At 42.1% G+C, this 144,179-nt stretch overlaps 4 protein-coding genes and 1 non-coding gene across 8 annotated transcripts in view; 2 read left to right on the top strand and 3 right to left on the bottom strand.

Moving 5' to 3' along the window:
• The window catches only part of C1d (C1D nuclear receptor corepressor), a 16,172-nt gene extending 1,206 nt beyond the window's left edge, over positions 1–14,966 (bottom strand). The window contains exons 1-5 of one of the 2 annotated variants that reach the window (XM_005070401.4): positions 14,886–14,966; positions 7,761–7,907; positions 6,674–6,740; positions 6,209–6,264; positions 1–3,920 (exon numbers count right to left, since the gene is read on the bottom strand). The exon at positions 1–3,920 is cut by the window's left edge and continues 1,206 nt beyond it. In XM_005070401.4, coding sequence (XP_005070458.1) covers positions 3,756–3,920; positions 6,209–6,264; positions 6,674–6,740; positions 7,761–7,898 — 426 coding nt within the window. In that variant the 5' untranslated portion in view covers positions 7,899–7,907; positions 14,886–14,966 and the 3' untranslated portion in view covers positions 1–3,755. Of the gene's footprint in view, positions 3,921–6,208; positions 6,265–6,673; positions 6,741–7,760; positions 7,908–14,200; positions 14,809–14,885 lie in introns of those variants that run through there. The other variant, XM_040733208.1, reaches the window with a different exon arrangement.
• Positions 14,967–32,395: 17,429 nt separating this feature from the next.
• Positions 32,396–57,066, bottom strand: Dnaaf10 (dynein axonemal assembly factor 10). 2 transcript variants are annotated; one of them, XM_021227315.2, is made up of 9 exons: positions 56,617–56,730; positions 55,668–55,743; positions 50,257–50,357; positions 47,544–47,674; positions 45,916–46,017; positions 42,389–42,504; positions 41,229–41,363; positions 35,514–35,611; positions 32,396–33,555 (listed from the first exon to the last, which is right to left on the bottom strand). In XM_021227315.2, the coding sequence occupies exons 2-9, from the start codon at positions 55,707–55,709 to the stop codon at positions 33,348–33,350; spliced, it is 933 nt and encodes a 310-aa protein (XP_021082974.1). In that variant the 5' UTR covers positions 55,710–55,743; positions 56,617–56,730; the 3' UTR covers positions 32,396–33,347. The 2 variants fall into 2 exon arrangements, with proteins under 2 accessions (XP_021082974.1, XP_005070459.1); XM_005070402.4 differs by lacking the exon at positions 55,668–55,743 and having other exon boundaries at positions 56,617–57,066.
• Positions 57,067–57,204: 138 nt separating this feature from the next.
• Pno1 (partner of NOB1 homolog) lies at positions 57,205–66,486 on the top strand. The gene is made up of 7 exons (XM_005070403.4): positions 57,205–57,463; positions 57,567–57,716; positions 59,823–59,906; positions 60,076–60,136; positions 60,318–60,435; positions 65,107–65,177; positions 65,798–66,486. Exons 1-7 carry the CDS (start codon positions 57,260–57,262, stop codon positions 65,863–65,865), a joined length of 756 nt encoding a protein of 251 aa, XP_005070460.1. The 5' UTR covers positions 57,205–57,259; the 3' UTR covers positions 65,866–66,486.
• A 3,517-nt stretch (positions 66,487–70,003) lies between these two features.
• Positions 70,004–119,266, bottom strand: Ppp3r1 (protein phosphatase 3 regulatory subunit B, alpha). Of its 2 annotated transcripts, none has more exons than XM_040733242.1 (6): positions 119,112–119,266; positions 90,832–90,871; positions 78,871–79,047; positions 77,941–78,000; positions 77,362–77,546; positions 70,004–72,103 (listed from the first exon to the last, which is right to left on the bottom strand). In XM_040733242.1, the coding sequence occupies exons 1-6, from the start codon at positions 119,238–119,240 to the stop codon at positions 72,056–72,058; spliced, it is 639 nt and encodes a 212-aa protein (XP_040589176.1). In that variant the 5' UTR covers positions 119,241–119,266; the 3' UTR covers positions 70,004–72,055. The 2 variants fall into 2 exon arrangements, with proteins under 2 accessions (XP_040589176.1, XP_040589177.1); XM_040733243.1 differs by lacking the exon at positions 119,112–119,266 and adding an exon at positions 110,470–110,746.
• Positions 96,424–96,494, top strand: LOC121134721. The gene has a single exon (XR_005871840.1). It is a non-coding gene; the product is annotated as a small nucleolar RNA SNORD113/SNORD114 family (small nucleolar RNA).
• Positions 119,267–144,179: the final 24,913 nt, after the last annotated feature.

Here is a 144,179-nt window from a genome sequence, read left to right as displayed (position 1 = left end):
GTTCTCTTTCCCCTAATCTCCTCATTCAAATCCTATCACCATGAATTTCCTGGATACTTGGCTTTGAAATACCGTACACTATAAACTTTAAATCCAAGCCCCGGATAGGTCTACATTCATTATGACAGCAGCATCTTGAAATGGTGAGTTATTATCTTCCATTTCCCTGCCATTTATTGTAGCTGCCAGAATGAAACGGTGTACCTTAAAGGCACCTAAACTGAAGAGCGAATGAGAAAGTCTCTTAGATGTTTCATTTATAAAAGCTTATTTTTCAACCATCACATTCTGTACACTATCTGAAATACATATCACTTTGTGAAAATGACATTTCGCATGCAGTGGCCCTGCTGAGCCCATGTGCTGACGTTAAGGCTTACTGGGAAGGGGTAAAAGCAGCAGCATCGTTCCACCTTCTAAGAACCAGATCCAGGATCTGGAGAGCAGGCTCAGGGGCCAAGATCATGGCCTGGTCTTAGAGAGTTCGGTCGCCAGCACTAGGTGGCAGCTCACTACTATGACTCCAGTTCCAAGGGCTCTAACACCCTCTACTGCCCTATGCGGGCACTGCACACTTGTGATGTATACGCAGGCACTCACACATTTAATAAAATCTTAAAGAACCAGAACTGAGCTGGGTATGGTGGCATCAACCTGCCCTCAGCAGTTGGGAGGCAGAGGCAGGAAGAGTTTTCTAAGTCTGGTCTTCATAGCAAGTTACAGGAAAGCCAGAGTTAACATAATGAGATCCTGTCTCAAAAAGGGGGCAGGGGAGAACTAGAATTGGGTGGGGTTTGGCCTTGGTAGGGAGGTAGGGAGGTTAAAAAGTCAGGCCATTCATCGTAGCTGCCCCTTTTGTGGATACTTCACTCACTAATTTTGGCTGTATTTTAAATTGTGCTATAATTGGGGATGGGGTCCTTGCCTAGCATGCTTGAGGGCCTGGTTCAATCTCCAACACCAAAAATAATGAAATAAAAAATTACACCATAGTGTAAGCAAATCAAGTCAAAGGACAGAGGCTCCAATGAGCAGTCTGAGACAATTAGCTCACTTTGAAAGCAAGACAAATCTCCAAACCAAAAAAAAAATACAATTTCCAAATGAAGTTTTTTAAAACTCCTGTATCAAGTTCTATTTTAACTCTGTGCAAAGACATAACTGCCAGTGACAACTGTAATGTATCCATTAACTAAACAACACACGGCTTGTAGTTCCAAGACTGATCTGAGACTAGAATGTAAGGTAAGAAAGAGGAATGCTCACATCAGTGAAGCGCGTTCCCTGCACATTCACACAAGCCAGGACGCTGTGAGGTCATAGGAGGCGCCACTGACACATCTGAGTTTATTCACTATGCTGTGAGGGACAGGGGCAGTACTTATATTTCTCCCTGTTGAATATAAAGCTGAGTTTTTAAAATATTCAGAATAACTACCCAAATCTTTCTCAGCAATGCTTTGAAAAGTCACAGGTTCTGGGAATTTATTGTATGAAACTGTAATTTAATAGAATCATAAACTGATTAATTCCCCAAGTTTCTTTAACTTCAGTAACCCACTTCAGAGAAAAAAGTATGTGTATCTTCAGTACACTATCTATTTCTGAAGTATTCATGTTTCTAAACAATTTTGAAAGCTGAAGTTAGAAATAATACCAGTTCATTTTAGTAACTGAGTAGATTTTAATAGTTCAGTTTCTTAAAAACCCACGTATTTGATATGACCTAATTCCAGAAATGTAAACCATGATGTAATCTTCAAATTTTAATTTAACATATTCTACTACCCACTCTTTAACTATGAACAAGAAGAAAAATTTATTTAAAATATTTAAAAGATGAGATTTCATTTGGATTAGTATCTACAAATCTAACCTTAAGACTAACCACAGCTGCAACCTCTCTGATGTGTGGATTCCCAAGATCATAAAGCACAATTAACACCTACCCTCAGAGCAAAGCAGTGCTTGAAAGAAACTGCTACCAACACCTATTTTATACTTTCAATGAGCCCACCTCTGGATCAGGCTAGTGAGCATCATTTCCCAGAATGCCCAGGACTCTGAAATAAGACTACTGTTCCAAGACTTCTTAAAAACAGCATGAGGGCTGCAGACATCATCTCTAGGACTGAGCACGGTACTCGGCAGTGTGGACACCAGTGTATTAATTTATCCAACAAATAATCCAACAAATAACTGCTATCATTTAGCTCCTTGGTATGTTATAATAATCACTTCACATTCTATGTAATAAAACAGAATAGATTTGAATTCTTATTTCTACAAATAAATACTGAAAGAAATATTTAAAGATCTCCAATTTAATGGGATGTAGAGCTGGACTTTCAGAAACAAATACACTGGCTAATAATTATCTGCAATCATGTGACAATTTTCATTAAAATTTTTTATGAAATTTAAAAAAAGAAATACAAGATACAAGTTTCTTTGCAATGAACAGCATTAAGAATCCAGTCTATAATTATCTTAATAAAGCACTTATTTCTCTAATGAAGTTACTTTAAAACTAGCTAGAAATTCCAGAGAATTAAAATGGCAAAGAGTGAAATAACTACAAATGTTCATTAATGTTTTTGTACTTCAAAAAGTATCTGGTACCAGAGCTAAGACTTTGTGCATCTATAATTTTAACACGCGTTACAAAGCCCATTATAATTTAAGATCATTTTCAAAATGTGCTACCATGAATCAAGAAATTCATATATTCAAAGTTAGTTGTGAAAAATTAATCACTGACAATTTCAACAACACTTACTCTCAAAAATTAAAGAACTTAGCTATACTTGGCATTCCTACACATGATGACGGGGCTGAGAGCAGCAAGGCTATATGGGCTCAGTCACCAAAAGTGTTTAGTAATTCTCTGTGACAAATAATATTCTGGAAAGATAAATCAGAATGTAAATATAATGTGATTCCTTCTGTGGCTAAGGGGCAGTATTTAATAAAGAAAGTTGGTTCAAAATATTCATAAGTACGCATGGCCTAGGAAATATACAGTTAAAAACATCTATAAGAGCGAGACCAGAAAACTGGGGGATGTGACTCATGAATGAGGAGCTTCTTTCTCACACCTGCCTTCCTCGTCTAAAGAGCCCATTTACCTTCTCTGTGGATAGCAAGAAGCGAGTGAGTTACACAGCTACAACCTGGAGGAGGAGGGAATCAAGCCAAAGCCGGCCAGGTCAGACAACCCTATTTCCCATCAGTGATAATAAGGATATTTTATTTTAAATGGAAATGAACAATTAAAGTGCAGCCTTAAGGTTTCAATTCTGTACTTTGAATACCAAGAAAGCAATTACTCCAAAAATCACAGAAACATGTTGAACTAACAAAACAGAAAAACAAAGTGGGTATTTAATTCATCACATTTATCGGCATTAGTAAAAACAGATGTCCTTATAACTCCAGTCTACAGACAGCACACTTCATAATATCATTATTCACTTAGAGCACTACAAATGTTTACAAAGAACATTTGGATTTCACAATTGCTTATAGAATACCTTACAATATTAAAAACATCATGATGCTTTATATGAAAAATCAATAAAGACAACTTAATCTTTCTCAGCAAAAAAAAAAGATTATCACAAATTTAATGTGTAAATTTATACATGAATTCAAAAAGGAATCCATTTAAACCTTGCATTGCCACATAACTACCTATTCTGTAAACTGATAAAAACGATGTACTTTTTGAAAACATGTACATCAGAACCAGAAGATTAATGTTTACTTTTTCCTTTATTAGCAGCGTTTGGTGTGTTTTTCTGTTTGGGTTCCCAGAGCGCATTTTTGACAAATCTCGAGGCAGCGCCTCTATCCAGCTTGGCAGCCTTTTTCTTGTCTGTTATTTCTTTGACTCTGTTCATGTAGACTCTGATTCTTTCCTTAGAGACAAAAAGAAAGAAAAATAAAAGGCAATCATTTCCTGAGCTGTTTGCTATTGCTAACTTTTATCAGGCTCTTTCTCAGTGAAAATCAACAGTGAGGATTCATTGTCCATTAAGTCCATAGCACTACTGAGTGCAAATGAACAGGACGAGCCCCATGCATTCTTGGAATGGACAATGTAGGAGAAAGACATACTTTAAACTCCCTTCAGTGGACACAGGGATGCACCCAACACTTGGAGGGCAGAGATAGGAGGGTTAAAACATCAAGATCAGCCAATTCGAGGCCAACAACAAACAACCAAACATTTTAGAAGTGTTCTGAACTCTTCCAGAGAAAGGCTCACGCAAGGGTATCACTATAGCAATAAGCAATAAATTAAATTCTCCCATCATTTTTCTAAACAGAAAACAGGTAAGGCAGTATTTATATCTATTTTACGTTACTGTCTAATGTCACAATTGAAATAGGCAGAATGAAATAGGAGATCTTTTATTCAATTTCATAATTTTGACTGGTAAGTATGTAAAGTTTTCTAATAAACTATACGGACTTTAAAGGTAAGAAACAGTAGGTTTTTGAGTCACTTTAAATCTCTTGAAAATATTACTTAGAATAAATAAATCTTATACTTCAAATGGTGAAATAACACAGTAAATGGCTGATCACTGTTCAAAAACAGGTTTCAATGAAATAAAATAGGTATATGAGCATATGCAGTAAAATACAGAACCTTACAAGTGTTTCACTATCAAAACTGAGTAACTGCTCAAAGTCCTCTACTGGTTCCTTACTCTCTCGTGTAAAAGCTGCAACCCTTACAAAACAGCACATCCACCCTAGGTCTGCCCTGGGACCGTCCCCCTGCTTATTGTTCTGCCTACAAGCATCCATCCACTTACTTCCTCCCTTCTAGTCTGCTCAACCATGGGCACTGTTTATTTTACCATGGTTACTGTGTGTTTCCCTTCATTGTGGGGGTGGCATCTGCCACATTCCTCTGGGGCATCATCTCACTTGAAAATGATGCCTAGCTCTTAGTAGGCACTCAAATATCGCTGGATGAATAAGGTGACTGTTTTCCCACTTGTGATGTGTATGATGAATAGCAAACAGATTTCCTCTAATTCTGTGATCAATTATAATGTCTATTGCCAAGGTCAGAAAAGGGTAATAGACTTAAGAATGTTTTTTATTTGCCAATCCTTATCCAGAAATTAATGTGCTCTCCATAAAATAGATTCTGAAGGGGAATGAAGACAAATGGTCTATCCTTTTACAAACTCAGTATTGAGTACTGTAAATAACTGTGTTGAAAAATAATTTCATAAAAGGACGCTATTAGGAAGCTATAAAGATAACCTGTATTTCTTAAAGTCAGTATCATAGGGCAAATAAAATCTATAGATATTACTTTATGCCTTTTTTCTTAGAATTGTTTCACAACTGCTACATTTAAGTATAAATTTATCTTTTCCTCAGGAACCATAAAAGAAGAAAATATCCTGGTCTATACATTTTTTAATGAAGATAAGAGGCCTGAATTACTCATTTCTTTTTAAGTAAACTACCTATGTGCTTTACCAAGATATAAATAACACACTTCACTAGCTGCTATAAGACTCGAAAACAAGGATACAATGTCAAGTGTGTTTTGCATATATATGCACATTATATTTTATGTGCATAAAGAATAAATTCATTAAAATTCTTATTCATAAAGTCAAGTCAGTAAGGTAACTATAAGTTTGATTTCTATTTTTCCCCTTCAAATTGGATGATTTAATATCTGAAGTCAGCAAAAACTCCAAGATATTAGATCTTATTTAGTATACTTATACATCTAAATGGAATACAGAGACAAGCCCAGAAGATTTATTACAGGCTGTAAATGTGTCACTGATGCAGAATTACTGGACAGTACACATATAGCTGGTGCCAAAAAAGCTTTTAGCTTTGTTGCTGAACTGAATCCTTTACTGCTGAGAAAATGAGTTAATGGAGGGATTGAAAAGGTAGGAGAGGATTTCCCCATCTTTGCTAGTAAATCAACTGAAATACACTTTTAAGAATTGTCTAAAAGTTTTTTTTTCTTAAGTAGCCCTGGAGATGAATAAAATTTTAAGAATTTATAGGAAAAATAATATGAAAGTTATAAATAATGACCAGAATTATGCCATTCTGCTCTAATTCTAATCTCCCTAACCAGTGTGACAATGGCCATACGACTAACCTACAGAGTTACAGCAGACCTATAAATAGGCATAAATCACAGGTGTCTTACCAATTCTTGCTTCACTGGATGCTCCTTAGGATTAACTCCTTGAGTTGCCAAATAAACTGTAAGAGAAAGACCTGCATTAAATAAAGTGGTATATATAATAGTAAGAGTGTTATAATAAAAGAAACCCCAGTTATGTTGTGTAACTAATTCAATTTCAATTTTGTTTTTGTTTTTGTTTTTTTCGAGACAGGGTTCCTCTGTATTGTTTTGGAGGCTGTCCTGGAACTCACTCTGTAGACCAGGCTGGCCTCAAACTCACAGAGATCCGCCTGCCTCTGCCTCCCAAGTGCTGGGATTAAAGGTGAATGATTAAGTTGGTATGTGGCTCACAGGCATCCTGTACTCTCACATAAAAGAAAAAAGCATTAGAATAATAAAATTACTATAAAGGGTAATTTTGTTAGTTGCTAGTCACCTTTGACACAATAACATACTTTCTAATGAACTACAGAGTAACATACTTACCCCAAAACATTGAATTTAATGTGTATGCAGAAACTAAATCCACCTTTGCTTGCTCCAGTGGGTCCAACTAGTAAAAGAGAGAGACAAGAAAATGATAGACACAAACTTTGAACACCAATAGATAACACGTTAAACTTTTCCCAACCACAAAGTATCAAAGGCATGTTTTTCTCACTTCCTATAATCCAATAATAAAAGAATCTAGAAATAATTTATACAAAAATGTTTTCTTAACCAGTGATTGTCTTTGGTTACTTCTGAGACTGTATTTTAATTACAGCCTTCTCCCTTCCCGTTCTGCCCTCAAAGCCTCCTGCATACCCTGCTCTCCCCATATCCAGAGCCGCTTCTTTTCATCAGCTGCTATTATTGCACACTTACATACATTGTATGTACATACAGATAACCCACGTATAACCAGTGCAGTTTTTGGCTTTTTGTTTTTGCTAAAAATTTTCACTTCAAGGTATCTATTTTGGTTAAACAAGGAATTTTTACAGTCCAAGAAAAATTCTTCTAAATAATACCAATTTCAGAGGCATAATTTGGGCTTTTATGTCAAAAGTAATTACTCAACATAAGCATTCAACAATTCACTAAGAAGAGGAACAAAATGCTTAGGCAATACCAAATACAGGAGAAACAATTTAATTACTGTTTCTGCATTGCAGACAACTGATAATCTCATTATAATACTTAAAAGACCAAAGATAGTTTCTGTCTAAAAGAATGCTATGAGTGTCTTTGCTTTTCAAAATCAAGTTCCCAATGCAAAAGCTTTGTAGGATGTTCTGGCTAAATAAACTCCAACACTTCCCCGCCTGAAACTCCAGTAGGAAGACAAAGATAGTGCTAGTTAACTATTTCTTTCACAGGTTTGTCTTTGAAATTCATCTGCAGATAACAGATTTTAAAATATCTTCTGCTGCTAGGCCCGAGTGGCACACACCTTTAATCCCAGCACTTAGGAGGCAAAGGCAGGACAATCTCTGAGCTCAAGGCCAGCCTGGTCTTCAGAGTGAGTTCGAGGATCCAAGCCTATACAGTGCAATCCTGTCTCAAAAAACAACAACAACAACAAAAATACCTTCTGCAACAACTCATTTCTAGAAACAGACATCATGGTCTTCAGCATGTCATCCACAGCACCCAGGGAGCTCTCTAGGGCTGATAACGATTCATGAATCTCTACAGGATAGTCTTCATTCATTTCTTCACCTGCCATTTTGACCAACTGAAAAAAAGGAATTCTCAGAATTCATATTGGAGACAGAGCTTTAAAAAGAAAATGAAAAGTACATTTACTTTTGAGTAAGATTAATTAGTAAGCGCACGCTTTTAATCCCAGCACTCGGGAGACAGAGGCAGGCCTACAACAGAGCCCTTCCAGAATCTCTTCCTAAAATGCACTTCCTTCCTGGGAAGGGGGAAGGAATCTGCCCAAGCCACACATCAAGCCCTTGAGACTTTCAAAGCTCTGAAACATGATCTAACCACACATCAACAAGCAAAACTCATGTTCACCCAGATTCAATGGCGCATGCACTTGGGAACTGGAGGATGGGGGTGAGGGGATCCAGGATGCCCTCGGCTACAGGTAAGTTCTAAGTTCAAGGCCAGCCTCTGCTACAGTAAACACCATCTCACCAAGGAAAATAAAAGGGGAAAACAACCACATTTTTTGTAAAGCATTGTATTGAAGACAATTTTTTTTCATTTTTTAATCAATTTAATTTTCACATTCCAGACAAATTTTTTAAAAAGTCTAATAAACAAATCCTTTAATGTCTACTGAAGAAATCAACAAAGTGAATTTTTCTGAAAGTTTTGTTTTATTAAATTTTTAAAACTTAGGTGTCATTTTGACAGTTCATTGTATTAAACTTAAAAACAAATCCTAGATATGAAAAATCTTTACCAACTATCACTTTCCAAGTTCCAACTTCATGTATGTATTTACAGTCCTTAAGCACCTTAACAATAGCTGAATGACAAGGTGGGTTTTTTAAGGGGGTGGGAGGGTGATAGAGGCAGACACTCGAGCTTTCAGTATTGCCTGCTTGAATACTGACTCTGTTACCCTTGAGGGGGAATCACTAAATCTCTCTGGGCTTCAAATTTTTCACTCACAAAAAAATGTAAGGTTCATTATCCAAATTATGGGTAATTTTGTTGTATATGAAATGGTATTATAGATGTATAAAGTCTGTCATTTAAGGATACATACTGAAGTACAAAGTGATAAAAATCATGAATTTACTTGTTTTAAAAGTAGCCTTCATAAATTAAAAGAAAGAGAAAAGAATAATTACAATGAAGTTAGACAGCAGTTACTGTCACATATTGAGTCTTTGAACAGATTAAGTTCATGCACTGCAGGATGAAGAGAAGGTGTAGCCTAGAACATTTACACAGCTATTACAGGAGAGAAGGAAAGGGTAAGGGATGCTCACCCTACCTGCACAGCTGCTCAACAACATTCATAAATCTAACACTGTCAACAAAGGCTGACATTTCAGATTGCTTGATTATGTTATAGAGTGCCTTTAAGACATTCTAATTTCAGTGGGCAGGGCGGGGAAGCTGCTTGGGAACTGAACCAAGGGCTTTAAGAATGCTAAGTATACACCCCACCTCTAAGCTACACCTCCAACCTCAAAGTATCATTAATTCCTGCTATGTTTATCTGACTCTTCAAAAGTCTCCATGTGAAAACCCATAGATCAGGTCTGAATTCAAATGACATACTAAGGCAATATAACCTGCACAACAGGAAACAAGGCATCTCCAAATCTGTTTAACAAACAAGCAGAAATTACACACAACCCCAAAGAAAGTAGACAAAGAAGCCAGCGGCTCACAAAGGAATCCAGATGACTATTAGACAAAGAAAACTACTCAACTTCACCAAGGAAACAAGAACAAGATGTCATTTTTCATGTGTCAAACTGCTTCTAATGTAAGCAAAGGTGACCACAAACAGGCCCTTTTCACGATTAGCAGTTTGATTTAATTAAGCATCTTTTGGATTTGATACGCCATTTCAAATGATATGTACATGTTCTTTGGCCCAGGAAATTTGCTTCTCTGAAATGTACATTTAATTAAGAAACCCTACTTTTAAGAGATAAGACCTGGTTGGCAGTTTTGTGGTCATACTTGGGGGTGGAGTTCAAGAAGATTGGGGACTTTGGTGGCTTTTTCTCCCTCTCACACACAAGAGCAGCAAGGACAACCAGCCATGGACTGAAACCTCCAAAACTATGAGTCCAATAAGCCTTTCCTCTTTTTAAGTTTATCTCACATTTCTGTGGCAGCAACAGAAAACTAACATACTTACACATACATGTGAGTTTTTCAAGACATACAATAAACTGTTAACTGTAGCTACTTCCAGGAAAGGAAAGAAGGAAAGGAAAGGAAAGGAAAGGGAAGGAAAGGGAAGGGAAGGGAAGGGAAGGGAAGGGAAGGGAAGGGAAGGGAAGGGAAGGGAAGGGAAGGGAAGGGAAGGAAAGGAAAGGAAAGGAAAGGAAAGGAAAGGAAAGGAAAGGAAAGGAAAGGAAAGGAAAGGCAGGGAAGAGAGACAGCATACCTTATTACATTCTCTGAACTATGACTGTCGGAGATTTGTGTAATGTGTTGTAACAATTTTATAAATAAAAGTTTTGCATGTTTGACGTTTTGAAATTTACTGGCGATGACAGACGCTCGTTTCCCCCTACTTAGCAGCCACAGTCAAACCTATTATTCTTTAGCTCTACTACATCCGAAGAACCAAAATGTCTTCTTTGCCCTAGAGTTGAATTTTCTAACCAACATGAAGGTAAATTCTTCCTCAACCTCATTGCCTCTTCCAGCTTGGCTTCCTGAAATGTCACACCTCGTACCAGCTCTCAAAGGTGCCTCCACAAACCTAACTTTTCTTGGCACTCACTAGCCAATTCAGCCATAGGTAACTAATCCAGCTCAAGGTGCGCTAGCCTTCCTGAGGAAATTCCCAAAGGCCACTATCAGTTCCCAGTTCCTAAACTGACTGCTTGCTCCCTCCTGAGCACACAGTGTACACTAGCACATCGATGAAGAGCACTTACAGAGCACTCACTCGTCACCATTCAGGCTTGCTCACTCATCACACAAGCATCAAGCACTGACAGCATTCGCCCTGATGATTGGAATACTCTGATGAGCAGAGACCAGCTACACTGACTTTGTGCTTACTGCAGATGATATGCCTGAATCAAACCATCCCAGACATACAAATCACAACAGCATGGGGACATACAGGGTACCCTGACACTGCAGACACAACAAGACGCAAGGAAATCACTCTTCAGTGGAGTCAGGTGGACAAAAACAGCAGAGGGACATGAGGGAAAGGGGGAAGTCTTCATGGAAATGCCCTAACCAGGTTCTGATATTCAGTTTCACTGAGCCCAGCAACGGCTCCTTATCCTTTCAGGACAAAACCCTCTTTTACACAACATGAAGGCAACTTCAAAGTCTGGCCCCCTCATCCTCCAACTTTCCCTCACACCAACACCGCATTCATCCACTGCTTCGTCCTTAATCTACATGAGTAAATGCCTGCAATTCTACAGCCAGACCAGTCATCCAGAACAGAATCAGCTGTGGGTACCAGAGAAAAAAAAAACACTTGCTAAAGCACCCTTCCAACAACTGACTGGGTCTCAGGGTAGGGGGTCTGAGAGGAGTTAGGACGGGGGCAGGGGGTGACTATTATTAAAATATATTGTATTGCATGTGTGAAATTCTCAAAGAATGAGTATATTAAAAAAAATGCAGCTGACTGGGAGGCGCGCCAGGGTAAGGGAAGACATCAGCAAGAAAAACAAGGGAAGTTCCCTGCAGGGGTGACAGCCTCTGGCTTAGGCTTTAATAGGGCCATTGAGGCTGCTATATAGAGGAAACCTAGGAGACTAATCATGGAGGTGTTGTAGTAGTTCAGATGAAATGACAGCATCAGCTGTCTACTCAACTAGGCAGAAGGGACGGAAGGTGGAGAAGAGCAGTCAGTTTGGAGTGGATTTTGCAGGAAAAGTTGCCAGAACCCACGTGTGGGCTGGTTGTGGGTTGTGAGAAAAAGGTAAAACTGAAGAGTGGAGTGCTTCTAACCAAGACATAAAGTGACATGGCGGTGCACACTACGATTCCAGCACGTGGAAATCTGAGGCAAAAGGACCTATCCTGAGTTCAATGCCAGTTCAAACAAACATGAAATCTCCCCGAAAACAAGATGGGCAGGCTGTGGGAGTAGAAAAGTATTCAGATGTTTGTTGAGTCATCAAATCGAAGTGTAGAGTGCGAAGTTAAGTACAAGGAGTCTAGAGTTGAGAGAAGTAGTCATTGCTTGAACAAAAAATTGAAAATTATCAATGAACAGGTGGTATTTAAAGTCATAAGATGGGAATCAATCATTACAGGAATAAATGAAGACATAAAAAAGAAGTTGGCAGCCAGGTGTTGGTGGCACGCACCTTTAATCCCAGCACTAGGGAGGCAAAAGCAGGCAATCTTTTGTGAGTTCGAAGCCAGCCTGGACTACAGATCAAGTTCCAGGATAGGCTCCAAAGCAATACACAGAAACCCTGCCTCAAAAAAACAAAAAAATAAAAAATAAAAGAACCTGAGACAAGGCCGGAGTCCTGAGGTGTTTGTTGAATATCTCATGTGACTTATCTAATACTGTAGGATACACATTGTGTAATTTACCCCCAAGACCACAAGACTCACTTGAACCTATGCTGGTACTACTCACCATCATGAGCATCATTAACACATCATTAGCCAAGAAAAGAGCACAGCTTCTACAAGCATGCTTACATACACAGACAGACAGGCACACGGGTGGTTAATTGGAACCAAAGTCTGGAGAATCTTAACATCATGTCACATTTTGGACTTACAGATATTAGAAGTTACTATATGGATCCAGTAGAAAAATTCATGGTAATTAATATTTGGAAGTTCTTTCCATCTCAATAGCAATTGAGAGTTCCACACAGTTACCATATTAGTGAGAGAAAGAAAATCCAACATATATTTAATTGATTTTTAAACAAGGAGCAATTTTCGGGCTTGGCATCAATAATTCTATTCCTAAAATTATGTTTTACACAGCATTACCTTAGAAAATAATGGTGAAATGTGTAGGTAAGTTCTCAATAAATACTACTACTGTCTTGGTCAAACAGTGATTCTATTAGTGCTGCCTGCAATTTTCAGTAAAATCTGAGAATATATAAGGCTTCTCTCTCAAAAGTGTACTAACCTCTAAAAACCACATTGTAGCAGTTAAAGAAACGGCTCAGTGGATAAAGCACCTGCGCCCACCCTAGCCGTGAGGACTGGAATTCACACCTCCTGCACCCTCATGAATGCAGGGCAAGTATGGAGGGTAGCCCAAACAGAAGACAGAAACAGGGAATCACCGGGATCCTAGCAGGACTGGCTGAAGTTAGTGAGTCTCTGATTCAGGGGGAAAGACTGTGCAGTGCCCCTCAACAAACAGTGGAGAACGGTAGAGGAAGACATCATCTTTGGACCTCCACAGACACAAATGCACATATACTCAAATATGGGAAAACACACACATAAAATCCAAAAGCCCAGTAATAAAAGCACATAAATGGCAAGACTAGAGAAATGGCTCAGCAGTTGAGAGCACTTTATCTTCCAGAGAACACAAGTCTGGTTTCAAGCAGCCAGATTAGGAAACTCACAACCACCTGTAACTCCAGCTCCATGAGATCTGACTTTTTTTTTACCGGTCTCTGTTGGCACCCACATACATGTGGCATACATACAGAAAGAGGCATAGGCACATACACATAAATAGGAATATTTTAAATACATATAATACAAGGAGATGGGGGTCACATTGGAATCAACTTCTATTCAATGCTTACTTCAATGAGTTTTCAAAATTAAAGTTAGAAAGCAGCAAAAACTAGCTTCTCCAAAGTGTGGAACTTGTTGATTACAATTACCTCTGAAGAAATGATAATAACATGGATGTGATGGAGGTTAAATACATAATGTCAGTAAAACTCTTCAAGCTGTACTCTATTAGTAGAACACTCAAAACATTAGCTAGTAATACTATTGTTTTGTGAACATGAAAATAACCAAAGGTCTAATCCAACGCAGACTACTTAGAACCATATATAAAGGGTTAGATGCTTGAAAACAGTAGTTAGCTTCTGACATAGCAGTTTAAAAAGTTAGAAACAATTAAAAGTAAATTGTGTTCCTGTAGGTATTGGAAAGCATCTACAACATCCCGCCCCCTCCGCACCCCTGAGGGATTTCTATTACTTTTTAAAAAAGAACAGTTCACATTGTCATCGTATCTGGTAACAAAACAATGCTGTCTGTCCCTTCCACCAAACACGAGTAATTTTCTAAAGTTTAACAAGGCTTGGCTATTATTTATAAATAAAAATGATATGGCTGACTTCTATGTACTCTTAGCCTAAACTGTTAATAACTAGACCATAAACATCTCACCAGGGCAAATACACCTTTTCCAAGCCAAAAGTAAAATTGTGGTCAACAAATTTTAGGTCATTAAACCGATCTTCTAACAGGGATTTGAGTCATGCTTAAGTTTCCCCAGCATGATGTCAAATTAATTTCTTGACATCATCAACTGCAGCGGGCCCGGCATGTGGGCGGCAGAGAAAGGCGGGCCTCTGAGTTCGAGGCCAGCCTGGTCGACAGGGAGTTCGAGGACACCCAGAGCTGTGACGCAGAGAAACGCAGTCTTGGAAAAACAAAGTAAAGTAAAATTAAGGGCGCCGTTATCTCCAGAGAGCTAACAACTGCCACCGCGAGCCTTCCGATCGTGGGTAGAATAGTAAGGACTGCACGAAAAGAAAACTACTCTTTGCGCCTTCCACCTTAGTCCGTTTAGGTTTGAAATCAGCTAGAAGCAGGCGGCCCTGGGTTTCCACGCGTCGCTTTTCAACCCTTGGAAGGCAGCGTTAAAAACCATCAAAGCAAAAACGCAAGACTGAGAAGCCCGGGGCCGAAGCCAGGCAGAGCCTGAGAGCCGCCACTGACGGGCTAGGGGGACCGCCGGGACCCCGCTGGCTCCCCGCAGTCGGCCCCAGTGTAGACGCGACCCTGGGGCGCGGGGAAAGCAACCGTGACCGGAGCACGACCATCGCCCGGACCCAGCCTGGCACGATACCTCAGGACCGTGGACGCCGGTCTCCAGGAAGGCGGTCGCACGGTGATGACGCCATGACACGTCTCCCGCTGGCGCGCGTGCGTCGCTCCGGGCCTCGCGCGTGCGTGGTTCAGTCCCGTGGCTCGCCCCGCCCGCCCCCTTCGCACCCCCATCCCCGCCCCTGGCTCGCCCGCCGCTATCCCCTCCGAAGGCCAAGACCGTGGTTCTTAGAGTATCGGCCGGGTGGCCCACCCAGATGCAGCTTGAGTGTCCCCTACGGCTTTGTTCAGGTCTCTGCGTGGACAGACACTGGGTCCAGAGCTCAGGTTCAGCTTTTGAGCGGCTCCCCTAGACAAGGGCCTGCGGCATGTCCGCCAGCTGCCTGGCCAAGGGACACTTATGCAAAGTCTTGGTTTTTTTTGTTTCTGTTTTGAACTGGTCTCGGATAATATGGCTGGCCTGGACTTCACAGTCCTTTTGTTCTTCCCTTGTGCTTGGGGTTACAGGCTGTGCCAGCATGCCCAGCTGTGCTGGGTAGTTTTATGTCAACTTGACACAAGCTAACGAGACCTGAGAGAAAGGAATCTCAATTAAGAAAATGCCTCCAGCCCGGTGTTGGTGGCGCACGCCTTTAATCCCAGCACTCGTGAGGCAGAGGCAGGCGGATCTCTGTGAGTTCGAGACCAGCCTGGACTACCAAGCGAGTTCCAGGACAGCCTCCAAAGCCACAGAGAAACCCTGTCTCGAAAAACCAAAAAAAAAAAAAAAAAAAAAAAAAAAGAAAGAAAGAAAGAAAGAAAGAAAGAAAATGCCTCCATCGGGCGTTGGTGTCACACGCCTTTAATCCCAGCACTCTGAAGGTAGAGGCAGGTGGGCGGATCTTTATGAGTTTGAGGCCAGCCTGGTCTACAGAGTGAGTTCCAGGACAGTAAGGAATACACAGAGAAACCCTGTCTCGAAGAGGAAAAAAAAAAAGTGTCTCCATAGGTAGTCCTGTAAGGCATTTTCTTAATTAGTGATTGATGGGAAAGGCCAGCCCATTGTGAGTTATGCTAACCCTGTGCTGATGGCCCCAGGTTGTATAAGAAAGCTGGCTGAGCCACCACGAAGAGCAAGTCAGTAAGCAAGACCCCTCCACGACCTCTGCATGAGCTCCTGCCTCCAGGTACCTACCCTGACTTCCTTCATAGATGGACTATGATATGGAAGTATAAGCTGAATAAATCCTTTTCTTCCCAACCTTACCCAGCTTGACCCTCTCAGTTTTAAACATTCTCCTAAGATGTGTTTTCAAAATTCATCAATATTTATTCAGTTGTCAGTTCCAACAATTTATCCTTTAAAATTACCTTTTAAAGTTACTGAATTTTATTTAATCACCACTAAATTACTTGGGAGTATTTTTTTTGGATGATAATCAGTTACAGAATTTTCTTTTACTTTGTTTGGTTTTTGTTTTGTTTTGATTTTTCCAGACAGGGTTTCTCTGTGTAGCACTGGCTGTCTTGGAACTCACACTGTAGACCAGGCTGGTCTTGAACTCAGAGATCCACCTGCTTCTGTCTACTAAGTGCTGTGATTGGAGGTATGTGCCAACACCACCTGACTAATTACAGATTTCACATATTGCTGGGGTCACAATTCCCTCACATGAAATTATCTCAAACTGTTATTAGCCAAAGCTATGTCATTTTTGTGAAGCTTTTCTATTTTCATTAAACTGCAGTCTGAATAAGTACAGTAATTTGGCTTTGTGGTGGTTTAAAAAGAATAACCCCCATAGGCGCGTATACCAAGAAGTGGTACCATTTCTTTTTTTTTTTTTTTTTTTTTTTGAAGTGGTACCATTTCAAAGGATTAAAATGAGGAGGCATGGCCTTGTTGGAGGAAGTGTGTCACTGGGGATGGACTCTGAGGTTTCAAAAGCCCATGCCAAGACCAAAGTTACCCTCTCCTCCCCCTTCCTCCCCTCCCCCCCACAGATCAGGATGTAGAACTCTTTCAGCTACTTTTCCAGCACCATGTCTACCTGCTTGCCACCATGTTCCCAGCGTTGCTGCTAATGGATTAACCTGAAACTGTAAGCAAGCCCCGAGTTAAATGCTTTATAAGAGTTGCTTTGGTTATGTGTCTCTTCACAGCAACAGAACAGTCACTAAGACAGGCTTCCAGAACTAAAGTAACTTGTTTTCTAGATTCTGAGCACGCCCCCACACACATTGCTCCTCAAATCAAGGGCAATAGGACAACCGCAGGGGCTGCTTACCAATCATCTGACATCCCTTTACTCACCACTCCCTCCTTGCCCCTAACAGTGGCCAACTGCATGCCAGAGAGAAGGTTCTTACCCTTCTCCTTTCTGTCCTGGTCTATTCCTATAACTTGTAAGTGGATAGTAAGCTCAGTTACTACCCAAACCTCCTATCAGGTTTTCCTCATGTTTCCTCACTGCTGACATTACAATTATGGACTTGCACTACAAACAACTGATACATAATTCACACAACAGACCGATCACAAGAGTTCAGTGTCCAAACTAATATGTATCCTATTCATGTCATGTCACCAGTGCTGTGGCAAATGGAGTAAAGTTTCTAAATTCATTCCCAGTTTCCAGAACACCATTAATACAGGCAGTAAGAACAATTATAAATGAGACCTCATGAAACTGAGAAGCTTCTGACAAAGCAGCAGCCTACAGAACAGGAAAAGATTTTCACCAACTATACATCTGATAGAGGGCTAGTATTCAAAATATAAAAAGAACTCAAAAGCTAGTAGTCAAAAAAAAAAAAGTAACCCAATTAAAACATTAGGTAAGGTGTAGAGAGAAGCCTTTTCCTTGCCAGCCAATTTGGTTTTTCCCCACCAGTCACCTGGACTCTGCCGTGTTGTAGTCCCCAAATAAACACACAAGACGCTGTATTAATTATGAAGCTGTTGGCCTTGCTTGTTTCTTACTGGCTAACTCTGACTTAAGTATTTAACCCATCTAAGTATTTCTCTTACCGGACGGACATCTTACTTCTCTGGCGGGCTACATGATGACTCCCTGTGTTTCTCCTACCCAGAGTCCTCCTGGACTCCTAGTCCCACCTATCTTGCTTCCCTATTGGCCAACAGTGCTTTATTGACATATACACAGGACTTCCCCATCAGTAAGGTCTAAACAGAATTCCCAAAGGAAGAACCTCAAATGGCTGAGAAACTTAAGTGTTCAACATCCTTAGCCATTAGGATTCAAAACAGAACTACTTTGAGATTTCTTCTTATAGCTGTCAGAATGCCTAAGATCAATAAAACAAGTGACAGTTCATGCTGGCAAGGATATGAAGCAAGGGGGAACACTCATCCATTGCTGGTGGGAGTGCAAACTTGTACAGTCACTATGGAAATCAGTGTGGCAGTTCCTCAGAAAAATGGGAATTGCTCTACCTCAAAGATTCAGCTATGCCATGTGTAGGGTTCTCTAGTAACAACATTTATAGAGTGAATACATTGTTAGAATGACTTACAGGCTGTGGTCCAGCTAATCCAACAATGTTTGCCTATGAATGAAATATACAAGAATCCAGTAGTTGTTCAGTCCAGGAGGCTGGATGTCTTACCTGTTTGTCACTATACACTTCCGATCCCAAAGAAGTGGGCTCTAGTGCCAGTGGACTTGCCATTGAAGGCAAGAACACAGGCAAAGAAAAACTTTCTTCTTCTATATCCTTCTATAGACTCTAGCTTGAATTCTAATTGGTCTTAATAATTAAAAAAACAAAGTCAGGTATAGGGGTTAATGCTGAGAGATCAGAAAAGGAGAGCAGCCAGCCATTAGTTCTTACCTCTAGTGAACCTTCAGACCAGAGGTGTGATCCTGTCCATACAAATCCTCCGACTAAATGCTCTACCCTGTCTCTAGGTATTTTCAGACTGAATGCAATGAGTTCCTGTCTCCTGCCTTATATTCCTCTCTCCACCCAGCCATATCACTCCAATCTCCACTTCCCTAGTGCTGGGATTAAAGGTGTGTGATCCCAGAATACTGGAATTAAAGGTGTGAGCCACCACCTCTGTTTTTCTTTTAGATTGGATTGATCTCGTGTAGCCCAGGGTGGTCTTGAACTCACAGACATCTTCCTGCCTCTGGCTCCCTAGTGCTAGGATTAAAGGTGTGTGCTACCACTGCCTGGCCTCTATGACTAACTAGTGGCTAGCTCCCCACTCTGATCTTCAGGTGAGCTTTATTTGTTAAAAATACAAACAAAGTATCACCACAATAGGCTGCCAGCAGAAGGTGTGGTCCTGACTAAAGGTGTATCTTCCCTCCTCAGGGTTAAAGGTTTACTTCCTAGTCTTAAAAGGTCCCAATTAGAAATGGGCCTTCCCTGCCTGGTGGTGGTGGCACAAGCCTTTAATCCCAGCACTCAGGAGGTAGAGGCAAGCAGCCTATAGAGTGAGTTCCAGGACAGCCAAGCCTATATAGAGAAACCCTGTCTTGAGAAGAAAAAAGAAAAAGAAAAGAAAGTGTGGTAATTTGCACAATGGATTATTACTCAGCAGTTAAAAAATATGAAATCATGAAATTTGCAGGTAAATGGTTCTATGATGGAGGAAGTCCTTCTATGTATATGTAAATAAAGCACTGTTGGCCAATAGGTGGGACTGGGAGTCAAAGAGGATTCTGGGAAATGTAGTCAAGGGTGAGTCGTCACCATGTGATCCCTGGAGGAAAGAATGCAAGTCTGGCACTCTTGGAAAGATAAGTCCTTATAAAAATATATATTAGTAATTATGGGTTAATATTTAAGTCAGAGCTAGTCAATAAAAAAATCAAGCAAATGGCCAACAGCTTCATAATTTATATAGTGTCCTGTGTGTTATTTGGGGGCTAAAGCGCCAGCGGGACCCAGGCAGGAATCCCGCAACAATTTTAGAGAAAAATCATTGTGAGTGAGGTTTCCCAGACCCCAAAACACAAACATGGTATGTATTCCCTTATGTGTGGACACTGGCTGTAAGTCAAGGAAAGCCAAGCTACAATCCATAGAACCATAGAAGGTAGGTAAACAGTAAGGAACTAAGGAGGACAGATAGATCTTGTTAGGAAAAGAAAATAGAACAGATGGATATGGATGGGGGTTGGGGTTGGAATAGGAGCATGAAGTGGAGCGGGAGAGAGAAGATGGGAAGGAATGGGGGAATACAGGGAGAGAGAGCCAACGTTAAGGGCCATTAGAGGGGTATTATGGAAACCGAACACAGTGAAAGCTTCCTAAAACATACATATATAAAGATGATCTAAATGAAATTACCGAATAATAGGGAGACAGAGTCCAAACTGGCCATCTCTTGTCACCAAATGAAACTTCCAGTACCAGGACTGGGTTACATTTAATTGAGTAGATGGCCAAAGGAAGTCCATTGGAATCCCCAAACAACCCAAGCTGTTTTCAAGACAATAACTTGCTCTCCACAGACTGGGGGAAAGGCCTTATTGCTGAAAATGACACCTACATAACTCATTGAACATGAAGAAGTCCAGCTGGTGCCTACGTAGAGCCTCATCCATGTATTCTAGTGTCTTTGGTACAAGGTACCCTTCACACTACCAAAAGAGAAATGAAACACTAGCCCAGCCACAAGCCCTTGGATCGATAATTGTGTCCTGCCTGTAGGACATGTTAATGCAGCGGTGACACAGACTTTGTGCAAGTAACAACCAATGTCTGATTTGACTTCAGGCTCACCCATGAGAAAGAAAGAAAGCGTAGCCAGCACTGCTTGGATGACCAAGAACAGGGGCCAATACAGCCCAGGTACCTGTGAAAAACCAAATACGACTTACTGGTCTTTAAATAATAAAGTAACAGGCCAGGCAGTGGTGACGCACACCTTTAATCCCAGCACACAGGAGGTAGAGGCAGGCGGATCTCTGTGAGTTTGAAGCTAGCTTAGTCTACAATTCGAGTTCCAGGACAACCAATACTGTTACAAAGAGAAACCCTGTCTCAAAACACACACACACACACACACACACACACACACACACACACACACACACAAAGTAGCCTTAAAATGACTCCTAGTGACTTTCTGCTCTACTCATAGATGAGTGCCTTGCGTTGTCATTGTCAAAGAAACATCCACCTGAAGTAGATGGGAACAAACACAGATGTTAGTATTCGGGCATCTGTATTGGCCTGCCTTTGGGGTTCTGACAGGATATGTCGTGAGCTGCAGCTGCTAAGAGCAACACCTGTGCACATTCGCTACATTCCCTTTTAAAAGGGCCCTGTCCACCTTCCATCTTTCTCTCTTTCTCTCTCCTGTCTGTCTGTTCCTTTCTCCTTTTCTCTCTGCTTCTCTGCTTATCTCTGTCTCCCCACCACCACCTCTCTTTTCTCTTCTGCTGCTCCTGTCCCCAGAGGCCAGTCTCCCCCCCCCCTCCCTCCTTTTCCCATTCGCTTTCCCCTAATAAAAACCCCTCCACATGAGTTCTGTTGCATGGAGTCTTTCTCTCGAGTGCTGCTTTTTAAATCACAATGACAGAGACCCAAAGCCAAATATTGTGCAGAGAATGGGAGGCCTTGGAACACTCAACCCTAAACAGGATGTTTTTATCAAGTCCCTCCCCTCATTGTTCAGGGGATCCTAGAGAAGAGAAGGCAGAAAGAGTCCTTAACCTTGGGGCTAAAGACATCCCTCTTCCGAGGGCTCAGGAATCATCATGGAAGAGGGGACAGACACTTTTAAGATCCATAGGCCATGGGTGGTTACAATGGAACAGTGTTGTGTCCATGAGAAAGGCAGTTTCATATGAACTCAAAGTGACTGTGACCAGATGCACAATTCTTTTTCAAGATCAAGCAAGATAAAACCCCGGCGTGGGAGAAAGAAGGGTCATTGAATGTATGGAGGGAGCTATGGGCAACTGATGGCTGTGGGAGAGGAGAGTCTGCTTTCTTCAGGCATATGGTCCCTAAGAAGTTATTCATGCTACAGTAGATAGTCTATACTCAGGCCCATTTGGGCAGCACCAATTAGGCTTAGTGAGTTTAAGAATAAAAGTCCAAGAAATTGGGAGGGAACCAAAGTGAGGGGAGAGGAAAGATACTGGAAGGATGGAAATAGGGAGTGGAATTCATCAAAACATTCTGTGCATGTAAGAAACTCTTATTTATTTTTTAAACTTTTTAAGTGTTCTTTTTATTTTTATTTATGTAAGTGTTTTGCCTGCGTGTTTGTGTACTACATGCATGCCTGGTGCCCGGAAAAGCTGGAAGAGGGCATCGGTTGCCCTGGAACTGGAGTTACAGGTGGTTGTGAGCTGCCATGTGGGTACTGGGAATCAAACCCAGGTACCTTGGAAGAGCAGCAAGTGCTCTTAACCTCTGAGAAATCTCTTTAGAAACTTGTATAAAATTTTAAACAATAAAAAGAAAAATAACCATTAAAAATCAAATATTTTTTATTTTAAAGAAATCGATTTGAGGGCCTGAGAAGATTGTTCAGTTAGTAATGTGCTTGCAGTCAAAATAAGGACCCGAGTTTCGATACCTGGCACCCGCGTGAAGCCCCAAGCATGGGGGCTCATGCCTGTAATCTCAGCACGGAAATGGAGATGGGCTCCTTGGGGTTTAATGGTCAGCCACTCTAGTCAATCAGTGAACTCTGGATTCTCTGAGAGTCCTTACTTCTAAAAATGAGAGGTGGGGGACTGCCATGCTTCTTTTAAAGATCCCGTGGGAAGGTTCCTACCCAATGACACCCAAAAACAAAACAAAAAAACCATTTGTTGACATAATGAAATAAATAAATACATTAGTTGGGATGAACACTTCCATTTTAGGTAGCTGCCGCCTCCACGTCAAGACCCATCTGAATTTACTGAATTGATGCTGAAGAGGGAAAACGGAAACCCCTCATTCCAGAAGCTGAAGCCGGAAAGTCTCCAACAGAGTGAGCAGTGTGTGTGATGCAGCGGCATCCATTGTGCCTGAGCCTGTGAAATCGTGATGTCTCGCCTAACACTACAAGGAAAACCGAGAAACTTTCAGTTCTATTCAAGGGAATTGTTGAGAAGGAAAATGAGAAGAGTGTGGGCGGGCACCAGAGACTGAAAGCACCGTGGGATGGCAGGCTCTGGCGTGGCTCAGTGATCCTTAGCTGCCCTGTGTTGCTTAGGGATGTATGGACCTGTCTTGCCTTGATTCTGTTCAGGTTAGGGATGCTGAGTAAATCCTCAAAATGTGAACATAATTTCAGGTTTTTAAAATTATGGCAAACAATCCCAATGTTCTCTAAACTGCGTCACTGTGTGACATTTCCAAGACATGGGTGGTAGACAGTTTTACAAAACCACTCAGAACATACTGAGCATGCCTAAGGGGATGAGAAGCACCCTTCATCCCAGTTTTTTGTTTTCCTTTAAGCATCCCTTGCTCACGAAAACTCCCCAAAACTATAACCTCTGTGTTTTGTATGTGAACCATGACCCTGAAAGGAATCGAGTGGCCAGAGCTGGTGGTGAAAGGAAAGAGATCACCCCGAAGTGAGGTCACCCCGAAGTGAGGTCACCCAGAAGTTAGTTAAGTGAGTGGTTTTAACGTGAAAGCAACTTGTGGATGAATCTGAAGTATGAGTTAGACTCCCATGTTGAATCAGACCTAAGATTCATAATAAGTGAGTCCATTTATTTAGAAAACTCCTGTAATAATTCTAGCTAGTACAAAATTTTACTAAATGACAGAAAACTATGCAATAAAATTACATATCAATTACTCTTGGATCCTGTTCAGTTTTCCACACCACAAATTAGCTTTTTTCCTAGTCCTCACACAAGTGGCTTTAGTTCTATCTATATTTATCTGCAAGAATAAAAGGCTAATGTTGGATGGAAGGATTACAATTCTCAGTAATATTTTCCTACACTTTATGCAATAAGGTAGATGCTGTATTTTGTAAACTCAAAGATATGAAGACATTTTCACATATATTCTCCTCTCCTCTCTCTCTCTCTATAATATATATGTATATATGTATATATATATATATATATATATCTGTCTCTATCTGAGATGGGGGTATTTCTTCTGAGTAGCCTCGAACTCATAGAGATCCACCTTCCTCTGCCTCTCAACTGCTGTGTTGGGATTTTTCAGCTCTCTGGGTCTTTTTCTATGCATGTCTGCAGCATACACACATTTCCCCACCAGCAACAAACACCTGTCTTCAATTGCTAAATAAATAGATGGCACCTGTATTCTCTAAAAGGCACGATCATAGTGAACTCCCCACATTTTAGGTAGCTGGTCAATACATTTTTAGCTCTTTCTATCTTTCTATGACTATCTTTCACCATGTGGCAGTTCCTCTCACCAAGAGGTAGAGTATGTTTTCCAAACCTTTGACTCAGAGTATGGCTACTTGAATTGTTGTGGCTAGTAAGATAGCAAAGGATAGGATACAGGATTATGAATTAGAGGTTAAAATGTTGAGCTTATATCTTCACCTTAATAGCATAAGTCCCTACTAGTACATTGTGCCAGGGTGAGAGGCATGGAAGACAGCCCAGTTGTCCCCACTTGTATCAGCCCAAACTCGGATGACTTATAGCCCACCCCCAGCTAAATTTGTGAGCCCAGCCACAATAAGAGGTAGTCCAATTTATAGAAACATTCTTCGTGTGAAGCATACAGATGGTCCTGATTTATGAAGGAGTTTTGTCCTGATACAACTAAGCTAATATCCATAATTCAAAAGTTAAATGTCTATAAATAAGAGGACATCTATCTGTGGGATATATTAGCCTGCTCAGAACCAGTAACAGAAGACCACATAGTGGACAGTTTAAACAACAGAGACTTTTTTCACATAATTTTTGAGACTTTCTCCTTTAGAAGTTTAAAGGGGCCACTGGAGGTGCTATTCTCTCCCACTTTGTGGAATCACCATCCTTTCTTTGGGGAGGCCAGGCTGCCTGTGAAGAAAAGCACGGTTCATCTTTGTTTGGCAGAATCATAGTCATATTGTAAAGGTTGCAAGATCTTAATTAAGGACTAAGAAACACGGGGTGTCTATGAGGCTTGTGTGACATGCCTGGTGTGCCCAAGTGAGACCAAGTGCTTGCAGGCTGCTCCTGCCTGTTCATTAATGGCTCAATTAGACAGACCTCCCAGGAGACTTTGCTCTTGTTCCTCTTGTGAGTGTTCAATAATTGTTTTAGGGAATTGTCCCAAGCTGGGTGCTCTGAGGAAGTATTCTGAAATTAAACACAGAAACACCTGGGAAAATTTTGACTGGAGTTTGTGACCTTGATCCCAAGGACTATAAAACAGCAAAGACATGTCTTCAACAGTTGTCCTCAGAAGCTTTGTAGATAAAGAACAGTTTATGACAGAACAGTTATACTTGAAGGAAGGCCAGAGTCTCACATCTGTCTATTCAAGTGACTACTTTTTTTTCTACCTGCCTTTCCTTCTTAAAACAAACTAGCAGAGCGGTGGTGGCACAAGCCTTTAATCCCAGCACTCAGGAGGCAGAGGCAGGTGAATCTCTGTGAGTTCAAGGCCGGCCTGGTCTACAGAGTAAGTAAGACAGCCAGGTTTCACAGAGAAACATTGTCTCAAACACAAAAAACATTGGCTAGAGTTCATACAACTACATGTAGGTGAATGAAGATCAATCACATTATTATTTTTAGTATTACTATTATTAAATAAAGCAGTAGAAAATGTAGTTTCATCATCATATAATTTTTAAATTAATACATTAAGAATTGAAATGTAATTAAAGACAAACCTCCTGAACAAGAAACCACTTCCTTGTCACCCAGTGAAAGAAAACAGTCAAGAGAATACATCATCTCAACAAATCACAGCTCTCTCATCAACGGAGTAAGAAATAGTGTATTCTGGAGCCTAATATGGATGACCAAGACTCTGAAACACAGATAGATAAGGTTTTTAGTTATGTGTATGCATATGCACCTGCATAGGGATGCCTGCATACAAGGGCAGCTGCCTGATGAGATCAGAAAGGGTATCTGAGTCCTGGGAGCAGGAGTTACAGATGGTTGAGAGTAGCCCAACATGGATGCTGAAAACCGAACTCAGGTTCTGCACAACACCAGAGAATGTTCGTAACCACTGAACAATCTCCCCAGCCCTGAACTTTTTTAAAACATTTATGTATTATTATACAGTGTTCTGCCTGCATGTCTGCCTGCACATCAGAAGAGGGCACCAGATCTCATTACAGATGGTTTCCAGCCACCATGTGGTTGCTGAGAATTGAACTCAGGACCTCAACCAGTGCTCTTAACTGCTAAGCCATCTCTCCAGACCCCAGCCCTGAATTTTTTTAACATCCACTTATTAATGTATTTTATGTGTGCTAGTCTAATGTGTATGAAAATGCTTCTGGGTGGATCAGAAGACAACGGATTGAACTCAAGTTATCTGGTTTTTATCCACTGAGCCATCTCCCAGCCCTGAGTTCCAGTTTCTAAAAGGAGAGTTAGGCCAACAAGAAAAAAAATCTTCAACGGCTTCCATGTTACGTTTGATGTAGAAGGTAATTCATAACAAAAGAGGGAGTCTTGGCCTCTTGAGTCAGACTCCCTACATTTCAACCCATTTTCTATTATCAGCTTTTACAGTCTTGATTGAATCTTTTAAACCCTTACTCATTTCTATTCCCTCACTTTTAAGATACTAACAATATCATACCTGCCTCTGAGGCCCTTCCGAGGGTTAGGATAAAGTGCCCATGCAAAACTGCTGCGCACAGTTCTTGGTGTGCAGTATTTCTATATGTCTGTATTTGCTCTGCTCAGTGTGACACAGAGTCCTCCTGTACAGCTCAGACTGGCCTGGAATGTGTGATCTTTTGCTTCAGCCTCCCAAGTTTGAGAGTTAAAGGCATGCATCACCATGCCCAGTTTGTGTGTGTTTTTAAACATGTATAAATATAGAACGATGATCCTACAGAGACAGAGTATTGTGGTTTTGATCTTAAATGTCCCACCCAAGTTTATGAGTGAAAAGGCTGAGTTCCAGCTGCTGGCACCATTAGAAACTTACAGGTTGGGGGGCCTACTTGAAGAAAAGAAGTCAAGCTTGCTGCGATATTTTGCGTTCTGACAAATAAAGCTTGTCTGGACATCAGAGGGCAGAGCTAACCGCTACTTAACCGTAGAGACCAGGCAGTGGTGGCACACACCTTCAATCCCAGCACTTGGGAGGAGGAAGCAGGAATATCAGGAGTTAGAGGCCACCCTGGACTACACGAGATTGAACTATTCTAAAAGAGAAGCAGAAACAGGCAGCGGTGGCTCCATACCTTTGATCCCAGCACATGGAGGTATCATGCCTTTAGTTCCAGAATCAGGAGTGGAGATAGGATCTCTGGCCCATTTGGTCTGAGAATTCATAGAGACAGGGTAGGCCCATTCAGTCGGAGGATTTGGCATACCCTCCCACCCATCGCACTCAGTCTGAGGATTCATAGAGATGGCATCTCCCCCACTCAGTCTCAGATTTTGTAGAGGTAAGAAGTCTCTAGTGGTTGCCTTCTCTGCTTCTCTCATCTTTCAGCTTTTACCACCATCTCTGATTCCTGGTTTTATTTAATAGGACTAATCAGGGTTACACTTCACATGCTGTTGAAGCACATGTTGGAGGAGGCCCTGTGTTAAGGTCCTCCCAAGACGAGGAGGACACAATGTCACCAAACCAGCGTCCTCAGCCTTATTTCATTCCTGTGTCCTCAGTGTCTAGCTTAGCCGGTGTTCTATTGCTGTGAAGAGACACCATAACCACTCAACTCTTACAAAAGAAAGCACTGAATTGGGAATTGGGGTGGCTTACAGTTTCAGAGGTTCTACAACCAGATTTGCAAGCTTGAGGGTTCTACAACCAGGAGACAGAGACAGACAGATAGAGAGAGAGAGAGAGAGAGAGAGAGAGAGAGAGAGAGAGAGAGAGAGAGAGAGAGAGAGAGAGAGAATGAGCTACTGGACCTGGCTTGAGCATTTGAAGAGATACACTTCCTCCGAGACCTGTGGGGGTTTGAATAAGAATGCTCCCCCAAAGCTCATAAATTTGAATGCTTGTCCACCAAGGTGTAGTACTATTAGGAGGTGTGGCCTTGTTGGAATAGGTGTGGCATCTGATGCCATTTTCTGGCTGTACTGGGCAATGGGACTCACAGACACATGCACATACTTAGAATTTTTTTTTTTTTTTGGTTTTTCGAGACAGGGTTTCTCTGTGGCTTTGGAGGCTGTCCTGGAACTCACTTTGTAGACCAGGCTGGCCTCGAACTCACAGAGATCCGCCTGCCTCTGCCTCACGAGTGCTGGGATTAAAGGCGTGCGCCACCAACACCCGGCACATACTTAGAATTTTTTAAAAATTGTATTTAAATTTTTTAAGTTAAAAAAACACCAAAGTCAGCAGTTGTTATTTGACTGTATTTTAAGTTTGTTCTCTATCTCAAAAGTTCCACATTTTCTCTGTGTTTCATTTAGTGTTGCCATATTGTAGGAATCACTTAATGTGATCTGTAAAGTACTGAAAATACTGTTGTTAGGTTGGCTCAGCCTCTCCAGTAGGATCACTATTGCTTATAGGAAAGATGAAAGAAAAGCAGAAACATGAAATGAAAAGCATCTGTGAGCTGTTACCAGAACTGGGAGGATTTTGTCTCCAAGGAGCTGCTTTCCTGATGCCCAGGCTTTCGGCTGCTCTCGGTGAGCACTGTTTCCTGGAGACATCTACACTCTGCACACCCTACTTTTTAGAGGTCCCTGTGAAACTATCTAGCAATGACATAGCACCTCCCCAACATAAGCCTCTGGGGACACTTGTCTGAACCATGAACTATCTTTACGGAAGAGATTCTTATCCGGTCTCTCTAGGGACAAATTAACAGTCGTGCCCCTCCCATCCCTCCACCCTTACCCCCGTGACTTGACTCTTCTGTGGCATCTTCGGCTTCAGTAACCTAAAGAGGAAAAAAAATGGGTGAGAAGCATTGCCGTTTCCTCCTTCCTCACTGAGCAAACCTGAAAGTTTCACTCAGGCTCCAAGTGCTTTAGTAGATTATGACTACCGGGGCTCCTGGATCTGTCTTCGTAGAGTTCTGCACAGTGACAGCTCGGGAGTCCAGAGTCCCAGTGGCTGTGCGGTCAGAGCTCTATGCCAGGGCCGTGTTGCAGAGCCTTGCTTCAGTCAGGGGGCGTGTCAGGGGGCGTGTCTAACAGGATCCAAATCTTCTTACTACAAGCACAGACACTCTCTGAGTGCGGATGCTATCTCCTGCCAGATAAGCGATCAGCACATCAGACACGTCCTTATCTGTGAGTGGGGAGCCAGCGCTCTGCTCCTGTTGCCACCTGGCCTGCTCACTCCCCTGACGGCCAGTGAGCTGGCTCTGCTTGTGCACCTGTCTCAGGTTCTTACCTACCTAAACCAAGAGGTCCCCGGTGTCCCAGAGGGCGGAAGCACACCTCAAAACAACGCAGACTTTCAGGGAGGTCTTGAGATTCAGGTCCGTCTCCAGACAGATGAATTGGAAGCCGTGTCTCTGAGGCGCCTTCTTCCTGAGCTGACATCCAGCTGGCTATGAACAGCTGAGCTGCCATAAAGAAGGGACAGTGCAGAAGACGTGGGACAGGAGTGGGCGTCCCCAGCTTCCTGTGGGACGCACAACTGTGTCTTTTGACTACAAGGTTGTTTTATGGGGTTTGTCTCAGCTGGATGGTCCACAGGCCAAGCTGGGGGCTATATTCAAGCTTGCAAAAGAGTAACGGCTCTCTCCCATGTAAATCCGAAGCAAGCAAGGTGGGGAGAAATCTCGGTGTCCTCCAGAAAGTAACTGATGGCGTGAAGTCCTTAATTGAGGACACCACTAAAATCAGAATTTCCAAGCAAATGAGTGATGGAAGGTGAAGGAATATGACATTTATTTTGTAAAAACAATTAATTGCTTTAAAAGCAAAACCAAGTCCTCCCCCTGGGAAGAAACCATTCCTGGTGGAAGTAATCAGATCAGCTCTCTGTCCACCAGTATCATTGCATCAAAGCAAAAACACAGATGCTATGTGTGCACAGTGGGCTTTTCATGCATTTATATCTTGGAGAGAGATTCTTCTTAAGATATTTCTTGGGTTCAGTTTGACTTGTGTGCTTTCTGAGAATTAAACTGCAGATTTCCCCAGCTAGTTTGAAAAGGCTGAAAATCATTTTTTGTAATCAGAGGTCTGCGATGCAATCATTACCCACAAGGGGGCAGTGCACCCTGGGTATTCAGTTAAACTAAAGTTTGGGATTTGCAAAGCCCATCTCTAGGACAAAAGTAACCAGGACACACATCAACATTACTGAGCTTTCTGTCTCTTGAACACTACGTGCTTGCCAGCCCTGCCTATTACTCTCTCCTGCCTGGCAACTGGCCTTTCAGCTCTTTATTAGACCAAGAAGGTGTTTTAGACAGGCAAAGTAACATAGCTTCACAGAGTTATGCAACATAAAATAACGCAACACGTCTTTGCATCATTAAGCAAATATTCCACAGCATAAATGAATGCAGCACATCTTAAACTAATACTCCACAACACTAGCTGATGGAAGCGGCAGTGAGCCTTTAAATTATTCCTGGCTGGTTGTTCTGGTCCCTCTGTTTCCTGGACTGCTTCCATGTAAGCAGCCTCTCCCACGTTCCTGCTGCCACAGAATTTTGCTGTTTCGTCAGGTCTTCTCCAGCAAGATATTCTAAAACCCTCTGAAGCCATGAGGTAAAAACTATGTCCTTTTCCCGGTTCAGCCAACTTGTCTGGTCTGTGCTTGAGGACTGTGGATTGACGAAAGAAATAGACAAGAAGTCCCTGGGATTAAAGCTGTGCCTGATGCTTGCAAAGCCCAGAGGTGTTGGATTCCCTGGAGCTGGAGTTACAGGAGGTTGTAAACTGCCTGATGTGAGTGGTGGAATCAAACTCAGGTCCTCTGGAGGAGCAACACACTCTCAGCCACAAGCCATCTCTCCAGCCCCATCACCACCATGCTACTCACGGAGGACAATACTATACTACTGAACACTAATGGCTCTGAATTTAAAAGGAATTTAGAAAACACTAAGACAATTTTTACAAAGAATTAAACAAAAATTTTAAAGCGAGTTAAAGGGTCAGACTCTGGATATTAAGAAGTAGGAGACCAGGTATAGTGGCGTACAGCTTTAATCCCAGCAGTTGAGAGATGAGGCAAGCAGATCTCTGTTAAGTAAGGCCAGCCAGGGCTACACAAGTTCCAGAACAGCTAGGGCTACATAAAGAGAAAGAAAAAAAAGAAATCCCAGAGAACTGACCATGGTGGCACACACCTGAGTGAGGTCAGGGGTTCAAGGCCAGTATGGTTCAAAGTGTTTAAACGTGTCTTAAGGTGGTAGTGCACACCTTAAGCTCAGTACTCAGGAGACAGGGGCAGGTGGATCTCTGGCAGATCAGCCTCAGAGGGAGTTCCAGTAATGCCAGGGTTACACAGACAAATTCCTGAAAAATGAAGGAAGGGAGGAGGAAGGCGGGACAGAGGGAGAGAGGGAAGAAATATGAGGGTACTACTAATTATACCAAGTTATTTTTACCCATTTCCTCAAGATTGCATAATAATAAACGTACACAAATCACAGTAAAATTAATATCTGATTTTAGTGCATGCCGAACATGTATGAAACCTTAGGAACAGATTTTCATATACTTTCCTTTTTTTTCTTTGAACATTGGAGAGAAAAAAATCCAAGCAACCTTTTGTTTTGGGGGTTTTATTTTTTTTTCTCTGTAGCTTTGGACCTTGCCCGGAATTCTCTCTGTAGACCACGCTGGTCTCTAACTCACAGAGGTCCACCTGTCTCTGTCTCCCAGTGCTGGGATTAGAGGCTTGTGCCACCACCGCCTTTTCGAAGGTTAATTTTATTTTTACTTTTATATGATACCCACTACCTTGTTCCTTTTAAACTTCCATTTGCATTTGTATGTGTGCACTTGTGTCTGTGCACACGCCAGCAGTCAACGTTGAGTGTCTATCTCTTTTCACCGTATTTCCTGAGACAAGAGTCCTCAGAATTGGTGTGCATCCTTGCACAGCAAGCACTTAGCCCACCGAGCCATCTGCTATTTTGGAAATAAAGAGTTCATGAGTTTGGGGTATAAAGAATGTTGTATTCTATTCTTTTGGATGGAGGCGGGGTGGGGGGTGGGGGGGTGGGGGGTGGCACAGGTTTAATCAAAGTGTGACCAAGCCATTCCTCCTGAGGCTCAGCTTATGATGTGGGCCACGGTCAAGAACAGCGAGCCAAGGGTATGTGAGCTGCCATGTGGGTGCTGGGAGTTGAACCCAGGCCCTCTGGGAGAGCAGTCAGTGCTCTTAATCACTCAGCCATCTCTCCACACGAGCTAAGGATACGTGCTGAGAACTCAGAAAGGGGAAAACAAAGCAAACAGTGTGGCTCTCTTACTATTATTAAAAGATTCAAAGCTTCCACAGACTTAAAAAACTTGTTTATTTAAAAAATATATTTTAACAGTTTAAAAAAAAGCACTCCGATCTTTAATCGCTCATTGTTGCTTACCACAGTCAAAAACAAACCAAATCCCACTAACTCAACAGCTGTAATTGAGTAAGAAAGAGATGGTTGTAAGTCACAGTGTTTTACCAGCTACACTGCTGAAACAGTCTGCAGTCTGTCCAGTCAAAGTGTTTTCAGTACTTTACAGACCAAATTAAGTGACTCCTACAATATGGAAACACTAAAATGAAATGCAAACATACAGAGAAAATATGGAACTTTTGAAATAGAGAACAAACTAAAAATAGTTAAATAACTACTGACTTTGGTTGTTTGTAATATTTTAAAAAATTAAGCACAGGTTTTAAAAAATCTCTGAGTGTGTACATGTGTCTAAGAGTACCACTGCCCGATGCGGCCAGAAACCGGCATGAGGTGCCCCGCAGCTGGAGGCACAGCGGACTGGGAGCCCCTGATATGGATACTGAGACCCAAACCTGGGCTTTCTGTAAGGGTATCAGGCACTCTCATCACCAAGCCATCTCTTCAGTGCTGCCCCCAACTGTATTTACAAGCAGGGTCTGACTAGACTGCCCACGTTAGTCTTGATCTTATGGACTAAACTGATCCTCCTGCCTCAGCCAGTTAAGCAGCTGGGACCAAGAACAAATACCATAGCACCTGGCCAACATTTTTTAGTAGAAACGCAGGGGAAAGGAACAAAGCTGGCCCTGCTGTGCGGCACCTTCACACGCAACAGCACACCAGTCGGGCTACCAAACACCCAGAGAAGCTGGAGGCTGACTGGCTTTATGCCATCGGCTGTCATTCATCAGTCAAATCCAGTCTTCAGTGAGGCCGGAGGATGCAGACCACAGATCCAATTCCGAGTAACCCTCTGGAAAACACCAGGTTCAAAGCACTGGGTCAAATGGTCTGAAGCTTCGTAACAATCAGCACGCGCACTGTCTGGTCAAAGGAGCTACAGATGCAGAGCCCCCTTTTGTCGGGACTCCAGTCCAAACTCGAGACGGGCTGAGTGGACAAGGTCACATTCTGCAGGAGGCTGACGGAACCTGCGACTCCCATTTCTACTCCCTCGGAATCCTTCTTTGACCGATGAGTAGGGTATTCACTAGAAACAAGACCAAAGTGGTAAGAGAGCAATACTGGCATTCACTGTTTTATTTTCATATAGATGCTTCAATATCTTTTTATTTCTCAACTGATTACCGAACCAGCACTTAGACTCAAAAAATTAGTTAAAAGGAACAAAATATTCATACACACACACACCTACCTTAAATAAATATTTTCCCCCACATTTCTTAGCAAAGCTCATAGTTATTTAGTATTAAAACATAAGGGCCATCTGTGATCATGTGCTCCTTTAATCCCAGCACTAAGAGGAAGAGGCAGGTGGATCCCCACAGGCCTGAGGCCGGGTTTGTCTACATAGCAAGTTGCAAGGCAGCCAGGACTACATAATGAGACCCCCATCTTAAAAAAAAACAAGCATCATTATTGGTTATAAAATCTCTACATTATCTATGTTACCTTACAAAGTTTGAAAACTCATCTGCATTCCTCTCTAAGAATGCCTGGTAAGTGTTCGGTGAAGCCTACAGTTTGACTACACTATCAAGTCAGAGTAGTGAGTGGAAATCGAGTTTAAATGTATTTTATGAAGATGGTCACCCTAAGATAAACTCCTGAAGCCGGGAGACCCCTCTGTGGATAAAGCACTTCCTCCAGGAGCATGAAGACTGGAGTTTGGATCTCCAGAACCACGTGAAAGTACAGGCTGCCTGGTGCCACCTGTGACCTCAGCCTTTGGGAAGCAGACAGAGGTAGGGCAGTCATACCCAGGAAAAGTAGGAGCTAGCCTGGCCACAGTCAGGACATCCCAGTTCAGACCTGGTGGTGGCTTTGGGCTTCCACATGGACACACAGTGTTAATTTTAGGGGAAAGAAAACCAAGAAAACAACTTCAAATGTCTAAGTGCATACAGATCAAGCCTTATTAACATACAGTAAAAAAAACATCTAGCTGCCACTGTGCCCAGTATGGAAAACTGGTATGGGGGACTCAAGAAAACAGGCACAGCCTAGTTAATGAGACCTACAAAACCTGACCTGCGGCAAGACTGGGTTACAACCACCAAAGAAAGAAGGGCAAAGCTTCCAGGATCAAACTGTCTATCCATCCAGTATCATCCCAGAACATGCCCACTGCTTTTTACTGACAGAAAGCACAACATTTAATGAAGCAAAGATGGGTGGAGTGCATTAAACTCCATCAAAAGCAATCACAAATTCATCAGTTAATGGCTTCAGTTCTCTAACAAGTACGACCCTAGTGCAGCCCTGCACTTCAGCTTCTAAAAGTAGTTTGAAGAAGGTTTGTAAATGTGGACATCCACGCCACACTGAACACGCTTTTTGGTTTTTTCTATATAGTAGTAATCTAATCAAACTTGAATTCTGAAATATCCTTCAGTTGTGAACTTAACATTTTCTGAGTAATGCTTAGAGGCTTGTGCTGTTGCTAATAAGGTTTCCAAACTTTATTATGGTCTTTGTATGAGACCCACTGAACTAGCACCTAGTGCCCTTGGGAATCTCGGAACACACACAGGGTGATAGCTTCCTCAGTAACTCATCCTGCCTAGGTGTACAGAAAAGAAACTCCGTGCTGAGCGAGTGAGGCTTCAGCTGCAGACAATCAGGAGCCTCAGAAGCCTCAGGCTGCTTTCAGTTCTACCACACTGAAGTGGAGTCCACACTGACTTGAAACCCATGGCAATCCTGGCCCAGTCTTCTGAGAGCTACAATTTCAAATTTATGGGGGAATCCCAATTCTTCTTATGTAGCTCTCATACACAAAGACAAACATATTTACAGTGCCAGATAAGGGAGAAATTTTATTAAATGTAAAATAAATACATTAGTCAAAGAAAATATTTAGAAAGTCAGTTATATAACAACACTGAAAATGAAAATCGTACTAAAATGAATTAAATCAAATATTAAAGGAGAAATAGAAAAGTTCACAGACTCCTACGTCATACGCACAGTAACAAGAGTACTTACTACTTCCAGAGGTGAAGACTACCAGCACCTCCTGCTGTCAGAAAGAGTTCTCTGTTCTGAGGCAGGTGTCGAACTTGCCATATGGTGGATTTATGGGCCTGCACAGACAAGATACGCATGATGGTTAAAGACGAAACGGCAGCCCTGGAGGGAAGCCTTGAAAACAAAGAACTGTAACCACCTTTACTTTGGCTGTTAGAAAAGAACGTTTATGGCTGCTTTAACTGAACAGGTGGTTTTGCTGAGGAGTATAGTCTGGGTTGGTGGTAGGCCCGTGAGGGCTTTTCTGACTAAACATTTCTATTGAATCATCAGGCACTATCCTGATAGGCCTGTCTGGGTGAGTGACCCAAACCTTCTCTTTTATAGCTTCCAACACCCTTTCCTTTGTCTGTTTTCAGTGTTTTAATTATAATATGTGATGGGAGTTTCTCTTCTCATCCTCTGTTTGCTGCTCTCCAGGGTTCTTGGACCTGGAAAAGTCTATGATTTCAGCGAAAATGTGCCTTATGTACAGTATTTTTTTTTCTCCTATTCTCTTAATTCCATGAGCTGGTCTTTTCATGGTGTCCCAGAGCATCTCATGATATGTGTACACACACACATATACATACACACACATACACAGACACACAGACACACACAGAGTTTATTTATCACTGACCTTTACTGAATGAATCAATTCCTCTACCTTATCTCCCAGGCCTGATTCTCTTTCTATTTTTAACCGGATCCATTGTGTTCTGAGACTTTCCGTTGAGTTTTTAATTTGGCTTATTGAGTGTTTTATTTCCAGCATCATTTCAGTTCGGCTTTTCTTAAGCAATTCTCTTTACTGAAATATCCCCATTTGCAAACAATCCTAGACTTAAAAGATTCTAAAGACTCTACCAGAAAACTTTCAGCAAAGTAACAAGATATAACATCAACACACAAACTTCCGCAGCCTTTCAATGTCTAATAATGGTCTTGCAAAAAAGAAATGGGGGCAGGAGGAGAGAATTCTGTTCACAGGAGACATCTTAAAAAACAAAAGCCTAAGAATAAATGTGACCAAGGAGGTGAAGGACTTCTCTGGTGAAAACAAGACTTTGAAGAGGACACTAAGGATGGAAGGATTTTCCACACTCACAGACTGGCAGAACTGTTCCAGTAATGGCTATATTATGGAGGGCTACACACATTGAAAAACCTCTCCCATCAAATTTGTACTGTTCTTCTCAGAACTACAAAAAACAATCCTAAATTCAATGTAAGCACAAAAGACCTTGAGGACTCCAAGCAGAAAGAGTATGGTTGGGCATGGTGGTGCTCCCCTTTAGTCCCAACACCTGAGAGTGACAGTAAGAGGAAGAGGCAGAAGCAGCAGGATCTTTGTGAGTTCAAGGTCTACACAGTAAGCTCTAAGACAGCCAGGACTACATAGAGATACCCTCAAGCAAACAAACAAACAAACAAACAAACAAACAAACCATGAGTGATGCTAGGTATTATAGGTGCAAACTGAGCCATTCTATACCTGAGGTTCCAGGAGCTGCACAATGCTAGAAGACAATCAGACACAGAGATGGATGAAACACAACAGTGCTAACACTGATGTCAAAAGTGTGCACACACACACAGCTTCTTCAGTAAATAGATAGAAAAACATGATATGATTTCTTTAGATTCGTATCTCTCATCCTATCCAAAATCAATTAAAAATGGATCAAAGACCTTAATATAAGAACAGAAACTATGAAACTGACAATATGGGTATAAGCAAGGACTCTCTGAAAAGGACTCTAATAGCATTGACCATTTCCTCAGGAATCGACAACAGGATCACTTGTGGTTAAAAAGCCTCCACACAGCAATGGAGACCATCACAGAGTGAGGGGACAGCTTACAGAACAGGAATTAATATTTGCCAACTATGTATCAGGCAGAGGGTGAGTACTTGGACTCCACAAAGAACTATAAAACATTAATAAAGCAAAAAGTCATCCAATGGACAGAACCAACAGTCAATGTTGATAAAAGGAGAAATGTGAATGGCAACAAATCCTTGAACCGTGTTTAGCAAACTCAGCCATGAAGAAAGGCAAATTATAACTGTTTCCAGATTTCATTTCACCCCAGTCACAGAGACTATCATGAAGAAAACAAGCAATCACTTTCTGACTGGATTGAAGACCTGCTTCACCAGATGGGACTCATGCCTGGCACCATTAAAGGGACCAAAAACCTGTGGCCAGACAGGTCACAGGCCCTAGGGGAGAAGCTACTACTATTACTCTGCTAAGAGGACATAGCATTTAAGCGACTCCTAATGACTCATTGCTATACCCACAGAGCTCAGCTCTCATCAGAGAGGCTTCTTCTTGCAGTAGATGGCAATTAACACAGACTGGAACAGTGGAGTGCTCCATGCTGTCTTCAAAGCTCAGGATCTTACTATAAGGAGGCAGAAAGTCTATAGCAGCCAGGGATGGTGGATGGCTTCAGAGAAACAGTGTTTCCAGGACACAGCATGGCAGATGTACATAAAAAACCACATCAGCTATGAGAGCATGCATACACCTGCACAAAAATCCCAGCATGGGCTTAGGGGCAGGTGGGCAGGAAGTCCCACCCTATGTGAGGAGCTATTGGTATCTGATAGCTTCAAGATGAGGGCATTAGTTTTCTTTAATGATGTGGCCTCTAGTAAGGTGACCACACTCTAGGGTAGATCTCACACTCAAGAGTGGTTAGACAGCTGAGCCGTGGTGGCACACGCCTTTAATCTCAGCACTCAAGAGGCAGAGGCAGGCAGATTTCTATGAGTTTGAGGCCAGCCTGGTCTATAGAGTGAGTTCCAGGGCAGCCAGGGCAACACAGAGAAACCCTGTCTCAAATAAATAAATAAATAAGGAAGGAAGGAAGGAGGGAAGGAAGGAAGGAAGGAAGGAAGAAAGGAAGGAAGCAAAAAGAGTAGTGAGACAACATGAGCTGAGCTCAGCGGATGTTCAGATGGGGTGGGGAAAAGAAAACAGGAACAAGAGGTGGGTGGATAGGGAGATGGAGAACGTAGGAGGAGTGGGGGAGGGAAAGTGAATTATGATCGAAACTATTGTATGGAATTTTCAGTTAATAAAAACATTATTAAAAAAGAAAACAAGCCGGGCGTTGGTGGCGCACGCCTTTAATCTCAGCACTCGGGAGGCAGAGGCAGGCGGATCTCTGTGAGTTCAAGGCCAGGCTGGACCGACAACCTCCAAAACAGAGAAACCCTGTCTCGTAAAACCAAAAAAAAAAAAAAAAAAAAATACAAACAACAATGACGGCAAGGACAGGAAGAAAGAGGAACCCTTACTGCTGGTGGGAGTATAAAAATGTATAGTGGAATAGCCAGCAGAGAAGTGAACCTGGGCTCTAAGTCAACATATTACAGAGATAATTACTTTTATTACTAAACTACTCACCCAGCTGAGGAACAGAACCAGTCTACATCGACCAGTAGATGAATAGGTAAAGAAAATGAAGTACATACACACAATGGAATTTTATTTCATCACTAAAAAGACAAATACAGGATGTCTTCTTGCAAATGCAAAATCTAGGATTAAATTGGTATGTCTGTGTAGACCACGAAAGCTGGAAGTTTAGTGTGAGGGGAAGGAAGGGTTGTTAGTGAATGGTAGGAGGGGAAATGAGAGAGTGATGGAGGGCACAGGACATGAGTACAGAAGAGGGAGAACTGGATAGGAAAAAGGGACCAGACAGAGGTGAGCAAGGGCATGCACAAGCCACTGGGGGAGTGGGGTGAATAACAGCAGTGCGTAAGGATGTATGCTTCAATATGCCAAATCTACTTTGTAACATACTTTTCCCATATGAGTGGCTTTTGATTTACTTCTGTCATCATTTAACTGCGTTAACATATTCCCTATATTAAAAAACATGAAATACATTCCTTAGGAAAATAAAGACAGGCAAACAGAAAAGACTAACAGTTTATCAGGACCTCACTCACACCAGCAAATCCACTCCAGAATGCTGTTCACCTTGAGGGGCGGGGGGGGGGCCGTCATGAGGAGTGAGAGCTGATCCAGGGAGATTCCAGGAGAGGGCAACTGCTTTGTACAAGAAGTAAAGCTGCTGTATAATGAACTGAGCCATTTCACACTTCAGTGACTATTAATCTTGAGATTTAATTGTCAATTATGTGAATGTGGGGGAGGGGTTGGGAAGTCTGTGCGTGACTGCAGTACCTGAGGAGGTCAGAAGAAGACATCAGATCCCCTGGACTTGGAGTTACAAGGGGTTGGACACAGTTTGGCATGGATGCTTTGGAAGAGCAGTGAGTGTTCTTAACTGCTGAGCTATCTCTCCAGTCCTGAATGATACGTCTTGTCACTGATTTGAATATTCATTTGAGAGCATTACCATTAGCATATAAAAACACAAATGAGAAGCCCCAAGTGATTAGGTTCATACTATCCAAATGAACTTGGAGAATACTATTGTATACAGATAAGAAGTGGCTTGCAAACAAAATAATGGAACAATTTAGAAGTAGTAGACTATAAAATATACTAACTATATTCTAAAATGACAATGGCAAAATAATATTACAGTTTGTAGTTACCTTGTTAAGAATTTAGTTCATCTGACACTAGCAATTTATGTTTTATAACTATTATTAAAGATGACACAAGATCACAATCTGTGAAATCCAATAGCATCCATCCACAGTGGGGGAAGGAATCCCACAACATCCACAATGAGGGATAACAGAAAATGAATGAAATCCCAGTGCACCCAGTGTGTGTGTGTGGGGGGGGGGGGGTAGCAGGAAACAAGTGAAGACCCAGGGCATCCATAGAGGGGGAAAGAATAGGAAGCTACTTCTTATTTCCTGAATAAACTGCACATTTGAATCTTACGGAAACAACCAACCTGTAGCTGCTTTCCTTCTTATGTTTACAGGGAGAAGACCACATTCCTCATTTGTCTCTTGCAAGTGTCTGGATGCTAACATGGATTTCATGTAGCTGCTTTATTCTAAACATCGTCTCTTTTATGTGACAGGTATTTTCCCTTTATTTTTCTAATGTTGTACATGAAAAGCCTTTCCCACTAAGCTCTCTCCAGCAGAAGCCAAAGTATAAATAACAGAACATTCTTGAATATTTATTATGTCCTAACCACAGTAACCAGTGTTTTAAAGTAAGTTAACTTAATATAGCAAATCAGAATATAAATTAAAATGGGATGAAATGACATAGTAAAAATGTTATTTCTGGAAAGTACACTATTACTTATTAATTAAGTATACATTTTCTGGGCGGTGGTGGCACATGCCTTTAATCCAAGCACTTGGGAGGCAGAGGCAGGCAAATCTCCATGAGTTCAAGACCAGCCTGGTCTACAAGAGCTAGTTCCAGGACAGTCTCCAAAGCCACAGAGAAACCCTATCTCAAAAAAAACAAAACAAAACAAAAAAAAGTATATATTTTTAAGAAAACATCAGGCTGGGATTCCCTAGCCATCAGCAAGGTTTGTTAAACAACAAAATAAGACTCCTAGCTAACCAAGATAGTTATTATAATCGAGAAGTATAAAGCTGGCAACCTTGGGAAAAGTAACCTGCACAAAAACACCTAGGATCCCACAAGCACATGTCAGAGAACGCCTGGTCCGTACTAGTCTAGAGTGACCATCACCCTCTCCACAGAGTCTTTCATTTACCTTTTCTGTAACAGAAGCAAAGCCCTTGGTGGGATGCTGCGTTCTCATGTCAAAGACGTGGAACTTGCCTTCCAGAGATGTAGCTACTAACTTATTCATACTTATGTCCTTTCTGTCAAACTCCAAGCTACACACCTGAAAGTAGAAAATAAATCTGTAACTGATATGTTCTTACTTTCTTTAATTTTTTTTCCTAAAGATTTATTTATTTATTTGTGCATTGGTATGTTTTGCCTGCATGTATGTCTGTGTGAGGATGTCAGATTCCCTGGAACTGGAGTTGCAGACAGTTGTGAGCTGCCATGTGGGTGCTGGGAATTGAACCTGGGTCCTCTGGAAGAGCAGCTGGTGCTCTTAACACTGAGCCATCTCTCCAGATCCTACTTTTAAAAACTGTGTAAGGGTGTTTTGCCTGCTTTCATATACGCACAACAGGTCTGTGCCTGGTACCCAAGGAGGCGAGAAGAGAGGATCAGAATCCCTGGAAATGGAGATACAGGCAGTTCTGAGCCACCATGTGGTTCTGGGAATCAAACCCCAGTCCTCTGGAAGAGCAGTTAGTGCTCTCCAGATCTTGTTGGCTCCAGATCTTGTTAAATTATCTGAAGGCTCAAAATGACAAGACCATGTGCTTGAATAGCCACTAAACCTTTTGAATCAAAATAGCAAAGTATATTTTCTGTTGATTTGATCAACAAAATCATCTCGGGTTCCTATACTCAGTAGAAGGTCATAATGCAATGTTTTCATTATTTAGCACAGATAGGTAAGTCAAGGCTACCTTCAGAAATCAGAAAGTAACTAAATTCTTTAACAAAGGTGTACAGCTTGAGAACCAAAGCCCAAAGGCACTTGGTGAAACTTTTCCTACTCCATTTATTTGCTCATTTTGATATCCTCTGAGTGGTCCCTAAGGACCTCAGATGGGCTGTAGGCTCCACTGACTCCACAGACACTGTACAAACCCTATCTGACTATGAGATCACTTTCTTAAGACAGGATGCATGGCCGCCATTAGATTCAAGATGGTTTGGCCCCAGAAGTTTAACTTTTGTTAGAAGACTGAGAGACATGGGCTACTGAAGGGATCTGAGAACTCTGTAGTGGCTAGCGGTAGACAGTAGATACAAACAGTAGGACAGCACAGAAATGCACATTACCCCATTTTTAATGTTTGTCTCCCATCGCAGTGACATGTTTCTGAGATCAAACAGCTTGATATCCCCATTGTCATAGCCAGCACAAACAACACGTTCTTCTTGGTTGTACGCATTGCCTGGAAATCAAGGTACATTTCAGGTCTTCACAAATCCAAGAAAAAACATTACACATATAACTTGGGACAGATCTTAATTTTCTCTATATTGTTTTGGAGGCTGTCCTGGAACTTGCTCTGTAGACCAGACTGGCCTCGAACTCACAGAGATCCGCCTGCCTCTGCCTTCTCCTAAGTGCTGGGATTAAAGGTGTGTGCCACCAACACGGGCTAGGACAGATCTAAATTTTAAAAACTATACTGGGGATAATTACATTCATTAATCCTGACAGGTGATGAGGAGTATTAATTTTTAAAAAATGCTTACTTGAAATTCTATGACAAAAGTCTACTTGAAAGTGTTTATAAGATTCTAAATAGAAAGGAAACACGCTCTCTCTCAGGCTGGAGATATGGGTCAGGGCTTGTCTAGCAAAACCCTATGATCCATTACATAACTGCAAAGACAGACCAGCTATAGTTCACAGATGAAGGGCCCAGGAAGATACATGTACTTATTCTTTTTCATTCCTTGGTGGTAATGATATATGAATGCAAATACTATTTTAAAATTATTTTGCAGAATATTTTCTGGTTATTTTATCTTTGGAGGAAACTTTGTAATGAATTGGAGTGCATATTTAGTGGTGCAATGACCATATATAGAGTTTAGAATGAAGTTAATTTCAACATGCTTAGTTCCGAGATGGTTTTCCTGCATAGCTCTTACTGAATAAAAAAATGTGCCGGGCAGTGGTGGCGCACGCCTTTAATCCCAGCACTCCGGAGGCAGAGGCAGGCGGATCTCTGTGAGTTCGAGGCTGGGCTGGACCAACAGCCTCCAAAACAATACAGAGAAACCCTGTCTCGTAAAAACAAAACAAACAAACCAAAAAAAAAAAAAATGTGAGGGGAAAGTCCTTTCAGTTTGGAAGGCTATCTGAATACCTGACCCCAAAGTCTTCGATCTCAACGACCTCCAGCTTCCTACGTATAAACTACAGGCCTGCATTTCCACTGTGAGCTTTTTTTTTGATATCCCTAATTATTGCATTTTAATATTGTTTTATCATAATTAGGAAGGTATTGAACATTTCAAGGAGATAAATTACATGGCAGACATTTATTTGCACAGCCTTGGTACAGCAAATGAACTTATACAAATAAAATGCTTGGAGACAAAGCTACCCACACTTTGTTTTGTTTGAGACTGGCACATGACAGTTCTATGATTGAGAAAGTAGGAACTTAAATATACATTTATGCCATGGGACCGAATAAACACACCAAGTTCCTTGCAAAAAAACCCAAAAATAACAAAAAAAACAAAAACAAACAAACAAAAAAACCCAATCATTTTGTGGGAAAGCCTTTCTTTGACTTTGACTTTGGCAGGAAGCCAAAGAAACTTCCAGAAACATTCTTGCTGATCAATTTTGTATCTGCGATTATTATTTCCTTCACATTCAGTTTGAAACTTTTCCTGACTTGATGTATACAAATCTATTCTTTTCTTTATTAATTTATTTTTTTACATTCTAATCCCAGTTCCCCCTCCCTTCTCTTCTCCTGCTTCCCCGACTCCTCCCCCTACCTCTCCACTGTGAGCTCTCAATGGTACCAGTATCTTGCTCATGCTATGTCCCAAACTGACCTCACGGTCTTCCCTCACCACTCAGAGTGCTTGTGGAACTTTCTTTCCCTCCGTGACCAATCCCTAACATCTTGGGCAGAATCCTTTTCCTTGTTCCTCATTTTGTGGATACAGAAGTGCAAATCCTATTTGCTCAGCACCTATTGCACGAACCATTTTCATTGCTCCAAACCTTCTTGACCCGTGACCCGCCTTCCACCGTGCCTTCACCAGCCCTTACTGTCATCACCAGTGACACCTGAAAGTTCAGACCAGATCTCACTCGGTACACACACCTTTCAAGGCCGGCCACCACCTCCAGTCTACTCAAACGACTGTGGCTATGGTAACTGCAGCCAGAGCTATCGCTGTGGCTATGGTAACTGCGGCCAGAGCTATCGCTGGGGCCACTTTCTCCACCATCTCCTTCGAGGGCACCTTTGCAGTTACTCCCTATGGTGAAATTTCTCTCCCAATTTTAGCATTGGAAATCCCATGAATCCTTGGTCTAAGTTCAAAATGACTCTCCCTCTGCATGGACAGATGCCTCTTGTGATGTTCTATCACTTGTTTAATCTGTAGGAAGAATGAAGGCAGACCTTCATCACTAAGCCATATGCCTGAGGACTCAAATATGACTCAGTTTCATTACTGCAAGTCCACAGCAGTTGTTTAAAAAAATAAAAAAGGCTAAAGCCAGGCATGGAGGAGCTCATCTGTAGTTCCAGCTATTCAAAAGACTGAAGTAGGAGGATTACTGGAGTCCAGAAGTTTAAGGCCAGCCTGAACAACACAGTGAGATCTTGTCTCAAAACAACAAAACAAAATAAAAACAAACAGCACTTGAAAGGCAGGGGCAGAAAGATCTCTGCCACTTTGAGGCCAGCCTGGTCAAAAACAAAACACAAGTTTAAAACTAAATATAGAGCTGCAGTCAGCAATACATGCCTGTAATTACAGCTACCCTGGACTCTGGCCCACATCTTTTACAGTTAAAGGCAAGCACCAAAACTGACAAGATCAATATGCATTATAAGTAATAAAGGGACACAGTTACGAGACTTATAAGAAATAATTATGTAATGGCAAAACTATTTTCTAGAAAATAAATACACCATGTGAAACATAATCAGAGATTTCTTAGGTTATCATTTGCATTTGAGGCTTCGCTTACTAGTAGGTTTATACTAATAGGTTAGTAATATCAATTAAACAAAAACCTATCATAATAGTAGCAAATATTTTCAACACTCAATAATAATCTATGATTATTTTAAAACAGTGGTTCTCAAACTTTCTAATGCTGTGACCCCTTTAATATTATTCTTCATATTGTGGTAAACCTCAGCCACAAAATCATTTTCATTGCTGTTTCATAACTGTAATTTTGATACTGTTATGAATCATAATGTAAATATCTGTTTTCTCATGGTCTTAGGTGACCCCTGTGAAAGGGTCATTAGATGCACCAAAGGGATTGTGACCCCTAAGTTGAGAACTGCTGTTGTAAGAGCTTTAGTAGTATTACCCTAATGGCTCCTCAACACTATTAAGCAAAATCTATTAGCACCACCGTGTAAATACAATAACCAAGAAACATTTAATTTTGGTGACCTTCTCCAAGTCACACAATAAATAGAACAGTAACATGCAAACCCTAGCCTGAGCCTGATGTTATTAGCTGTTATGATACTTGCCAGGATAACCTCTCAGAATAATTTATAGAACAGACTACTGGAGACTACTGGGAATTTCCAAAATCACAAATTTCAAATGCAAGTATCTCTTCAGTAACTTACCAAATGCCACAGTCCAACAATCTCTCTTGTTTTCTCCTTGCGCGGGTTCCATGTTAGCAACAGGATCATCTTTTTGTCGTGGGTCCCACACCTTTACAGTTCCTGCCATGAATAGAAGGGAGTTGGCAAAGTTCAATAGTGACTGATCACATTTTCTGTTTGTATTCTTTGTACCAATGTGACATGTGCCAATATTGTAGCTGTTATAACATTTGAAAACTATTCATGTTTTTCTGACTTCCAATTGGTCAAGCTGTACTTGATACTGGCCATAACCCATATGCTACATGAGAAATGATTCCTAAATTAATAGCTACACAGAGAAAACCCCAAGAAGTGCTCCTAGGCTATCTATAAGTTATGACTGACAAGGCACAGACAAGTGTATAATTCAAACCACACCTTATTTTCTTGGTTAGCACTCAAACTCATGTATGTATTTAGAAGACTGGAAGTGTCATTTTAGTTTTATGTTTTCCTTACTGCACATATAAGCACTGGCACTTTTCTTATACCAAAGAATAAGCACTGTTACTACATTTTCGTATGGGTTTTAGAATGTCATTGCAACTGCAGGGGGAGGCAGTTCGAGGCAGAGTGACCAGCATGCATGAGGCCCGCTTCACTTGTTGGCATCAGAAGAAACACACCACTTAACTTCTATCACAAATAGTGAGGAGGGAACTATTAAATAAAACTGGCCTAAATCATATTTTAACACTCTTATGTCAACTGATATGTTAGGGTTACTGACTAGTGTCACTGACTTGAATTAACACAAATGCACGGTTAAACGCGCATCTGAGCAAGAGCAGGGATGGGCAAAAAGTCCCTGAAAGAGAAGAGAAACTGACTTCTCTCCAGGGATAGAGCTGGCCATTACAAAGGCTCTCGCCTTTGCGGAGAGAACTCCCACAAATCTGATGGAGATTACCACTCAGCTACGGGGTTTACACGAACCATTAAACTCTACAGTAAGTTTTCCACACTTGAACTAGCGAAGAATATAAAGACGATTCAGGATACAAGATTAAGACTTTTGGTTTTTGTTTTTCAAAACAGGGTTTCTCTGAGTAACTTTGGAGGCTGTCCTGGAATTCTCTCTGTAGACCAGGCTGGCCTCAAACTCATAGAGATCCAACTCTGTCTCTTGAGTGCTGGGATTAAAGGCTTTTGTTACCACCACCTATCAAAAAAATAATTTGTAACACGCCATTGCTCTTGAGTAACTATTAGAACCTGGTCTGTTGGTCACCATAGCTGAAGCCACACAGAGCTCAGGGGACAGATCACAGGACATGTCTGCAGGCAGCTAAGCCGTGGCATGGCTGCCTTTTAAAAAGAGAACAGAAAGCTGCCAACCCATAGCACATCGCCGGCTGCTTCAGAAACCTGCAGACATCCTGAGAATCTTTCCATGTCAGTTCATTTTAGGTGTTGAACTAATCCCACACAAAAATACGAAGTGCTGACTCGCCTGAAAACACACAGGCCTGGAACAAACGAAGGATGGACAATACAACTTGTTTATTGAGATGTGGATGCACAGACGGCAGACGCAGAGGAAACTCTACTTCATGGATGTTTCCATTAAACATTTGTTTAATATCTAAAATATACTGACTCACCATCCCGGCTGCCGGTCACAATTTCAGGTGCTCCTTCCCCGATTCCAAGTCCACCTATACCATCTATAGTGTTTATAATTTCCTTGTGGCCCTTTACGGAATACACTGGCATCTCTGGAGCTTCCAAATTCCTAAACAAAAAACATAGCTGCTTATCACATGTGGCCTTAAAATCAGTTCAAAATAAGATAAAACAAAAAACAATTCAAAATGGATCAAGACTTTAACCTAAGACAGAGACTCAGAAAATGCTAGAGGAAAGCATAAGTAAAACACTGGGTGATACAAACATTGGCAAGAATTCTCAGAGAAGGGCGTCCATAGCACAGGAAATAAACCCAGAAAATGGACCGATCAAGACACAAATGGAGAAAGTTATACACAATGAAAGTTTATTCAGCCATGAAGAAAAGTAAAATCATGACATTTGTAAGAAAATGGACAGAAGTTGAAGTCATTGTGTTAAGCAAAATAAGCCAGAATCAGGAAAACAAATACCATGTTCCGTCTAATACATGGAGGATATATTTTAAACTATACACACATACATATGTGTATATGTATACTTTCATATTTATGTATATTTGTATGTAGGTCATAAAACTGGAAAGTTGGTCAGTAAGTTGGCTCGGCAGATAAAGGCACTGGTCACCAAGCCTGACAACCTGCCCCGATTCCCACATCATTCAAGGATCCAGAGAAAACAGGCGCTCAGAAGCTAGCTTCTGTTTTCTCTTATGCGTATAAATGTACACACACAGACACAGACCAGACACTGACATTTAACAAAATGTGAAAAAAATCTAAAAACCAAACTTGAAAGGAGATCAGAAGGGAGGAAGAGGGCAATGGAGTACATATATTAAGAATATGGCTGGGCAGTGGTGGCGCATGCCTTTAATCCCAGCACTCGGGAGGCAGAGGCAGTGGATCTCTGTGAGTTCAAGACCAGCCTGGTCTACAGAGCTAGTTCTAGGACAGGCTCCAAAGCTACACAGAGAAACCCTGTCTCGAAAAACCAAAAAGAATGTATCTAGCCAGGTGTGTTAGGGAACACATTTAATGCCAGCACTCAGGAGGCAGAGGCACACAGATATGTCAGAGGCCAGACTGGTCTATACTGTAAGCTCAGGGCAGCCAGGGCTACACAGAGAAACCTTTTCTCCCGGCCCCCCCCCCAAAAGAAACAAACAAAAAAGCATGGACCTGTATCTGAAAGGGAGAGATCCAGCTATCAGGGAGCAGGGATACAAGGGCAGGCAGCAGGAGAAGAAAACGAGTAAGAACAAAGCATACTGTTACATATACATGAAAATGAAGAAACAAAAATCCACCACTCTACATGCTGAGCCCCCAAACCCCCAAAATAATGAAAAATAAATAAAACACAGAGGACACTGGCCTCTCTTTCCATTACTCTGAAATTCTATGACAAAGTATGTGAAATGATGACTAAATGTAAATTTAACAGCTGAGCAGTTAAGATCGAGGAGAAATTACACCAGCTTCATTTTGATATTACAATTCTAAACTAGGTAAATATGTGAATTTAACTGTAAAAGTAGCACAATCTAAGAGATAATCAAAAAGTCTTATTAGGCTGGGTGTGGTGGCCCACTTCACTAATCCCATCACTAGGAGGCAGAGGCAGGCAGATCCCATGAGTTTGAAGATGGTCTAGTCTACACAGTGAGCTCCAGTTCAGCTAGTGCTATAGGGTGAAGCCCATTACAAAAACAAACCTCGGATTAGAAATGAGATAATAAACTGGTGTAGTGGTGCACACCTTTAATCCCAGCACCTTGGAAGGTTCTGTGAGTTTGAGGCCAGCCTGATCTAGAGTTCCAGGAGATCCAAAGCTACACAAAGAAACCCTGTCTTAAAACCAACCAACCAAGCAACAAGAAGAAGAAACAAAAACACACAAGAAGCCGGGCGTTGGTGGCGCACGCCTTTAATCCCAGCACTAGGGAGGCAGAAGCAGGAGGATTTCTGTGAGTTTGAGGCCAGGCTGGTCTACAGAGCAAGTTCCAGGACAGCCTCCAAACCAATACAGAGAAAGTCTGTCTCGAAAAACCAAAACCAACCAAACACACACACACACACACACACACACACACACACACACACACACACACACACACACACACAAAGAAAAAAGAGCTAATAAAGGAATACTGTTATATGCTTAAATGTTAAAGATGTTTCTAAAAAGCAAATAAAAAAAATTTGACAGCCTCTATAATGTCATGTCTCCAGGGAAAATGGCATTAATTACTAGCCCCAAACAGCCTGTGAGCCAGTAAGAACTGGTAACACTGTTTCAGGTTCTAAAGCAAAGAGCTTTATTTTATTATTTTAAACTTTGTCCTTTAACTTTTGAGGTTACATTTAGCATCCCTCCTCCCCTGTCCTCTCCAAACCCTCCTACAGACTCCTCCTTGCTCCTTCCCAGTCATGGTGAGTTTGTTCATTGCTATCACAAGCATATACATACACACACATTCCTAAATGTAATATGAGTTCAGGATTTTAAGTGGACTTTGAATATGACGTAGAGGTATATTTATTACAACAGTCCTCATGATCTTAGTTACTTCTGTAAGAAATTAAAATATCCGAAAGACGTATTTTAAAATTAAGAGTTCTTTCAGAAGAGTAATAAGTCTATCGAAGAGAAACATCCCACTGGTGTACTGTTTCATAATCTCACCATATATGAAGATTTCCATCAAAATCTCCAGTAGCTAAGTACCTCTGCTGCAAAGACGCGGCACCAAATGTTCCACATTTAATGGGCTTAGCCTTTTCAATCTGGACAGAAAGGAGAGAGGACATTTTACTCGTGTAAGCAGTTATTCATAGCCACAAAGTCCACAGAGTTTTTCTGTTGGGGGGGGTAAATACATTACACTTAGCCAGGAGATGGTGGTGGATGCTTTTACTCCCAGTATTCAGGAGGCAGAGGCAGGCAGGTCTCTGTGAGTTCGAGGCCAGCCTTGTCTACAGAGCAAGTGCCAAGATCGGCTCCAAAGCCACACAGAGAAAAAAGGCACTTAAAACATTTTCTGATGAAAATTATTGTACTCTTTCTTTAGCCAAGTTTGTATAATTTAAAAACCACATCACTATCAAAAAGAAAAGTTTTGTTTTGAGACTGGATCTTACTACGTAACCTTGGTTGGCCTTGATCTCCGAGGTCCTAGGTCCTGGTCTCCTGACTGCCAGGATTAAAGGCATGCACCACCTCATCTAGCTGTTTTTCTTTTAGACTGGGGTGGAGTTTATTTATTTTTATGTGTATAGGTGTTCTGTCTTTATGTATGTCCATGCACATTGTGTATGCAGTGCCCTCGGAAGCTAGAAGAGGGTATTGGATCTTTGGGAACTGGAGTTACAGGTGGTTGTCATGTATGTGCTGGGAATCAAAGCCAGGCTCTCTGAAAGAGTACAGTGACCTTAACCTCTGAGCAATCTTGAGTCTGATAGTCTGGGACGTGGTCTCTCTTTGTTGGTCAAGCCATAACCAATCCAGACTGGTCTAAAATCCATGGGGTTACAGGGAAGTGAGAGGGAAGAAGATGGGCAGAGAGAGAATGATTCTGTATTGTTCTTGTCTCACTGAGACAGCCAAGTGCTGCCAACTTGAGCCCCAGCACTCCAGACATGGAAGCAGAAGGGCTGTTGAGTCTGAGGTCAGACTAGTCTAGACAGTGAACTCCAGGCCAGGTAGGTACAGAGAGACCTTGTCCTCCATAATCCTGACGATCTAACATCTCTGCTGGTGTGCAGGTAAAAAGGTCCAATATGTACTCTCAGGATAAATGTAAACACAACAGAGCCATTATTTCCTGAAGCTACAGGAACCAAAATGCCCTCATTAGTCCTACCTATAGAACCTAGTAGGTGTTCATACTTTCTGGATGAGGGCTTATGGAAGACTTTCTTAGCCCTTCAGCACCAATTCTTGGGGCAGAGAAGTCAGCGCCAGGGCGTTCTCCCCGTCCTCCCTTTCTGTCTTCTGGGGTTTCATGTGCTGTGTGTCTAAGATGGTGTCTGGTGTCATTTGCACACAATCACAAAAATAGTTCCCATATACTGAGCATATAACAACAGACATCATTCTACATGCCTTTTCCAAAAAAGAGTATCTTTTTAAAACATGTACATCATGCAAATCATTAGAGATACCAGTGTGCGTATGTGCCTGCGAGTATGTGTATGTGTGTATGTGTGTGTGTGTGTAGTGTGTGTAGGTGTGCGCATCCATGAAAAAGTCAGAGGAGGACTTCAGGTATCCAGATCTATCACTCTGCTTTATGCCTTTGAGGCAGGGTCTCTCACTGAACCTGGAGCTAAGCTAGCTGACAGCACATCGCTGTCTCTGTCCTCCATAGTACAGGAGTTACATGTGTACAGATGTGCCTGGCTTTTTATATGGCCACTACAGATTAAAACTTAGGTTCTCATGTTTGTACAACAAGCCATACATATAGTCCCAGGGACACCATTTCAAAATGAGAAGTGATGTCCCTTACTCATAATCAAGAGTAAGGCAGACTTCAAGCTCTTTTCCCTAAGGAATGCTGCCTTCAGGCCAGAATGTGATTTCAACAAACATCTCATTACACAACCCCATTCTGCAAGCCTGAGTCAATAGAAGTATCAAAAAAATAAAATAAAAGTTGTAAACCTGGAAACGTGAACAAAATGGTGGAGGAATGAATGAAAGCTAATTGCAGATTTTTCCACTTTTTTTAACCCCTCTTTATAATTTTTGCAAGATAAATACATAGTATTATGCTTCTCTCAGGGTTTCTGTTTTTGTATCAAAGAAATAGAAACTTAGGTATTACTAGTTTTTTGTTCAAGAATTAAAGTCAAAACACTTTGCTCAGAGAGGCTGAGCTCTGTTGTACCTGGACCTCAGAAACCAGTCATGTTCTTTCACGCTCAGACATTCACAGAAATCAGTCAGCAAGGGCACACAGACTCCCTTTGTGTGCTCATATACAGCACACAAAATGACTCCCCTTTCAACACTGTCCTATGCAAAGACGAGTAGAATGCAGTGGTAAATTCAATAGAATACTAATTGGTTAAAAATACAACAATGGCCGATTTGGTTAAACTTCACACAAAAATCAGCATAAGAAATTGATAAACGTATGATATCGAGCATGACCATCAATAATAGTTTACTTGGCCTAGTTTTTTATATTCTTTGCCTGAAGTGTATGTTAGCATGACTAAAGAAGTCCATGATCAATAATTGCCCCAGAGCTATTTTTGCTCTGCTGTGGGTGGGTCTACAGCAGCTTGTCAGTATTTCCTCCTCCACATCCTGGCACTACTTAATTAACATTAAAAGGTTTAGTCAGGCGAATGTTAAGCAGTGAAATCAGTAGCTCAGGCACTAAAACACCAAAACTTTACTAGCTCACTACCAACTTTCAACCAGGGCTTCATTTACAGGGCTGTCTTTGTCTATATGCTACCTGTGTGTACATTAGAAAAGCTCAAATCTCACATAAGAATGATGAAGGGGGCGGGGTGTGTGTGTGTGTGTGTGTGTGTGTGTGTGTGTGTGTGTGTGTGTGTGTGTGTGTGTGTGGCTGGCTGGCTGGCTGGCTGGCTGCGCACGCCTTTAATCCCAGCAGAGGCAGGCAGGTCTCTGTGAGTTCCAGACCAGCCTGGTCTACAAGAGCTAGTTCCAGGACAGCCTCCAAAGCCACAGAGAAACCTTGCCTTGAAAAACCAAAAAGATGAAGGGACACTTGGCTGGACACTGTTATGTGGCTCAACAAAGTGTTCAGCTAGAGAAGGAGGCCCTACCCTCTGTTTCTTTAATTTTCTGTGTATAGATATTTTGCCTGCATTTATGCCTGTGCATTAGAAGCATGACTGGTGCTGAAGGAAATGAGAAGAGACCTCAGTGCCCCTAGAATTGAAGTTACAGACAGTTGTGAGCTACGCTGGGAATCAAACCTGGGTCATCTGGAAGAGAAGCCACAGTGTGTTCAACCCCTAGATCACCTCTCCGGTCCCCTCCTCCCCTTTCTATTTAATTTTTTTTATTTTTGTTGAGACAGGATCTCACTATGCAGCCCTGGTTGTTCTAGAATTCACTATGTAGACCAGCCTGTTCTCAAACTCATAAGAGATTCTCCTACCTCTGCCTCCCAAGTACTGGTATTAATGATGTGTGCCAGACTGCCCAGGTTCCTGCTCTTCATTTGTATCCATTCTTTTAGCAATAAGATGAAGCCCAAGAGAGGAAATAGTCAACTTGTTCCTTTTACATGTATCTTGGGTGAACTGGCTTTGGAGCGAGTCTTGTAGTAATTCATCATAACAAAATGAGTATGTCTCAGGCCGGGCGTTGGTGGCGCACGCCTTTAATCCCAGCACTTGGGAGGCAGAGGCAGGCGGATCTCTGTGAGTTCGAGGCCAGCCTGGTCTACAGAGCGAGTTCCAGGACAGCCTCCAAAGCCACAGAGAAACCCTGTCTCGAAAAACAAAAAAACAAAAAAACAAAAAAACAAAAAAAAAAAAAAGAGTATGTCTCCTCCTATTGAGGTAAGTAATCTACCAGGTCCAATAGTCTCAGTTCTGGTGCTCATTAAACTCAACCAGCAGAAGTTCACATTGCTAGGGGTGGGAACAAGACATGGATATTTTAAAACCTACATAGCTCTCACTAGCAACCAAACACGGATAGAGAACTTGGACACAGGAGAGCCACTGGCCATGCATTTAACCTGCACGCTTTTCTGCTGCACCCAAACAAACACAATATTAAGTCCTGAAAGGAGCCTTGTTTCTAAGGTTTTACTTGCTTTTTAGAAGGAACTGTTCTGTTTGGGCACAGCACCTCTACAGGAGCTTCAGTAACTCATGGAATGAAGAGGATCCAAAAGAGTTGTTACTCTTGGGGTTCAGATCATGTGTGATACTCTCTTTTTTAGTCCTATCTATATTTTCTAAATGTTCTCTTATAAACACTTTTTACTTTCATTTAAAGAAAATACAATACAACTTTGCTAGACTTCTTCAAAAATTAGAAGAGAAGAACACTATTTCACTTGGAATAACTATTACTGAAATATAAATGGATCATAATTCAGGGCTGGAGAGATGGCTCAGTAGTTAAGAGCACAGACTGCTCTTCCAGGCGATCCAGGTTTAATTCACAGCATCCACGTGGTAGCTCACAACTGTCTGTAACTCCAGTTCCAGGGGACCCAACAACCATGGCAAAAGACCAATGGATATAGCAAATAAGTAACCTGTAAAAAATTTAAAAATGTATCATAACTCTCCGGAAAACAAAACACAAGTCTAGCTGAGTACTGACTGGCATTTGCTCCTAATGTTCCATTTCAGAGTTTCTGTTATGCCAATGTTTCCCATGTCCAGAGTCCTTAACCTACACCAGTATTCAAAACTCCCAAGCTCATTCACCCCCCATTCTTTTAATAAATGTGTATTGAGGGGCTGGTCCTTTTCAAACCACTAGGAGACACTGTCCTTGCTGTCCAACTTAACAATCTACAAAAATCAATCTGTTCACTTCTGGCACAGAGGGTCAGTATCATAGTAATGCAGATCCGAGAATCTGAACTGGCCGCTGGAACAGCAACAGGTGTCTGTGAGTTAAGTGGTGAACGCAAGCAAGGGAGAAAAGACCAAGCCATGCTTAGATTCTCCAAGCTGAATGTCTGGCTAAAGCATGAACAAAACTTGAAAACGGGCTCTCAGCAAAGCTCAGTGAAGAGATGGCACTTCACACGCCTCTCATGCAAGCTTATTTATCGGCTACCTGCCCTAAAGTCACCTCCTTCAAACCAACTCCTTGCATACTTACCAACCCTCAACACCTCAATGAGGCTGGTTATTTGTTTTAGTCAACCCAAATCGAAACATTTTTAAAAACTATAACTAACCATAAAACTGTTAGCCACAGCTCAGCACCACAACACATGGCCTGTAATCCCAGGCCACTGTTGGGTGCTGGCATGAGATTTATAAATTTGAGGCCAACTGGATAACACAGAGAATACCCATCTCAAAAAGAAAGAAAATGAAATGTTAATTATTTTCATCATTTTGTAATTGGCTCACCTGCAGCCTTTTATAAAACCTGTAAATCTGGTCTTGTACCATCCTCCTGAAAGTCTTTCAGTCTTGTCCTGTTTTTCTTAGAGGAAAAGGAAGACTAAAGCTGTTAAATGTCTTAAGAGACCTTGCAAAGGTCCCTACTTACCCCTCTTGTATGTGTATGATCTTTCTTAGTGGGTTTTGTGATTGTTGTTCAGGCACGGTCTCAAACAGAAATTCTGCAGTTTCTACCTCCTGGGTTCTGGGATTATAGGTGTGCACCACCACTTCCAATGTGTGTTTTTGTTTTTTTTTAAAAGATAATAAACTACCTCCCACCACTATCAAAGAGCTTTCCCACAACCTATTTCTTCTGGAAATTTCATACTCTACTCCGACTTTCCCTAGTTTCTGCTCATCCTAAATCTGTCGTTTTTACTCTCGTTGAACTGTGTGTATTAGAAAACGCATTTTGATTTACATTTATGCGTTCTTGGTTTGGCTGTTTAACTATCTCCCCAACAGAAAATTCCCTAAGACCCGTGAAATTGCCCTTCACATGCCTGGGATTGCCAGGCATTCAAGTGATATGTTCTAGAAAGAAATGGGGTACTTGGTTGTCTCCACAAACTTCGCTGTAGGTGACCCGGTGGTTCCTTGACTCTGCTGGCATGAAGCGTGCATGCATCGCCTATGTGTCCTAGCAGACCACAACAATTGCAAACAGCCTAAAGGGGCCTCGAACGCAAACGTGAAATCTCAGCTTCGCCTCCCAGAAACCTTGCAAGGGACTGAACCAAGAACGGCGGGAGTAAGCCAAGGCGCTAGTTGTCCAGTGAGACTGGGGGATGCCAACGTTTTCAATCCATAGTGTTTCTCGGTCTGCGATCTCTGGTCCTGTTGGGGCGAGGCTGCGGCGAAGCACACCCCGGGGAACACGCGCACCCTGACAGCGCTCCAGCCCTGCACCCACCTCCCGCAGCAGTTTCAGGTCCCCGCGCTGGATCTCGTACACCTGGATAACGCCGGTGCCCCGGGCGAAGTTGCCCATCGTTACGAACTTGGCACTGCAGGGCACCCACTTGCAGTCGAACACCGTGTAGTTGAGGCCTTTCTGGATGTGGACAATGACCTGAGGCTTCTCAAACGCCGACATGGTGCAGACGCGGGCGAAACGCTAACCTGGAAACCCGGCTGCAAACATCGCAGGGGCAGTTTGCCCCTCCCTGGCCGCGCTCGGCCCGGACGCTCTAGCCAGTCGGGCTTGGGTGCCTCTGACAATGCCGGGTGAGCTGCCGAGGTCGCACCCGATGCTTCTCCACACGCGGCACAAGCCGAGACCTCCTGCCCTGACCACGGCGTTTCCACAGAGACACATCAGAGGCCGAGAACGCCTCAGCTGCGAGCGCGCGGAGGCGATGGCGACCCAGACAAGCAGGCACCTCGTAGGGCAGCCGGGCAGGCACGCGGACCAATCCCGCCTCAGGACCCCCGGCCGGGGCCCCACCTCCGGAAAGGGGCGGCGCCCTCACGTTGATTGGTGGAGGCCTGCGCGTGCGCCGCGCAGCCTGCGCACGTGTGCGGGCGCGGCTGGGCGTTCTCCGCCGGGTTCGAGCATGGCCGAGATGGAGACGCAGAGCGCCGGGGCGGACGACGGCTTCACCCCAGTCACGCACAGAGCGGGCCGACGGGCGAAGAAGCGACAGGCCGAGCAGCCGTCAGCGGCGGGACAGGACGGAGACGCCGGCCGCATGGACACGGAGGAGGCGCGGCCGGCGAAGAGGCCGGTCTTCCCGCCGCTCTCGGGCGAGCAGCTCCTGGTGCGGACCCGGGCGGGCGGGGCGGGGCGCGGCGGGGCCGGGTGGAGGATTCCGGTCTGGTTAAGTCTCCAGTCCCCTCCTGACTGTGTGTGCTCTGTCGCAGACCGGGAAAGAGGAGACGAGGAAGATCCCCGTCCCCGCGAACAGATACACACCGCTGAAAGAAAACTGGATGAAGATATTTACCCCGATAGTGGAGCATTTGGGGCTTCAGATTCGCTTTAACCTCAAGTCCAGGAATGTGGAAATCAGGGTAAGCAGGGTGGGGGGGGGGGGGTGGTTAGCCGCTTCGCCGCCGCCCACCGAGTTTTCTTTCTCCGTCAGAACTGGAAATAGACGAATGCGTTTTCCTTACTGGAGTGTTTGTTGTAGACAGTGCGTTTGAGCTTAACCGAGTACCTGTAGGCAGCACGGGTGTTGACTGCGTTGGCTCTGAGGTGGCGCCGATGTATTGTGTATCCTGTAACTTGTCTTTTGTAACATGTTGAGTTGATGAGAGGTGGAGAATGGTACATGGATGTACCTTCATAGGTGGTAACTGCAGGGACCTACTTACAGTGTAAGTGCTGTCAATTTTAATGGTACTTTTTTTTTTTTAGGAAATATGTGTTATTAATGTATTTTTTCTCATTAAATCACTCCTTTCCTCAATAGATCTTCTGTGCCAAATTAATTTTCCCAGGTCACAGTGCTTCTATTTTGATGCTCTGTCATCCCCAGCATTTCAAAGGGATAAAAGCCAGATGCTTCACTGAGCCTGGCTTTTGAGTAGGAGACCGAGTCGTGATTGTTTCTCCCCATTTTCTCCCTGCTGGTACTTTTGCTGGCTTTGCCCTCTGAATGTCTGAAGAAGATTCTTTTTCTCCATTCTCTTCCCACATCGGCCCCAGACCGCTTTCGGTGTCCCGCTCAAGCATGTTCTCTTTAGAAGTTTATACATTTCTGTTGTGCTTAGCTGTCCTGTTTATTGCAGGATCGGAGAGCTGGCATTCTCAAGCATGTGTTGATGATACCGTATATCAGATGCATAGTGTGTTAGCTTGAGGTAGATGTCATTAGGTCATTAAAGTATAATTTAGATGACAACACCCCCTCCCCCCAACCCCTAGGCGTGCCGAGGAATGAGGCAATGGAAGGGTAAAGAAATTCAGTGCCAACTGGGTGGTGATAGCCCACACCTTTAATCGCAGTACTCGGGAGGCTGAGGCAGGCGGGTCTCTGTCAGTTCGAGACCAGCCTGGTCTACAAGAGCTAGTTCCAGGACAGCCTTCAAAGCAACAGAAACCCTGTCTCAGGAAAAAGAAAAGAAAAGAAATTCAGTGCCTTGACCAGAGTCATTAATCTAATAATTGAATTGTAGTGCTAGAAAGGTCCATATAGGATCTTCTAGACTGACATGTTATTTTATCGATGGAAAACTTAAAATCCTAGAAAATTTATGGGACTTGCCAAAAGTCACATACACAGTGGGACCCTGAGTCTGGAGTTTTGTTTGTTTTTTTTGTTTTTTTGTTTTTTTTTTTTTTTTGAGGCTGTTTCATTGTGTAGCCCTGGCTGGCCCGGAACTCAAAGAAGTCTGAAGGGTGCTGGGCTTAAAGGCGTGTGCAATTCTGCCCTGCTGGATTCTGTTTTTAAGTGTTAAAATCCTAGTAATACAATCCTGTATGCTTTTAAGTTTGTCAAAGGTGTGATCTCTTCAGATGGGTTGCACATTTATGTGGAAGACCAGAATGAATATTTTAGAAATTAGACTGTGTTTGAGTTTAAAGTACCTCAATTTCCTCGAATGTTTATATTATAAAACATTCAGGGTTGTCAATGTGAACCGTAGAGCTCGATGTGTAAAGCATATTGTTTACAGTGGTGGGTGTTCTATGATTAACAGCTGTTTCTGTTGTCCAAGTAATTGCAGACAGGATTCCCATTTAAGCTGTTCCTGACTTCCTCGGCACCAGGCATGCAAGTAGTCAGATCTGGAGTTGTTGATTTGGGAAACAACAGCATATTTAGGACAGACGTTAGGTCAGAGCCCTTTGGAGAAATCTTCCTTGATGACGAAGAAGAGTACAGAATGGGCTTGAGCTCTTGGGCTATGCTAGAGATGCTGCCACTAACCTCGACCAGTCATAGAGTATGTTTTGCCATTTGAGGGGTTTGCCTAGAATTGCCCAGCTTTGGAGCAGAAAGGTTCTCTTGTACAAAACAAAGACAAAGCTTGTCACACATAAAACAGGTCAAGCTACTGGGGGACGGTGGTTGATGATGAAGGAAATTATAATAAAAATATCATTTCTAGTATTTTGGTAGAAAGCTTTCTTTTCCATCCCTTCCATGTCTGTACCTTTTTTTTTTTTTCCAGACTTGCAAAGACACCAAGGATGTCAGTTCCCTGACAAAAGCAGCCGATTTTGTGAAAGCCTTTGTTCTCGGGTTTCAGGTGGAGGTGAGTGGTCTCACTTCAAAATACATACAGTGTGGGCATTTCAGTAGATAGGGTCATTTTCCAAACCTTTGATCTTGTCATTGGAGTGTCTGAACTTTAGTTGCAAAAATGCTGTCACTGCCAGGTGTCTACCGAAAAGGCCTTGATGGAGTGTGCTTTTGTTTTGTAGGATGCGCTTGCCCTTATCAGGCTGGATGACCTCTTCCTCGAGTCTTTTGAAATAACTGACGGTGAGAGGAGCATGTGGTCGTCTTATGTGGCAGTCAGCCTTTGTGTTTCTGGTTGCATTGTGTTGTGACTGGTTTTCTCATAGCTTCAATTGAGTTGTGTTACTAACACTTCAGAAAATGTGTATTTAGTGTTTAGTAGAAAAACTCTAGCTAGCCACCTGATATGGTCTTTCTTTTTTAGTTAAGCCCCTAAAAGGAGATCACCTGTCAAGGGCAATAGGAAGAATTGCTGGCAAAGGAGGGAAAACCAAATTTACCATAGAGAATGTGACTCGGACACGGATTGTTTTGGCGGATGTGTAAGTATCTTGTCTTGAGAAAATTTTCACGATTTATAATTGATCGTACCAGTTTAAAAAAAGTCATAGCTGTTATATTTGTTGTTGTGTGTGTTTTTTTTTTTTTTTTTTTTTGTTTTTTGTTTTTGTATGAGGGATTGAACCTAGGACTTTGTGCATTCTGGTCAAATACCACACCACTGCTTTATAGTACTTGTGTTTAGCCTACATGCTTGCCATTGGGTCTTTGTGGGTGTGTGGTGCTAGATGAACAAGGAAATTCAGTAATTATAGTTTGTTTGCTTGTTTCCCCATTCACAATAACAGAAATGTTAGATTCACTATTAAAATGACTTCTTACAAGGGAAGCTTTAAATTCTGTCTCAGGCAGATCGATTAAATCATTAAGGGAAGTACAAATAGTAGGTGTTTGCTACGTCATTGTGAGGCTTTCCTTTAGAATGTATATCTATATTTCATGTAGGAGTACACACATACCTTTCGTAATAGGAAGGTGAATATTGCATATTGAGTCAGACAGTTCCGGGTGAGTATAAATACGATGATACAGGTTTAGGGCGAGGATGGGGTTCTGGATGCAGAGCTGAGAGCACCCACCTTAAGAAGGGCATTGAAGGATGGAGGGAAGGGGAGTGGGGGGGTGTGGCCCAATAGAAACAGGTTTTAAAGGGGGGCGTTAGAGTGCTGGCTATGAGGACAGAGCTGTTCTGTTCCCCTGTTGGTGTTAAACAGGCAGATGTCTCAGACTTGATAGACTATGAAGTTGGCAAGTAGCAGTTGACAGGGTGAGGATCTCATCTAATACCATTTTGCTCTAAACATCATTATTTAGACAACATTAATGTAGGCATTCTTTGTACTTAAGGGTAACTGTTGTATATTGGTGGCCCTACTTGAAGCCAAATATATTATCATAGTTCTGTTCTTTTATAGATTGAGCCTTAAGAATCTGAAACCTGAGGGTGTTTTTGTTTTTTTGGGGGGTATTCGAAACGGGGTTTCTCTGTGGCTTTGGAGGCTGTCCTGGAACTAGCTCTTGTGTACTAGACTTGTCTGAACTCACAGAGATCCGCCTGCCTCTGCCTCCTGAGTGCTGGGATTAAAGGCGAGCGCCGCCACCACCTGGCTAACCTGAGAGTTTTTTGTGTTGGTTTTTTTTTCTACCGGAAATTCAAAGACACAGAAATAACAGTATTTAAAATGGCTGAACCTAGCCTAAAAGTTTTTGTTTTGAGAAAACCAAAGCTAGAACCTACTCGCTAATGAACTTGTGACTAGTTTTTAATTAACTTTATAAACTACAAATTTAAATGTCGTAAAATTTTCTGTAAATGTTGTTTGAAAAGGGGTATTTTTGGTAGTTTACATTAGTAAATTCACCTGTGAGTGGTGTCGGTCTAATGGGCTACTCAGCATAGCAGGCCTTAGTCCTGCCACACCCACAGTGCTCAGCACAGTTCCCCGCATCGTTTCTTCACATCGTTTCTTCACATCGTTTCTTCACATCGTTTCTTCACATCGTTTCTTCACATCGTTTCTTCACATCGTTTCTTCACATCGTTTCTTCACATCGTTTCTTCACATCGTTTCTTCACATCATTTCTTCACATCATTTCATCACAGTTCCCCGCATCGTTTCTTCACATCATTTCTTTACAGTTCCCGCATCATTTCATCACATCATTTCATCACATCATTTCTTTACATCATTTCTTCACATCATTTCATCACAGTTCCCTGCATCATTTCTTCACATCATTTCATCACAGTTCCCCGAATCATTTCATCAGTCCGTTACTGCGCTGTCCCAGTCAGCCACCGCTCGACTTCCTACCACTGGGTTTGCCATTTTCAGAAACTAAATGGATGCCCAGTGTGTGTCCTTTTTGTTAATTGCTTCGAGTGTCTTCGTTTTGTTGGGTACAACAGTATTTCCACTCCCCTCCCCCTTTTTTCTTTTAAATAGCCAATTAGCATTCTAATTACAGCTGATGGACATTGGGGATATTTCATTTTGGAGCCATTATGACCAATGCTGGTGTAAAGGTACTTTTATATCTTTCGCGATTAGATTTAAGTTGTAACAATAATTGTTTTTTGTTGTTACATTTAGAAATTTTTTGAAATTGTAATAGAATTACACTTTTTCTTTTCTACCAAATCCTGTCATATACCCTTCTTTTTCAAACTTATGGCAATTGTTTTTAATTGTTATTGCCTGCATATATGTGTGTACATATATATATTCCTAAATAAAAACTGCTCAATCTGCTTAATGTTACTTTTATGTTTTCAGAGCTAACCATTTGGTATTGTTATTCAGAGATAACCAATTGGTATGCTTTTCGCTGGGGAAGATATTTTTCCTGCTCCCAGTGTTACTGTTGCTTGTAGTTGAGACCTCATGGGCTTTTCCCCATCTACTTTAGCAGGCCTGTTGGTGTTGTCCTTGTTCCGATCATGGGCAGTCATGTTGGTGAGATTTGAGTGTTGTTTCTGATGTTAGTAGACACAATCTCACAGCAAACCTCTGATCCTCTAGCTCTTGCAGTCTTGCTGCCTTCTTTTCCACAGTTCCTTGAGCCTTAGGGGTGGGAGTTTGTGGATGTATCCTTTGGGATGGGCTCTACAACTCTACACATTGATAGGTTGTAGTTTTCTGTAGTGGTCTCTGTTGCAAAGAGAACTTTCCTTTATGAGGGGTAATGATTACACTTACCAGGCTAGACCCAGAGGAGGACATCTGGTATTTTTATGAAGTTGCTGATAACTTGGCAGTACACAGAATAATGAAAGCAAGATACAAAAAAAATAAAGACAATTTTCTGTCTTGATATACTTAAAACACCAAAGGGGAGAGAATGTTTATGTTTAATGACACTTTCCATGCATCTAAACCTACGCACGGTAGCACTGCCTTCTTCATGCTGGAGTTTTGACTGGCTTGATCATGTGCAGGTTTTATGCAGGCAACCACAGCTGTTGTGAGTTCATGAGTGCAACTGCCCTGCCATACCCAGAAAACCCTGCTTTGCAGGAGGCCTTGCCAAGTTCTAGCTCTTACATCCTTCGATGCTCTGTAAGTCATGTGGGAAGGGCAAGTGATGCCGACACCTCGCTTAGGGCCCAGCGGTCTGCAGTTGCTCACTTTCTACCCTGAACAACTCTGAGTCTCTGCTGTCTACTGCAAAAAAAGAAGCTTCTCTGGTGAGGGTGAGAGCCGCATTGATCTGTGGGTACACAGAGAAGTAGCCAGAAGGTGGTTTGTGCTACTTAGGAAAACTATAGTAGTAGGTTCTTCCTCGGTCCTGCGTGTCCCATCACCCGCCCCAGCAGATTCTTTGCCAAGTTTACAGTACTAGGTTTGAGTTCCATCTGTGGAGTGGACATTAAAACAAGTCAGGAAGCAGTTGCTTACTCCATAAAATTGATGGCACCATTATATTAGTGAGCCCATCTTGCCAGGTTGGTCATTATTGTAAGGGAGTGGGGCTTCATATCTGAGTTAAACCTGTGACTTTCCTCCTTTGGCAGCCCGGGTGTAGAGCATCTTTTATCACTATAAAGGCTAGCAAGTAGAGGGATGCTTCCAGGTAATACCAGCTCGATTTCTCTGTCTTCAGTAGTAGGGTATTAGAATCAAATCTGGTAGGTAACCAGCAGCACTCTTAGTAGCCTGGATACTTTGGGGGAATATAGTACCCAGCCAACAACTCAGTCAGTATCCCACGTCTAGCTTTGGGCTTTTTATGTGATGATTTTTTTGGAGTCAGAAGCATTAAATCCCCCAAATGTAAAACAGTGTCATTTAATATATGTAAATATAAAAGCCTCTATAAAAGTTTTTTCATAGCTTTGTAAGTTGAAATTGAAAGACTGTAATAAGTGAATTAGTGTTACAGTTCTGGCTATGTCATGAGCAGTTAAATGGTCTAAGCTTTCTGGGCTTCTGTGCCTTCTCCGTTGGTGTCCTCTGTCTTTTCCTGTCCTCATTGCTCAGGATGAAATTCAGGGCCTCCACTAGGCAGGGTGTGTGCTTCAGAGCTACATCTCCAGCCCTAAGTCTCCTGATTTCTGGAAAGTTCCTTCCCTCATATACAGTAGGAATAATATCTACCTGGGAATGGTCCTTTGAGGGCTACAAGCGTAAACTTGGAGGACTCCCTGGGTGAGAACAACTATTGGCCATCAGTCTTTGTGTTTGTGTGGGTCATGTGCCTTAGCATCTGAATGTAGGGCAGAGGACAACTTCTGTTGCATGGCTTCAGGGATCAAACTCAGGTTGTCAGGCTGGGCGGCATTACCTTTACACACAGCCAGTGACCAGGAATGTGAAAATGTCGGCGCATGCCTATAATCTCAGCCCTCAGGAGGCAGGTGGGAGGATCACTGCGTGTTTACACCGAGGCTGGTGTAAACATGCAAAAACTGCCAAGTAAAAGGAATTTAAAATCTGTTCTTAATTATTTGTCTTTTTGATAATTTTTTTGTGGGGATATATCACAAGTCACTCATTTTCGAAGTGGTTTTAGAAGATTTAGGAAGTTGTCAGCCATCACCCCATGCCCTTGGTTTAGAGTATAGATCTACTGTCATTTCCAGAGTTGTTAGTTCCCCTGTTGTGGTACGAACATGCTGTTCCTGGCTAACCTGACTCACATATTCTTTCAGGAAAGTTCACATTCTCGGCTCTTTCCAAAACATCAAGATGGCACGGACTGCCATCTGCAACCTCATCCTAGGTAATAGCAGTTTATTTCTTTGGTGTTTTCTCTGATTACAGAATAGAGGAATTCAGGCCATCTTTACAAAGCTGCTTTCATATTGTTAAATACACCCAACAGAAGTCAAAGAGGTAGTGAAGGGAAAAACAGGACTATTTTACTTAGATTCTGTTTGTTAGAGAAGAGAAAGGGTTTATTGATTATATCAAAATCTCTGTTGCCTTTAATCCCAGCACTCGGGAGGCAGAGACAGGCGGATCTCTGAGTTTGAGACCAGCCTGGTCTACAGAGTGAGTGCCAGACAGGCTTCAGAGCTCCACAGAGAAATAAATAAATCTATTACTTTCCCTAAGAAGTACACAGAAAAGCCACTCCAAACATTTTAGTTCAGTTCTATAGAATGGGGGTTGCTCAACACATGTAGTCAACTTGATTTAATTTGATCTAGTTCTAGAGTCATGGCAACTTTCTCAGAGGACTGGGGTTTTCCCTCGTGTTCAGGGCAGGCTGGCAGGCTTCTTTGTGAAATGCTGCTTTCACAACTCTGATTTCTCTTAAGAATGCAAAGTATTTGTCTTCTACGTAGTTCTCTCTGTTTGAAAATGTTTGTATACCTAAGGTGCTTTTTTTCTTTACAGGAAATCCTCCATCGAAGGTTTATGGCAATATCCGAGCTGTGGCCAGCAGATCAGCGGACCGGTTCTGATTCCCCTCAACTCTTGAGATGTTCACATAAATCCATGGGAAGATTTCCCAGCCACCTACAGCTCAGGTTTCTTTCCACATCTCAGCCCAAAGCAGAAGCAGAAAGGGAAGGCTTAACAGGACTTGCACTCTCCTGCTTCTGGAATAATTTAAATATGAAAATTAATGCTGTTAATACTTAACACATTGAATGTAAATGACTGTTTTTCACATGGGGCAGACTTGCAGTTTAAAATCTTGCCATTTAGAAGCAGCTTCTTAAGACAGATTTGTAACTAAACTTACAAGCATTTTTTTCCCTGTAAATTTTAATTAAAAATCTCAAAGACCTGCAAATCAAGTCCTTGGTATAGGGCACTGCGACTGCTTCAGGGTTGGGTCATAACAATAGTCTGCACTGTTGATCCTTGCGATCTTTATACTCAATGCATTTTATGAACTGTAAGCCCTGCACCACAAGGCTAATAAATTACTTTTCAAATAAGTAATGAAAGTGAAACAGTTTTCCCAAGAGGATTATGTTTTCCAAACAGTATATTCTTGTAACTAGTGTCTGTGTATATGAATTTGCTTATTTCTTATATTGTTTAGAACCTATTTCATTAAACATGAGATTTAGGTACTACTGTCTCTTGTTTCTCCGATATTTTGTTTGACCAATGATTGGAATATCAGGAAATTCATGCAATAACTAAACAAAGTAGTATTAAATTTTTAACTTTTTAAAATTTGCTAAATATTTATGAGTATTTTATGCATCTAGGTATATGCATCAAACTGGAGTCATCAGATAAGGTTGTGAGTCACTACATTTTCTGGGACCAAGTATAAAAGGTTAACAAAAGCTTTTCACCTTTGAGCCAGCTCTAGTAAAGATGGTGTGTGTTTGAAAATAGATGTTACTGTGTAGTCCCAGCTAGCTGAACCCCTGCTTCTGCCTCCTGAGTGCTGGAATTCAAGGTGTACACTACCACACCCAGGATAAATTTTATTTACGTGAACTTTGTGTGCATGCGTGTGCTCAAGCGCACATGTGCCTGCCACATGTATTGGCATCCCCCTGTACTTACAGATGGTTGTAAGCCTGATGTGGGTTCTAGGAATGGGAATGAAACTCCAGTCCTCTAGAAGAGCAGCAAGTGCTCTTAACCACTGAGCCATCTCTCCAGCTCCTCTCAATTTTTGAGACAGGATATGTAGCTAGTCCAAGCTGGCCTCCAACATGCCCCGCTAGCCTAAAACTTGCAACAGTCTGCTACCTCAACCTACCATGTGCCAGGGTTACAAATGTGTGCTATCATGACCTGCTTAGTAGTAGTTTTGTTAAGTTTAGGTTCCCTCTTATCAGTGGGAATTTCTAACTATCCTGGCTGCTTTGTACCTTGGGCATGATGTCTAGCAACAGGAAATCGCTGGAGTGTTCCACCAAAGGAGAGAATGCTCAATATTATCAAACCTCATTAAAAGGAAGAATATGTTGGGAATTCTGTATTCTGGAACCTATAGAGCATTTAGGAGGTACAGATCCACTGTCACTCTGCCCAGCGAGGGGATTAAAAATGGGATGGCAGCTACCATATGCCTTTCTGAGAAATCACGTCTATGGTTTTAGTGCTTTTTACAAGTATCTAAAGTGATCCATGACCAGATAACAGTCAGTGTTTGGAGTTTAAGAAATTGAAGCAGAGTTAAGAACATAATTCTTGCCTGAGAAAGTTTGAGATTCTATGTTAAAGTACAATGCTTGCATTTTTTCCTTCCAAGTACTACTCTGCATTCAAAAGGGAAATAATGCTAGAGAGTAAGAGAAAGAATGAGCAAGAAGGAGCTACGGTTCAATTTGGGGATTCTTATGCATTCCACAAGATTTGGGCTTGTGCCTGCCTAGCACTAGTGATAGGGATGAAGGTTAATGATTATTGAGCATGTGGGAACAGACTCAGGTGTACTATTCCAAGAGCCAGGTTATGACTGGAGCAACACACTTGTTACATTATAGCCAATCTGAAATGCAAAGGACCAGTCATGTGCAAAGTACTTGTCTTGGGAAAGCACTGCTTATTTGGCCAAAGAAACCACAATCTCCAGGAGCTTAAAGAACTCAAGCCATTTGGATTGGTTAGCTGACAGGGACCAGGGACGGGAAAGGCGGCAAGAGGTCTCTCTCAGCAGCTCTACAGCAATGTGAATCTGGAATGTGGGGGAGTTTTGAAGACTTAACGATGAATATCTCAAGACATGAGCTTGAACACCATTTTCTTTGTACACCCTGAGAACTATCCAGAAACTACCATCTTGTTTACACCATTCTAAAACATTCTACACATTACAAAAATTCTTTTTGAGAGCTAAAGAGGTGGCTCAGCAGTTACTGCTCTTCCAGAGGGCCCAGGTTCAATTCCCAGTACTCACATAGCAGCTCATGCCTGTCTATAACTCCAGTTTCAGGGACCATAGCAAAACACCAATGCACATAAAAAATATATAAAGCTTTCCATGTTAACCATTGTATTATAAATACAACTTAGTAACTAATGTGAAACCATCACATTGTTCTGTCTTCTTAACCTCTGTACAATTTTTTGACATTAATTCCATTTCCTGTTGTCTTAGGCACAAACCACTTTGCATTTGTCTCTAGGAATTTTATTATCCCATTAATATAAAAGTGGAGCTTTTCACATAACCGGACTTATCCATGTTAAAGAATGTGTTGGGATTTTCTTTCGTGTTAATACCTCCACAATACTTGGACTGCTTTCAGCCTTTAGCTGTTGAATCCCTGTGCCTTCACTAGTAACAAAGGTGGTAGCCAATACTCTGATACCATTTTTCTTTCCTTTGGGGGGCAAGGAAGAACAGTAATAACAGCCTAATGCTTGTGAAGTGGATCTCACTGTGACTTGCATTTCCTTAATGACAGTGATAATGAGCATCTTTTCCTGTGCTTAGTGGCCATCTGTGTATCTCCACTCCTTTATCCATATTTTAATGAGGTATTTCATTGCTGTTGTGTAAACCTTCAGGTTTGATTATTAATCCCTTTTTCCCTACATGGTTACAAGTATTTTCTACTTTTTAAAGAGTTTCCATTTCATTCTGAATAGGCATTTTCTTTTAGGATCCTCTGTAGGAGCCCACAATTCAATGTGCACAATCTTGAAACCTGTGATTACATAGTATGTATGTTCTGGGTATAAATATACCCAACATCTCACAACTCATTTGGGCAAGCAATACCTGCCATGAGTATCTCAACCCTATTACAGTGCTGAACACACAAGAATTCTGCAGTAGTCTCAAAACTATGACAGGCAAGGTGGTGCAGGCTAGTGCAGGCTTTTAATCCATCCGAGCACTGGGGAGGCAGAAGCAAGGGATCTCTTGAGTTCTAGTCCAGTTTGGTATACACAGAGAATTTCCATCTAGAAAAACAAATCTTTAAAACAGTGACATTAATAAATTTGTAACCTGGGTGGTGATACATGTCTGCAATCCCAGTACTCTGAAGCTGAGGCAAGAAGATTACAAAAAGTCAAGACTAGCTTGGTTGAGGGAGAGCTTATGAAGAAAAATGAATGAATTACAATCTGTAATATCCAAGAGTCACATACCAGTTCATTTCCTCAATGATCAAACACTGAAACCCAGGTGATATTGTGCAACTGAAGTGTCTGCTAAACAAGTAAATACGACTGTGTAGAGAATTCCTTTTTATTCTATCGCCAGGGAAGACAAACCATGCTCGGAAGACGCTACTGAATAAAAGGAAAGACTGAGTAAAGGAGACCCGAGAGTATTTCCATTTTCTAACAGGGCAGTCAGAAAAGCCCCTTTTGACCCAGCACACACACAGGTGAACCAAGTATTAAAGGCGTTACTTACTGAGTATGGCGCTGGCATACAGGTGTGAGACAAAAGCAAACCAAATCCCAAAGGCACTGTAGTAGTCCCAGGTCAGGGGAGTGAGTGGCCAAAAAGGGTAAGTGGAGTCACAGGACTCTGTAACATCAGCTTTTTTGTTTGTTCCAAACAACTGTAGCTTATGATTCAAAACAAGTTTATCAAAATTTGTAAACCCTAAAGCATGGACAGGACTATAACTGTGGTAGTACAACAAAAATGACAATGCATCCAAGCAAGTTTCAAATATTTTATTTTCTTACTCATACAGTATGAAGTTCTCTAAAGATTTCACAACATGACATGTATCATGCAGAAGAAAATTTAAACATTCAACATAAACCATGCCCTCCCCGCCTCCCTCACACAAACTAAAAAAGAAAATCCCCATTCCCCAGTAAGGAAATAGTTCGCACTATTTTTTTTTTTCCCACAACGCCAGCCAAGATATGCACAAGCAAGAGATATAGAAAGCATTTGCTAAAATATTTGTAACAAATAATTATGTACAAAAAAATTCACAAAAGACTAGTTCCCTCTTGAAGCAGAGCACATGGCAGTTGACACTGGAACAGATCAAACCACGGGCTGCGATTGTAAGCCACGTACTGACCCAGAGGAAGAAAGTACTTACATGTAGTGGAGAGTTTCATTTTGAATATTAACATTTCCAAAGTTTGGCAACATCATCTTTTAAAATTATGCAAATTATGTAAACAAGAGGTACATTTTAAATTGATCTACATGCAAAACTCCATGTCATGCAAAGACACCAAGCACCGGGATTTTTCTCTCACAGACAGAGCCCATGGTGTGCAGCACTCAGTTGAAGGAACAGCGGTGGCAGGCAGGTGTGCTCAATTTAATATTCTCTCACCTTGATTCAACCCACCCTTTACCATTCATGATTATAAAACCAATCATAATAGAAAAATCTATGTAGGGAAGACTATCATATAAAACTAACCAGAATGTTTTGCTTCCAGCCAATAGTACCTTTGCAGAAAAGGGAGGGGATAATGTGAAGCAGTAGAACATACTTTTATGTCACACAAATTTATTAAGTCATTATCCATATCACTAACCATGTGGGCAAAACAACAAAAATCCATCATGTGCTATCTTGCCTTCTGGCAAAGAAACTTGAAAAGTATAAATATGGACAAAATCTGCTCTCCTATGCATATTCGATTAGCATGATTTTTCCCATTTTAATCAAACAGGATTTTACATAAATATGTGCTCATTAAAGTATCGATAGTTCTTTAGATGAACTGATACGTCTTTTGAAATGCAGAAGGGAAATTCATGGTTCACACACAGTAGTAACAAAGTATTTAATTGTGTATAATGAAGCAAGGATATTCTAAGCCATTACACGATTACTTTGGGTTTTCTTCACTAAATAATATATTTAAAAAGTCATGACTGCCTCAGAAAACTCCTGACTGTTATAAAAATCACAACTGCTAATGACATTTACTCAGGGACACTTAATAAAAATGACAGCGACTATGAAGTATCAGCCGGAAGCAGCCGTAGCATATGCAGTTCTTCTATGGACTCAAGAACCCATTCTTGGCAACAGCATTGAACTAGACCTCCAACAGATATGGAGTAAATGCCGCTCAGCAATAAGACACGGTCCCTGGAAATATATTCAGAGATATAAATAAAGTTACAGACTCGTTACAAAAAATGTAATTAAGGTAAATAATAGGGCATTAACAAATGCTTTATCAATCTCTCAAAGGAGAAAGCACAGAGAAGAAATAGCTGGCCTAATACCTGGTGCAAATTGTACAATCTTCTATCTACATATAAAACTGTGTGAAATAAAAGTAAGGATGTTTTATGTTCTGCTTGGCACTTTTGTACTCTAACATTTTGTTTCTGAATCAAGTATATTAAATTAAAGCCAACCTACTAAATATATAGAAAGCTACATATATCTATATATAAATATTTACATATGTATATATAGATACTTTCTTGTTATAAAAGATGAAGAAAAATAAATTAAAAAGCCAACCCCTTCCCTTTCTCCACCATACTGATATGCTCTTTTCCTGTTGCTGTCCTTCAAACCTTAAAGTGCTACACGGAGTTATTGAGAGAGTAGGAGTTCAATAACACTTAGTTGGCTTCATGAGGCTCATGTTGGAAAATGTGGCTTCACAGAGAAAAATACTTCCATTTAAATACACAGAGAGCATTGCTGGACGTCTTGAGCAGATCTTCAGAGATGGAGAAGAAAGCAAAAGTGTTGGGTGGTATTCTTCAAAGAGTCACACATCTACCACCATCTTTTTGTGGATATCTAGGCCACCTACAACCTGCAACAGACAGAAACAAGTTTTTAATAAGAAAATTTCTGCCCTGGATTTTTTTGTCAACTTAACTCAGCTTACAGTCATCTATAAAGAGGAACCTTAACTGAGAAAATGCCTCCATCAGACTGCCTACTGATTGGCCAGTCTGTGGGGCACTTTCTTGATTAATAATTGATGTGGGAGGGCCTGGCCCATTGTGAATGGTGCTATCCCTGGGCAGGTGGGTACTGGTTAGTTTTGCAAACCATGGCAAAGAAGACAGTAAGCAGATGGCTTCTACATCAATTCCTGCCCTGATTTCCCTTCATGGTGGATTACAACTGTACGCTTTTGGTTGCTTTTGATCATAGTGTTTTTATCACAGCCAACACAAAGCAAACCAGGACACCATCTCACCACAAAGTATAAACTTAAAAATGTACATTTTCTGCTTTTAGAAACTGGATTAAAGGGAGAAGGGGTGGCTAGAGTTCCCCCAGTTAAATTTTCACACCTCTTCTTACATAGCAAAACACACGTGCACATTTACACCATATGGTATATACACTATGGTCCCTAACTCCCACAAGGCATCCCATGCTAGCACTGGGATCAGAGATGCTGGCATATTATTTAGGTGCTGGGATTTGAATGGAAACTCTCGTACTTGAGAGAGAGAGACACTTTACCCATTCATTTCTGACTTACATTACAGCGCAACATCCTCCAGCAGTTTCAGAGGAAAGATGGACTTGAAAGCATCTTTACTTTTACTGTTTTGGGTTAAGCCATATTCTTCACCCCCAAAACTGTGCTGTCTAGTTTTCTCTGACTGAGAAATTCATTGTCATTGTGACCGTATGAGGGCCCTCAATGATGCCTCTGCCCTACTAGTCCAGGTCTTGTTAACCTGCGTCTGATTTCCATGCTCTAACGCTTTAACTTACTATGCTATTACTCTCTGAATCATTCCAGAAAATGTACGACCTTTGGTTATGATGTTTCTACTTACTTTTGTTTTTTTTTTTTTTTTTCTGTTTCTTTCTGGGACCACTATCTTTTAATTATTACCCAGGTTTCTTGTTTTCAGGATTCAATGTATCACTGAGGACTGATTTTTATTTCACTCCTTAGCTGTGTTCTTGGGTTTAGTGGCCATTATTCCAAACCCTTTGTATAGGTCTGTATTCATTTCTATGTTCCATAGTAGAGGTTTTCTTCCCATGTTTGAGGCTCTGAGCCTCTGTGTACATGAGGGCTGGTGACTGAGAAAAATTAGTGACAGAGTCAAGCCCATTTCTCTCATGGATAAGACATCCTGTCCACTCCCTATCCCCACTACTCCTTCCTACCATCTGCCTGGAGGATCTGACTGGATGTCAGGGCAGGTTCCAGAAGACTGTAATATGTTAATGTACAATATGCTTATCTTCACTTGAGTACAGACAACAAAGCAGCTGTTGGAGAGATGAGCTCAGCCCAACTGAAGTGTTCTTTGCTCCTCAGAAGCAACTACCTACAAGACTGTTACCCCAGATTAGCTCACAGAAGTTGATGCAACTGGTACAGTGGGCCAGGCTCCATTTCAAGGTGGAAGAACTGGTCGGCGTCATCTATGTGTTACTGGTTTTTGAGGCTTCAAAGATGCAAGACTGAGGAACTATAGCATAGAAAAGTTAGAGTCCCCACTGATACCTTGAGAATTTATTGCCTGAAGTCCTGAAGGGGAAGCCTAGATTTCAATAGACACTCCAGAATGTTAGGTGCCAGGACTGTGGAAGTTTTGTCAAGAAAGGCTGATGGGGAAGTCCTGTGTATATGTCAATAAAGCACTGTTGGCCAATAGGAAAGCAAGATAGGTGGGACTAGGAGTCAAGGAGGATTCTTGGTAATAGAGGCAGAGTCAGCCATGATGTAGCTGCTATAGGGTAAGAGGTCTGGACCCTTTTCTCCGGTAAGAGAAATACTTAGATTAACAATTTTGGGTTAAATACTTAAGTCAGAGATATCCAGTAAGAAACCAAGCAAACAGCCAACAGTTTCATAATTAATACAGTGTCCTGTGTGTTATTTGGGGACTGCAACGCAGCAGATCCCAGGCGGCTAGTGGGGGGGAGGGGACCAAAGTGGCTGGCAAGGAAAATACTACACTCTACAGAGGGCTGTAGGGATGGAATGAAGGTGGCCCAAGAGGAGAGCTATTTGTGCTGCACATGGACAGTACCATCCCTGGGCAGATGGGCCTGGGTTGTCTAAGACAGGGAGCTGAAAAGAAGGGTGAAAACAAGTTAATAAGCAGTGGACTCCCCTCCCCAAGAACCTCAGCTTGAGATCCTGTCTTGGCTTCTTTGCTCATTATCCAAACTAAAAACCCTCAAGAAAGAATCTCGACTAAGGCTACACCTTCATCACACTGGCCACCCGTGGCGTACTCTCTTGATTCCCACTGCTGTTGGAGGGGCCCGGCTCACTGCGAGCAGCGTGCCATCCCTATCCGCAGCAGATGGTTCTGGCTGTATACAAAAGCAAGCTGAGCAAGTCCTGAGGAAACACCAGGAACAGTGCTCTTCCATGGCCTCTGCTTAAGTTCCTGCCCTGGATTCCTTTAACGATGGGCTAGTGTGGAAGTGTGAAGTAAGTCCTTTCTTGTTCTACCTGGTTCAGTTTGGTGTTTTATCACAGAAGAAACCTAACTAAAACTAGACCTACCTCCATCAGTGATTAACTAACTTTTCCTCCCCAAGATGCTTTTGGTCAACAACAGGAAGCAAGCTAGAAGACTGCGCCAGCTTGGAAGAGGATGGTGGGTTCTGGTTCTTACAGAAACCCTCTAAGACGGATCTTCTCACAAAGGCCTACAGTGTTGTAGTCACCCAGCCCTGTCTGTCTGTCTTTCTGACACATGAACACATTTTAGATTATAACATGGTCATGAATTTATGAGAACAGGGTGGAAGGTTGTGACTTTACAATAATGTGTTTGGGTGTCAAGCTGACAACCGGTGAAGCTGTACTATTAGCCTAAGACGGGCTTCTTGGCGTGCCTCTGGGAGACTACCTTGATAGCACAAATGGAGTGAGAAGACCCCCCCCCCCACCGTGGGGAGACCTTCCCTGGCTTGGATCCTAGCCTATAAGTGCAAAGAGAAGCTCAGCAGAAGCTGCATCCATCATCATCCTCTTCTGAACTGTGGTGACATGTAACCAGGTGCTCTGACATCACGTGCCCTGCCTTCCCCGCTGAACTGTGAGCCAGAGTAAATCCTACTCTTTGGTTACTTCTGTTAATCTCTGATGCCAACAAAAAAGGCTATTATGTATATATTACAAATATTTTAAGACCAAGGTGCACTTTTAGGAAACTTAGCTTTAAACACAAGATTTTATTCCATTTTAGACTGTATTGGTTAGGTTTTTATCAATCTGACACAAGAGGAACTTCAACTGAGAAAATGTGAGCCTATGGGCAAGACTGTGGGTGTTTTCTTGACTGATAAGTAATATGAAAGAGTCCAGTCCACTGTGAGTTGTGAAACTATCATACTGGCATGTTTGTTGAATAATTTATATTTGTCTCTGTGTCTGTGTGTGTCCCCCCACCCCAGGAAGGTCAAAGGACAGCTTGAGAGGGTTGGTTCTCCCCTCACAACAAATAGGTCACCAAGAGATGAGGTCAACAGCATGCCTGTCAGCCAGCAGCACCTTTACCCACTGAGTCACTGATACACCCCTTATGGGATTTAAATTTAAAACTGGAGTGGACCTTCCCAGGTAAGTACCTACCAATAACTAAGTTCTCAAAAATGTATTTCTTTGTCTTTACTCTAGAAGCTTCTATACAATCTACCTTTAGTTTATAATTAAAAACACGGTGTGCTAAGGACAGTGGTATAGAAGACAAGCTGCAGGAAAGCTAAGTCACACCAAATCCTTGCATATAGTAACAAAGGTTCTGCCTCCACTTAAGTTTCCCGTACCTCACAGTAACCGGGACACTACTCCACACAAAACCTTTGTGCCAGAACGGAAGAAGCGCTCGTTCATCAACAGCTTGGAAGAGGAAGGCATAAACCACTGGGAATTTCGGAGCACCCAAGCTGAGGATGACACAAGCGTTGCAGGCTAAAATTCACGAACAAAGGACTGTTTTTCAACTGAAGAATAAATATATAATTTATTCTTATCTTATGTTCATTAGTGTTTTGCCTGTACAGACAGGAGTGAGCTACCATGTGGGTGCTGGGAATTGAACCTGGGTCCTCTGGAAGCTCAGTGGTGCTTTTTTTAACTGCTGAGTCATCACTTTATAGTTTCATCACCACAGCATTTTCAAACATGTTGTTGTTGCTGTTACTTATAATACCTGGGGTCACGTGCATGGTGGTAGGCAAGTGCTCAACAAATGAACTTTATTCTGAGCTCAATGGGTTACTTTTAAAAAACCTTAAAAATTTACTGATGACATGAGGAAAGGCTGTGGGTGTGTGTGTGTGTGTGTGTGTGTGTATCCAAGACATCGTTTCTCCACACAGCCTTGCCTGTTCTAGGGTGTGTGTGTGTGTGTGTGTATCCAAGACATCGTTTCTCCACACAGCCTTGCCTCTTCTAGGGTGTGTGTGTGTGTGTGTGTGTGTGTGTGTATCCAAGACATCGTTTCTCCACACAGCCTTGCCTGTTCTAGAAATCATTCTGTGGTCTAGTGTGTGTGTGTGTGTGTGTGTGTGTGTGTGTGTGTGTGTGTGTGTGTGTGTGTGTGTGTGTGTGTGTGTGTGTGTGTGTGTATCCAAGACATCGTTTCTCCACACAGCCTTGCCTGTTCTAGAAATCATTCTGTGGTCTAGGGTGTGTGTGTGTGTGTGTGTGTGTGTGTGTGTGTGTGTGTGTGTGTGTGTGTGTGTGTGTGTGTGTGTGTGTGTGTGTGTGTATCCAAGACATCGTTTCTCCACACAGCCTTGCCTGTTCTAGAAATCATTCTGTGGACCAGGCTGGATTCACACTCACAGAGAACCACCCCTCTCTGCTTCCCAAGTACTGAGATTAAAGGTGCCTGCCACCATGGCCAGGCTGGTAGCATGCATTTGTAATCCCAGCACTGGTGAGAAGACAGGAGGTCCCTGGGGCTTGCTGGCCAGCTGGCCTCGCAGAAACAGTGAGCTTCAGCTTCAGTGGGAGAGGAGGTCTCAAGACAAGGTCAGCACATGAGGCAGACACTCGGTGCTGGCCTCCAGCCTCCACATACACATCCATGCACACTTAACAGAAGAACCGGCCTTTGCACTTACAGCACAGAATTCCTCAAAGGATATTCTCCCATCTCCATCCTTATCTGCATTTATTATGGTTTTGTCTACAATCTGCTGTAACTGTGTATCTTTCAGATTGTTCCCCACCATCATCTTCAACACCTGGAAGAGTTCCCCGTTGGAAATATAGCCATCTTTATCCATGTCATAGATACGGAAAGCAACTAAAAAAAAAAGGGGGGGGGATAAATGCAATTAAGGCAAACACAAATACTTTAAATGAAAAGCAACATTGCCAAATATCTAGAACTGACTATGAAAATGACACTTTTTAAAACTCAGAAGCTACATACATAGTTTGACTTATCATTAACTGATTAGAGGGTTGAGCTATGGAGTGTAGACTACCCAGACAAAATAACCAATACAACCTACAGCAGGGTTATGCCTGTTCTCAGCTATATCACTAAAAACAGCACATTATTCAAATATATTAGCTGCAAACATCATAAGTGCATTTCTTCAGAATGTAAAACTTCTATGACTAAGAAGTAAGTCTTAAAATATTTTTAGAAGTCTAAAATGTAACAGAGTAGCAGTTTAAGGGAAAATACTTACACCTCAACTTCTGTTCCTTATCACCTTTGACACTGAACTGAGAGACTCCTTCAATGAATTCTAAATAAAAGGTGAAAAAGTTTACAAATCACAACTTTAAACTTTTATAAAGAAAAGCATCATTCAAAGGGTTATTTCTTGTAAAAGCAATGCTGAACAGAGACCATCTTAAAAACAAAACAACAAAAAAAACCAGTAGTGCCAAAAATCAACATCAATTTTAAAGCCTCCAAACACAAGGAGATTTCATTTTAATCATTTGAACTTTTAAATTTTGAGTTCCCAAGATTAATCAATTTGAATTATGTGTTAAGACACATGAGTTTAGTCAGTTTTCTTCAAACCATGACAAAGAAAAGACTGTGTACATTGTTTCATCCAAACAAAAAGCACTTAGGTTTCCATTCCAAAACATGCAAATTCACTGTTGGAAAATTCTAGAAAATAACTCACTATCTGGTAAACAATGATTCATAAGCAAACAAAACAAGAACAGTGAATATACTAGTTAAATGTATATTTAAAAGTATAAGATCAAATGTAAAATGATATCAATATATTTGCACAAAAGACTCCTCGGTGTTGGGCTGAAATAAAACAGGCATGGCTACCAAAACTGACCAGTACAGGTCTCATTCTTAAAAAGGCAAGCAAAAGGAAAAATACAGCTTTTAATATTGTTTATTAAGCTGTCCTTGAGTGAAAATGACTTTCTTCAAACAGGAACTATTAAATGTCCCTTTTTGTGGCAGATTATTACACTCTATGAAGCAAAAAGTAAAGGATAATTAAGCCTATGTAGCAGATTTTCAAGTTTTAGCATAAACTTTAATTATAAAATTACCAATACTAGATACTCTTAAAAAATCTAGTTTCATTTTTGTGTAGGCTACACTGAGTAACTTTAAAACACAAAATGGCCTTCATTACCTTTGAAGTCTACTTCTCCGTTCCCATCTGTGTCGAATATGTCTATTACCCGCTGTACTAAAGGGTTCTGTTGTAACTCAGGCAGAGACATGAACTCTTCCACGCTCAAAGAACCAGAATTGTCCAAATCAAGCTTCTTGAATCTCTTTCCTAGCCTTTTGATTTCATCAGCATCAACTAAAAGCAAACCAAAAGCGAGTAAGATTTTAACTTCCAATTTGATCTAGGAAGCTGTAAGCACAAATGTTTTCACTTGGTTCCATTTCTGTTTGCTCCTGCCATAGCCTATGGTTGCTAAGCAGCCAGCTGAGAGTGACAATGCTTTCCCAGGCTGACCATGGAGGTCTATGATATAGGCTGAATTAATTTCTGCTCTGTACCATGGTACCTTATTTTCATTTTTAAAGTATAATTTACGTTTAATAACTGATGACTAAAATTTCCAAAGTTTTCCACCCATTTTACCCAGCAACATCCAGTTCCATGGGGGGGGGGGCGGGGCAAGGGAGGTATATGTGTTTCTTGAATATTCTTTCAGGTTTTTAAACACTTTCCAAGTATAAGCAACTAAAATATTGCTTTTACTTCTCCCATCAAAACTCGGTTTTCAGTACTTCTAAAGAAAAGCAGAAGGTAGAGAGATGGCCCCATACTTAAGAGCACTGCCTGCTGGCACTTCCAGAGGACCCAGGTTCAATTACCAGTACCCTCACAGTAGTTCACACCATCTGTAACTCCAGTTCTGGGATCTGATGCCCTGTGCTGGTCTCTGTGAGTACCAGTAACTTAAGTGGTGCTGAAACTTACATGTATCAAAAACATGCGTACACATACAATTTAGAAAAGAAAAGCAGGTGTCAAAGAGTCTTCTAAATATCTATGTTTATGACATATATACATGATACTCATTGCAGGAACTTAAAGTGTACATTTAAAATACAACATTAAAATGGGCACTGCAAAAATTAGCTGTAGTACTAAAGACCACAACACAGTCACAGGATGGCACTGATGTCTATCACAGTTCAAAAGGGGGAGAGGAATGTCCATAAAATGTGGAACTTTATGAATTTATGGAAATTTCTCCCAGTACAGATACTTTAAGACTTACAGATGGCATAAAATACCAACCAACCAACCCCTAGGAATGCACATAACACATCAAAATCTAGCAGACATCACAGATCGGCCTCGTCTACCATACAGACATCGACAGCTGAGCAAAATCACCAAACTCTCCAAGCTTGTTTTGTGATGAAGTGTGGAACACGTCATGTAATTTGTTAAATTATGTCTAAATCTCCTGCAACAGAGCACACTGCAGAACATGGTGCTCACCATGGGAGCTGGGAGTTAAAGCTTTTCACACTGCCCAGCATTCTTGGGGGAGGAGGGAGGGAAGGGAGGAAGGGAGGAAGGCAGGGAGAGAGGGAGAGAGGTAGAGAGGGAGAGGAAGAGGGAGAGAGAATATTTATGTCACACGTGTGTTTATATATGTCACTCATCTATAAAGGAAGACCAAAACTCTCATTTCGAAAGCGTGGCATCTGTCCCTAATTACCTAGTACAAAGCAGACTTGGAAGGCAAAGCCATGAATAGTGCTTAGGAGTGGAGGACAAAAAGGAAAAAAAAGTATTTGAAGTCAAGATCAGAGAACACAAACTTCAAAAGAAGGAAAAGTAGGTCTCTTAATGCACTGCTCAAGGGAGCGTGGCTGCCATCCCGAAAGAAGCGGGCATCCAAGCACTGCACCCCCCCCGCACTGTCTGCAGTGGATTAGGTGTGCTGCAAGGTAACACATCAGACAGGATCTCACTTTCTGAAATGCCGGCTTTCACCATCTACCACCCATGCAGACAGCTCTAAAACAGCTCAAGCTCATCCTGTTACCACCATTCAGTATTTAGCAGTCACAGGTCAGTACTGTGCCTAAGTACTGAAGCATATATTTCCACATCTGATACTACCTTTCAAAGACTCCACTCCTCCTTTAAGAAAGAAAAAGAAACTTCAGTCTTTTATGCTCTTCACTGTTTCGACAAATAGTAAGCATGTGATTTTTCTACTTTTTTAAAGGAAAGCTATGAAGAGATTATTTTTTCTTTCAAAACAAAAGGATTTTTTCTGTAGCCTTGGTCGGCCTGGAACTTGCTATGCAGACTAGGCTATCCTTGAGCTCAGAGATCTGCTTGGCTCTGCCCCCTGGGTGCAGCTTATCTTTTCTTTACAGCTGAAAAAGGCTTACCTATTAAATTTAAACTATGTGAACTCTTGAAGTGACCTAAAGAAATGCCACGCATAGGCTGAAGAGTTCTTCAAAGGAACTTATCAAAATTTCATGATTATGTACTTTCAGTATGTTCCAAATACAGTCTAAATTATCCTAGACCTTGGCTTCCTTAATAACTTTAACCTCTGTACCTACTGACCTAACATCCTACTGACTATTAGGTTTGGGGTATACTAACTTAGCAGACCACTGGTTTCCAGTGACCCAAAAGCTAAGAATGTCAAAGGATCGCATCTGAACCTACAGCAAAAGTTTCTCTACTTCACTGTAACCTACCCAACACATCCTCATCAACATATTTGGTTAAATAATTAGTTTTATTGATAACTTTCATTCATTCTGCAGTTATCAAGAAAGAATTTAATGGTGACTGTGCTATTCAGTATAATTCACTTCTCTGTTCTTGAACTGCCATCTGTTGTATTTGTGTAGAGAATAGAGAATAAACTATATTCCCTCATTGAGTCAGAACTGTGATTTACATTGAGTGACTGTGCAATCCCACAGTAACTCAAAAGAGTCAGTCACTCATTAGTCAGCACCTAGTGCCATGCATGCACCCAGCACTCTGTGCTGCCTTCCCAGGTAAATGAGGAGTCAGTTCTTTCTGTGGCCTGGGCCTCCTCTTTGGCCAACATGGCATGTTATTCTAAGCCAGTTGTTAGACGACCCTCATTTCAGTGTTCGTCACACCTTTGTTTGTCATCTTTCTGTCTCTTCTCCTGCCACTCTTCTAGCTTAGCATTTGTCTGTCTCTTCTGCTTCCTGTGACGTGGCTACTTCTAGTATAGAAATTCTCTGAGCAACTGAGCATAGAAACATAAGGAGGAGAATGTCCTTTTCAGTCCTATAGGGTGCTGGTGTCAAGGGGAACTTCTTAGGACATTCAATGGCCTCAAAGTGAAGCCCTGAGGCAGCATACTTCCTACCTAAATTGGAAAAAATGTCCACATGTGCCAGAAGATACCCTTAAGGGTAATCGTTTAGATAATGGGTTGCTTTATGGCATCCCAACATTGTGAGATAAAACTTCTAGTATACCAAGGGAGGAACTAAATACCTCTGAGTGAGAGCAAGGAAACCACTCTTGTTAGCATCTCAGAAATATAATCCAAACAATCCCATCAGCTCACATAAACAGCTGTAATTTTTTAGTAAAGAAGGGGAAAAAAAGACTAAAATAGGAAACAAAGCTTCAGGAGAGGAAACATTTGCTGGGGCTTAGGAAAGCTCATTAGTAGCTTACTTTATATTTTATAGTTATTCTGCCTGGAAAGTTGCAAGTATTTGGGGGAAAGAGGGTTAGTTGATACTCTTGAAGGGTCTATTCATTTATTTCTTATATACTACAAATTCCTACTATAGGAAATCAAAAGATGAAAAATAGCCAATCTAATAGGAGTTTAAAAACAATCCAAGGAATGAAGAAAGTACTAGTTTAAAAGGAATTCAAGTGTTTAAGAGAATTATCAAACTTAAGGAGGAAAAGAAACATTAAGGAACAGGAGGTAAATCTTAGAGGCACTGCTGGAACTCAGAGTGAGTTCTAAGGACTCTAGCTTATTCAGCTCTCTTCTGTTCTCTGGCTTTGCCTCATCACTCTCTCCTCCCTGCTTTAGGAATCTCCAAGAAAAGAAAAAGTTCTGAATCAAAGAAGACACTGTTACATCCTCTTTGGCAAAACCTAATGGGAGGAGATCTGATACAACCTCTATTCCCTGGACAAAAACCCTGCTGGAAACTTCCTCAATTGGATCTGGACCCTGTGAGATTTGCTAATTAACTCCAGGCTTATCTGGCTTTCTTACTTAGAAATAAGAAATGTTCACTTGCAAGGACGGTTCCCTCTCTACTCATCAGTCTGACGCAAGAAAATTACCAGCCTAAGGGCACACCACACCATACCTGCTGATCTTATTTAGGTTAAGTTGTTCTCAGAGCACGCCAACTTTAAGATGAAGGTTGCGTAATGTGTTCTTAGTTTCTTGATATTCTCCTAATGCTGCTGATTTCACAAAATCCCATTTATCTACTAGTCTAGCTGTTAGCCTCCATGAGCGATTTGATATTTGTGTATTTATGTGTGGGAATACAACACAGTCTTTGCCTCTGTCTACTTGGTCATGTTTTCTTTTTCCTCGCCTCCTTTCACGGCTTCTAAGAAACTGGGTTGCCAATCCTATCCTAATCAAAGTACAGACACATAAGCTAATTATAAAAATAACTTGAGATTAAAGAAAAAATGCACGAGGGGCTTATGTAAGCAACAACAAGGTTTAGTTAAGACAGAACACACAGTTTTGGCTGGGCAAAATAACACATAACAGGCAATCTTGATTTCACTTTTGTTAGAACATGGGCCTGCCCCTAAAAGACAGTAATCACTTGCAGAAGGTCAAATCCCTCAGCCTGGGATCAGGCCACACCTCCCTGCAGCAACAACCCCCATTTATGGTCCTAACCAGGACCTAGCTCCTCCAGGCTCTGCTACTCCCCCTCTCCTGCATCTCAGTTTGTCTCTCTCTTCTCCTCCTCCTTCCCACTCCTTTCTTCTCTCCCTCATTCTGTTTAAAAGGGAAGCTCTCTGTCCCTTAAGGTTCCAACATAATCAGATCTCTATATACACTGTACTGTTTGTGTCATGGCCTCCTTTTTCTTATCTACTGTGTTTTTTGGGAGCAATTATTGCTGCTCTTCCTTTAGCATACTGAGCGGCTTTGTTGAGGGGCCAAGGCTTCAAGGTAACTAGCATCTTGCCTGTCTTCTCTCTCCTCCTTCCCTTCCTTCTGTTTAAGTGGATGTCTGTGTATACGTGCCCTGGGAGGTCAGATAAGGAAGCCCTGGATCTGGAGTTAAAGGCAGTCGTGACTGCCTGGTTTGGATGCTGGGAATCAACTCCAGTCTTCCAAAAGAACAATATGTGTTCTTAACTGCTAAGTCATCTCTCCAGCACAAATAAAGTGTCATCGTCTTATTTTATGTTTTGAGACAGGTTCCCCCTACATAGCACTAACTGTCCTTTATCTCAAGAGATCCATTGCCTCTGCCTCCAAAATGCTGGGTTAAAGCACTGAGTGCTAACCTGAGAAAGAATGTGTAAGAGCCTGCTAAACTGTCACAGGCCTGCCTTTCCGTTTGCCTGCTGTCCACAGACCTGCTTCCCCACACTTTACCCTAACCTGAGAGTGTGTAAGAGCCTGCTAAACTGTCACAGGCCTGCCTTTCCGTTTGCCTGCTGTCCACAGACCTGCTTCCCCACACTTTACCCTAACCTGAGAATGTGTAAGAGCCTGGTAAACTGTCACAGGTCTGCCTTTCCATTTGCCTGCTGTCCACAGACCTGCTTCCCCACACTTTACCCTAACCTGAGAATGTGTAAGAGCCTGGTAAACTGTCACAGGCCTGCCTTTCCGTTTGCCTGCTGTCCACAGACCTGCTTCCCCACACTTTACCCTGAGAGCTTCCTGCTTGCCTATTTCCAATTGGTAACACCTATGTTAGCAGCTCTGCCTCTTCACTCAGCATTCCACTGAAACTCCATCAGTTTATACGCTACATTTCTCCAGCTAAAAATATGTCTTAACATGGTCTGCTTTCCCCTGGAAACCTTCTCTGGGGTTGGTGCAAACTCAAAGAAAGCTGCTACTGCTTTAGAGGGAGAAAATCCTATTAGAAATAGTAACTCAGGCTAGGCCGTGGTGGCGCACGCCTTTAATCCCAGCACCCAGGAGGCAAAGGTAGGCAGATCTCTGTGAGTTCAAGGCCAGCCTGGTCTACAGAGCAAGTTCCAAGACACCCAAGGCTACACTGAGAAACCTTGTCTCGAAAAATAAAATAAAAATAAATAATTACTCCTATTTAGTGCATCCCTGATAATTACATAGTAACCACTGAATAATTGTGTTGGACAAATATTCAAATTCTTTGCAAAATCTGTTCTATTATATAAAATTTCATTTTGGGTATCACCTTCAATTCTCTTGATTAGGGACTAAATGAATAATGAGCAAGGTATGGAATCTATTTTCAAAACTTACTGAAGCTAAGTCTAATTCTTTCATTAATTTTTCTAAATGTAAGCTATAATTCTTTCCTCATAAAATATTAATAGGTGCCACTTATGGTGGTGCACCTGGGAAGCAAAGGCGGGGACATCTCAGTGACTCTGAGGCCAATCTACTCTGCACAGTGAGTTCCAGACTAGCCAAGGTTACACAGTGAGACCTTGCCTCAAAAAATTAACACCCATCATATGAAGCTGGACATCTACAGTAAATGGAGATTTATATGTTATTCTAAGTACGTAGTTACACATTTTCTATGGGGATTCCTGGGAGACAAAGAGCTAAGAGAGCCTGAACCAAGTAATGTCATCAATTAGAAAAGGAATCCCTCGGATTCACTGGCAAGGACCCCATCAGGAACTCACACCCACTTTCTTGTGTTATAAAACTTCAGGTTTGGGCCGGGTATTGGTGGCGCACGCCTTTAATCCCAGCAAACGGGAGACAGAGGCAAGTGATCTCTGTGAGTTCAAGGCCAGCCTGGTCTACAAATCGAGTTCCAGGACAACCTCCAAAACAATACAGAGAAACCCTGTCTCAAAAAAACAAAAAACAAAACAAAAACCCACTTCAGGTTTGGGCTGGCAGGTTGGATCAGTGGTGGGTGTGCTTACAGCCAAACTTAGGTTTGATCCCAGAACCCACAAGGTTGAGAACTGATTCTTGGAGGTTTCCCTTGGAATCCCACATGTACAAAAACTGCATGCTCATGAAGAACTAGAATTCAGGGGCTGGAAGATGGTTCAGAGCACTCCTGCTCTTGCAGAGAACCTGACTTCAGATTCCAGTACCTACATCCAAGTACCTAACAACTGCTTCTAACTCCAGATTCAGGGGGTCCTCTTCTGATCTCCCCAAACATTTGCACACAGAGGCCTAGGTGTAAACAGAATTAAAAATAAAATGACTAGATCTCAGACATGTATCATGAATTGAGAAAACAAGAATTACTCATGTAGGCGGTCAGTGCTTCTAGATTTAAATTCTTTAGCTACTTCAAAATTATCAAGAGTCAAACACATAAAGCATCACTAACCCTTGGAAAACTGGATATACTGGCAGGTGCCCGTAATTCCAATACCCAGAAGGTCAAGGCAGAAGGATCAGAAGTTTCAGAGAAAGTTCAAGGCCAGCCTGATACACACAAGACCCTGCTGCAAGAAAAAAAAAAAAAAAAAAAAAAAAGTAAGGCAAGAATGCCTAAGCTAGATGTGGCGGCACACGCCTATGAGCCGAGTGTCCACGGGAGGCTGAAGCAAAGGAACTTAAACTCAAGGATAATCTACACAGCTGCAGGTCAGGAGGTGACACAGCAAAACCAAAGTACAGACTGGCTCCAGAACACTACCAAACACCAAGGGCACAAATGAACTTAAACTGAGAAGAGCAAGTTTAACAACACAAAACCCAAGTAACAACTCACGGCAAGGCAAGAAGATTCCAGCCACACAAAAGGAACGCCAGGGCTACCTCTGCTGAGACAGCAGAATGACCTGGAACCGAAGCTTCAAACTATCTTAACCTACCAAGGTCTCCAATCAATTCCAGAGACCTCCACCCTTACTCTTTCACACCAGAGACCTGGTCACCACTAGACCTTAAAACAAAAATTACCAAATCTCTCTTTCAGGTCCCTACTACCAAGTCCTCAGCCTACCATGGGGATTCATGTTCTTCCTTCTTGATGCCCAATGGTTCTGGAATAGGTTTGGTGTTACTAGTGTTTTTCTCTTAGAGAGCACTTTATGTGCCAAGAGACACACACATTACACACACCATCTGTCTGTTGTGTTTTCTATGGCTGGGCCGGAGCCTTCCTTACTCCTCACTAGGTCAGTCACTGTTCCATTCCCCTGGGAGTGCACCATCCATAAACACCTCCCCTCAAACTACTGTGTTCCCAGGGTTCTACTACAGACAACCCTATCAAATGAGTTAGCCCCAGACCACAGGCTTTGGTTTTTTGAGACAGTTTCATTATAGATTCTAGACTTGCCTCCAAATCAAGGCAATCCTCCTTCCTCAGCCTCCAAATGCTGAATTACAGATATATACAACCACGCCTAGGTCTAGGCATTTATTTTTAACGATAGAAGATAAAAGGGAAGGAAAGCGAGAGAAGGTGGGAGAGAAAAAGAGAAGTGTAGAGGGACTGCATTAAACTTTTAAAACATTTATAAGCCACACTATGGACCTATACTATCAAATCAAGTATTGCCTACCCTAAAAATAAGGAAGCTACAAACAATGTTAAGCTTCTGGCTCCAGAACCGTGCAAAAACACAACAGTACAAATCATACCAGAATTCTTCAGTAAAAACAGAACAAGCCCCAAGTCATTTTACCTCCCAAACCTCACATAACTGTATCTGTGGCAGAAATGAAGAAACACCGAGAACTCTGGCAGCCAAAGACTCTGACATGTACTTGCTAATTTTAAAGTGTCTACTTACCATGGCATGGTCTGAATTATGTTAACCAATGTTGATAAAGTAAACTGAAACTCTACTTTCCACATTAACAGACAGATTACCAGTTACGGTGCTCATGAAAGGGATTACTAATAAAAAACCACCGATGGCAAAAGCAACTGAGGGAATGGCGTTGTTCAGACACAACAGAAATCACAATGTGAAGATTGGGGGAGCAGGTGCATAAACAGTAGGACAGGTGGACTCAAGAAATGGAACCCTACTGTACAGAAACAGTATGAAAGGTCTGGAGAGATGGCTCAGAGGTTGAGAGCACTGGCTGCTTGCTCTTCCAGAGGTCCTGAGTTCAATTCCCAGCAACCTCATGGTGGCTCACAACCATCATCTGTAATGAGATCTGAAGCCCTCTTCTGGAGTTCAGATAGTATACTAAGTACATAATAAATAAATCTTTTTTTAAAAGGAAAGAAAACAGTAGTGTAAAACACTAAGAAAGAAACAGTATGACAAAGCACATGTGTCACATGGCTTTTATTTCTAAATATTACAATATCAATGAAATAGAAAGTAAGGAGAGTGTTATACTACACATCAAATATTTTTGAAGCTTTAATTTCTAACCCCCAAGGATTAACAGCAATTACAATACTCTGAGACAGGAGCCATGGACGTAAAATCTCAAGTGTCTTAAAGGCCATCAACATGGACAGACAGAAGTGATCTAAGCAGTTTCAAATTTTTTACTACAACACACTGTTCAAGTAAACCAATTAGCATCCAGTCCTTCAGATAGTAAGCTTCCACCTAACATGTATATAAAATTAAGACCTGGGCTGGCAAAATGGCTCAGAGGGTCAAGAGGCTTGGGGAGACATGAGCTCAATCTGTGGAACTCATTAGAGACAGGAGAACTGCCTCCAGAGTTGTCTTCTAACTTCCACACATGCACACTCCATACACACAAGACTAAAACAGTTTGAATAGGAATGGCCCCACAGGCTTACAGATTTGAATGCTTGGTCACAGGGAGTGACACTATTTGAGAGGATTAGGAGGTACGGCCTTGCTGGAGAAAGTGTTTCAGAAAGCCAAGCAAGGCCCAGAGGCGCTTTCTCCTCCTGCTGACTGTGGATCTAGACGTAGAACACTTGCCACTTACCCAACAACATGTCTGCTTGTGTGCCACCATGCTCCCCCTCCACAATAATGCACTAAACCTCTGAAACTTTAAGTGAGCCCCAATTAAATGTTTTCTTTTGTAAGAGCTGTCCTGGCTATGGTGTCTCTTCACAGCAGCAGAACACTGACTAATATATGCGTTTAATTCCAGCACTCCAGGAGCTAAGGCAAACAGATCTCTGTGAGCTCAAGACCACCATGCTCTACATTAAGTTTCAGACTAGCCAGGGCCACACAGTGAGAGCCTGTCCCACGAATAAACAAACGAACAAACAAGACTACAGAGAGAACCAGTTCCAAAAATGACTGACTGACTGACTGAATGAATGAATGAATGAAATGGGGCTACAGAATGAGAGCCTGTCTGATGGGAGATGCCATTCTGTACATCTGTCTCTTATTGGTTGTTGAATAAAGCACTGTTGGCCAATAGGAAATCAAGATAGGTGGGACTAGGAGTCAAGGAGGACTCTGGGGAGGAGAAACACAGGAAGTCATCATGTAGCTGTCATAGAGGTAAGAAGTCCGGACCCTTTTCTCAGGTAAGAGAAATACTTAGATTAACAATTATGGAGTAAATACTTAAGTCAGAGCTAGCCAGTAAGAGACAAGCAAGGCCAACAGCTTCATAATTAATATAGCCTCCTGTGTGTTCATTTGGGACTGATGCGGCTCTAGAACCAGGCTGGCGGGAAAGCGGCTCTAGAACCAGGCTGTCGGGAAGGCTTCTCTTTACACCTGTCCCATGAACGAATGAAACAAACAATAATAGAGCTACACAGTGAGTACCTATCTCATAAATAAATGTATGAATAAGTAAATATGGCTGCATAGAGAGAACTTGTCCCACAAACAAACAAGTAGGACTACACAGTGAGAAGCTATACCATTCATAAATAAGTTCGCACAGTGAGAGCCCGTCAAATAAACAACTAAGTTCGAGCAGTGAGAGCCAAACAAGCATAAATAGAGGCCACGCAATGACAGCCTATCAAATAAATGAATGAATAAATAATAAACAAGTAAGTGGGGCCACATGGTGAGAATATGTCAGATATAGATAGATGATAGATAGACCAAGCTGCGAGAAACTGTCCCATAGACAGACAGACAGACAGTGCTTCACAGTGAGACTCTGTCCCATAAATAAGTATGTAAGAAATAAGGGGCTGGCAGAAATTGCTCAGCAGGCAAAGGTGCTTGCTGCCACACCTAATAATATACCTCTAGTTGGATCCTTTTTCCAGTAAGGTGCAAAGAATAAAACCAAACCCCACGGGTTGCCCTCTGATCTCCACATTACTCTGCAGCACATGCATAACTCCCACCCCACCCACATATATGTACAAGTAAGTAAAATACAATTGTTTCAAAAATCCCCAGCCTCATAATAAACGTTTACAGTATCTGAAGGTTTTGACAACTGCCTTTCACTCTAGAAATCTGCCACTCTTCAGATAGTCACTGGCCCCATTCCATTCAGATCTAAAACACTGCAAAATATAAACTAACACATCTGTTTCTCCTTTCTGAATGTACATACAGAAGGAGCTACTCTCCAGTCCATGTGATAGCTAACTAGGCTATGTGGCAAGTTCTAGCCCACAAAATACCAGCTTTCTGGTCTCGCAATCCCATTTCCCAAATGACTTTGGGAATACTGGGTACAGCTATTAACATTACAAAAGTAAGGAGCCCAGATCCAGATCCTTAGATCAACAAACAGAAAAAACAAAACAAAAAAACACCACTATTACATAGAGATTTGGGGGTTTATAACCTGTACTTGCAACACAGTGCAGATATTAATCATAAAATCTTGTTTTTGTTTTAACTCCCTATTCTGCTAACGGAAAAAGTAGCTGATCCATGTGTTCTCCATTTTAAATGTGGGCTATATTTGATATAAAATAAGCACATTTCATAGAGACGTAAAACACACAGAAACACAGTTATAAGCAAAACAAATAGTTGTTGCCATTATATTCAACTTACAGTGTGAGCACATTTCCAAAGGGTAACTCGCCTCATTTCCCTGGGGGAGGAAGAAAGAATCAATTAGTTATGAGATACACCCAAATGTCTTTGGAATATTAAACAACTTTTTTAATGTGACAGACGAAGCAGGTAAATGAGCCCTAAACTTATATATGGAATTATAAACTATATTGTTTAACTGATAAGAAAATATATTAAGCAATATAGTAGACAGAGTAAGATCTCATTAAGACTTATGCAAGCATTTGATTAAAATATAGTTCAAGTATTTTTAATACCACAAACATACTACACACAAAATTCCCCATGTTAGAGACTGTCAATGCACTCACTTATCCTACTTCATGAACTACGTTGGGTTTTTGTTCTGTTTTGTTTTTTTTTCTTTTCTGAGACACTGTTCTAAGGCTCAGGATGGCTTTGAACTCCTGTTTCCTTCCTCAGCCCCAGTACTGAGATTAACTGGCCTGTGTCAACATATCAGGCTAATGAACTTATTTTGATAAAAACCTCAGAGTGAAAACATTCCTGTCATTTCTGCTTATTTAAAGTTTAATGAAACTGCAAAATGAACTGTTAAAAGAAAAACCTTGTTATCAGTTATACACATTCAGTAAAACAGAATTTCCCAAATCCTGTACAACTGAAATATTAGTGAGATGCTAACAGGAACATGAAACCCGATATCCAGTCAGGCCAGGCGGTGGTGATGCACACCTTTATTCTCAGCACTCAGGAGGCAGAGGCACGTGGATCTCTGTGAGTTTGAGACCAGTCTAGTCTACAAGAACTAGTTCTAGGACAGCCTCCAAAGCCACTAAACCCTGTCTTGAAAAATCAAAAAACAGCCGGGCGTTGGTGGCGCACGCCTTTAATCCCAGCACTCGGGAGGCAGAGGCAGGTGGATCTCTGTGAGTTCGAGACCAGCCTGGACTACCAAGTGAGTTCCAGGACAGCCTCCAAAGCCACAGAGAAACCCTGTCTCGAAAAACAAAACAAAAATAAAAAAAAAATAAAAAAACAGCCAGCCATTTAAAACTACTTCCAAGTATTTCCTTATGTAGGAAACCATCCTGTACCCTAGTTTATATATTTTCCCCATATTAAAGGAGGAAAAGGGTTCTAGAAAAAAATACAGGCCTAGGTTTTCTAAAGCCAACATGTTTTAAACTTACACAGTAAGAAAGCTTGCAGAATTCAAGCACTGTACAATAAGACCAAGTTATTCACAAGGCAACTTGATGATAAAGTCCTTAAATAAATACCTTTGTGCGGTGTACGAGATGAATTGTATGTTTAGCTTTTTTGGACATTGTCTGTTTCTGCCTAACACATACGGAAATTAAACATGTAAATCACTACAGCCAGCATTCAATACTCATAAACCAAAGGAAATCAAAAACATCAGCCTCCAAATGTGGGACTAGTATAGAACAGTACATGGGGCAGCACTTCAGAGGCGACCAGCAGTCGCTGAGAAAAGGGCCAGGGTCTGCCCTGGAGAACTGACAAGTCCCAGCCAGAGGAAGATCCAGAGACCTGGCTCCAGCAACCTCGGATCTGTAGAGACCTCCCCTCATCTTCAGCTGCATTAGAAGGACACACGCCCAAAGCCAAGGAAAGAACTGGTACAGAGGGCTAAACAATCCCTGGTGCTCCCAAAACTGGGAATGTGCCATGATGCCAAGAGGGATGAGCAGATCTCAAGACACAGGCAAGCCAGGAACAGTCCTCAGAATGTCTGAATTAGCTGTGAACTAAAAGGCTGTTCTGAGCTTACCCTAGAGAAGGATTTTTAAAATCAAGTCTGCAATCAGTAAGCTAATTCCAAGTGACTTGAGAACGCGATGAAACAAGCAAGCACTCTAAAGGAACAAAACAAAATCCAGCCAAAAAAGCACACAATTCCACATCTGACAATGAAGAAAGGCATCGTGTTACTGAGTAAAACGTTTTTTAAAAAGCCACAGAGAAAAGACCATAATTATATCCTATCACCTAATTTGTAAGAAACACTATAAGGTAAATAAACCTATATTATAATCTCCATTCTCCTCTAACACATGTCATAAATATCTCCAATAAAAATAAACCAGGCATAGTGGTGCACATCTGTGATCCCAGCAGTCAGCAGATAAAGGGAGAAGGAAAGTCAAAGGTGATCCCCATTGACTTCATGAGCTCAAGGCTAGCCTAGACTACATAAAACTGTCCTATTTTTGTGGGATGGGGGTTGTCTCAATATTTGTCCACCCCTTCCTTTGTCAACTTGACACAAGCCTAGAGTCATCTGGGAAAAGGAGCCCAACTGAGAAAACGCCCCCATGAAATGGCTGTAGACAAGTCTATTGGGCATTTTCTTGATCAGTGATTGAAGAGAGAGGGTCTAGCCCACGGGAGGCAGTGCCAGCCCTGCGTGGGTGGTCCTGGGTAGAGAAAGCAGATGAGCAAGCCATGAAGAGACGCCTAAGCCGTATCCATCCAGGTTCTCTCCTTTAGTTCCTGCTTTCAGGTTCCCAACTTGAGTCTGTGCCCTGACTTCTTTCAACGAGACTGATCAGGAAGAGAAAGCAAAACAAACCCTTCCCTCTCCAAGTTGCTTTTGGTCATGGTGCTTCATCAGAGTGACAGAAACCCCAAACAGTACTATTCAATTAAAAAACAAACAAAAACTCTGGAACAGAGGCGGGTCTGTCCTGTCTTCTGCAGTACTTTCAGCTGAATAGTTCTAATTCTTCACAGACCCTTTTACCCAACATGTCTGCCTTCACCTCCTCTGAAGGTGGCAATGTCTTCTCCCTGGTCCCAGGGGCAAAGATAATGAAGGAAGCCAAGGGTCTGATCCTTGGCACCATACACTAAGGGAGGCAAAAATGCTCACGTCTCCTAGTACTGACAGTGTTAATTTTAATCACTCAAGATGTGTACTTTTCGGATCTCTGTGAGTTCGAGATCAGTCTGGTCTACAGAGCAAGTTCCAGGAAGCCTGCAAAACAATACAGAGAAACCCTGTCTCGAAAAAACAAAACAAACAAACAAACAAACAAACAAAGATGTGTCCTTTTAGAGGCAAGCCTGGTGACCGGCAAAGGCCTGAAATCTACCAATCAGGAACTACAGGCAGACAGATCAGGAACTCACAGCTAGCCTGAATTTAAAAATAAAAGCACCTCCAGTTTCCCCACTAAGGGCAGATTTCTCCTTTTGGGTGTTTAGTGGGTAAACCTTGGGGGGAGTTATTTTCAGACTAGGTAAATACCTAAGCTACTACTTAAACTTCATCCCTTACTTTAACAACTACACACAGTATCTGAGTCAACTGCATTGTGTTCATTGCCACAGAAGCACACTTTAAGATGGTCACAAAGTTGTGTCCTGTCCTCTTGCACAATCTGCTTCTATAACAGAATGTGATGTAAAACTAAGAGATGATTAAAATTAATTCTGTAATTAGGTTATAAATCACTGCAGATTCTATTCTGCTGATAGTCATATTTTTCACCTTGCATACTTTGGTCATGTGGCAAGGAACTGAAGGGGCCGTCCACCAACAGCCAAGGAACCAACTGCTCACAACCAATGGCGTAGGTAAGAGTCTTTCAAGCAAACCTTCGCTTGAGACCCTGTGCCCCAGACACCCTGATTCCAACTTTCTGAGACACAATAAAGCAAAGCTAAGCACAGCAGACACTGAAATGATAAATGTGTGGTATTTTAAGCCACGGATACTTTTGAATAATAGTAACGGATACAACTGTCAGGTGGCAATTTTCTAATTTTATCATTCTTCCAACATGACTTGTTTTCTTATTAAGGGTTTTCCTTCTTCTTTCTTGAAACAGGGTCTCATTCTGTAGTCCGAGGTGGTCTGGAACTCACCCTGCAGCCCAGGTTAACCTTGAACTCAAAGATCCACCTGACTCTGCAGCCAAATGTTGTGATTAAAGGAGAACGAAACCATGCATGGTACAGACTTGTGGATTTTATGAAACTGAGCTATAATCGTTTATCAATATCATTGACTCCAATGCTTAAATCACTTCAAATATAGCCAATGTGTTGGTTCCTGTGTCCTTCACATTATATATCACATTATACTTTGCATCCTAGGGTTAGGAATCAATGACTTTTCTCCAAGGAACTACGCCTCCTTTCAGAAAGAACCACTTTAAGTCTCTAATTTTAATCTGATTTATTTATACTTTATATTTTTATACAATGATTAGACCTAATTCTTCTTTTGTGGTACTGAGTGTAACTTTTACTATGGAAATTTACATCTGATTAAACTGAAGTACTAATAATGTAAATTTTTTTCCGTATGTAAAGACAAGGGTCTACTAACATCTGTGTGTGTTCTCAATACTGTTCCCCCAACATACATCTTTGAGATTGTAATCCATCTATGGGTATCTGTCAGTCTAAGAACTTACAGAACCTAGGCTCAGAGGAGAGAGATAAAACTTTACAACTTTGAAAACTGAAATTATCAGCATATACTTGTTAACTTACTCCACCCGCAGGACAGACCACAAAAACACCACATCACGTCAATCCAAGCTCGGTGGACAGGGAATTTGCCTGTAGTTCCAGTACTCAGGAAGTTGAGTCAAGAATTTAGGCTTATATTTAAGTCTGCCTACAAGACAGAGCTGAGACAGTTTTTCAAAACTAAAAAGGAGGAGGAAGGGCAAGCGAAGTGGCACACAACTTTAATGCCAGCAACTGAGAGGCAGAGGCAGCTGGATCTCCGTGAGTCTGCAACCAGCCTGGAATATATATCAAGTTCCAGAACAGCCAGGCCTACACAGTGAGACTCTCTCAAAACAGTAACAATAAAGTAAAATTAAAACTGAAACATCAATAAAGAAGAACGGCAACCAAAATTTAAAGAATTTGAAGAAGTGGCATTTGTCTACTGCAAAACTAAACGAGAAAAGGAAACTAAAAGAAACAGAAGGTGGGAGTTTTGGCTTATGTCTATAATCCTAGCATACCAGCAACTGGAAGGGACAGCCAGGAAAACCAGCAGTTCAAGGGCAGCCTCACCTAAATTAGACTATTTCAAAGCAACAAAAGAACCTAAACCAACTGAACATGGTTCTATGGTAAAACTTTCAACAGTCTACCATGATTCTATCAGAATCTGCATTGTTCTGTAATACTTTCTTAGAATGTGTTTATATATTCTATTAATATATAATCTATTACAAGAAAACATAATAGGATTGTAAACAAGTAAGGAAAAAGTTTAATCAGGAAGAGGCTAGGGGTAATAACAGGGACAATAATTCCTAATTTCTTTTCATTGTAGACTTTCTATGAATCATAAGAGCAGCACAAACTGAATCTGATCACTAACTGCAAACTATGCTGATTGGTAAGACAATGAGAAATGACCCACATTATCCATTCCCCCCTCCCTGCCAAGTGTCTTTAAAATGACCTTAGAAGATTAAATTTTCAAAATGGCTTGCTGACCTAGTCTAACACAATCGTGTTTACATTTGTAAAAAACGTGTCTGGGCACAAGTGACACAAATAGGTAATAATAACATAGAAAGCGAAAGAGAAAGGAAGAGGAGGTGTTGGATCAATGATGACCACTGAGGATGTATGATTGGGGATCATGACTACATGTCTGGGAATCTGAGGTTCACACCAGGAAAAAAAAATGTGTCTGGGTGTTTTGCCTGCAAGTATGCCTGTGTTCCATTTGCATGTCCATTTGACCCTCAGGGGCCAAAAGAAGACATAGGTTCCCAGGCTGGAGTCACAATGGATGTTAACTGTTATGTAGGTGCTAGGAATCAAATCTATGTCCTCTGAAGAAGCAGTAAGAGCCTCTCTCTAGTCCTCACATGCTTATTTACTAGTCATACAAAGTGACAACATCTTTCTAGGTCTTCCTGTTAGACAGCATCAGAACACTTCCAAGTTCCTCAATAGCAAATGCCTACTTTGTTCACACCATGCTCTTTAGTGCAGGGTGCAGAACATACCTATATATTCTAACCCTGAAATATGCCTTCATAAATACAAACTCAAAAGTCTTGACTGTCAAACCACTATGGATGAACTTTCAACCACCCCGTTGCAAATGGGTCTTTCCTTTCTGTGTCAACCCTCAATTTGTTCAGGAAATGAGACCTCAACCTTAAACTGGGGGGGGGGAGAATACTACATACAAAATGGTGTTTTACAAAGCAACCGATATACTATAGGCAATTGCTGCACATGCCTTAAGTGGCAGGATTTAAGAATACTATCCAAACATATAAGCTACACAGTGAGTACTGTCAGATGCAGCAAAAGCTTTACATAAGAAAGCCTTCCGAGTTCACATAGACACAACCTGCTGGCCCTCCCATGTAATGTAGCCTAACAATGGTTTTGCTCTTCTAAAAGCCTTCTGATGCCTCAAATGCATTCATTGGGAAAAAAAATTTTTTTGGTTTTTCGAGACAGGGTTTCTGTATTGTTTTGGAGGCTGTCCTGGAACTCGTTTGGTAGACCAGGCTTGGTCTCGAACTCACAGAGATCCGCCTGCCTCTGCCTCCCAAGTGCTGGGATTAAAGGCGTGAGCCACCAACGCCCAGCTTAATTGAAAATTTAATTACTTCTAAATTAGAACTAAATGAAGACATTTTAAAAGTAGAATAATGAGCTAATAGACCTAAGAACGAAACACTCTGAAAACTGAAAAAAAAAGTAAAACAGAATTTATGTTGCTGGATCCTAGCTAAGAGACTCCACATTCATATTCTCACTCACCCTCCAAGCCATCCTTCAAGTATGCGGGGATAACAAGCTTAAGCAGCAAGAACACAAAGAACAAACCAAAGTTTGAACTAATTTTGATGTTAATAAAGCCATAATACCAATATTCCTTGGTTTGTTGGCACAAAACATAAAAGGAAGAACACTTTCAAATTTCACAAAAAACAGTACCATCCCAAAACCAAATAAACAGAAAACCACAGATCCATTTCCCTGAAGAACAGAGATGCAAAGATTCTCAACAAAATATTTGCAAACTGAATTCAGGAACACATTAAAATGATCATACATCATAACCATGTGAACTTCATCCCGGAAATGAAAGTTGGTTCAACCTATGCAAATCAATAAATGTAATACAATATATAAAGTTAGGATCCTTACCACATAATCATCACAATGGACGCACAAAAGACACTGGACAAAGTTTAACAACTGTCATGATAAGAAGTCCTGGAGACATGAGGAGTAGATGGAACACACCTCAAAATAACAAAGGAGCTATACAACAAGCCAATGGCGGATACCGTATTAAATGGAGAACTAAGAGATTTCCCCCAAAAGGAAGAGAGATGACCACTCACCTCCTTTACTCATAGTGCCCAAACCTTAAAACTACAGCAACAAGGAGAAAGACATGAAGGGGATAAAAATATAAATCAAACTGTCCCCATTTGTAGATGAAGTAATTCTGTTAAAAGACCCTATAGATCCAACAAAAAGTCCCAGAACACTTTCAGTAAAGTTGCAAAACACAAAATCAATATATAAGTCAGCGGCCTTCAAATATATTGTAAAATGGCTATACAGCCCAAAGTAATCCAGTCACAATGCAATGTCCATCAAAATGCCAAGGTCATTCTACAGAGAACCAGAAAAAAACACATCCAAGAACTCACATGGAGAGAAGACGGAGAAATAGCCAAAACAACTCTAAGAAAAACAGCACAGTTGGAGGTACCATAGTACCCGATCTCAAACTACACAAGAGTTACAGTCACAAAGAAAGCCTGATACTGACATAAAAACAGGCAGACCAGTCAAACAGAATATAGGACTCTAAAAGAAACAAAGCTATGGCTATCTAATTTAGAGAAAAGTATAAAAACATGCAGTGGAAAGAGATTATTCAACAAATGGTGCTGGAAACTGACTACCCAGACAGAAGAATGAACAGACAGAAGGTAGTATCTTTCACCCACTCAATGTAGATCAAAAGACCTTAACACCGGGAATGCTGGCATGGCTAATAGAACACACAGGGAATGCCCTTCAAAATAGAGGTTTAGGCAAGAACTTCTCAATAGCATAGGAACTAGCGAGGCCCTGGAATCAGCAGAAGAACTCCATGAAAGCCTAGTTTCTAATGGCTAAGGAAACTAACAGCATAACCGACAGGAGAAGAGCATCAGTACCCACACTGCAGGCAGAAAGCTGATATACAAAATTTTAAAAGAGCCACAAAAATTAAACACCAAATCAACAAAGGACTAATTAAAAGATTAAACATTCCCCATAAAAAAAAAAACACAAAGAAAACCCCACAAGTGACCAGTACCTATTTTTTTAATTGTCCAACATCCCCATTCACCTGGGAACTGCAAACTAAAAATCACTTTGAGGATGCCATCTCTCCCTCTTAAGGATGGCTTGCATCTGGGAACTGTAAACTGAAATCACTTTGAGGGTGCCACCTCTCCCTGTTAAGGATGGCTTGCATCAGGAAATCTAACAAATGCTGGCAAGGGTGTGAGAACAGAACCCTTTTCACCTTACTCACTGCTGGCAGAGTGCAAACCAGAACATTTTAAAGGAGGTCAGTATGAAGGCCGCTCAAAAACTTGAAGACAGAACTATCCCATGACCCAGAAAAGCATTCCTTCGCATATCCCCAAAGGTATCCCTACTCTATCATACAGACATTTGTGCATTCATGCTAGAAGATCCATCACAGAAAATATAACATTTTCACATTTATATTTATGTATTGATGTATTATGTTAAAATAAAATCATGATATTTTTCAGAAAATGGATGGATCAGAAAAATTATAATTAATACTAACCAAGGCAACTGAAGTTCAGAATGACAAATGGCATGTTATGTCTCATATGCAGATCCTATGTGTAAAGTATACATGGATGTGGGGGTAAAGTCTAAAAAAACTAGAAAAAAGACCGAGAGGGTAAAATTGGGCAAGGAGGGAGCCTTGGGTGGTGGGGGCATGGTAGAGTAAAAGGATACACGAGATACAAAAGAGGAAAAGAGACTGGGAGGGGAGGATACAGGAGATATCCATAAAGAGTTAAGAGAAGATGGGGCAGTTGAAGGAGAAAGAAAAACCACTAGAACAGTCTGAAAGTGCCATCATGATGGTTAAGACTTTGTATGCTAACTTTAATAATAAGTAAAAATCTCAGCTCGGTTTCAATATATCACAAAACACAAGTGTATATGCATTATACAAGAGAAACACGAAGCTACTCAAGCATTTTCCCACCCGAGAGCACAAGCTGGCACAGCAATGCTGAGTGTCTAACACAACAGTCACAACCACATAAGCATGGTCGCAGTCAGCATGAGCCAGCCGAGGGGGAGGGGACAAGATGAGTGAAAAGAAAATGGAAGATACTATGACATGAAACTGTATTGTCTAACAATGTCCTGTGAGCTGCAATACTAACTTGGCACTAGATTCTAATTTTATGTAAACTACACATGCATCAAATCACAAACTAGAAATTTTCTTTAAATTAGAAAATATCTTCAATTATTATAATTGAAAAAGATGGTCTCCCACAGAAAAATGATGACGTCCCAGTAGAGGGCCAGGTGGTGAGAAACCAGTGACTAACGGCCCAGAGAGCTAAAGCTCAGGGGACTACCATAACCAAGGGACAGCTGAAGCCAGGACACTGTAGGATAGGCACTGAAATTCTGAATGAAACGCTTGTGATACCCAGAAGACAGATGATAAAAGGAATCAGAAGAAATAAATGAAAGTGCAATCCAATAGAAATAAGCTATTCTGCAGGAGAACGAAAAATAATCTATTAGACAACAAACTATGCCCAAGCCAAACCAGGTCTACCACCGGTTTTTTATTCACACAACATGAATGAGAAGGAAGAGAAGGCCTGACCAATAATATAAAAAGTGACAGATCCAATATAACAAAAACTGTTCAACAATAAAGAGAAATACTCTGATTCTAGTTTTGGTTTTCTGAGATGGTCTTCATCAAGTTGGCTTCAAATCCGCAAACCTGCCCAGCCTCCTAAGAGCTTGGATTACAGACATGCACCACCATTTCCGGCTGTCGCACTGATTCATGGAACACCGATTCACCTTAAGAGCACCTGTCTAAGGAACATAAGAATAACAAACGTAAAACGGAATTCACAGACCACACAGGGATTCTATGCTTAACATCGGATATACTGTTTTCCAAACAACTGTAACACTGACACTCTCACCATGAAACTGTCCACATGCCTGTCAATTCTTCTGACAGATAAATGACTAAACTGAGTCACTAAAAAGAACGCAGACTAAATGAATAGTATACTATTTTTTGCACTGGACATGGTACCACATTCTTTTTCAGTTTGTGGTTTTCAGGCATATTAATATATTGTGGATTCAGCTGCCACTACTTGGTGGGAAAAAAATATTAATTTTTATACTAACATTTCGTTGTCTACAGACAGTACTAAGCCAATCTGCGTTCCAGAAATAAGTACTATGTGAACTAAACATAAGTGGCTTGCCTAACAGTTTAGAATGTAGTGAGGTGGGCAAGAAAGTACAACCAGAAAAAAAATAACAGAAAATAGTTATGGAGTCCTTAGGTTATGCTAAAGACTTTTCTCTTTATAATGCATGAGACTTTAAAATGGGAATGTGACATAAAAGGGTCTTGAACCAAACCCAGAGAGGCCAGAAACAAATACTAATGTTGGGCAGAGAAGCAGGACAACAATCAGAAAAATTAGAAGCCACGAGAAAACAGAACTCTTAAGTTTCCAGGAAGGTCCAACAGTATAAAGAGGAATGAATAGCCAAATATATTAATGACTCCCTACTAGATTTCCAGACAACGTGTCAGTACACAATAGGACGTGGTACTTTCCTATTTCAGATAAAGGCTAACCTGCACATGGCATTTATTTAGGATCACAATGCTGAAAAACAAACAAACAAACAAAAAGCCAGAGCCAGAACCCAAGTGAGACTCGTAACCACTCTAGACCAGCACTACCTAAGAATCCCTTCTGCACTGTAGAACACTGTGGTTTAAAGGTCCCTCCTAAACCTGGCTGAAACTGTCATTAAAAAGTTACTAGATGAGAAGCCTGTCTCCATGAATGGGTTAACCTCATTACTGTGGGTGAAGGCTCAGGAGAGAGCTATAAGGAAAGCCCAGAACTCAGATAGCTTAGGGAGAGGCTCAACTGTTAAGCATGCCTGCACTGACAGACCCAAGTTCAGTTCCCAGCAACAACAGATGGCTCACATACCAGTCCCAGGGGAACTGAGGCCCCCTTCTGGCCTTACAAACAAAACAAGGCTTAAAAAAGAAATGCATCCAGTTAAAGCCATTCTGGTGAGGTCTGAAACACAAAAGAAACCAGAGCCCACAGCCACCTTTGTTGCAAAGAACACACAAATATTCTAAGATTTCATGGAATCTGGACAGAATTGAAATGCAATAAATTAGGTCATTTGGAAGAAATACCAAAATCACAAAGCTTGACATGGGAATGCCTATTCTGCTGGTGTACCACTGTGTTTTAGAAGAGTGAAACTCAATTTCACAGTTCAGAGAGGAATTCAACTTGCTTTGGGATAACTGGTGTACTCAATCTCACACCGGAGTCAAGTGAGACTCCAGATTTGGACTTCTGAGTTGATGCTAACAGGAAAGGTTTTCAGGACTAGATGGGTGAGTTTGAGGATAGAAGAGGGGAGCAGAACGCTAGGGTGCAGGTGTCCTCCTGAGAAGGCTCTTGTTGAAACTTAACCATCAAATGAGTGTGCTGACGTTTCCAAGTACAGCCTGTGGGAAAGCATGAGGGCGTGGGCTGGCAGCTTTATAGCAGGGAGAGGCCCCAGCCTGCACACTCTCCCTCCCTCCAGTGACGCCTTCCGCCACACAGACCACACAGAACTTTAGCAGGCTTCTCTTCACAAATCACTCAGTCTCACTAAGACACATTAGTAGCCACACTGGGCTACTGAGCTCCTGTAGCTCAGGAACTGAAACCAGGGTTCTGAAAGAATTAAAAAGTGAGGTGAGTTAAGTAAGAAGCAGAAAAGAGGTAAAGGCAGAGCAGCAGCCAGCCAGAAGCACAGACAACACACACCAGTGTACCTGACAAACTCAGTATGAACCGGAGATGAATCCTATTGTTAGAAAAGAAAAATTATAAGCATGCACAGAACTTATAAACCCCCATCACACACTTTCAGTTACTTTTCATCAAGCCTTCTCCCCTTTTGAGACAAGATCTCTCTATATAACCCTCTAGCCTACAATGCACTCTGTAGAGCAGGCTGGCCTTAACTCAAAGATCTGCCTGCCTGTCTCCTGAATGCTGGGGTTAAAGGTGTGTGTCACCCATGCCTAGCTTCTAAACTTCATTAGTGAGTGTGCTATCAAAACAAGAACATATGAAGCCTATTCCTCCCCGAGAAACTATAAGCAGTTCAGGGTTGACAGGCAAGAGAAAGCCATATTCCTCAGTGGTACAGCCACTGTAAGTGACTATGAGCAAGTAAATGTCCCCCATATGCTTATGCAGGCAACCCTGAGTAACTGTAGTGGGAGAAGGCATGGATGGAGCAGGAGGGGGGGAAGGAGGCTTGTTACAAAGAGGAGACTTGGTGGAGGGAGAAGGGAGTAAGGGAGGGTATGGGGAATATAAAAGCAAACTATATATGTATGAAACTGAACGAATAACTAAAAGCAGCAGGCATTTAATATTTCACACACTAAATATTACAACACAGTATTATAAACATTACCAAATGATAACACTAGAGATAAAACAGGCACTGGCAAACTAAGTTTCTTGAGGACAAGTCTGGCATTCTCCATAAATCCCAGCAGGGAGCTAAACCCTAAAAGGCACTCAAATGTGTGCTTGAACTTGACAGACATATCACCTATCCCAGGGACCAAAGCATGACTCACTAGTACCCAGTGTCAGTATTCAGGCATCTGCACTGGCCTATCCTTGGGATTCTGACAGGATATGCCACTAAGAGCACACCACCTGTGCATATTCACTATGCTCCCTTTTAAAGGAACCCTGTCCACCTCCCATCCTTCTTTCTTTCTCTCTCCCCTGCCCCTTCCTCTCTCCTGCTGCTCCTGTCCCCAGAGCCTGGTCTCCCCCCTTCCTGTCTCCTATTAAAAAAAAAAAAAAGGAAAAAAAAAAAAAACCTTTGCTTGAACCCTGTCGCAAAGCATCTTTCTCATTTGCACTGCTTTCTTAAATTACAACACCCAGCCCCTCTCTTCCACCTAAATGTATACACTAATCCAGCCTTTCCGTTCTCATTATTACTGTATTCTTTCCGGTCCTTACCCATGCTGGCTAGTTTTGTAAGTTTGTTAACGCTGGAGTCATCTGAGAGGAGGGAGTCTCAATTGAGAAAATGCCTCCATAAGACAGGGCTGTATGCAAGCAAGCCTGTAGACATTTTCTCAATTACTGAGAGATGTGGAAGGGCCCAGTCCATTCTGAGTGTTGTTACTCCTGAGCTGGTGGTCCTGGGTTCTATAAGAAAGCAGGCTGAACAAGCCACAAGGAGCAAGCCAGCAGGCAGTGCCTTCCACGGCCTCTGCATCAGCTCCTGCCTCCAGGTTCCTGCCCTGTTTGAGATGCTGCCCCGACTCTCTCCATCCATGCATACAGAAGTATAAGCCTCCCCAAGTTGATTTTTGCCACGGCGTTTCACCACACCATGACACTTCTCAAATGACTGTAATTACTTCTATGTCATTTTATACTTATTACTGATTTTGGTTGCATGAAATACCTTTACTTGCTCACATATTTCACTCATCTTAGCCAATTCTCTTCCCCTTCCTCCCAACCTGCCTCCCTTGTGGTGCCGTATCTGTAGGTATGCAGAGTCATTTAAACCAGTGGATCTCAACCTGTGGGTCACGACCCCTTTTCACAGAGTTGGCAAATCAGATATTAATATTACAATTCATAAAAGCAGCAAACTTACAGTTAGGAAGCAGCAACAAAACAATTTTATGATTGGAGTCACAACATGAGGAACTGTACTAACAATAAGGTTGAGAACCACTGATTGAAATCTTTATTCCATGTATGAAACATACTTGTCTAAGACCGTCAGTTTAACATGACAAGCTCCAATTCTACCCACGTCCCTGCAAATAACTCAATTCTGTTCTCCTTTATGTCTGAGCAGAGCTTCATTGTGTGCATATGCCACATCTCTGTTACTCATTCAACTGCTGATGAGCACACAGGTACCACACCTGACTGCCGAGAAAACGCTGCCTTAGACTCTGCACGTATACACTCAAGAGCAGTGTATGTAACTGGACCATGTGGTAGTTCTACCTTTGTAATGTTTATTGTTATTCACGTGTGTGTGTTCACACTCACGTGTGTGCATGCTGCCATGCACATGTGGGGGTCAGAGGACAACTCTCTCCTTCCACTAGGAATGAACTCGGACGTCAGACCTGCAGTTTCAGGCAGCACACACCTTCAACTACTGGGCAAAAGCAGTTCTACTTCTAACTTTTCTGAACAACCTCCAGACTGACTTCCAGTGGCTGCTCCAGTTTTATATAAGCATTTAATTAATTCCCAAGTCTAGACTTACCTGTTGACTGAACAACTACAAAGCAATCTCTCTTTTAGAATGTCATTCTAGGGCTGAAGAGATAGTTCAGGTTAACAGCACTGGTAGCTCCTGCAGAGGATCCGGGTTCAATTTCTAACACGGGGTGGGAGGGGCGGGGCTTGTAGACTGTCTTGTAGACAGTTATACTCCAGACCCAGGGGACCTGACACCCTCAAAAGCACATACCAGCAAGTATCAGTGCACATAAGATAAAAAATTACAATGTAAATGCTTAAAAAACAATGGTTTAAAAAAATGTATTTAACAAAATGACATGCAAATACCTCTAAAGATCTAGTATTAATTAGTATTAATTTTCCTCACATTTCTCTCCCACCCCTTACTCTACAGTCACATTCAACACAGATGTTTCTCAACTTTCCATGGATTTAACTGACTGGTAAACCTACTGTACATAAGTTCAAAGTATCATAAATCTCAAAAACACATTTAACAATCTAATCTATTGACCACCCAACCTAGCCTACCTACAGCCAAGCAAAAACCACAAAGCCTATTTCATAATGAAGTGAACGTCTAGCGGAGTTTGTTGAATAGTACATATGGGGTGAAACAAACAACTGTTACAGTGTACTGTATGCTGAATAAAAGTATAGTGTCTACTGAACACATCATCCCCCTACAAAACTAAAAATCCCTAAGAGAAACCAACGTTAGTCTCCATCTGTACTTTCCACTCTTGAACAAGTTTTCTAAGTGGAGTGCCCTCCCCATGATTGACAGGTCATCCTTTTACAACAGTGTTCCCAATCTGAGTCCCCCCAACTCTTACAGCACCCTACATTGTTGAAAGTTTGTTGAAAGCACACACCATACTCCATAATCACTGTCAGCTTACCCACCTTGACTTTGCTTAGAGATAATAATCAAGTCTTCGATATTTACATTGTTAGTGCTAAGTAGATTATCATACCCAAAAACAATTTAGGTAAGTAACAGTCTCTAAGCAGTGGCTCTTAAATTTTAGCATCAAGATCACCTGAAGATCTATAAAAACTAAAGTGCTTAGCTCTTCACCAGGCTGTCCTAGGATAGGCAGGACACACCAAGCTTCCAGATGAGTGACCCTGCTGGTCTCAGAACCACATTAGAGATTCACTATTCTAAAGCATACTCTCTTCCCACTTTCAGGCTACGAAAGACCTCCATCTTACTAGGTGCCCTCACAACTCTCTTCTGCAGGCACACACACACACACACACACACACACAAACACACACACGAGTTCGTGAAAATGGAAACTAAGTAAAAAGCTAAAATTGACTAATAAGTTTCTTTGAAATTTAAAATTGTCTTAAAACTTAAGACAATGCTCATATACATATCCATATAGTATCACACAGTACCAATTTTGTTTGTGAGTACAGTAGGGTGGCAGTTGCATTGCCAGTATAAATTGACATTGGTCTTATGTTTCCTACTTACAGGAGGCAAGAAAAGTCATTTTAGTATCTTCTACAATTGTCTGTTGCCAGACAAATTTCAGGTATCAGTTCCCTTATACCATGTGGGTATGAGATCAAACTCTAGGATCGAGCATCACTTGGGGGGAAAGCACCTTTACCCACTGGGATGTCTCAATGGCCCAAATCCAACAAAGGTGCAAACCACCTGAATTCAGGAACAATTCCTAGCTGCTCTCAAGACCTTGTAATACACCCAGTCTGCGTCATTCTCAATGCTAAACAGCTTTAAATTCAAATAGAGTGAAGGCAGGGACAGATCTGGCTTGTGTGGCAAGTGGAGTTAGCTATAGTTCAACTGCCTGGAACTTGCTAGGTAGACAGGTCTGGCCTCAAATTAATATCAGCCATAATATTAATATCTGGCTCCCAAGTGCTGAAGTTATAGGTGTACACCACCACACCAGGCTTAAACTAACTGCTTTTAAAGCAGCAAATAAAACACTTGTCAGAAGTAAGCCTTCAGAGGGCTGGGGAACAGTCAATAAGCTGTTTAGCCCACAAGCTTGGGGGCCTGAGTTCATTCTGGTCTCCCCAGCAGGGCAGAACACACCTGTAATGCCAGTGCTGGGGACGCATGAACAGGACGCATGAACAGGAGTCCCTGGAGTTCATTGGCCAGCACAGATCAACCACGAAGTTCCAGGCTCAGTGAGAGAGCCTGTCTTGGTGGTAAGCACCTGTGGAAGGCACCCAAAATTCACCTGGCCTCCACTAGCATGTGTGCGGGCATATGTACATCCAAGCACACAAATGTGCACACACAAAATTCCATAAGAAATTCAAACCCTTTTGTTTCCTAATTCAACCAGTGACAACAAATTAAAACTATAAAACCTATTATGAAAATGTAACAATTCCATAATACCACTAAGATTTTCTTAAGGTAATGAATTTTTCCAGAATGTAGGCTCGACTTGGAAAATTAACCAGATATTTCCAGTTAATCAGTGTTCCATATGGCCAAATCAAGCTATGCACATGGTCTTGCTATTTCCAAACCAATACTATCCGGATCACACCAAGACAGTCCCTATGTTAGGGCGGAACTGGGAGGATGGAGACAAGACAAATGTGAACTGGGAACGTTTAAACGGAAGCTGAAAAGGCCAGCAAAATACTGACCTGGAAGACACTACCAAGTGCATCATCTTAAAACATTGCAAAGGACTAGAAAACAGAGTCACAAGAAGATAAGGAACCTAAGAGTCAACGGGCCGAGGGAACAGCTGAGGTAAAGAACAAGCCACACAGAAGCCTAGATTGAATCTTCAGTACCAGCAATACAAATGGAAAGCATCTGAGAGCTGGGGAGAAGGCTCCGTGCTTAAGGGCACAGCTGCACTAGCAGAGACAGGGCTTGTGGTTCCCAGCACCCATGTTGGAGACCACAACTGCATGCATCTCAGAATCCAGGGATCTGGCAGCCTCTTCCGGCCTCCTACGGCACCTATACTCTTGCACATAGTCAAAAATAAAAACATTACTTTAAAAAAAAAATCACCGCAGTGGACAATGGTCTTCAAATAAATGTGTACAAAGTCCCATTAAGCCCCCAAGGCCACAGAGTAAGGGTGTTCATGGCTCTACCTGCTGAGGCATCTTGTCAGCCCCAAGTCATGCTGTGTTTCTTAGCTTTAGTTACTATGGGGCTATAACATACCCCAATTTGGCAAGTTTGTCGATTTTGCTACAAACTATAAACCACATAACTGCCTTAAGGCATCCATTGGAAGTGCTCGTGAGAAGGGGAGAGGCCTATCTTGAACAACTTGGCCTGTTCATGTTACTCGGGCAAAGGGTGAAAGGTATACACAACTCAGAGATGACACTGAAGCAGGCCAGCAATGAGCTCCAGGCCAGCCTGGGCTTCACAGAGAAACAGACTCTAACAAATAACATTAAAAGCAATTCCTAACTTCAAACTACTACGACTGTATTATGAATAGATATTGATCTTTCTAATGTTCTGTTGTGGTCTGGAAAAGCCTAAGTTTTTATAACCTTCAAAGACCCAAGTCATCGAAACAGCTTCCCAAATTAAAAAAAAAATATTCTACATCCAAAACCATGAATCAGTCATTAAAGCTGCTCCTAACACGGGACTTAACGAGGCCAGTAAGCCTCACACTTTAAACAAAAGCTGACTTACTTGACTATTTTTAACTTCACTTTATCTCATCTCGGCCCCCTAATTGATTTTCAACTGCAATAATAATCTCTTCTCTATTCCACGTTTGAAGCATTTAAGTCTTACATACAAGGACCACACTGAATAATTGAAAGGGGCAAGTACCCCCAAATCAGTCCGAAATTCTTTGACAAGAATTCAAAGACTTTCACACAAAGTGTTGCAATCCAACGTCGTGTTTGAGTAACTGACACATACGCGCAGAGCGGTTATGTTTTTCTATGAACACAATTCTTGATTGCAAAGAGGAAACAACAGGGGCCAAGTGGAGCTACAGAACCAGTAAGGTAACAAGCTAAAGGCGTCATAGATTTCTTGGCTGTGGTGACAGGCAGGAGGAGGCACACCCCTAGCGTCAGCCAGAAACACTACACGGTGAATTCCACCTAGGGATTAATGTGAAAGTAAGGAAAGGAAAAATTTAAATCGCCACGGTTCGAAAGCGACTACCCCAAGCACCGGACAAACAAAGCTAACAAAATAAAAAAATAAATAAATGCTAACATTAGCAAACCAGCGTAAGCACTTCTCCCTGCCCCGTGTCTCAATGAACGTACACGCCGGCCCTTTCACGTTCACCCAATGCAAAGAAGAGCAGCCGCGAAAAGCAAAGCCCCCTTAAGGTGACAAACAGCAGGGAGATAAATACGAACGCGGGCGAAGGCAAAAAGAGTGGAAGGATTCCTGGCAAGGCTCGTTGCTGGAAAACGCAGGGCGAGTGGGAGGACGCACAACTCTGGAGAAGTGGGTCTTACATAAAGCGCCATTTGCCGCACACTATCATTTCCACGGGATTTCAGAATCCCCAACCTGGAAACCAATCTGGGGGCGGGCGGCAAGTGGGCTCCACGTGGAGGAGGGGAGGGGGGGAGGAAAGGAGGGGGCAGCCCCGCAGGGCAGGGGTTCAGCGAAGGCCGCGCGAGGCGGCGGGGCCCGGGTTGCTCGGAGGCCCACGGGGGTGGCGGAGCTGTGGGCGATGGGGCCCGGGGGCGGCGAGGCCCTGGGGCTTGCGGGAGGCGCGGGGACATCGAGCGCTTGAATGGGGTGGGGGGGCTGGGTAAGACCGGAGGCCGGGAGGCGAGCAGGCTGGGGGACTCGCCGGGGCCTCGCAGTTTGCAGAGGCCCCGGGAGCGCGCAGAGACGGGGGACGGGGGGAGGGGGTGGCGCGCAGGCGGCCGCGGACCTCGAGCTTTGCCTCCGCGGCCGCCAGCCAGGCCTTTGGAATTTTTCTACCGAGGACGCCCCGGGCCCCTCCCTCGCCCGAGCCGGGAGCCGAGGTCTCACCATCTTGCTCGGCGGGCGGCGCTGGCGGCAGGCGGGCGGCGGCTATAGGTTCCGCGGGACGCGGCGACGACGGCTGGCTGGCTGGCTGGCTGGCTGTCCGGCGCCGGGCGGGGTGCAGCGGGGCCTGGACCTGGAGCTAGGCGGGCGGAGTCCCGGTGGGAGAGGCGTCGGAGGGTGGAGAGGGTTGCAGGATCAAGCACGCACGGGCTGCCCGGGACTCGGCTGCAGCGGCTCGCGCTGACCGCAACCTCAAGGCACGGAACAGGGGCGCGCAGAGGGCGGAGCGAGCGCGGGGCGGGGCGGGGCGGGGCTTGCGGGAGGCCGACATCCGGGAACCCGCTTCCCGGCCGTGCACACGCTCGCCAACCGGAGCGCGTCCAGAGTCCCCCGCGCTGCGCCCCTGACAGCGCAATTTGCGTACGGCGCGCCGGGGCGGGGGCGGACGTCCTGACGTCAGCGGGGGCGCGCTGCCTGCGACGGGACGGAAGGGAGGCGGGCAGTAGGAAGGCTCCCGGGAGGAGGAAGTGGACTCGGGTAAACTGGACCAGGCACAGAGTTGCGCAGCTCTGCTGGACACTGTGACACCGTGGCGAGGCACGGGCAAGACCACACTGTGGACAGGCGCACGGTTGAAAAACATAGGACAACCAAAGCCGGCTGCACCTTGAGCCCTGGGGAGCCGCTTCCCACTCCTGCAAACCCCTCCTGCAGGCGGCCCTTCAGCTGGTGCGGGAGCCTTTAAGACAGACAGATTGCCCACTTGTAGGTGCAATAAGGGTAATGGTGGCAGCTACCTCACTGGAGAAGTGAGACCACAGTAGGTGATGAAACCCATGGATAGAAGTTACTTTAAAATAAATGTTGGCAAGAGAGGTGTCATAAGGATAACATGTTTATGTTTTGCAGGCATGTTACTTGTTAGCCACTTTTTGAATGGTTAGAAATCTAAGGTTGCTGGGGGGGCGGTGGCACACGCCCTTAGTTCCAGCACTCAGGAGGCAGAGCCTAGTGGATCTCTGAGTTCGACGCCAGCCCGGCCTACAGAGCGAGTTCCAGGACAGCCAAAGCTACACAGAGAAACGAGAGAGAGGGGGGAGAGGGAGGGGAAGGGGGAGCAGGAGGGAGAGGGAGAGAGGGAAGACAGGGGAGAGACGGAGAGGGGGAGAGAGGGGAGCATTTGATGGGGAATGCCTGTACCAGGTTGGACACACGAATAGTATCCTGGGCCCAGCCCCACTCACGCAGCACTGACAAATGGCTTATAGCTTGGGGTAGAAAGGGTGCCTTGCCACCTTAAAAATCTAAAAATCTATCTGGGTAAATTGAAACTGTAACAGAACGTGGGATTGTTACAATCCTACCAGGAAACCCGGCGCAAGAACTTAATTGGAACATCAAACCAAGAGTGCAACCTCCTCATCTGAACTCCGTTAGAGATAGGCTCCAGCACTGTGATGGCAACCACCCCCACAAATCTGTCATCTGACCATCCTGGGGGCTGGAGCTGATAGGCAAAGAACTTCTCTGTCCCAGAGACTTCAACTCAGCTGAGTCATCACTGCTAATAAGGTTCACTCGGCCCGAACTGTCCATCTTTCTACTCTCCCATCTGGACTGGAATCCATCCACCCCTTCATATGGCCCTGACCAGCTTTGTCCTCTACAGCTGAACCCACCCCTCTAGCTGCCCATTTAAACCAATGACACCTAGCAGCCGGGTTCAACATCTTCCCTAAAGCTCAGGCATTTATTTTTAGCATCAAAATAAACTACCTTTCCATCATGCCAATGAAACCTTTAGAACTCTGTTGTTGCCCACTGCTCTTTGCAGACATTCTATAATTGATGTATATACAGATATATTTATTGTATGATCCGAGAGTAGATGAAAACAAGGTTAGAAGATAAGCCTGGGTTTGCCTCAGCCAGGGTTACCAAGGAAAACATGAATATTTAACAAATAGCTGCTATTGGGACCACAAAACCTTGTGAAATTTTACTATTCAATAAATGAAGATGTTGTAGAAAGACAAACATATTTGTCTATGCATCTGGCATACTGCACTCATGATACCAATTCAATCATTAGCAGCTTTGGGGGTACTTGAGGAAGTATCCCTCTGCCATAATCAGCTTGGATCAAATCTCCTACAGCTCTAGTGACACTGATTTCAAGAAGAAAAAAGTATATAACAATTGCCCCTCCTTAATATTTAAAATACCACCTGAAAGGAAGGACAACGGAAGTAGCAGGGAAGATTATTTCTCCCTGTTACAGCATGGGTAATGGGTATTTTATAGATTTATGTTTTTTCTTTAGTTATTTTTAATCTACTCTGTTACATGATTTTTAAATTTATTTATTAATTATGTTGTAAAAACAATGGGTCCTGAGTTGACCTCTGGCCCTGGGTGGAGGCATAACAGTCTGAAAAGCCATGGCATTACTATCTAGCAGAGGCTTGCTTATAGTGAACAAAGACATGCTATTGTCCCCTTCTCCAAGACTTAATCAAAATAGGTCAGTCAACTACTTGGGCACAAAAAATGTTCCTTGGGAAGCTGTCTGCTTCAGCAACTTTATTTATTTATTTATTTACCTATCTATCCATTTATTTATTTATTTATTTATTTTGGTTTTTCAGGACAGGGTTTCTCTGCGGCTTTGGAGGGAGGCTGTCCTGGAACTAGCTCTTGTACACCAGGCTGGTCTCCAACTGACAGAGATCCGCCTGCCTCTGCCTTCCTAGTGCTGGGATTAAAGGCCTGCACCACCAAAGCCCGGCGCTTCAGCAACTTTAAAGTACACAATTCACCTGAAAATATGCTAATCATCAGGACAGGAGACAGGAGTAGGGTAGGTAGCTTAGGGTAAGAGGACCCCAAAGTGAACAGTGTTCCCCTAGGTTAGAATCCAGAAATGTCCTAGGTCCTATCCTAGCTGAAAACCAGAAATATCATAAGTGTTTCTGGGCTCCAAATCCCTGGTCTGGTTCCTAAATGATTTCAGGGTTACTCCCAGTGTGGGGGGTGGTTACAGAGGCCACGAAGGCATTTGAAGCTTTGGATCCCTCTGCAGTTTCTCTGCTAACACTAGAAAGGTAAACATCAAGTTTGTCACTCCTTGAGGCCTGACCAAAAGAACAGAACATCTCAGGCCTTGAATGGAGACATGACATTCTGATCTGCTCTAGAGATTAGAACATTTCATGCTGTTATCTCTTTACTTAAGAGTTAATCCATCCAGGCCTGTCAAACCTGACCAAGAGGTCATCCCTTGAGAAAGATGGTTCAGTTAAAGCCATGATAAAGAGACAGAAAAAGTAATTGCCCCCTGAATGAAATAATGTACTTTTTCTTCTTCCCAGAAACCCTACCTCAAAGAGTCCCCTGTGGAGCTGCCTCCATGCAGTTCTAAGGCTGTCCATTTTACAAGCCCTTTTTCTTCTTGATCTCTCTTGCACTTGGGATTTCCTTTCTACGAAGCTACCCTTCTTTTGTCTTGTGGCTTCTTGCTGACCTGGCATGCCTCACTCAAAAGGCAAGGCCCTTTTCCTCCTCACTAGCTCGCTCCCCTCTTTTCGGTGGTTTGAAAGAGAATGGCCTCTGTGGGTTCATATAGTTGAATGCTTAGGGAGCAGCACTGCTTGTTAAGGTATGAGAGACCTGACTGGGGGAAGTGTGTTCCTGGAGGTGGGCCCAAGCCACCAGAGGGGCTCACTGAGACTGAAGTGGCAATCATGGAGCCTTTATGGTCTCTGCTCTATGTTATGGCTGCTAGCTTGGCTTTCTTGTGGGACTCCTAACAGTGGGAGTCGGGGAGGGGGACATCTCTGACTCTTTTGCCTGCTCTTGGGACACTTTTCTTCCTACTGGGCTGCCTTGTCCAGCCTTTGTATGAGACTTTGTGACTTGTCCTATGGTAATTTGTTATGTTGTGTTCCTGGTTAGTATCTCTGAGAAACTTACTCAAAGGAACTGGAGGAGGAGTGGATCTGGGGGAGACAGGAGGGGAGGGACTTAGTAGAGGTGGGGGATTTGGAGTGGAGGGAGGGTAAATTGCTATAGGGATGTAATGTATGAGAGACAAATTTAAAAAATAAAATAAAATAAGCCCAAGCGAGTCCAAATGGCTTGCCCTCACTTCCTGCTGTCTATAGATACCTATGCAGAATTCTCAACTACCTCTCCAGCACTGTGTCTGCCTGCATGCCATGCTTCCTACCTGATGACAATGGACCAAACCTCTTAAGCTATAAATAAACCCTAATTTAAATACCTTCTTTTACAAGAGTTGCTGCAGTCATGGTGTCTCCACAGCAATAGGGCACCATCTAATACATAAGTAGGTACCAGGAGTGGGGTAATGATGTGACTGGCCTGACCATGCTGCTTGTTGACAGGATGGGCACTTTAGGACTTTGGACAAGAAAAGCAGTTGAATGGTTTAAACAGAGCTTAAAGCGTGATTCTATTAGAAATGTGGAAGATAGTGAGGCTATAAGTCAGCAATGCAGATTATGACAGACTGGTTCAAGAGGGTTTGGAGGGGTAAAATATTAGCAAGTGGCCTAGAAACCATTCTTGTGATGTTTGGAGGAAATTTAAAAATGTGACTGCTTTCTGCCCTTGTCAAAAAATCTGCCTGAGACTAAACTGAAGAGTTTTGGATTACTGGCATTAGCAGAGCAGATTCCAAGACAACCTAGTGTTGACTGTGTCATGTGGTTACCAGTGGCCAGTCTTCTGAAATCTATAATGAAAAGGAATAAGCTGAGAAATAAAAAGTACAAACAGTTTGAGGAGAAAGGGGACATCAGGAAGTGTAATGCAGCCAAGTCCAGTGTTCAAAGAGATAAAAAGTTTAAAGAAAAGTATGATGCTAAATGGAATAAAGGGAGTGGTGTCCACAGGACAAGACCCCACCCCGCTAAGCTTCCAACCCATAAAAAAGAATTACAGAAAAGCTTAGGCAGTGAAGGAAGCAAACAACAGAAAGCTGATGCAAAAAAAATTGACCAGGTTCCAGCTCCAGTTAGCAGAAGATCTTGGCAGCTTAGGTCACGTGGTCCTGGCTTTACTGTCAAGAATACAAGAGAACAGTTGTGGAATATCCCTACACAACTAAGGAAAGCTGCTGAGGCCAGGCATGTGTCAGGGGTGCCTCCTCATGAAGACTCAGAGAGGCCATTTCACAAAGCTGTGAGGTTGAAGCCTGCACGTTGTTTGAGGACCCAAGACGCTGGAGATGACAGAGTCATGGGACACCTGCCAAAGGAGACCTGCTAACAGGATGTAGAACTGGCCCAAGAGAGAAAAGTGTGTGGCAGTCGACAACGCTGAAAGGAGTTGCAGATCTGAAGAGCATCTTGACATCAGGCACACAAATACAGAGTCTGGAGCTTGCTCCATTGGTTTTGGACTTGCTTTGGTCCAATATTTCCTCACTATGCCTCCTTTCCTCCTTTCTGTAATGGTAACATATATCCCCTGTCATTGTATGTTAGAAGTATGTGATAACTTTAATTTTACAGGGGATTACAGTTAAGAGGTTGGTGTGAGTCTCAGAAGAGACTGTGAACTTTGGACCTTTCAACAATGCTAAAACTGTTACTGACGATGGGGACCTTTGATGATAGAGTGAATGAGATTTTTACATTATGATAGGCTACCAGCCTATGCAGGCCAGGGAGTGGAATGTGGTGGTTTAAATAAGAATTGTTCCCGTAAGCTCATAGATTTGAATGCTTAGGGACTGGTACTGTTTGTTGCAGTAAGTATGAACTTGTTGGAGGAAGTGTGTCACTAGGAATAGGCTTTGAGGTTTCAGAAGCCCAAGCTTGGAGCAGAGGCTCTCATCCTGCTGTCTGTGGATCCATTCTACCTGTAACTCTAGCTCCAGGGAATCTGTACGCGCGCGCGCACATACACACACACACACACACACACACACACACACACACACACACAATAAGAATAATAATGAAAATCTAAAGGAAAAAAAAGATGAGAGGACTAAGTATCCCCTTAATAAGATGAGTACTTAAAAACTCATAATCCCCATCTTCTGTGCAATTACTTATAGACCTTCACTCACCCAGAAATGAACCTCTTTCTTCTAGTTCCCTTTCTCAAACAAACCACCCAAATCCCAAACTTGCTTGGCCTCTCTCTCTCTGAAGATTATCCTCCTCCTCCACTACCCCAATCCCACTCTTCCTCCCCTCCCACATTCTCCCCAGCCATCAAGTGCTAATGGACTTCCCTGTAGGCCTGCCTTCTTTCTTACCTCTAAGCTGAATGGTGTCTCTCAGCACCTCTCCAGCCCCCTCTTCCCCAAAGATACCAAGAAATCCAGCTTGTCTATGTTGCTGTTTCTTTCTCTTAAGCACCATTAAAATTCTTTTTTTTCATAGTAGTGGGTTGTTATCATATTTTTAATTGTGTGTGTGTGTGTGTGTGTGTGTGTGTAATGTGTCATGTACAATGTGTATGTGCATGCCATAGTCCACATGTGGAGGTCAGATGATAACCTTGGGTATTGGCCCTTGTTTGAGACAAGGTTTCCCTCTTGCTGGTTGCCATTGCACAGGCCAGGCTAGCCCATAAGCTTCCAGGGATTCTCCTCTCTCTGTCTCCCACCTCACTGTAGAGCAGAGAGTACAGGTGAGATTTGAACTCAAGTCTTTGGACTTGTTCAAAAGTGCTTTACCTACTGAGCTACCTCCCCAGCCTCATTTTAAAATCCTTTTATCTACAGACTATTAACATGCTCAGGGGATAATGTGTTCCCCGGTGACAGTTTGATAAAATGACATTTTAAAGGCAGTCTGTTAACATTCCGCTTATGAGAATTTTATCATTTTTATGTGCTATTTTTCTATGTGTCATATCAGCAGTGGCAGGCACAGCTCCACTCTGTCAAGGCCTAAAGGTAGCCTGTTTATTGCTTCCTAATTTCCCTGCCGGCTTCCCCCTGTTCACAACTCATTTTCCTTTAGCTTTGGGTATACTCCATAAAATGCAGGCATGCAACCAGAATCTTTGGCATCAGAAGTAATTGTTTTGAACCCACTGGGAGATAAATCCAAAATACATGTTTTAAAACCGGGAGTTTCTCTCCATGGCTAAAAACAAGTAACTGTATTAAGTATTCATTCTCTCCTTTTCCATTAAGTTTTGATGTGGTGCTATGGACAGAGACAAACCAAATGTTACTAATAAATGTTGTGATGGTTAATGTTGATTACCAACTTGACAGGGTCTAGAATCACCTGGGCCATAAACCCATGGGCACACCTATAGGGGATAACCAAGATTCCTCTAGCCGCTGGCCGAGTCTGTGAAGGCTAGTCTTGGTTAGGGTAACTCAAGTGTGAAGATGCACCCTAAAAGAGGAAGACATCATTCCCTTGACTTGTGTGTTGGGCTCGATGAAGAAACGAGAACTAGCTGGCCTCCAGCACCCATCTCCCTCTGCTGCCTGACTAGATACCATGTGACTAGCAGCTTTAAGCATAGGAGCTGGAGAGATGACTCAGCAGTTAAAACACTTGCAGCTCTTCCTGAGGACCTGGGGAGTCCTAGGGAACCGATGCCCTCTTTTGGCCTACATGAGTGCCAGATGCAAGCATATATGTAGACAAAGCTTTTATACATATAAAATAAATGAAAACTTTTAAAAAATAAAAGATGATCCATGCTACTGATACCATTAAGAAAAAGAAGTCCAAATTTTGATTGTTGTTGAGGAGTGAGTCTGAATGCCAAGTGAAGATGTAACTTCTAGAGCTGGGCATATCATAAATACAAACTATAAAACTTCAGAATGCTAAAGGTCCTAGGTTTAATCCCTAGCACCAAAAAGAAAAAATACAGTTTGAGTTGAGTTGATAGGAAAACCCAAATAGAAGCTCGAAGTAATTTTAGGAGAGAATAGAGATGTTATAGTCGACTTCAAGATAGAACTTCCCTTTAACACAAGCACTTGGGAGGCAGAGGCAGGTGGATCTCTGTGAGTTCAAGGCTAGCCTGGTCTACAGAGTGAGTTCCAGGACAGACTCCAAAGCTGCACAGAGAAACCCTGTCTAGAAAAACCAAAGGGGAGGGAGGGAGGGAGGGAGGGAGGGAGGGAGAGAAATATTTATAGCCATATCTGACCATAAGCAACATTAGGGTTTCTATGTCTCTATAATTACTTTTAAATAGTTAAAAATGTCACAATGTGATGTGGGTTTTTGTTGTTTTGTTTTGTTTTTCGAGACAGACGTTCTTTATTAAGCTTTCTTTTTCAACAGCATAGTAACACTGAAAGTCCGCTTGTGCCTGGAGACTCATCACTGCCATTTATCTGTATGGAATACCTGGGCTACAGAAGAAACAACTATCCCTTTCCTTAAGGTATCCTGGTGCTTTATTCCTCCCAAATAGTCATCTCTATTCATGACCTTACTGAACTAGAAACCAAGTTCGATTTTGTACTCTTGTAATACGAAGAAACACAAGAGTCAATTGGAATCATTTGCAGGAAACGGCTGTAGTATACAGTGCTGCTGACAGATTTAAAGGGAACACCAACTACTTCTCATAAATAAAGCACATGTCCCAGTCCAAGAACCCCAGACTTAATAATATCTCTGTACCTTTTTGCGACCAAAAGCCAGTTTATAAAATTCCCTTGAGAATAGGAACTTAGGTTGTTGTAAGCGCATTTTGCCTTTTTTCTCAAAATCCTTCTCTTTCGTGAAGAAAAAGTTAATTCCCTGCTCCATCGTGTAATTGAGGAAGGGTTCTGTGGTGCCGGATACAGCAGAGGAAGTGGGATGTTTCCCCTAGTCAACAGCAAGGCATTCTAAGGATTCTAAATTCCACCTGAAATTCGTTGTTCCATAGAAACCATTGCACTGATGTCCCACAAACATGGCATTCCTACAGAAGCCTACTCAAAGGCTGACAGTCTATTTAAAATATTTATGAATTAGTTGGGCTTGGTGGCACATGCCTTTAATCCATGCAGGAGGCAGAGGCAGGTGGTATATGTGAGTTCAAGACCAGCCTTGTCTACATAGAGAGTTCCAGATTAGCCATAGTGAGATCTTGTCTGAAGTAAATGCAAAATAAATATGGGTATGGTGGTACATGTCTGTAAGCCCAGCATTTGGGAAGTAGAGGCAGGAAGATTAGGAGTTTAAGGTCATCGGAAACAATGGGTGGTCAGCATATGCTACATGAAATCTTGAACAACAGTAGCAAAAGTGTGTGAGTTAATGGCTTTGAGTAAATATATCTAAATGAAAAAGAAAAAAAAGGAAAGGAAAGGCCATGACAGCTCCTAGGAGTGTAGAAGAGAATGTGTATTATAGATATGTGGGAGAGCATAGTCAGAGGCAGGAATATCTGGGAGAGTCCAGAATGGATATGGCCAGACTGAACTGGCCCATGTGGGAGAGGAGGAGCAGAAGAAGAGGGGAGAGAGGAAAACAGGTGCAGCAGTCAGAAAGTGAACTGTCTCACTGGGTGTAGCTTGAGCATAGGAGACCTCAAAGCCCACCCCCACAGTGGCACACTGCCTTCAACAAGGCCACAGCTACTAAAAAAAAAAAAAAAGCCACACCTCCTAATAGTGCCACTCCCTATGGGGACCATTTTCTTTCAAACCACTGCAGCAACTTAAGGGAGGAAGCAGTTTATTGTGGCTCAGTTAGAGGTATACTCCACAAGGGCAGGGAAGCCAAGTGTTCCTCCCACCTCAGCTCCGAGTACCCCAGACCGGAGGCGTGCGCCACTGTGCCTTGATATAACCTTGAAACGGACCAAAATCCTTTTTCTGTAAATAGGTTTTGTTGGGATTATTTTACAACAGTAACTTGAAAAGTAACTAAAACAGAAAACTGGTCCTGAAAGTTGTGTCTGTGTTGTGATAAACATGTCCACAAGGTTTTGGGACTTATTTGCACATGGACTATAAAAGAGTTGGGGACACTGGTGTAGAAAAGCATGCTTAAGCAGAGCTTGCTCAGTCATTTTGATGGGAGCCTGGGAGACAAGAATGCAGAGAGAAATTCAGACCATGGAGGCCTGTGAGGTTTCGGAGGGAACAAGGATGCCATGAGCGAACAGAAGAAAGGTCATTCATGAGAAATGCTAGTCAGGAATCTGCTTTCATTCTTTTCGTTCTGTGTCCTGAGAACCTGAGGGAAGTTGAGTTAAAGAAACAGACTAACTTATTTGACAGGGAATACTCCATCCAGGCTTGTGCAGAGAAAGCAACTGTAACGTTCAAGAAATCAGTACAGCGGAAGTAAAAACACCTGCTTCACACTGGGAACTAGGAAAGACATCCTAAGGCAAACTCTCGTGCATTGGAGGCTCTGTCTCCTGCAAGTGAAATCCAACTAAAGAGGTTCAAGCTTCCTGAAGACAACTAACTGCCCAGGGAAGTGTTTCCAAAGGATTGGCACGTAAAAGTTCAGACAGCTGTGGTCCAAAGGATGCAGACTAGCTACATCTCCAGCTGGAAATATAACATGGCTGTGCCATCCATATTGGTTTTTGCAGTCCTGTAAGATGCAACATTTTCAGAATGTAACTGAGGCAAGTAAATGTGTGCCAGGGACACGGCAATATAGATGCAAAGAAACTGGGGATGCCAGAACTAGGGAACATCCGCTGATGGAAGCTGCAGGCGTGAAGAGGAGCTGGCCTAATAAACTTCATGGAGTGCAGTCTGCAGGGCTACCTAAACCATTTGGAGCCCAGCCAGTTTTATCATGAGTTCCAGATGCTAGACACAGTGCTGCAGAATTCAGTTTTCTCCTGGTGGATTTTTTGTCTTTCTTTATTCCAGTTATTCCTTGCTATGCCCCTTTTCTTTTACTTTAGAATGGGAATGTCTGTCCTAAACCATTTACCTCAGTAGTATATAACTTGTTCTTTATTTTATAGGAGCTCACAAAAAGATTAATTTGAGTAACAGACGAGATTGGATTTTTGGACTTTCATACTGTTGAAGCTGCTAATAACTATGGAGACTTTTGAAGTTGTATTATGTTTTGCATTGTGAAATAAACAGCCCTTTGGCAGAAAGGGCTGGAAGGTTATAACCTAAAGTGATGTTTGGGATGGCAAGATAACTCAGTAGATCAAGGTGCTTGCTGCCAAGACTGACATCCTGAGTTCAATCCCAGAAATCCAGGTGATAGAAGGAGATCACACACACACACACACACACACACACACACACACACACACACACACACACATTAAAATAACCCAGTGCTTCAGAGGCGGAAGCAGGTGGATCTCTCTGTGAGTTTGAACCTGCCTGGTCTATGCATGTGAGTTCCAAGACAGCTAGAGCTTTGTAGAGAGACTGTCTCAAAAAGAAGCAAACAAATAATAAAAGTTAAAATAATAGTGATTAAAAAGAAGGTGGTGATTTGAGTATCATTTTGTGGAGAAGGAACAAAGTTAAAAGGGTCAGTTTCTGTTGTGATCTTGAGGAAATATAGAATCACTTGGTGCTAATTGTGCCTGTGAGGATTCTCTTCTGGGAAGCCCTCCCTACTGTAGCATCCCAGAGGTAACTCCAGAGGAAAGAGAAAGTAAGCTGAGAACATTCATTGGTCTCTGCTCCCTTAAAATTTTTTTAAAAAAAGTTTTGTGCATTATATTTTGATCATATTTTTTCCTCTCCCACAGCTGATCTCTGCTTCTTAATTATGGATGCAGTGTGACTAGGTACTTCAAGCTCCTGCTTGATTTCCCCAGCATGATGAACTGTACAGACCTTGAAACGTGGGCCAAAATAAATTGTTTCTTTAAGTTGCTTTTGTCTGGGTATTTCATTATAGCAAAAAAAAAGTAAGTCAACCTCCCTTTTAGACTTTTAGGCTTTACCCATTGCATTTCTTCTTGTAAACCGATGTGCGATAAGATACCCTAACAAAAAATCAACTTATGGAAGAGGGAGGTTATCTTATGGTTCCAGGGGGATTGAGTTCCCCGCGATGCTGGGGAAGGCATAACATGGTAGCATGATCAGAATTATAATATTGTCATCCACACCAAGGAAGCACGGGGTTGGGGGGGTGGGCAGACACACTGGAAGTGGACCGAGGCTATAAACTTCAAAGCCTGCCCCCAATAATGTACTTCTTCCGGCCAAGCTGCATCTCCTGCGGTTCCCTAACTTCCCCAGACAGCACCACCAGCTGGGGACCAAGCGCTTAAATACATGAGCTTATGAAGGTGGAGGACATTTCTCATTCAAACCACCATAACCACATTTAACTCCTCTCCGTGTGTGTGTGTATGTGTGTGTGTGTGTGTGTGTGTGTGTGTGTGTGTGTGTGTGTAACAATCTAAGACAACAAAGACCACAGAGATTATCATGGGTTTTTGTGGTAGCACAGAGTAGGGGTGTTCACCTTCTCTTTGGTGGTAGCATGGACCTCGGACATCGACCTGGCTTCCAGTGGCAGACCGCAGATATCCATATGAATCTTGGGCTTCAACATATCCTGGGGCAACAGCAGGGACCATGGATACCAACATGGCCTGGGGGGTGTGGGGCAACATGAACTACGGAAGTCTTTCCCGGAGGACCAATCCAGAAAATGGACTGTTTCTCCTCTCCAGCCTGTGCCTCTATCGACCTCAGCCTTCTCGTGCACCGTCTCTGCCTCCGCTCTCCTCCGCATGCACCTCTTTCTGTTCCTCCATCTGTCCCATCTCTCCGTGGAATATTTGTTCATCGCAGCAGCTTTGGAAACTGGAGTGCGTCACACAGAGCCCAAATAGTATTACATGCACATATTCGTTGCAATTAGTCGAACAATTGGTCTTGTTCAAGGTTTCCAGTTTCCATTACAACATAAATACTGGACCATTGCAGAGACCCCTCTCAGGTATCCTGCTGTTGCCCAGAGCCAGGATGATCCTGCTGGTAGGCAGGGCGCCCAGAGGCCAGTTCCAGTCAAACTTCAGGCTGAACACACCTCCCTACCCTGTCCTCCGGGTCAGATACCTTGAACTTTGCCAGGCTCGACCTTTGTAGCCTGCAGGCAGCACCCCTTCCTTGTACTCCCGGTCTCCAAGCAAGGCTAGCAATGCTGGTGGGCATAGGGGAGACCCTCTTCAGTAATGACATCTGCTTCTGCAGGACTGTCTCCTCCATGTGCTCCCGCAGCTCTTAGTTGGAGCAGATGCTGGGGAGGACCTACTCAAAGCACTGGATCTGGGCCTGGATGCCAGCCGAGTTGGTCAGCCCGGGACTTCCAGGTTGGTGTGTCTACCTGCTGGCATTTCAACTCTTATGATGGGACTAATATTGGAAAGTAACTTGGACAAGATGATCTAGTTTGTGAATCACAGCTATGAGAGTCCCTGCTAGATGTCTTCACATTCCAGGCTCACCATCAAGAACTCCCAAGTCCTGGAGAGGGGCTGACAACTGTTCCTGCATCTCTGTCAGGCTGGTCTCTCTTTCTCCTAGTGGGTGGAGAGCGCAGCCACCTAGCTGTCCCTCAGCTTTCCAGTGTCTGCACATCCCTTCGCTCTTTCAGAAAGAGCAGCCCACGTATCCTCATACCTGTTAAGTGACTGCAGTTGAGTGGAGCGCTTTGGTAAGTATGGAACAGTCCTGGGCTGGCGTTTTACTTGACTTGTAACTTAAAGTCTTCAACCCTGAGGTGAAATCCTGCTGCACCAGTGCAGGGTCTCCAGCAGTCGCTGTGCCTTTCTTCTTTATTCTTTGGTCCATGCCCGGAAGCTGGCCTTATTTTACTTTATTTTTTTAAGTCATGGTATAAGGACCTGTCAATTTATCTCCAGAAGCACAAATTTGGGTCACTGAGACTTACTATCATAGAAATGTGTTGTTATTTTCATTTGTGTGTTTCAAAGTAACCAATATTTTTTCTTTTTCTTTTTTTTTATTTTTTGGTACTGAGGGTGGAGCCTAGGGCCTTACTCATGTATGTTGGGTAAGGTCTCCATCACTGAACTAAATCCCCATCCCTTCAATGCATTATTACTTAAATATTCCAGAGTTTTTAGAAGAGACGTCTGTGTGTATACTCTGTGGCTCCTACATACAGATTGAGTAAAGTACCACATTCATGTCCTTCTCAGAATTACAACTGATTACAATTAATCCCAGCACTTGGGGGAAAGAGACGGAGGCAATAGAATCACAGCTAACTTAAAGTCATCATGGTCTACCTAGCAAGCTGAGACTGGCGAGTTCTATACAGTGAGACTCTGCCTCAACAAACCCCCATGATAAAAGAGTCACACAACTAAGAATATGATAATTGAGAGGAATGATATATAAAGAGGAGTGATGAATTAACCTGATCACATAGGACATAACTCAATAATCAACCATATCTTATAATTCTAAATATAAGAGTTAACATAGGGTGTTTACTCAAAGGAAAGAGTCCTCAGAAATAATTATAGAGGGGCTAAGAACGTATCTCGGAGGGCAGAGTGCTTGCCTAGTGTGCATGAAGTCCTGGGTTCCATCCCCAGAGTCACATGAAATGAGAGGTGCACACCTATAATCCTGAGACCCTGAAGGTAGAGGCAGACAGATCACTGTTTGAAGATGTTCTCAGCTTCACATCTAACTAGAGGCCATCCTGAGCTGCATGGGATCTGTTTAGAACCAAGTTGGTCTGAGATTTTCTGTAACCTGGTTCTGTGTCCTTGTCCAGGGGCAAACTTGGCAAGGTCCGTTCTGGGCTAGGGCCATAGCCTTGAAGAAGCAAGGTTTCAGTTCCTGGGAGTTTGGCTTCACCAACACCTTGAAGACACTGACGTTATCAGTCTCAAGGCTGCTGTATGCTAAGTCTGTGATAAACTTGAGATATCGTATGGCCCCCTTGCCTATCATTGCTTGATTAGCTTCCTTATGACTTTATCACATTGTATGATAGCTTTCTGGTGACTCCGCCTCATATCCCAACTCCAAAATAGTATATAAGATGCTGTATTTCTTAATAAACTTGTTTGGCGTAAGCCATCAGCTTGTACAAGACCACTGGTCTCAACTTTTCTATATTCTTTGTCTTCTTACCCTCAATCCTCCACCTCAGGACTGAAGAACAACCTTCTGGTACCCTATCTCAAAAAGAAAAAAAAAGGCAAGTTCATAAATAGTGGGTGTGTTAGTTAGGGTTTTTATTGCTGTGAAGAGACACCATGACCATGGCAGCTCTTATAAAGGAAAACATTTAACTGGGGATGGCTTGCAGTTCAGAGGCTTAGTCCTTTATCATCATGGCAGCATGCAAGCAGATGTGGTACTGGAGAGGTTGCTCTGAGTTCTACATCCGGATTAGCAGGCAGCAGGAAGAGAGAGTGACACTGGGCCTGGCTTAAGCTTCTGGAACTTCAAAGCCCAGACCTTGTGACACATTTCCTCCAAGAAGGCCACACCTCCAATGTTGTCTGTGGGGCCATTTTCACTCAAGCCACCACAGTGTGTGAAGATCTACCCTAAGCATCTTTAAATCTGGATTTGATATTTTAATATCCATTCTCAAACCTGAGCTCTCTTGTCCAGCTTTCCCAAATGTGTTTAAAAAAATATCATTAACTGTTTAGTCAAGATGAAAGTGACCATCCTGAGGGCTTCTTGGCAAAGCAGTCAACCTGTGTGGTACACATAGAGGGTTATTAATCTTATTAATTAGATCCAACCTTTATCCTGTAAAAGTTTCTGCCCTTTCAGGAACACAAAATAGAACTTCCCATTTTCCTCTTACAAAAACAGAATCTCAACAGGTTTGTAGGATATAAATGTTGTTGGTGGCAATTTGAATTTTTAAATGGCTTAAAAATAACGCACAGCTGGGTATAGTGGCACATGTATGCATCCCAGGATTTGGGAGGTAAAAGCAGGAGGGTCAAGAGTTCAAGGTCAACTTTAGCTACACAGTTTGAAGAAAGCCTAGGCTACATGAGACCCTGTCTCACAAGACAACAGAAAAACCAAAATCACATTCCCCACGTAAGGTGCATTTTTTTCCTCATCTTTAAGATGACAGACTTAGACTGGGTGAAAGCTAGGTAGGCATCATTAATTCAGTTCACAGGTTCTCAGTTCAGGAAAACTCTCCAGGCAGAGTCGAGGTGAGCTCTTATGACCAGTCACCTTGCTCCCCTCAGAGATTCTTTTCTTAATCTGCAACAACATGGGGACCAGGGTCCTAGAGGCTGAACTTTAATTTTCAAATATTATTATATGAAATGTTACAGAGAAATCTAGGAGATCTGTGGACATCCAGGGCATGCGAACAGTTCAAGAACGTGACTGTGGTTAAGCTGAATCTACTCCAGAGTCAAAGGGGCCAATTACACCCAAACCAATCACTGTTGTAAATTATCGAAAGGACAGAATCACAGGGTCCTCTCCACAGACTCAGAAAAGGCAATGAGACAGACTCCAACATCTTTTCACATTAAAAGTTCTGAAGAAACTCGGAACAGAAGGAATGTGTCTCAACATAGTAAATGCTATATACGACAAACATCCAGCCAGCATCGTGGTGATGCGATATTCTAAAAATACCTCTTATATTCTGAGACTGGAACTTCTGCTGGACCTCTCAGCCAAAGTTAATAATACATCTTGAAGCTACTTAAGGCTTCAGACTGCTCTCCTCCTGTAGACTCCGCTTGTTTGTTTAACTTGTCTTTAAGAGAACAATGTAACAATCGCCCTCACTTGCCTGGGATTTTCCATGTAATCAACTTTTACAACCTAAAATATTACATTGCTGTAGTCTTGAATTATATGCTTTTCCATGCCCTGACCAGGTAATGTGCATCTCTCATTTGCTGAAAGCAGCAAATACAGAAGTTGGAAGCAACTTCCTAAAAATCTATCATAAAGATTGAAAGAAACAATTTAAGGGTTATTAGTTGATAAGCAATGATGTTTGTGTCTGGGTCAGTTGGGATCAGTTGCAGCCAGTGACTTGATCCCTCGTAAAACCCTGTTAAAGATTTCTGTAAAGTAGCTCATTCCTTGCCCAGGGGATGCCCTCTGTGCTGCTCAATTAAGACAGAGCAAAAGAGACATACACACAGAACACCACCAGTTCAATCCTATGCTGGTGAGCAATGCTTTCCCAAGAATGTAAGAATCATTAAATGAAAACCTCAGTGCCGGGCATGGTTACTCATGGAGGCCCCCAGAGGCCTGCTAAACAATACAGCCTATTTTATTGCTCATACCTGTGAACCATAATAACACGGTAAGATTCAATTGCTAGGGACACAACGCATCGGCCACAGGACATGGAGAAACCAAACTGGAGCTAGTCTGAGAACCTCCATTCTGTTAACTGAATTTCGCAGTTCTAGAAGGTGCTATGTAGGCCACTGGAGGAGAAAAATCATTAATGAGTTAATATTATCCTGTGGCAAAGCCTAAATGCTATAATGCGGACCCTCTAGGCAATATATGCACAGTGTTACAGCAGGGGCATAAGAGTTAGAGGAGTAATAGCCACTTTCTGGTTGGATTGCAGGGCACTCCTCAGGAAGGAATTGTGCTTGGTGTTAGAAACCTGCTCAAAAGTCCACGGCTAGGGAGGTCATAGGACCTGGGAAGGAAATCCACCACTACCGTCTTGTTAAATAGACATGCTGTCAAACTGCCTACTAAATCTTCATGCTTAGCCGGGCGTTGGTGGCACACTCAGGATGCAGAGGCAGGAGGGTCTCTATGAGTTAGAGACCAGCCTGGTCTGCAAGAGCTAGCTCCCGGACGGCCTCCAAAGCCACAGAGAAACCCTGTCTCGAAAAACAAAACAGAAACAAAAAAATCTTTCTGCTTATACACATAGATTACTACTGCCCTCAATGTTAGCCAGAGAAGCGTCTCTGTGCAGAGACCCATAACTGGTCAAAGCATTGAGACTAAGTGGTTAGTAAAGGCTTAGTCCTACCTGTGACCGACATCACATCTACCTCCGTCTCCACCCCACCACAAAGCTCAGGGAGCACCATGGAATTGGAGGTAGAAGCAATGTTAAGAACCTGAGAGTGAGGAGTGAGGAGACGTGCTGGGAAATGCTGTCCTCTGGGCACAACGTAGGCACTGAACCCACAAACCCACTGCAGCTATGGTTAGCTGCACACGATGAAACCGTCAAGATCAGTCAATGCTCTAACAGGCGGGGCTAGCTTGACTCTGTGGGTTCCAAAACAGCAAACAACAAATAACACCAAAGCAAAAAGGAAAACATAAAGTAGAAAGAGGGATGCTTTGGGCGGCTCCTGGGGGGTAGAATGGAATGAGTTTGGGGGTGGATATGATTAAAATACATTATTTCTATGTATGAAGTTGTCAAATCTTAAGAGATATTGTATTTAGAAACTTACAAAATCAAAGTGATTTTATAAGGTAAAAATCCATGTCAAATACCCCACAATTACAGATTACTTGTATCACTGGACATAAGATAATGCCTTCAAAGACTGTATTCAAGAAAGCCTTTTGCAATTTCAAAGGAGTCTTACTTCCACTCTGAAGTATTTAATACAATCCTTCCCAGACATTTTGTTTTAAAAGAAGAAAAGCTATTAGTATATTAGACTCTGGTGTTTGAAGATAGCATAGGAATAATTTACCAGTCCCAGGCTGTTAGAGAAATAAGGATGTTGGGGAGCTTGAAAATGTTGAATAATAATAATTGTGTTTCTGTTTGTATGTGCGTTTATGAGTGTGTGTGTACATCTGGACATATGTATGTGTGGATTTGATCCCCCAGCACCATGAAAGAGATAGAGAACATGCTAAAATGTCATGTAATTATTGGAGGCATTTAAAAGTTTTATTGTCTTCATTTATTAATATACATTGCCAAAAATAAATTTAAAACCAAATATGCAACCTAACTAATCAATCGGGAAACTAACTTCTCTGTGACAGAATTAAATGTTTTTTTTAATTTTAGAATTATTTATTTTTTTCTTTGTGTGTCTAAGTGTTTTGTCTGAATGTATGTCCAATGCACTAAAAGGATGCCTGGAGCCAGAGAAGCTCAGAAGAGGTGTCTAGTCTGGAGTTATGGGTGGTTGTGAGCTACCATGCAGGTTCTGGGAACTGAACCTCAGGTCCTTTGCAAAAACAACAAATGCTCTTAAACGCTGAACCATTTCTCCTGCCTTTAAATGTGTTTCAATTGTGGGTAACTGATTAATCACTGTTAGAAATGAGTGTGTGTGTGTGTGTGTGTGTGTGTGTTTGTGGGGTGTCTCAGGAAAATGCTCACACGATTCAAAGCAAAACTGGCCCTGCAGGAGGGTGCTGAGCCTTATGTGTGGCTTTTGGAGACAGACAGACACAACTAAAGAAGTCCCACTGGGTTTTTATTCCTAACACACAGGGGATTCTGTTCCCGGGTCTGGGTGCTCAGGTCTCAGCCTTACTTTCTCATGTCGTCTGCAAAAATAAAAACAAAACACTTCAAAGTTGCCCAATTGTTAAGAAAGGTATATTTTTTGAGAACAAGACACAACCTTGAGCACTTACTTTGATCTTAGACACATTAGTTTATGAGCCTGTCCAGAGTTCACAGTCTCCAAGACGACAGTCACTGCTGGAAACTGTAAACCCAAGAAGGCAAACACAGATTCTGACTGGCTGTATAGAAGCCGCTATTGCACATTTTTGAAAGCTTAACCACCTTGAAAGAAAAGACAGCACATCTTACACATGTTTCCCAGGAACACCAAAATGAAAAGTCTTCTAGCTTGCCAGCAACCACAGTAATTACTGCAGGACATCAGCAGAAGGTGGCATTGGAATCAACACCTGGAAGTGAACATTAACTCACCCACGTTCTTCCTGCCTACTATCCCATTCTTCTCCTGAACTACACCCCCATGTGTCCTGTGCACACTGAGCTCTGTTTAAAACCAGGGCGGGTTCTGTGTGTGGGAAACCAGCTACCTCGCATAGAAAGCATGAGGCCAGGAACAGAGAGGATTTTGAAAAGTCATTATAGTTTTGTACTCCTTTCATGGGGCGTTCAGCCAGCAGTAAGTCCTAGAACCTGCATTTGTTTTCACATTTAGTTCCCTTCCATTGTTTTCAGAATTCTTTCAACAAAAAAGAGAAGAAAACAGAAAAGAAAAAAAGGAGGGATGCCAAAAATAAGGAAAGAAGGCAGAGGGTTGGGGAAAGAATAAACCTCTAGGAAGTTTCCAGCCTCCACAGGGAAACAGCACTACAAACCCACAGATGCAGAACTGTGAAACAATAGAGTTGTTTGTTTACAAGTGAGAGATTCAATTATGTAACTAGGTAAAGTAAGGAACTCTAGAGATTTTATTCACAGTGGGAAAGCTATGCTTTTGAACTAGTCAAGAGGCTTCATCTCTGGAATAGGTTTATATAAATTTTTAGTTTATTTTCAGTTGCTTATAAATTTAGTATATTATGTTAGCATATCAAAAATAGGGTCTGTGACAGGACTTGGCAGGTAAATGCACTTGCTACCAAGCCTGACAACCTGAAATATCCTCGGGACACAGACTGCCACAAGTTGTCCTTTGACCCTCCTCCCGCATGTGGACCCATCCACATGTACACACCCACACACTAAAAAAATTGAAAATAGTGTTTGTGTGTAAATAATAACTCCTCATTCTTTATTATGAACATTAGATAGCTTAAAATGCTCTCTTATGATGGGAGTTCTTCCATCAGCATGCACTTAGATGGGATAGCTTTTTATCTGTTGCCCTATAATTTCTCTGGTTTACAGGGAAGGAATGTGTAATGTAACCAGTGGGTCAGTTCTAACTCTCCACTATTTACCCCACAAATTCTTCTTTTATTGGTGGTTTATTTAAAATTTTAAGCTCTGGAACTATATTGTGTTTATAAAATAAAATATTCTATCTGAATAGAATATTTTAAAGGTTTCATTTTATTTTGTGAAGGTGTGTGGGTGTGTGTGGGTGTGTACGTATGTGTGTTTCTGTGTATGTGTGTTTCTGTGTATGTGTGTGTATGTGTGTGTATGTGTATGTGTGTGTATGTGTGTGTACATATATATGTGTGTGTGTATGTGTATGTGTGTGTACATATATATGTGTGTGTGTGTACATATGTGTGTGTGTGTGTGTGTGTGTGTGTGTGTGTGTGTGTGTGTACACATGCCAAGGTGTTTGTGAGGAGGTCAGAGGACAACTTGAAGAAGTAAGTTCTCTTCATAAGGATCCCAGGGATGGAACTCATGTCATCAGTCTTGGAAGCAGGTGTCTGTCTTAATTAGAGTTTCTATTTCATGTTTCAAATCTTAGTTCACAGTCCATCCCTGAAGGAATTCAGGGCAGGAACTCAAGTCAGGAACTGAAGCAGAAGCCATGAAGGAATGCTGCCTACTGCCTTGTCTCTCACGGCTTGCTCGGCATGCTTTATCACATAATTTAGGACCACCTGCCCAGGGGTGGCACCACCCACAGTGCGCTGGGCCTCACACATCAGTCACTAAACAAGGAAATGCCCCCACAGACTTACCTACAGGCAAATCTTACTTTCCTCAACTAAGATTCCCTCTTCCCAGGTATGCCTGGGTTTGTGTCCAGCTGACAGTGCACTTCTAACTCTTGAGCTGTCTCTCTGGCCCGTAGATCCTTTTAGATAGAATCAGTGTGAAACTTTCAACCCTAGAGGCTGGAGAGATGACTCAGCGGTTACTAGGCAGGACCTGGGCTCATTTCCCAGCACTCTCGGAGGAGCTCACACCCTTCTGTTCTAAGGGATGCTCTTCTGGACTTTGCGGGTACCAGGCACAAAAGTGGCACACAGACATGCATACAAACAAAGCAATCACACACATAAAGTGACTTAGAAAATGTAAATATCTACTCTAAAGGAAAAAGGATGGAAAATGTAATTTATAATAATTTGGGCTACACTAAATTTCAATTTATTAAGTTACTTAGCAGCACACTTAATAAATATTTTCTTACATTTTTTACTACTTGCACTCATATTTAATACTGCATAAACCTATTTTCCTGAAATGTAAATGACAATAAAGCCTGAAATAATAATCAATCTTTATTTTTTCATTACTTAATGGGGGGGTTGCATGTCACAGCACATGTATGTGGAGTTCAGAGGACAGGGGTCGTTTCTCTCTATCAAGCGGGTCTCAGGGATCAAATCCAAGTCACTAGGCACGATGGCAAGCATTCTTATGAGCCCAAATTCTTTACTTTTTCCTTTCTTTCCCTCCCTTGTCTCTTTTTTCTTTTCAGTACTTTGTATTGAACTCAGTATTGAACCCAGGACCTCATACATGCTAGGCAAGCATTCTGCCGTTGGACCACCTCTTATGTTTAGATAGGATCTTATGAAGATGACCTGGAGAGCAATGAACTTGCAACTTTCTCTCCTCGGTTTCTCAAGTAGCAGAGGATATGGGCTTGCCTTAATCAAGGCACCAAGCCTGGGATGCTTAACTAACTTTTGATAACAAACTAAACCCAAATTGAAGCTGAAAACCAGAGAATTGTGGGACAATCTTTTCCTTTGTTGTCTAGTTAACCTGTTATTCAATTGGGTAGTTTGTGTTGTGTGTGTGTGTGTGATTCCCTAGGGAGTAATCCCAAGAGAATTGTTGGAGAATTATTGTGTTTTTCATCAGGCAGACAAAAGCTCTGAATTCAGTCCCCAGGGAGCCTTCACAGGGCGTTTTCTGCTAATGGTGCTAGAGCCTCATGACTAGGAGTGAGCTACCCCAGCTGGGACACAGTCCCAGAGGCCTTTCCAGCTCTTGTACCTGCCATGCCATTATAGACCCTGAGTATAGGGATTAAATTCCAAGTTAATCTTACAAGGCATACAAAAATAGCTTTTAATTTTTTGTTATTGCCAAAAAGCAGGGTATTTTGTGCTCTTACTCCCTTCTGCAAGTTAAAGACAGGGTTGAACTGATTCATTGTCTAGAGAAAATTGTGGTATAATCAAGTGCAATAAAAAGCCCTATGCTCAGGAAGACTAAACTCAATTAATTGTATATTTCTAGTCTAACAGCATCTTGTACCTCTATGTTGGGAGGTTTGGTATTTACCAGCATAGGTTAGTGTTATGAACTAGCTAAGTGATAATCATCGAACAGCCAGTAAATGGTGAACAGTCAATATTAAGGACAAAGGGAGCAATCAGCTTGGGTTAGATTTATTTCAATTTGCTATTCAAATTCTTGAGTCTACACTTTAAAGACAAACTTTAAAAAATTGACAATTTACATAAAGGTTAAATGCGTGAAGCAAATCTTAATGCCTATACTATGTATTGGAACCATTATTAAAAAGTGAAAATTTCTAGGCATGGTAGTACCTGCCAGTCCTCGGAGGCAGAAAGAGGAGGCTCACCGTGGAGGCTAGCCAGGTCTACATCACACATAATTGCAGGCTAGCTTTGAGAGGCCCTGTATATTTTTAAAAATACAAAACATGGTTTGGGAATGTAGCTAAATTAGCCAGGCATGTATGTATAGGCCTAAGGTTCAATTGCTAACACTTGAAAAAAATTGTACTATAGGATAGAGCAATGCCTGCTTATAAAAACTTTTAAATTGTCATTATGTTTTCTGACCAGTTGCTCCAAGACATAGGAAAGCGTATCATTATCATTTAAAGTGATAATCAGAATTATAATAATGTTTTATTAATAATGTTTAATTTAAATATTAAGGTTACGCATTTAAGTGTTCTTAAGTATATCACCTGGAACTCACTCTGTAAACCAGGCTGACCTCCATCTCAGATTGGAACTCAGAGGGCCACTTGCCTCTGCCTGCCCGTGCTAGGAGTAGAGGCCTGGTTCACCACTGCCCGGCAGGAAAACATTCTTGTATGCCATACTACTTGAAGTACAAAAAAAAATGTATTTATTTATCAAGTTGAGAAAAACAAAAGACTTTCATATAAATTCCAAATTACATATCACTTGAGGATCTTAATGGAACACACAATTAATGCTAATTAATTTACCAACACCCCTGTGGTAAAAGCCTTTTTATCCTTCCTCCCCCTTTAATAGGCAAAGAGGCCAAGTGGTGCCCCAGGGATGTGTTGAAGGAATTGTGCAGCCAGAAATGGTGACCCAGGAGGTTGGAACATGAGGCCTATATTATCTATAATCTGAAGAAGAATCCGCTCCTCAGGTGTGAACTTTCTGCTTTTCTTTGCATGGTGGTTTGGAGAGGAAATGAGTTGCCTGTACTACCTCCTAATGTCATCTGTTCATTGGCTGATCCCAGAGTCACAACCTTAGCTTTAGAGGTAAAACTTCAGTCCTTACTCAGTAAGGACTCAGTAAGCTTCAAACTGTTTCTAAAGACAGATTTAAGTGGAATTTAATGAGGACAAGGACAGAAATCAAAATGGAAAGATGCAATGAACTTTCCCTGTTTGGCAGACAAATATTTTACTTATTTATGATTTCACACACACATACACACTTACACACTACGTGCTCACACACTACACATTCACATACTATATACTCACACACTACACTATACACTCATACACTACATGCACATTTTTTCTAACATTTTACTTTTTGAAAGTGTGTGTGGATGTGTGTGTGCGGTGTGTGTATATGGTGGGTGGCCTGTGTGTGTGTGTGGTGTGTGTGTGGTATGTGTGTATGCAGTGTGTGGATGTGTGTGTGATGTGTGTGTGGTATGTGTGTATGGAGTGTGTGTGTGTGTGTGTGTGTGTGTGTTGGTGGTGGTACCTTCAGAAGCCAGAAGGGTCAGATCATCCTGAGCCTGGAGGTACAGTTGGTTGTGACTGGACTGATGTGAGTGCTGGGAACTAAACTTGAGTCCTCTACATCTCTACAAGATAACTACACACTCTTGAGTCAGCTCTCTGCCACCTGCCTTCTTTGGGGTGTCTTTTTGGTAATCGAACCCAGAGCCTCAGGCATATTGGGCAAGCACTCTACTGCTGGGCTATGTTCCACGCCCATACCATTCTTCTGCTTTTATTTATTATTATTGCATATATATTATGTGTATGTGTGAACACACACGTCATGACACGTATGCGGAGGTCAAAGGGCAGCTTTGTGGAGTTAGAGCCTTCCACCTTTGCATGGGTTTGAAGCACTGGACTTAAGTTGCCAGCAAGCACAGTACCTGCTAAGCAATCTTCTGGCCCAATTTTTATTTTTCTGTCCTAACAGTTAGCTCTTAAGGTAATTTTCTTTCTCTTATCCACAATAAAAACATATCCCTCCAAATCATGAAGAGGCCATTTTGCTGGTTTCTCTACTGTACTCTTCACACACACTTACCGGGGTAGTGTAATTTATAGTTTTAAAAAGCAGATTGTTTCAAGACCCAGTCTAACCCAAATTTGTCTAAATTTCAGTAAAAATATTACTTTTTGTTAGACTAGGTTTCTAAGCTCGTTCCAGAGATGCCCCCAGGTTCCATCTGTCTTTCCCAGTACTCTCTCCCTCCATCCTCCCTCAACCTGATCCAATCTGTTTCCATCCCAACCCCCACATCCAGGCCTTCTACCCCATCCAATGGTGATGGTCTCTATTCATGGGCAAGCATACATCCCCTCTTTGAGCCCTCCTTGTTACTTAGCCTCTCTGAGGTTTGTGGGTTGTAACGCGATTATCCTTTACAGCTAATATCTACTTATTAGTGATTACATACTATGCTTGCCATTCTGAGTTTGGGTTGCCTCACTCAGGATGATTTTTTAGTGCTATCCATTTGCCAGCAAATTTCATGTCATTTTTTTAATAGCTGAGTGATACCCCATTATGTAAATGCACCACATTTTCTTTATCCATTCTTTACTTGATGGACATCTAGAAGCAAAGGTGAGCAAGTATTTTTGTGGTGTGATGAAGTGTCCTTTGGGTATATGCCCAGGAGTGGTATAGGTGGTTCTTGAGGTAGGTCAATTCACAATTTTCTGAGCAACTACCATATTGATTTTCAAAGTGGCTGTCCAAGTTTGCGCTCCCCCTAGCAATGGAGGAGTGTTCCCCTTGCTTCACATGCTCACCAGCATGAGCTGTCATCAGGGTTTTTGACTTTAACCATTCTGACAGGTGTAAGACAGACACGGTGTCTTACATTTGCATTTTCCTGATGGCTAAGGATGTTGAACATTTCTTTAAGTGATTCTCAGCCACTTGAGATTCCTCTGTTGAAAATTCTTTGTTTAGATCTGTACCCTATTTTTAATAGGATTGTTTGGGTTTTTGATGTCCAGTTTCTTGGGCTCTTTATATATTTTGGAAATCAGCTCTCTGTCAGATGTGGGATTGCTGAAGATCTTTTCCTATTCTGTAGGCTGCTGTTTTGTCCTTTTGACAGTGTTCTTTGCCTACAGAAGCTTTTCAGTTTCATGAGTCCCCTTTTGTTAATTATTATCCTTAGTGTCTGTATAATTGGTGTTCTATTCAGGAAGTTGTCTCCTCTGCCACTGCATTCAAGGTCATTCTCCATTTTCTCTTCTATCAGATTCAGTGGTTTTCTGTTGAGATCTTTGATCCACTTGGACTTGAGTTTTGTGAAGGATGATAGATATGGACCTATTGTCTTCTTCTACATGCCGATAGCCAGTCAGCCCATCACCATTTTTTGGGGATGCTTTCTTTTACCATTGTTTAATTTTGGCTTTTTGGCTTCTTTGTCAAAAATCAAGTGTCTGTCTGTAGGTGTGTGGATTTGCTTCTGGGTCTTCGATTTGTTCCATTGTTCAACCTGTCTGTTTTTACGCCAATATCACCTGGTTTTTATTTCTATTGCTCTGCAGTATAGCTTGAAATCAGGGATGTTTTGTTTTGTTTTTGCACTGGATAGTTTTAGCTATCCTGGGATTTTTGTTTTTCCATATGAAGTTGAGTATTGTTCTTTCAAAGTCTATAAAAAAATTGTGTTAGAATTTTGAAGGGTACTATGTTGAATCTGTAGATTCCTTTTTTAAGATGGACAAAATATTGCTTTTTAAAACCAAGAATAAATGCTAGAAGCTGCTTAGCTACCAGCATTAGATAGGATGAAACAACACCACAGAGTAGGTTTTTTTCTCCATAACAAATTGCTATATTGATTTAGCTATAGCCATACAAGCTTTTCCTATCATTCATTTGGGGTTATGATAAATAAAATGACATCCTGAGATTGTTGACTATGAGCCCCAAAACACATTTATGTTTGGTTTTATGTCATAGATTTCACACTTGAGGCTTCACATCAGTACACCTCTGAAAATATACTTTGCCAGGCCATTTCCAGCAGAATATTTATGGATAACTTAAGTGTCACTCCTCAGAGCAGAGTATGCCATGCAAGTAACTTAAAAGATGAGGAAAATTGTAAGTTTGCAGCTTCCAGTTGAAACACACACACACACACACACACACACACACACACACACACTTTTTTTTAAAGAGTTTCTCACCTCCTTCTCTGCTTCCCAGCCCCACTTTAAGCGAGCACATGTTAGAAACTTTAGAAACTGCCTTTGTGACTCTTTCTGACAGACTGTATTTTTTCCTGTTTCTAGGTTAAAGTTAAATAACTCCTGAGATTTCAATTTCCCGAAGAAGAAGAAAATGTTGAACTGTTTTGTGTTATTTCTAGAGCCAGGAATTGAGGTCAAAGCTATTGAAAAGGCAATCAATCCCAGGCTGTCTTCTTTGTTTTGTAGGTTGATACTGGTGAAGAAAGAGTATGTAGCTTATGTTCTTTTTTATTGTTTTAGAATGATCAAGATGTAGCCAGTTTATTCTGAGGCTATGAGTTCTTGGGTATCAGCCTTATTTCCCTTCTGCTTATGTTCTTACAGAGATTTCAGACCAAATGAAAGGAGATTCATCTATTAATCATACTGTTACTGGAGTTATTTGGGTCAGAGCCTGGACCCTGACAACCATAATAAGCTAGGTTCAGCCACCCGTCCTCAATAGGCCAATTAAAGAGACAGAGTAGTAATGAAAACGTAGATTTATTCAAGGAGGCCCTAGTAGGAAGAAGAACAAAGAGGTTGAGTGACACCTTCCAGTGTATTTTCAGGTTGCTTACACCAGATTAGATTTAAATACAAGTGGTGAGAGTGTGAGTAGCTAAATGGTCCTTATAAAGGTGTGGTCATGTCCATTGTTGTCTCTGGTCCAGTCTCTCCTGCTAGGTGATCAGAAAGTTGTCAAAACGATGTGAAATCTCTTTGTTGGAGTCAAGCCCCATCTGGGTGGTCCCAGGCCCATCCTTTTCCTTTTTTCACCAGGAGACTCATGGGGAGATTCCAGTTTATTGGGGCTTATTGAAACTCCATAACCTATGGGAGACGCGCAAGTGTTTGTTAGAGGCTCCTCATTGTTGCCCCTGCACTTAAGTATTATTTCCAACTCTACTTCTTTGTGAGGAGTGACTTGTACTTTCCAATAAGGCCACCCTCCTCCTGCTCCTCCTCCTCCTCATCATAATCATCATTATTATTTACTTAGTGGTGTTGGAGATTGAATCCAAGGGTCTCAGGCAAATTTGGTATACGCTTACAAATGTGCCACAGCTTCAGCCCCAGTAATGCCCTTCACATACAGTAATTAGTGTTTAAAAACACGCTAGATGCTGTTGCTTCGGCCAATAGATATCTCTGTAACGGGGCTAAAGGCCATTAAAATACACTTTAGGAGTATTGCCAGGTTAGCATTCTTTTAATCGCTATGTTTTGCAGACCTTTCTAAGCCAAGAGATACATGCAATTACGAACCTAATTTTAAAAACTGGGCAAGATATTGTTTCATTAAGCTGTCCTTGGCCCCTCCGGGGCCTATTAAGTTCTGTATAAACAAGACTGCCTCTTACCCTGGCTGATTTGGCTTTGATACACACCTCTCAGGCAACTGTAGCCAGCCTTCTAGAACTGTCTGGTTTGTCTTGAACATCATGTCATTCGCAGTTTAGGGCTTTTTTTCACACCTGTTTGCAATTCCATCTTATGATCAGAGGATCTGTTGCTCATGAAATCAAATGAAGGCAGACTAGAACATGAACATTCAGACGCAGACAGTAGTTGGGTCTGCATGCACAGTTTTTAAGGCAGGAGGAGAGGATTGGGTACTGTACTTTTACTAACACAAGTTGTTTGAAATGTGCACAAGGGAAAAACACAACACTTAGAAATATCTCTTCACCTCCTTCACAAGGCTGTAATGGACCCCAGGTCTAGCACTAAACACAAAAGAAACTTTTAAAAGGTGTTTTAGATAACATGTGCACAAGCATTTTGCTGGCTAAAATTCTCATTCCAGTAGCAGCATTTGTCCTAACATGGAGGAGGGTGATACCACGAGGCAAACATGTGTTTCATTTGGCCTCGTGAATTTATGCTTGGGCTAATTGTAGGGGTTTAGAGTTTTCTGCATGTTTGTGGGTAATGCTCATTACTGTTAATAAGAGATAACCACATATGTAGAAAAGAAAACATACCCTTTAGAACTAACTTGGACCTTGGGGATGAAAATATGTCCCTTGCTAGAAGATGATGAAAATTATAATCTTGAGTTTTGTCCCTGCTGACCTGACATCATTGAACTTGGAGTAGCAGAGCCAGGTTCATCTAGAGGTAGTAAAGGAAAAGAAGGTTTTTGGGGGAAAAAGTGTGTCTGTGTGTGTGTGTAAGTCAGCCCTTTAAATTGCCACTGAATTCTGTGCCTAATTATATGAAGTGAGTCTTAGTTCAAAGTTTCTAGCAAGGAATGTTTGAGATGTATTTAACCCTGGTTATTACTTTCCGTAGCCACCATTGATCAGCTTTTATTTATTTTTGAAAAGTATTTGTTTTATCTTTATGTGTAAGTGTGGTGTGTGTTCTTGAGTGTGTGTCTGTGCACCACACACATGCAGAAGCCCACAGGGGTCAGAAGAGGGTGTTGGGTGTCCTGGATTGGAGTTAACAGGCAGTTGTGAGCCAAGATCAGCCATGCGGGTGGGTCCTCTGCAAGAGCAGTCAGTGCTCTTTTTTTTTTTTTTTTTTTGGTTTTTTAAGACAGGGTTTCTCTGTATTGCTTTGGAACCTGCCCTGGAACTCACTGCGTAGACCAGGCTGGCCTCAAACTTACAGAGATCCACCTGCCTTTGCCTCCCAAGTGCTGGGTTTAAAGGCGTGTGCCACCAACACCCAGCAGCAGCCGGTTCTCTTAACTGAGCCATCTCTCCAGCCCCTGATTAGCTTTTCTTGAAATAAAAAAAAATTCAACTCACCTGGTAAATTTAACCTCAGTGAATACATTAATATTTAAGTTTGTTAATTTCCAGGGGGAAATTAATGAGGAAAATATTAATTCTGACGACAATACTTAAAAAGTGAGGAAAACAGAACTTTGGCTTATACTGACTTTCTGTAAAAACATATGCATAGGGGCTGGAGAGACAGCCCACTGGTTGAAGGGCACATCTGCTCTCCCATGGGACCCTAATTCAATTCCCAACAACCACATGACTGTTCACAGTTCTGTAACTCCATTTCCAAGGGATCTGAAGCTTTCTTCTGACCTCTATAGGCATGTGACATACATGTAACACAGACATATATTAAGGCAAAACATTTATACACACAAAATATTTTTTTAAGTTAAAAACCTTTAAAAAGTAAAATATGTGTATAGGCTAACACTCCACCCCCCCCTTTTTTTTGCCTTGACCTTGTCTTCTCCTTTTGAAAAGGGTAAGAAGAAATGAGGAGAAAAAGTAAGGTCTTCAATAGTCCATTAAATGACATATCAAAAGGTCTTTGAACACTCAGACCCTTTAACTTCTTAACTAGATTAAGAAGACACATTTTGAAGCAGATAAATCTGAGCTGGTCACCTTAATCTTTTTAACTCTGTGCTTTCCTGTCTGTAAAACTACAGCAATAATTCTGCCTTACGGTACGATCGAAAGCATCAAAGAAACAAAGCACTTAGCACAGGACGTATCAATGAACAAGACTTTGAATCACCAGTAACTTCATTGTCATCAATTATGCATAGCAGTTGTTCACTTAAAATTTAGTATCCTTTGAGTGGAATACTACTGACTTTTCTTTGAGGTTATTGATGGCTTAAACGGGCATCAAATGGGCAATCACTGCTTTTTAAGAGACTAGTCAATCTCTTCTTCTGGTTTAATATAGGAAATTGACACACTAAAAATAAACTACCTTGATTGGTGTGTGTGTGTGTGTGTGTGTGTGTGTGTGTGTACACCCGTGCATAAAGGAAGAAAGAGTGAAGAATCATGGGTCATTAAGGGCATTACAACCCTAGCATGACAGTGCAGGCATCAAACTTGGCTTTGAGTTCTCTGTGGTGGAGCAGTTCTATAGGTGCCAAGCAGGTCTCAATGGTGTCCCAAAGAGACCACAGGCATCCCTCCTATGCTAAACTAACTGGGATGCTATGGCTCTTGGTTTTATTATCAAGTATTGTTTTGGAGCAAGAGACATCATGCTAGCTAGCTTAGTCCATTCAATGACATGAGGAAATAGGTTCTGCTTAGAGAGAAAAATGCTCTCCAAAATGAAATCATACATGCGGCCTCGTAATAGGTACATGCAGAAAGCAAGGAGATGGAACACTTTTACTGTGTCCATACCAGCTGAGGTGATGGAAGACACATTAACACTGGAAAGTAAGTAAGTGGTCAGAGAGGACTAGTCCTGTAATTGAAAAGTCAACTGTCAGGTGTCCTTGTGCGTGTATTTATATTGTCTTGGAATATCACATAGGTGGAAAACTTCACCACGACATTTACTAAGCACTGTCAATTAGATTAATGCAGAAAGTATATTAAAATCCGGCATCTTATGTCTGCAGGAGAGGAAAGGGAAGTCCCGGGGCTCTCCACTGGAAGCCTGAAGACACATACCAATAGTAACTGGCAAAGGCTTTTGTTTCACCCTATAAAGTTTTTTGTGTTTTTTTGTTTTTGTTTTCGCCGAGACAGGGTTTCTCTGTTTTGGAGGCTGTCGGTCCAGCCTGGCCTCGAACTCACAGAGATCCGCCTGCCTCTGCCTCCCGAGTGCTGGGATTAAAGGCGTGCACCACCAACGCCCGGCTTCACCCTATAAAGTTAGAAACTTGGGCCCATAAGCAGGTGTCTGAAATTAGACCCATACCTGGGTGTCATGGATGAACAAGGGAAGCTTAAAATCCATCCATTCTGTTCTACCAGTAGTACCACCTATAGTGGTAGCCAAGATGTGTAAGCATCCTTTTAAAACACTGTGCTAAAAAGGTTTTTTTTTTTTCGAGACAGGGTTTCTCTGTATTGCTTTTGGAGGCAGTCCTGGAACTTGCTCTGTAGACCAGGCTGGCTTCGAACTCAGAGATCCGTCCACCTCTGCCTCCCGGGTGCTGGGATTAAAGGCCTGCGCCACCAAAGCCTGGCTAAAAGTATTTTTTTAAAAAATACAAATTATGGGGCTGGAGAGATGGCTCAGCGGTTAAGAGCAGTGACTGCTCTTCCAGATGTCCTGAGTTTAATTTCCAGCAATCACATGGTGGCTCACAGCCTGGTGCCCTCTTCTGGCCTGCAGACATACATGCAGACAGAACTCTATACATAAATAAATCTTTGGGAAAAAATATAAATTACATGAAAATTTACTACTGAAAACAACTAGAAATATGTAGTTCTTCAGTTCTTTTCTCTCTCAACCTAGCTCCTCCTCCTCCTCCTCCTCCTCCTCCTCCTCCTCCTCCTCCTCCTCCTCCTCCTCCTCCTCCTCCTCCTCCTCCTCCTCCTCCTCCTCCTCCTCCTCCTCCTCCTCCTCCTCCTCCTCCTCCTCCTCCTCCTCCTCCTCCTCCTCCTCTTCTTCTTCTTCTTCTTCTTCTTCTTCTTCTTCTTCTTCTTCTTCTTCGACACAGTTTCTCTGTGGCTTTGGAGGCAGTCCTGGAACTAGCTCTTGTAGACCAGGTTGCTTTTCTTCATCCTCAAATTCGCTCTCCACTTAGCTGTAAAACCAGAGATGGAAATATACCACATACTGTGGTGCCTTTAAACATACTTTCTGTGGGGCTAGAAAGATTGCTCAGTGGTTTAGAACGCTTGCTGCTCTTGCAGAGGACCTGGGTTCCCAGCACCCACATGATGGCTCACAACCATCTGTAGCTCCAGTGCCAGGAGATCTGACATCTTCTTCTGGCCTCCACAGGCACCAAGCACAAAGCCAAAGCACTCATACACATAGTGAAAATCTAGAATTAAAGACAAGAGATTGGCCTCTCACAAAGAAAAGTCTAGTTGGCTAAGGAGTGCCAATGAAAGGGTCACAACAGGTCCCTGTGTTCAAGCCCGTGAACTTAAAATGGGAAGGCATGAGAGTTTCCTGTCTAATTTGCTAGCTCTAGGGAAGGTAGAGGAAACAGGAAGGGCTAGGGAGAAGCCCTTTGAAGATTTTAGGGTGGAAGCAGCCATTGCTAAAGTGTTTTAGATGCAGAATGTGCTACTTCTGCGAGTAGTTCTCCCACTCTGTGTCTTGGGTTTGTCTTACACATTTTAGGAGAAACTTGGGAGGGCTTAAAATACTGGGTGACCAAGCTCCAGCGGTCTTCCCAGCCGGCCAACAAAGTCCCCTCCAACCCAGGAAGCCTTTTTGGCAGGACCTAGAAGATTGTTTTTACCTTCAGGGCACGCCAGACT

The sequence above is a fragment of the Mesocricetus auratus genome, unplaced genomic scaffold (assembly GCF_017639785.1).
Source record: "Mesocricetus auratus isolate SY011 unplaced genomic scaffold, BCM_Maur_2.0 Super-Scaffold_100029, whole genome shotgun sequence".
Taxonomy (NCBI): domain Eukaryota; kingdom Metazoa; phylum Chordata; class Mammalia; order Rodentia; family Cricetidae; genus Mesocricetus; species Mesocricetus auratus.
This window is presented reverse-complemented; position numbering and strand designations above follow the sequence as displayed.

Coding starts and splice junctions, on each gene's coding strand:
- Dnaaf10 (XM_005070402.4), bottom strand. CDS start 56,799: ATGTCGGCGTTTGAGAAGCCTCAGGTCATTGTCCACATCCAGAAAGGC. Junction 50,358..56,616: donor ACCTGAAACTGCTGCGGGAG/GTGGGTGCAGGG, acceptor CTTTCTGTCCAG/ATTGAAAAGGCTAAGCCCAT. Junction 47,675..50,256: donor GATGGAAATCTTCATATATG/GTGAGATTATGA, acceptor TTTTTTGTTTAG/GAATTTGGAAGCTCCAGAGA.
- Pno1 (XM_005070403.4), top strand. CDS start 57,260: ATGGCCGAGATGGAGACGCAGAGCGCCGGGGCGGACGACGGCTTCACC. Junction 60,436..65,106: donor CGGATTGTTTTGGCGGATGT/GTAAGTATCTTG, acceptor ATATTCTTTCAG/GAAAGTTCACATTCTCGGCT. Junction 65,178..65,797: donor CATCTGCAACCTCATCCTAG/GTAATAGCAGTT, acceptor TTTTCTTTACAG/GAAATCCTCCATCGAAGGTT.
- Ppp3r1 (XM_040733242.1), bottom strand. CDS start 119,240: ATGGAGCAGGGAATTAACTTTTTCTTCACGAAAGAGAAGGATTTTGAG. Junction 79,048..90,831: donor TTTGGAAATGTGCTCACACT/GTAAGTTGAATA, acceptor GTTTGCTTTTAG/TTGATGCTGATGAAATCAAA. Junction 77,547..77,940: donor TAAGGAACAGAAGTTGAGGT/GTAAGTATTTTC, acceptor TTTTTTTTTTAG/TTGCTTTCCGTATCTATGAC.